At 35.2% G+C, this 144,179-nt stretch overlaps 1 protein-coding gene and 1 non-coding gene across 3 annotated transcripts; both read right to left on the bottom strand.

The window, feature by feature from the left end:
- Window positions 1-28,632: 28,632 nt before the first annotated feature.
- Window positions 28,633-133,782, bottom strand: LOC148950654 (DDB1- and CUL4-associated factor 8-like). 2 transcript variants are annotated; one of them, XM_089092541.1, is made up of 11 exons: window positions 133,721-133,782; window positions 122,953-123,225; window positions 116,956-117,126; window positions 114,425-114,595; window positions 104,422-104,668; window positions 88,956-89,188; window positions 70,753-70,933; window positions 53,259-53,418; window positions 37,909-38,039; window positions 35,578-35,817; window positions 28,633-28,846 (listed from the first exon to the last, which is right to left on the bottom strand). In XM_089092541.1, the coding sequence occupies exons 1-11, from the start codon at window positions 133,774-133,776 to the stop codon at window positions 28,739-28,741; spliced, it is 1,971 nt and encodes a 656-aa protein (XP_088948667.1). In that variant the 5' UTR covers window positions 133,777-133,782; the 3' UTR covers window positions 28,633-28,738. The 2 variants fall into 2 exon arrangements, with proteins under 2 accessions (XP_088948667.1, XP_088948668.1); XM_089092542.1 differs by having other exon boundaries at window positions 122,953-123,221; window positions 133,721-133,774.
- TRNAL-AAG (transfer RNA leucine (anticodon AAG)) lies at window positions 109,889-109,970 on the bottom strand. The gene has a single exon. It is a non-coding gene; the product is annotated as a tRNA-Leu (tRNA).
- Window positions 133,783-144,179: the final 10,397 nt, after the last annotated feature.

The raw sequence follows: 144,179 nt of genomic DNA, 5'->3' as shown, positions 1-144,179 counted from the left end.
TTAGATTATACAATATCTCCAAAGAACCAATTTTTCCCAGACAGAATTTCGACCCCATGTCCCCCCAAAAGATTTTCAGACGATATGGTTTCCCCTGCAACACCGATAGAAAGGCCCCTGTCTTTACAGGAAGAATTAAACAGAGCTGTAGAAACCCCCGGTATTGCTGTAAAGAAAATTCCTCTCAAAGATTTAATTAAAACAAACCTGCGAGAAGCTATGGATTTAATTAATTTCCCCATAAAAAAGTCAAAGTACACTGCCCGAGAATAAAACTCCAAAGGATGACCAGCAAGGTCAATATCATGATATAACTGTGTCCAAGGTCAAACCTAAACAGTGGACTTCATGGAGGGAAACCCTAGTGCAAAAAATGCCCCATCCCCCCGAGGACATGGCATTCAAACAATGGAGGAACCCCGCAAAAACTTTTGATTCCTCCCAAAGCTCTCAAGAATCTTTCAAATCTCCCGAGTTGAAAACTCAAAACGAGGACTTAGGGAATAAACCTTCTACTTCCAGAGGAGTAGAAATTTACGAAGGAAGGGCAGGTGACACCTCAAAAAGTGCCACCTCTAAAAGTTCTAATCCGGATTTGTCGGAAACTAGTTCCGAAGAGTCTGACGGCGAAGCAGACCATATAGTAGTTAAAGAAGTAGGGAAATCAAGGCTAACCTCAGCAGCCGCATACGTGAAACAAACTAAATTAAAAGGGCAAGAATTTTTGAAAAAACAATACAAGAAGTTTGACCTTATTTCGTTAGAACAACCAAAAAAGAAAATACCACAAGAAACAGAGGAGAAAATAACGACACAGTCAGGTAGAACGGTTAAAAAACCTGACAGATGGAAATATCCCTAACTAATGTAAAGACAAATTCCAGAAGATATTAAATTTAACACCATAATAAATTTAACAGTGTGCAAGTAAAGTTCACCAAGTCAATATTAATGAAAAAAAAATAATAATACGAATGATGTCAAAACATTGGTGATCTTAGAGAAAAGTGGGAACAGAAAATAACTAAAGGTAGGAAGCTCGTGGTCTACTGAGAACGACAAGTGGTGTGGGACCACAGCTTGTGGGAAACCCGGGGAGGAACTCAAGGCCCCTGATTGTTTTTTGTAATTTTTTTGTAAACGACCGTAGGAAGGGATATTTCTCAGTCCTTCAAGTGTAAGAAATTAGTATTTTTATGCCAATCAGGGCCAGTCAAAGCAATACTTAAAGGTTGAATAGAAACTTCAGTGAGCTAGGTTTTCGTTTTTGGATCTGAATGCTTTGAAAGAGAAACAGAGAGTTTACTTTCTTATAGCTCCGAGGCGAAAAAAAATGACGACAATCCGTTTCAAAAAGCACAAATGAACAATTTTACGCGAGAATACATTCTCTATGTGCCTAAAAAAATCCTAAAAATGATATGCTGAGAAGAAAAACACCAACACCTGTAGTGGGAAGCATCATTTCCCAGTTGACTATTAGAACGATATTTAACGGTCATTTCCCAGTTGACTATTAGGGAAAACTTGTTGCGTAAAGACAACTAGTCTCGAACTGTTCCATGAAGAAACCATAACGTAAATGCTTCAAAATTTTTGCCAAGACAAAAAGAGTGAAGGACAATAATTTACAACAGGAGGATTTAGTACACTAAGGACTCGAAGGTGATGAATAGATGTGAATCTACATATGTTACTTCCTAATAACTTGGACAATTCAAAATCCCAATAGTGAAAGTGTTTTAATGTTATCAGTGAATATGATGATCCCAATATTGTATGTTATAAATCATTCATGTATGTACCACAATTAGAATTAGGTTTAATATTATCATATTATTAATTTAACGTATTGTAGATAGTATGTATTATGTCATAGAGAAATAAAAATCAAAAAAAAAAGGCCTTGTAAAAATTAAAAAAAAAATATTTAGCATAGTAACTAGACTAGACCCATGAATAATCTTAGTCCGGTAGATGAATTTTCGATATGGATGTAGAATAAAATAAGAAAAATAATAGAAAATTTTTTTATCACTCCTAATGAGCAGTTACTAATGACAGGGCGTCATTAATGGATGGGAAGGGTGATGTGTATCATGAGTATAATGCGATATATTTAAAATACAAGATTCCTTCCTTCTAAAGATAAATCGGGCAGAAATTAAACGTCCCCTAATTGAGTTCAAATACCGCTTCCAAGAGTCTAAATTCTTAATCAGCAAAAAGAGAAATTGCATTCTAGCTTCAGTCAAACAACGACGCTAGTCGTTCGAATTTCGCTAAGATAATTAGTATCAGAAAAAATGCTATGCACAATATTTCTAAGGAAGTTTAAATGGCAAAAAACCGTGTGAATGCTTGAATCATCAAAAACATTTAAAAGAATTCATTGGACGAAAGATTTACATCCTTGGTCCTCTTGGGCCAATGGCGAGCAGTCCTCATGGCGCAGGACTGAAAACCTATGTTTTGGTAGTGGGGTAGATGCGCTTTTTAATTTGAATCGTAAGTCAGATTTGAAACGATTAGAAAATCAGACCTAGAGGGATTCAGACGAAATTCTTATATTCTTGTCACCGTTATTGTCATTGAAGTGACCCGTTGCTGTGCAACTAAGCATGTAAGTTCAATAAATCTATTGTCTTTTTTATCTTTGTTTATTTCATCTTATATGTCTGCACCTAGCCTAATAATAGATAATTAGTTCGTAAGTCTCCAAGATAAATGCTCCCAGGGGAATCAGATCTCCAGATAGCTCGAGAAAGAAGAGGCCACATTTTGTCATCCCTACAAACACCAAAAGTCGTTATTGCCATGGCTTAGAAAAATGTTTCTAACCCCTGTTAGCCTATAAGAATTCGTATCTCTTAAATCAGATCTGATCGTGCTGTGGAAACAAAGCTCTGAGGCGACAGAATTCCGAGTTCGATAAATCTTAATTCCTCTTAACACATTACATAACAGTGGGGAGAGGTCATAAAGAAGGATTTAAAAATAAATTAGAAGTACAAACTTCGTGGGAGTAGGGAGTGGAAAGAGGTCATTAAGAAGGATATAAAAGAAATTAGAAGTATACTTCGTGGGAGTAAGGAGCGGGAAGAGGTCATAAAGAAGGATTTAAAAGAAATTAAAAATACATACTTCGTGGAAGTGGAGATGGGAAGAGGTCATAAAGAAGGATTTAAAAGAAATGAGAAGTACATACTTCGTGGGAGTAGGGAGTGGGAAGAGGTCAAAAAGAAGGGTTTAAAAGAAATTAGAAGTACATACTTCGTGGGAGTAGGGAGGGGGAAGAGGTCATAAAGCAGTATATAAAAGAAATTAGAAGTATACTTTGTGGGAGTAAGGTCATAAAGAGGGAAGAGGTCCTAGAGAAGGATTTAAAATAAATTAAAAGTACATACTTCGTGGGAGTAGAGAGCGGGAAGAGGTCATTAAGAAGGATATAAAAGAAATTAGAAGTATACCTCGTGAGAGTAAGGAGTAGGGAGAGGTCATAAAGAAGGATTTAAAAGAAATTAAAAGTATATACTTCGTGGAAGCAGGGAGTGGGAAGAGGTCATAAAGAAGGATTTAAAAGAAATTAGAAGTACAAACTTCGTGGGAGTAGGGAGTGGGAAGAGGTCATTAAGAAGGATTTAAAAGTAATTAAAAGTACATACTTCGTGGAAGTAGGGAGTGGAAAGAGGTCATAAAGAAAGATTAAAAGTAATTAAAAGCACATACTTCGTGGGAGTAGGGAGTGGGAAGAGGTCATAAGGAAGGAATTAAAAGAAATTAAAAGCACATACTTCGTGGGAGTAGGGAGTGGGAAGAGGTCATAAAGAAGGATTTAAAAGAAATTAGCAGTACATACTTCATGCAAGTAAGGAGTGTGAAGAGGTCATAAAGAAGGATTAAAAAAAAAATTAGATGTACAAACTTCATGGGAGTGGGAAGAAGTCGTAAAGAAGGATTTAAAATAAATTAGAAGAACATATTTCGTGGGAGTAGAGAGTGGGAAGAGGTCATTAAGAAGGATATAACAGAAATTTGAAGTATACTTCGTGAGAGTAAGGAGTGGGGAGAGGTCATAAAGAAGGATTTAAAAGAAATTAAAAGTAAAAACTCCCTAGGAGTAGAGACTGGGAAGAGGTGATTAAGAAGGATTTAAAAGAAATTAGAAGTACATACTTCGTGGAATTAGGGAATGGAAAGAGGTCATAAAGAAAGATCAAAAGAAATTAAAAGCACATACTTCGTGGGAGTAGGGAGTGGGAATAGGTCATAAAGAAGGAATTAAAAGAAATTAAAAGCACATACTTCGTGGGAGTTGGGAGTGGGAAGAGGTCATAAAGAAGGATTTAAAAGAAATTAGAAATACATACTTCGTGGGAGTAGGGAATGGAAAAAGGTCTAATATAAAAGAAATTAGAAGTACATACTTCGTGGGAGTAGGGAGTGGGAGGTCATAAAGAAGGATTTAAAAGAAATTAGAAGTACAAACTTTGTGGGAGTAGGGAGTGGGAAGAGGTCATAAAGAAGGATTTAAAAGAAATTAGCAGTACATACTTCATGCAAGTAAGGAGTGTGAAGAGGTCATAAAGAAGGATTAAAAAAAAAATTAGATGTACAAACTTCATGGGAGTGGGAAGACGTCGTAAAGAAGGATTTAAAATAAATTAGAAGTACATATTTCGTGGGAGTAGAGAGTGGGAAGAGGTCATTAAGAAGGATATAAAAGAAATTTGAAGTATACTTCGTGAGAGTAAGGAGTGGGGAGAGGTCATAAAGAAGGATTTAAAAGAAATTAAAAGTAAAAACTCCCTAGGAGTAGAGACTGGGAAGAGGTGATTAAGAAGGATTTAAAAGAAATTAGAAGTACATACTTCGTGGAAGTAGGGAATGGAAAGAGGTCATAAAGAAAGATCAAAAGAAATTAAAAGCACATACTTCGTGGAAGTAGGGAGTGGGAAGAGGTCATAAAGAAGGAATTAAAAGAAATTAAAAGAACATACTTCGTGGGAGTTGGGAGTGGGAAGAGGTCATAAAGAAGGATTTAAAAGAAATTAGAAATACATACTTCGTGGGAGTAGGGAATGGAAAAAGGTCTAATATAAAAGAAATTAGAAGTACATACTTCGTGGGAGTAGGGAGTGGGAGGTCATAAAGAAGGATTTAAAAGAAATTAGAAGTACATACTTCATGCAAGTAAGGAGTGTGAAGAGGTCATAAAGAAGGATTAAAAAAAAATTAGATGTAGAAACTTCATGGGAGTGGGAAGAAGTCATAAAAAAGCATTTAAAAAAACTTAAAAGTACATACTTCGTGGCAGTAGGAAGTGGGAAGAAGTCATAGAGAAGGATTTAAATGAAATTAGAAGTATACTTCGTGTGAGTAAGGAGTGGGAAGAGGTCATAAAGAAGGATTTAAAAGAAATTGAAAGTACATACTTCGTGAAAGTAGGGAGTAGGAAGAGGTCATAAAGAAGGATTTAAATGAAATTAGAAATACATACTTCGTGGGAGTAGAGAGTGGGAAGAGGTCATAAAGAAGAATTTAAAACAAAAATTTAGAAGTACATACTTCGTGGGAGTAAGGAATGGGAAGAGGTCATAAAGAAGGATTTAAAAGAAATTAAAAGTACATACTTCGTGAAAGTAGGGAGTGGGAAGAGGTCATAAAGAAGGATTTAAAAGAAATTGGAAGTAGATATTCGTGGAAGTAGGGTGTGGGAAGAGGTCATAAAGAAGGATTTAAAAATAAATTAGAAGTACCTACTTCGTGGGAAGAGGTCATTAAGAAGGATATAAAAGAAATTAGAAGTATACTTCGTGGGAGTAAGGAGCGGGAAGAGGTCATAAAGAAGGATTTAAAGGAAATTAAAAATACATACTTCGTGGAAGTGGAGATGGGAAGAGGTCATAAAGAAGGGTTTAAAAGAAAATAGAAGTACATACTTCGTGGGAGTAAGAAGTGGGAAGAGGTCATAAAGCAGGATATAAAAGAAATTAGAAGTATACTTTGTGGGAGCAAGGTAATAAAGAGGGAAGAGGTCCTAAAGAAGGATTTAAAAGAAATTGAAAGTACATACTTTGTGGAAGTAGGGAGTGGGAAGAGGTCGTAAAGAAGGATTTAAAAGAAATTAGAAGTATATACTTCGTGGGAGTAGAGAGTGGGAAGAGGTCATTAAGAAGGATTTAAAAGAAATTAAAAGTACATACTTCGTGGAAGTAGGGAGTGGGAAGAGGTAATAAACAAGGATTAAAAAGAAATTAGAAGTACATACTTCGTTGAAGTAGGGAGTGGAAAGAGGTCATTAAGAAAGATTAAAAGAAATTAAAAGCACATACCTCGTGGGAGTAGGGAGTGGGAAGAGGTCATATAGAAGGATGTAAAAGAAATTAGAAGTACACACTTCGTGGGAGTAGGGAGTGGGAAGAGGTCATAAAGAAGGATTTAAAAGAAATTAGAAGTACATACTTCGTGGTGTAGGGAGTGGGAAGAGGCCATGTATACTTCGTGGGAGTAAGGAGTGGGAAGAGGTCATAAAGACCGGTTTAAAAGAAATTAGAAGTATACTTCGTGGGAGTAGGGAGTGAGAAGATGCCATGTATACTTCGTGGGAGTAAGGAGTGGGAAGAGGTCATAAAGCAGGATATAAAAGAAATTAGAAGTATACTTCGTGGGAGTAAGGAGTGGGAAGAGGTCATAAAGAAGGATTTAAAAGAAATTAGAAGTACATACTTCGTGGGAGTAGGGAGTGGGAAGAGGTCATAAAGAAGAATTTAAAACAAAAATTTAGAATTACATACTTCGTGGGAGTATGGAGTGGGAAGAGGTCATAAAGAAGGATTTAAAAGAAATTAAAAGTACATACTTCGTGAAAGTAGGGAGTGGGAAGAGGTCATAAAGAAGGATTTAAATGAAATTAGAAGTACATACTTCGTGGGAGTAGGGAGTGGGAAGAGGTCATAAAGAAGGATTTAAACGAAATTAGAAGTATATATTCGTGAAAGTAGGGTGTGGGAAGAGGTCATAAAGAAGGATTTAAAAATAAATTAGAAGTACATACTTCGTGGGAAGAGGTTATTAAGAAGGATATAAAAGAAATTAGAAGTATATTTCGTGGGAGTAAGCAGCGGGAAGAGGTCATAAAGAAGGATTTAAAAGAAATTAAAAATACATACTTCGTGGAAGTGGAGATGGGAAGAAGTCATAAAGAAGGATTTAAAAGAAATGAGAAGTACATAAATCGTGGGAGTAGGGATTGGGAAGAGGTCATTAAGAAGGATTTAAAAGAAATTAGAAGTATATATTTCGTGGGAGTAGGAAGTGGGAAGAGGTCATAAAGCAGGATATAAAAGAAATTAGAAGTATACTTTGTGGGAGTAAGGTCATAAAGAGGGAAGAGGTCCTAAAAAAGGATTTAAAAGAAATTAAAAGTACATACTTCGTGGAAGTAGGGAGTGGGAAGAGGTCGTAAAGAAGGATTTAAAAGAAATTAGAAGTATATGCTTCGTGGGAGAAGAGAGTGGGAAGAGGTCATTAAGAAGGATTTAAAAGGAATTAAAAGTACATACTTCGTGGAAGTAAGGAGTGGGAAGAGGTCATAAAGAAGGATTTAAAAGAAATTAGAAGTACATACTTCGTGGGAGTAGGGAGTGGGAAGAGGTCATTAAGAAGGATTTAAAAGTAATTAGAAGTACATACTTCGTGGAAGTAGGGAGTGGAAAGAGGTCATAAAGAAAGATTAAAAGAAATTAAAAGCACATACTTCGTGGTAGTAGGAAGTGGGAAGAGGTCATATAGAAGGATGTAAAAGAAATTAGAAGTACACACTTCGTGGGAGTAGGGAGTGGGAAGAGGTCATAAAGAAGGATTTAAAAGAAATTAGAAGTACATACTTCGTGGGAGTAGGGAGTGGGAAGAGGCCATGTATACTTCGTGGGAGTAAGGAGTGGGAAGAGGTCATAAAGACCGGTTTAAAAGAAATTAGAAGTATACTTCGTGGGAGTAGGGAGTGAGAAGATGCCATGTATACTTCGTGGGAGTAAGGAGTGGGAAGAGGTCATAAAGCAGGATATAAAAGAAATTAAAAGTATACTTCGTGGGAGTAAGGATCGACAAGAGGTCATAAAGAAGGATTTATAAGAAATTAAAAGTACATACTTCGTGGAAGTAGGGAGTGGGAAGAGGTCATAAAGACGGATTTAAAAGAAATTAGAAGTATATACTTCGTGGGAGTAGGGAGTGCGAGGAGGTCGTTAGGAAGGATTTAAAAGACATTAGAAGTACATACTTTGTGGGATTAGGGATTTGGAAGAGGTCATAAAGAAGGATTTAAAAGAAATTAGAAGTACATATTTCGTGGGAGTAGGGAGTGGGAAGAGGCCATGTATACTTCTTGGGAGTAAGGAGTGGGAAGAGGTCATAAAGAAGGATTTAAAATAAATTAGAAGTACATACTTCGTGGGAGTAGGGAGTGGGAAGAGGCCATAAATAAGGATTTAAAAGAAATCAGAAGTACATACTTCGTGGGAGTAGGGAGTGGGAAGAGGTCATTAAGAAGGATTTAAAAGAAATTAGAAGCACATACTTCGTGGAAGTAGGGAGTGGGAAGAGGTCATAAAGAAGGATTTAAAACAAATTAAAAGCACATACTTCGTGGGAGTAGGGAGTGGGAAGAGGTCATAAAGAAGGATTTAAAAGAAATTAGAAGTACATACTTCGTGGGAGTAGGGAGTGGGAAAAGGTCATAAAGCAGGATATAAAATAAATTAAAAGTATACTTTGTGAGAGTAAGAAGTGGGAAGAGGTCATAAAGAAGTATTTAAAGGAAATTAAAAGTACATACATCATGGAAGTAGGGAGTGGGAAGAGATCATAAAGAAGGATTTAAAAGAAATTAGAAGTACATACTTCGTGGGAGTAGGGAGTGGGAAGAGGTCTTAAAAAAGTATTTAAAAGAAATTAAAAGTATACTTCGTGGGAGTAAGGAGTGGGAAGAGATCATAAAGAAGGATTTAAAAGTAATTAAAAGTACATACTTCGTGGAAGAAGGGAGTGGGAAGAGGTCATTAAGAAGGATATAAAAGAAATTAGAAGTACATTCTTCGTAGAAGTAGTGAGTGGAAAGTGGTCACAAAGAAGGATTTAATGGAAATTAAAGTACATACTTCGTGGGAGTAGGGAGTGGGAAGAGGTCATAAAGCAAGATATAAAAGAAATTAGAAGTATACTTCGTGGGAGTAAGGAGTGGGAAGAGGACATAAAGGAGGATTTAAAAGAAATAAAAAGTACATACTTCATGGAAGTAGGGAGGGGAAAGAGGTCGTAAAGAAGGATTTAAAAGGAATTAAAAGCACATACTTCGTTGGATTAGGGAGTGGAAAGAGGTCATAACGAAAGATTTAAAAGAAATTAGATGTACATACTTCGTGGGAGTAGGGAATGGGAAGAGGTCATAAAGCAAGATATAAAAGAAATTAGAAGTATACTTCGTGGGAAGAGGTCATAAAGAACGATTTAGAGAAAATTAGAAGTACATACTTCGTGGGAGTCCAGAATGGGAAGAGTTGATAAAGAGGGATTTAAAAGAAATTAGAAGTAAATACTTCGTGAGAGTAGGGTGTGGGAAGAGGCCTTGTATACTTCGTGGGAGTAAGGGGTGGGAAGAGGTCATAAAGAAAGATTTAAAAGAAATTAGATGTATACTTTGTGGGAGTAGCGAGTGGGAAGAGGCCATGTATACATCGTGGGAGTATATATTTCGTGGGAGTAGGAAGTGGGAAGAGGTCATAAAAGAAATTAGGTCATAAAAGAATTAGCAGGATATAAAAGAAATTAGAAGTATACTTTGTGGGAGTAAGGTCATAAAGAGGGAAGAGGTCCTAAAGAAGGATTTAAAAGAAATTAGAAGCACATACTTCGTGGGAGTAGGGACTTGGAAGAGGTCATAAAGAAGGATTTAAAAGAAATTAGAAGTACAAACTTCGTGGGAGTAGGGAATAAGAAGAGGTCATAAAGCAAGATATAAACGAAATTAGGAATATACTTCGTTGGAAGAGGGAGTGGGAGTAGCTTCGTGGGAGTAGCGAGTGGGAAGAGGCCATGTTTACTTCGTGGGAGTAAGGAGTAGGAAGAGGTCATAAAGCAGGATATAAAAGAAATTAGAAGTATACTTCGTGGGAGTGAGGAGTGGGAAGAGGTCATAAAGAAGGATTTAAAAGAAATCAAAAGTACATACTTCGTGGGAGTAGGGAGTGGAAAGAGATCATTGAGAAGGACATAAAAGACATTAAAAGTATACTTCGTGGGAGTAAAGAGTGGGAAGAGGTTATAAAGAAGTATTTAAAAAAAATTAAAAGTACATACTTCGTGGAAGTAGGGAGTGGGAAGAGGTCATAAAGAAGGATTTAAAAGAAATTAGAAGTACATACTTCGTGGGAGTAGGAAGTGGGAAGAGGTCATAAAGCAGGATATAAAAGAAATTAGAAGTATACTTTGTGAGAGTAAGGTCATAAAGAGGGAAGAGGGCCTAAAGAAGGATTTAAAAGACATTAAAAGTACATACTTCGTGGAAATAGGGAGTGGGAAGAGGTCGTAAAGAAGGATTTTAAAGAAATTAGAAGTACATACTTCGTGGGATTAGAGAGTGGGAAGAGGTCATTAAGAAGGATATAAAAGAAATTAGAAGTATACTTCGTGAGAGTAAGGAGTGGGGAGAGGTCATAAAGAAGGATTTAAAAGAAATTAAAAGTACATACTTCGTGGAAGTAGGGAGTGGGAAGAGGTCATAAAGAAGGATTAAAAAGAAATTAGAAGTACATACTTCGTGGAAGTAGGGAGTGGAAAGAGGTCATAAAGAAAGATTAAAAGAAATTAAAAGCACATACTTCGTGGGAGTAGGGAGTGGGAAGAGGTCATATAGAAGGATGTAAAAGAAATTAGAAGTACATACTTCGTGGGAGTAGGGAGTGGGAAGAGGCCATGTATACTTCGTGGGAGTAAGAAGTGGGAAGAGGTCATAAAGAACGGTTTAAAAGAAATTAGAAGTATACTTCGTGGGAGTAGGGAGTGAGAAGATGCCATGTATACTTCGTGGGAGTAAGGAGTGGGAAGAGGTCATAAAGCAGGATATAAAAGAAATTAGAAGTATACTTCGTGGGAGTAAGGAGTGGGAAGAGGTCATAAAGAAGGATTTAAAAGAAATTAGAAGTACATACTTCGTGGGAGTAGGGAGTGGGAAGAGGTCATAAAGACGGATTTAAAAGAAATTAGAAGTACATACTTCGTGGGAGTAGGGAGCGGGAGGAGGTCGTTAGGAAGGATTTAAAAGACATTAGAAGTACATACTTCGTGAGAGTAGGGAGTTGGAAGAGGTAATAAAGAAGGATTTAAAAGAAATTAGAAGTACATATTTCGTGGGAGTAGGGAGTGGGAAGAGGCCATGTATACTTCGTGGGAGTAAGGAGTGGGAAGACGTCATAAAGAAGGATTTAAAAGAAATTAGAAGTACATACTTCGTGGGAGTAGGGAGTGGGAAGAGGCCATAAGGAAGGATTTAAAAGAAATCAGAAGTACATACTTCGTGGGAGTAGGGAGTGGGAAGAGGTCATTAAGAAGGATTTAAAAGAAATTAGAAGCACATACTTCGTGGAAGTAGGGAGTGGAAAGAGGTTATAAAGAAGGAATTAAAAGAATTTAAAAGCACATGCTTTGTGGGAGCAGGGAGTGGGAAGAGGTCATAAAGTAGGATTTAAAAGAAATTAGAAGTACATACTTCGTGGAAGTAGGGAGTGTGAAGAGGTCATTAAGAAGGATATAAAAGAAATTAAAAGTACATACTTCGTGGAAGTAGGGAGTTGGAAGAGGTCATAAAGAAGGATTTAAAAGAAATTAGACGTACATACTTCGTGGGAGTGGGGAGTGGGAATATGTCATAAAGAAGGATTTAAAAGAAATCAAAATCCCATACTTCGTTGGAGTAGGGAGTTGGAAGAGGTCATAAAGAAGGATTTAAAAGAAATTACAAGCACATACTTCGTGGGAGTAGGGAGTGGGAAGAGGTCATAAAGAAGGATTTAAAACAAATTAGAAGTACATACTTCGTGGGAGTAGGGAGTGGGAAGAGGTCTAATATAAAATAAATAACAAGTACATACTTCGTGGGAGTAGGGAGTGGGAAGAGGCCATATATACTTCGTGGGAGTAAGGAGTGGGAAGAGGTCATAAAGAAGGATTTAAAAGAAATTAAAAATACATACTTCGTGGAAGTAGGGAGTGCGAAGAGGTCATTAAGAAGGATATAAAAGAAATTAAAAGTACATACTTCGTGGAAGTAGGGAGTTGGAAGAGGTCATAAAGAAGGATTTAAAAGAAATTAGACGTACATACTTCGTGGGAGTGGGGAGTGGGAATAGGTAATAAAGAAGGATTTAAAAGAAATCAAAATCACATACTTAGATGGAGTAGGGAGTTGGAAGAGGTCATAAAGAAGGATTTAAAAGAAATTAAAAGCACATAATTCGTGGGAGTAGGGAGTTGGAAGAGGTCATAAAGAAGGATTTAAAACAAAGTATAAGTACATACTTCGTGGGAGTAGGGAGGGGGAAAAGGTCATAAATCAGTATATAAAATAAATTAAAAGTATACTTTGTGAGAGTAAGAAGTGGGAAGAGGTCATAAAGAAGGATTTAAAGGAAATTAAAAGTACATACTTCATGGAAGTAGGGAGTGGGAAGATATCATAAAGAAGGATTTAAAAGAAATTAGAAGTACATACTTCGTGGGAGTAGGGAGTGGGAAGAGGTCAAAAAAGTATTTAAAAGAAATTAAAAGTATACTTCGTGGGAGTAAGGAGTGGGAAGAGATCATAAAGAAGGATTTAAAAGAAATTAAAAGTACATACTTCGTGGAAGAAGAGAGTGGGAAGAGGTCACTAAGAAGGATATAAAAGAAATTAGAAGTACATTCTTCGTAGAAGTAGTGAGTGGAAAGTGGTCACAAAGAAGGATTTAATGGAAATTAAAGTACATACTTCGTGGGAGTAGGGAGTGGGAAGAGGTCATAAAGAAGGATATAAAAGAAATTAGAAGTATACTTCGTGGGAGTAAGGAGTGGGAAGAGGACATAAAGGAGGATTTAAAAGAAATGAAAAGTACATACTTCATGGAAGTAGGGAGGGGAAAGAGGTCATAAAGAAGGATTTAAAAGGAATTAAAAGCACATACTTCGTGGGAGTAGGGAGTGAGAAGAGGTCATAACGAAGGATTTAAAAGAAATTAGATGTAACTCGTACATACTTCATGGGAGTAGGGAATGGGAAGAGGTCATAAAGCAAGATATAAAAGAAATTAGAAGTATGCTTCGTGGGAAGAGGTCATAAAGAACGATTTAGAAAAAATTAGAAGTACATACTTCGTGGGAGTAGGGAATGGGAAGAGTTCATAAAGAGGGATTTAAAAGAAATTAGAAGTAAATACTTCGTGAGAGTAGGGTGTTGGAACAGGCCATGTATACTTTGTGGGAGTAAGGGGTGGGAAGAGGTCATAAAGAAGGATTTAAAAGAAATTAGATGTATACTTCGTGGGAGTAGCGAGTGGGAAGAGGCCTTGTATACTTCGTGGGAGTAAGGAGTGGGAAGAGTCCATAAAGCAGGATATAAAAAAAATTAGAAGTATAATGCGTGGGAGTGAGGAGTGGGAAGAGGTCATAAAGAAGGATTTAAAAGAAATTAAAAGTAGATACTTCGTGGGAGTAGGGAGTGGGAAGAGATCATTAAGAAGGATATAAAAGAAATTAAAAGTATACTTCGTGGGAGTAAAGAGTGGGAAGAGGTCATAAAGAAGTATTTAAAAGAAATTAAAAGTACATACTTCGTGGAAGTAGGGAGTGGGAAGAGGTCATAGAGAAGGATTTAAAAGAAATTAGAAGTACATACTTTGTGAGAGTAGGGAGTGGGAAGAGGTCATTAAGAAAGATTTAAAAAAAATTAGAAGCACATACTTCGTGGAAGTAGGGAGTGGAAAGAGGTCATAAAGAAGGAATTAAAAGAAATTAAAAGCACATACTTCGTGAGGTCGTAAGAGGTCATAAAGAAGGACTTGAAATTAAAAGTACATACTGCGTGGAAGTAGGGAGTGGGAAGAGGTCATTAAGAAGGATTTAAAAGAAATTTGAAGCACATACTTCGTGGAAGTAGGGAGTGGAAAGAGGTCATAAAAAAGGAATTAAAAGAGATTAAAAGCACATACTTCGTGGGAGTAGGGAGTGGGAAGAGGTCATAAAGAAGGATTTAAAAGAAATTAGAAGTACTTACTTCGTGGGAGTAGGGACTGGGAAGAGGTCATTAAGAAGGATTTAAAAGAAATTTGAAGCACATACTTCGTGGAAGTAGGGAGTGGAAAGAGGTCATAAAAAAGGAATTAAAAGAGATTAAAAGCACATACTTCGTGGGAGTAGGGAGTGGGAAGAGGTCATAAAGAAGGATTTAAAAGAAATTAGAAGTACATACTTCGTGGGAGTAGGGACTGGGAAGAGGTCATAAAGAAGGTTTTAAAAGAAATTAGAAGTACATACTTCATGCAAGTAAGGAGTGTGAAGAGGTCATAAAGAAGGATTAACAAAAATTAGAAGTACATACTTCATGGGAGTGGGAAAAAGTCATAAAGAAGAATATAAAAGAAATTAGAAGTATACTTCGTGGGAGTGGGAAGAGGTCATAAAAAAACATTTAACAGAACTTAAAAGTACATACTTCGTGGCAGTAGGGAGTGGGAAAGAGGTCACAGAGAAGGATTTAAAAGAAATTAGAAGTACATACTTCGTGGGAGTAAGGAGTCATCAAGAGGTCATCAAGAAAGATTTAAAAAAAAGTTAAAAGTACATAGGCCTACTTCGTGGGAGTAAGGAGTTGGAAGAGGTCATAAAGAAGGATTTAAAAGAAATTAGAAGTACATACTTCATGCAAGTAAGGAGTGTGAAGAGGTCATAAAGAAGGATTAAAGAAAAATTAGAAGTACATACTTCATGGGAGTGGGAAGAGGTCATAAAGGAGGATTTAAAAGAAATGAAACGTACATACTTCATGGAAGTAGGGAGGGGGGAGAGGTCATAAAGAAGGATTTAAAAGGAATTAAAAGCACACACTTCTTGGGAGTAGGGAGTGGGAAAAGGTCATAACGAAGGATTTAAAAGAAATTAGATGTACATACTTCGTGGGAGTAGGGAATGGGAAGAGGTCAAAAAGCAAGATATAAAAGAAATTAGAAGTATACTTCGTGGGAAGAGGTCAAAAAGAACGATTTAGAACAAATTAGAAGTACATACTTCGTGGGAGTAGGTAATGGGAAGCGATCCTAAAGAGGGATTTAAAAGAAATTAGAAGTAAATACTTTGTGAGAGTAGGGAGTGGGAAGAGGCCATGTATACTTCGTGAGGGTAAGGAGTGGGAAGAGGTCATAAGGAAGGATTTAACAGAAATTAGATGTATACTTCGTGGGAGTAGCGAGTGGGAAGAGGCCATGTATACTTCGTGGGAGTAAGGAGTGGGAAGAGGCCATAAAGCAGGATATAAAAGAAATTAGAAGTATACTTCGTGGGAGTGAGGAGTGGGAAGAGGTCATAAAGAAGGATTTAAAAGAAATTAAAAGTAGATACTTCGTGGGAGTAGGGAGTGGGAAGAGATCATTAAGAAGGATATAAAAGAAATTAAAAGTATACTTCGTGGGAGTAAAGAGTGGGAAGAGGTCATAAAGAAGTATTTAAAAGAAATTAAAAGTACATACTTCGTGGAAGTAGGGAGTGGGAAGGGGTCCTAAAGAAGGATTTAAAAGACATTAAAAGTACAAAATTCGTAGGAGCAGGGAGTGGGAAGAGGCCATGCATACTTCGTGGGAGTAAGGAGTGGGAAGAGGTCATAAACAAGGATTTAAAAGAAATTAGAAGTACATACTTCGTGGGATTAGGGAGTGGGAAGAGGCCATGTATACTTCGTGGGAGTAAGGAGTGGGAAGAGGTCATAAAGAAGGACTTAGAAGAAATTAAAAGTACATACTTCGTGGAAGTAGGGAGCTGGAAGAGGTCATAAAGAAGGATTTAAAAGAAATTAGAAGTACATACTTCGTGGGAGTAGGGAGTGGGAAGAGGTCATTAAGAAGGAGTTAAAAGAAATTAGAAGAACATACTTCGTGGAAGTAGGGAGTGGAAAGAGGTCATAAAGAAGGAATTAAAAGAAATTAAAAGCACATACTTCTTGGGAGTAGGGAGTGGGAAGAGGTCATAAAGAAGGATTTAAAAGAAATTAGAAGTATATACTTCGTGGGAGTAGGGAGTGGAAAGAGGTCTAATATAAAAGAAATTAGAAGTACATAATTCGTGGGAGTAGGGAGTGGGAAGAGGTCATAAAGAAGGATTTAAAAGAAATTAGAAGTACATACTTCATGCAAGTAAGGAGTGTGAAGAGGTCATAAAGAAGGATTTAAAAGAATTAAAAGTACACAGGCCTACTTCGTGGAGTAGGGAGTGGGAAGAGGTCATAAAGAAGGATTTAAAAGAAATTAGAAGTACATACTTCGTAGGAGTAGGGAATAAGAAGAGGTCATAAAGCAAGATGTAAAAGAAATTAGAAGTATACTTCGTGGGAAGAGGTCATAAAGAAGGATTTAAAAGAAATTAGAAGTACATACTTCATGCAAGTAAAGAGGTCATAAAGAAGGATAAAAAAAAATTAGAAGTACATACTTCATGGGAGTGGGAAGAAGTCATTAAGAAGGATATAAAAGAAATTAGAAGTATACTTCGTGGGAGTGGGAAGAGGTCATAAAAAAGCATTTAAAAGAACTTAAAAGTACATACTTCGTGGCAGTAGGGAGAGGGAAGAGGTCATAGAGAAGGATTTAAAAGAAATTAGAAGTACATACTTCGTGGGAGTAAGGAGTGGGAAGAGGTCATCAAGAAAGATTTAAAAAAAATTAAAAGTACATAGGCCTACTTCGTGGAGTAGGGAGTGGGAAGCGGTCATGAAGAAGGATTTAAAAGAAATTAGAAGTACATACTTCGTAGGAGTAGGGAATAGGAAGAGGTCATAAAGCAAGATGTAAAAGAAATTAGAAGTATACTTCGTGGGAAGAGGTCATAAAGAACGATTTAGAAGAAATTAGAAGTACATACTTCGTGGGAGTAGGGAGTGGGAAGAGGTCATAAAGAAGGATTTAAAAGAAATTATAAGTACATACTTCGTGGGAGTAGGGAGTAGGAAGAGGACATGTATACTTCGTGGGAGTAAGGAGTGGGAAGAGGTCATAAAGAAGGATTTAAAAGAAATTAGAAGTACATACTTTGTTGGATTAGGGAGTGGGAAGAGGCCATGTATACTTCGTGGGAGTAAGTAGTGGGAAGAGGTCATAAAGAAGGACTTAGAAGAAATTAAAAGTACATACTTCGTGGAAGTAGGGAGTGGGAAGAGGTCATAAGGAAGGATTTAAAAGAAATTAAAGTACATACTTCGTGGGAGAAGGGAGTGGGAAGATGTCATTAAGAAGGATTTAAAAGAAATTAGAAGCACATACTTCGTGGTAGTAGGGAGTGGGAAGAGGTCATAAAGAAGGATTTAAAAGAAATTAGAAGTACAAACTTCGTGGGAGTAGGGAGTGGAAAGAGGTCTAATATAAAAGAAATTAGAAGTACATACTTCATGGGAGTAGGGAGTGGGAAGAGGTCATAAAGAAGGATTTATAAGAAATTAGAAGTACATACTTCATGCAAGTAAGGAGTGCGAAGAGGTCATAAAGAAGGATTAAAAAAAATTAGAAGTATATACTTCATGGGAGTGGGAAGAAGTCATAAAGAAGGATATAAAAGAAATTAGAAGTATACTTTGTTGTGGAAAGAGGTCATAAAAAATCATTTAAAAAAACTTAAAAGTACATACTTCGTGGCAGTAGGGAGTCAGAAGAAGTCATAGAGAAGGATTTAAAAGAAATTAGAAGCACATACTTCGTGGGAGTAGGGAGTGGGAAGAGGTCATAAAGAAGGATTTAAAACAAAAATTTAGAAGTACATACTTCGTGGGAATAAGGAGTGGAGGGAGAGGAGGATAAGGAGGGAGAGGGAAGAGGTCATAGAGAAGGATTTAAAAGAAATTAGAAGTACATACTTCGTGGGAGTAAGGAGTGGGAAGAGGTCATCAAGAAAGATTTAAAAAAAATTAAAAGAACATAGGCCTACTTCGTGGAGTAGGGAGTGGGAAGAGGTCATGAAGAAGGATTTAAAAGAAATTATAAGTACATAAATCGTGGGAGTAGGGAATGGGAAGAGGTCATAAAGCAAGATATAAAAGAAATTAGAAGTATACTTCGTGAGAGTGAGGAGTGAAAAGAGGTCATAAAGAAGGATTTAAAAGAAATTAAAAGTACATACTTCGTGGGAGTAGGGAGTGGGAAGAGGTAATAGAGAAGGATTTAAAAGAAATTAGAAGTACATGTTTCGTGAGAGTAGGGAGTGGGAAGAGGTCATAAAGAAGGATTTAAAAGAAATTAGAAGTACATACTTCGTGGGAGTAGGGAGTTGGAAGAGGCCATGTATACTTCGTGGGAGTAAGGAGTGGGAAGAGGTCATAAACAAGGATTTAAAAGAAATTAGAAGTACATACTTTGTGGGAGTAGGGAGTGGGAAGAGGCCATGTATACTTCGTGGGAGTAAGGAGTGTGAAGAGGTCATAAAGAAGGATTTAGAAGAAATTAAAAGTACACACTTCGTGGAAGTAGGGAGTGGGAAGAGGTCATAAGGAAGGATTTAAAAGAAATTAGAGGTACATACTTCGTGGGAGTCGGGAGTGGGAAGAGGTCATTAAGAATGATTTAAAAGAAATTAGAAGCACATACTTCGTGGGAGTAGGGAGTAGGAAGAGGTCATAAAGAAGGATTTAAAAGAAATTAGAAGTACATACTTCGTGGGAGTAGGGAGTGGAAAGAGGTCCAATATAAAAGAAATTAGAAGTACATACTTCGTGGGAGTAGGGAGTGGGAAGAGGTCATAAAGAAGGATTTAAAAGAAGTTAGAAGTACATACTTCATGCAAGTAAGGAGTGTGAAGAGGTCATAAAGAAGGATTAACAACAAATTAGAAGTACATACTTCATGGGAGTGGGAAGAAGTCATGAAGAAGGATATAAAAGAAATTAGAATTATACTTCGTGGGAGTGGAAAGAGGTCATAAAAAAACATTTAAAAAAAACTTAAAAGTACATACTTTGTGGCAGTAGGGTGTGGGAAGAGGTCATAGAGAAGGATTTAAAAGAAATTAGAAGCACATACTTCGTGGGAGCAGGGAGTGGGAAGAGGTCATAAATAAGGATTTAAAACAAAAATTTAGAAGTACATACTTTGTGGGGGTAAGGAGTGGGAAGAAGTCATCAAGAAAGATTTCAAAGAAATTAAAAGTAAATAGGCTTACTTTGTGGGTGTAGGGAGTGGGAAGAGGTCATAACGAAGGATTTAAAAGAAATTAGAAGTACATACTTCGTGGGAGTAGGGAATGGGAAGAGGTCATAAAGCAAGATATAAAAGAAATTAGAAGTATACTTCGTGGGAAGAGGTCATAAAGAACGATTTAGAAGAAATCAGAAGTATATACTTCGTGGGAGTAGGGACTGGGAAGAGGTCATAAAGAAGGATTTAAAAGAAATTAGATGTATACTTCGTGGGAGTAGGGAGTGGGAAGAGGCCATGTATACTTCATGGGAGTAAGGAGTGGGAAGATGTCATAAGGAAGGATTTAAAAGAAATTAAAAGTACATACTTCGTGGGAGTAGGGAGTGGGAAGAGATCATTAAGAAGGATATAAAAGAAATTAAAAGTATACTTCCTGGGAGTAAAGCGTATGAAGAGGTCATAAAGAAGTATTTAAAAGAAATTAAAAGTACATACTTCGTGGAAGTAGGGAGTGGGAAGAGGTCATAAAGAAGGATTTGAAAGAAATTAGAAGTACATACTTCGTGGGAGTAGGGAGTGGGAGGAGGTCATTAAGAAAGATTTAAAAGACATTAGAAGTACATACTTCGTGGGAGTAGGGAGTGGGAAGAGGCCATGTATACTTCGTGGGAGTAAGGAGTGGGAAGAGGTCATAGAGAAGGATTTAAAAGAAATTAGAAGTACATACTTCGTGGGAGTAGGGAGTGGGAAGAGGCCATAAAGAAGGATTTAAAAGAAATTAGAAGCACATATTTGGTGGAAGTAGGGAGTGGAAAGAGGTCATAAAGAAGGAATTAAAAGAAATTACAAGCACATACTTCGTGGGAGTAGGGAGTGGGAAGAGGTCATAAAGAAGGATTTAAAAGAAATTAAAAGTACATACTTCGTGGGAGTAGGGAGTGGAAAGAGGTCTAATATAAAATAAATTAGAAGTACATACTTCGTGGGAGTAGGGAGTGGGAAGAGGCCATGTATACTTCGTGGAAGTAGGGAGTTGGAATAGGTCATAAAGAAGGATTTAAAAGAAATTAAAAGCACATACTTCGTGGGAGTAGGGAGTGGGAAGAGGTCATAAAGAAGGATTTAAAAGAAATTAGACGTACATACTTCATGGGAGTAGGGAGTGGGAATATGTCATAAAGAAGGATTTAAAAGAAATTAAAATCCCATACTTCTTTGGAGTAGGGAGTGGGAAGAGGTCATTAAGAAGGATTTAAAAGAAATTAGAAGTACATACTTTGTGGGAGTAGGGAGTGGGAAGAGGTCATAAAGAGGATATAAAATAAATTAGAAGTATACTTCGCGGGAGTAAGGAGTGGAAAGAGGTCATAAAGAAGAATTTAAAGGAAATTAAAAGTACATACTTCCTGGAAGTAGGAAGTGGGAAGAGATCATAAAGAAGGATTAAAAAGAAACTAGAAGTACATAATTGGTGGAAGTAGGGAGTGGGAAGAGGTCATAAAGAAGGATTTAAAAGAAATTCGACGTACATACTTCGTGGGAGTAGGGAGTGGGAATAGGTCATAAAGAAGGATTTAAAAGAAATTAAAATCCCATACTTCGTTGGAGTAAGGAGTGGGAAGAGGCCATGTATACTTCGTGGAAGTAGGGAGTGGGAAGAGCATTCAGAAGGACTTAAAAGAAATTAAAAGTACATACTTCATGGAAGTAGGGAATGGGAAGAGGTCATAAAGAAGAATTTAAAAGGAATTAAAATCCCATACTTCGTTGGAGTAGGGAGAGGGAAGAGGTCATAAAAAAGGATTTAAAAGAAATTAGAAGTACATACTTTGTGGGAGTAGGGAGTGGGAAGAGGTCATTCAACAGGATATAAAATAACTTAGAGGTATACTTCTTGGGATTAAGGAGTGGGAAGACGTCATAAAGAAGGATTTAAAGGAAATTAAAAGTACATACTTCGTGGAAATAGGGAGTGGGAAGAGGTCATAAAGAAGGATTAAAAAGAAAATAGAAGTACTTACTTCGTGGGAGTAGGGAGTGGGAAGAGGTCATTAAGAAGGATATAAAAGAAATTAGAAGTATACTTCGTGGAAGTAAGGAGTGGGAAGAGATCATAAAGAAGGATTTAAAAGAAATTAGAAGTACATACTTCGTTGAAGTAGTGAGTGGAAAGTCATAAAGATGGATTTAAAGGAAATTAAAGCACATACTTCGTGGGAGTAGGGAGTGGGAAGAGGTAATAAAGAAGGATTTAAAAGAAATTAGAAGAACATACTTCGTGGGAGTAGGGAGTGGGAAGAGGTTATAAAGAAGGATTTAAAACAAATTAGAAGTACAGACTTCGTGGGAGTAGGGAGTGGGAAGAGGTCATTAAGAAGGATTTAAAAGAAATTTGAAGTACATACTTCGTGAAAGTAGGGAGTGGAAAGAGGTCATAAAGAAGGATTTAAAAGAAATTAAAAGCACATAGTTCGTGGGAGTAGGGAGTGGGAAGAGGTCATAATGAAGGATTTAAAAGAAATTAGAAGTAAATACTTCGTGGGAGTAGGGAATGGAAAGAGGTCATAAAGCAAGATATAAAAGAAATTAGAAGTATACTTCGTGGGAGTCAGGAGTGGGAAGAGGTCATAAAGCAAGTTATAAAAGAAATTTGAAGTATACTTCGTGGGATTAAGGAGTGGGAATAGGTAAAGAAGGATTTAAAAGAAATTAAAAGTACATACTTCGTGGAAGCAGGGAGTGGGAAGAGGTCATAAAGAAGGATTTAAAGGAAATTAGAAGTATACTTCGTGGGAGCAAAGAGTGGGAAGAGGTCATAAAGAAGGATTTAGAAGAAATTAAAAGTACATACTTCGTGGGAGTAGGGAGTGGGAAGAGGTCATAAAGCAAGATATAAAAGAAATTAGAAGTATACTTCGTGGGAGTAAGGAGTGGGAATAGGTAAAGATGGATTTAAAAGAAATTAAAAGTACATACTTCGTGGAAGTAGGGAGTGGGAAGAGGTCGTAAAGAAGGATTTAAAAGAAACTAGAAGTACATACTTCGTGGGAGTAGGGAGTGGGAGGTCATCAAGAAGGATATAAAAGAAATTAGAAGTATACTTCGTGGGAGCAAGGAGTGGGAAGAGGTCATAAAGAAGGATTTAGAAGAAATTAAAGTACATACTTCGTGTGAGTAGGGAGTGGGAAGAGGTCATGTATACTTCGTGGGAATAAAGGAGTGGGAAGAGGTCATAAAGAAGGATTTAAAAGAAATTAGAAGTACATACTTCATGGGAGTAGGGAGTGGGACGAGGTCATTAAGAAGGATTTAAAAGAAATAAGAAGTACATACTTCGTGGAAGTAGGGAGTGGAAAGAGGTCATAAAGAAGGATTTAAAAGAAACTAAATGTACATCCTTCGTGAGAGTAGGGAGTGGGAAGAGGTCATGTATACTTCTTGGGAATAAAGGAGTGGGAAGAGGTCATAAAGAAGTATTTAAAAGAAATTAGAAGTACATACTTCGTGGGAGTAGGGAGTGGGACGAGGTCATTAAGAAGGATTTGAAAGAAATTTGAAGTACATACTTCATGAAAGTAGGGAGTGGAAAGAGGTCATAAAGAAGGATTTAAAAGAAATGAAAAGCATATGCTTCGTGGTAGTAGGGAGTGGGAAGAGGTCATAAAGAAGGATTTAAAAGAAATTCGAAGTACATACTTCGTGGGAGTAGGGAGTGGGAAGAGGTCATAAAGCAGGATATAAAAGAAATTAGAAGTATACTTCGTGGGAGTAAGGAGTGGGAACAGGTCAAATATAAAAGAAATTAAGAAGTATACTTCGTGGGAGTAAGGAGTGGGAAGAGGTCATAAAGAAGGATTTAAAAGAAATTATAAGTACATACTTTGTGGGAGTATGGGAGTGGGAAGAGGTCATAAAGTAGGATATAAAAGAAATTAGAAGTATACTTCGTGGGAGTAAGGAGTGGGAAGTGGTCATTAAGAAGGATTTAAAAGAAATTTGAAGTACATACTTCGTGAAAGTAGGGAGTGGAAAGAGGTCATTAAGAAGGATTTAAAAGAAATTAAAAGTACATACTTCGTGGAAGTAGGGAGTGGGAAGAGGTAATTAAGAAGGATTTAAAAGAAATTAGAAGTACCTATTTCGTGGGAGTAGGGAGTTGGAAGAGGCCATGTATACTTCTTGGGAGTAAGGAGTGGGAAGAGGTCATAAACAAGGATTTACAAGAAATTAGAAGTACATAATTCGTGGGAGTAGGGAGTGGGAAGAGGCCATGTATAATTCGTGGGAGTAAGGAGTGGGAAGAGGTCATAAAGAAGGATTTAGAAGAAATTAAAAGTACATACTTCGTGGAAGTAGGGAGTGGGAAGAGGTCATAAAGAAGGATTTAAAAGAAATTAGAAGTACAAACTTCGTGGGAGTAGGAAGTGGGAAGAGGTCATTAAGAAGGATTTAAAAGAAATTACAAGCACATACTTCGTGGAAGTAGGGAGTGGAAAGAGGTCATAAAGAAGGAATTAAAAGAAATTAAAAGCACATACTTCGTGGGAGTAGGGAGTGGGAAGAGGTCATAAAGAAGGATTTAAAAGAAATTAGAAGTACAAACTTCGTGGGAGTAGGGAGTGGAAAGAGGTCTAATATAAAAGAAATTAGAAGTACATACTTCATGGGAGTAGGGAGTGGGAAGAGGTCATAAAGAAGGATTTAAAAGAAATTACAAGTACATACTTCATGCAAGTAAGGAGTGTGAAGAGGTCATAAAGAAGGATAAAAAAAAAATTAGAAGTACATACTTCATGGGAGTAGGGAGTGGGAAGAGGTCATTAAGAAGGATTTAAAAGAAATAAGAAGTACATACTTCGTGGAAGTAGGGAGTGGAAAGAGGTCATAAAGAAGGATTTAAAAGAAACTAAATGTACATACTTCGTGAGAGTATGGAGTGGGAAGAGGTCATGTATACTTCGTGGGAATAAAGGAGTGGGAAGAGGTCATAAAGAAGGATTTAAAAGAAATTAGAAGTACATACTTCGTGGGAGTAGGGAGTGGGAAGAGGTCATTAAGAAGGATTTGAAATAAATTTGAAGTACATACTTCATGAAAGTAGGGAGTGGAAAGAGGTCATAAAGAAGGATTTAAAAGAAATGAAAAGCATATGCTTCGTGGGAGTAGGGAGTGGGAAGAGGTCATAAAGAAGGATTTAAAAGAAATTCGAAGTACATACTTCGTGGGAGTAGGGAGTGGGAAGAGGTCATAAAGCAGGATATAAAAGAAATTACAAGTATACTTCGTGGGAGTAAGGAGTGGGAAAAGGTCTAATATAAAAGAAATTAAGAAGTATACTTCGTGGGAGTAAGGAGTGGGAAGAGGTCATAAAGAAGGATTTAAAAGAAATTAGAAGTACATACTTTGTGGGAGTAGGGGAGTGGGAAGAGGTCATAAAGTAGGATATAAAAGAAATTAGAAGTATACTTCGTGGGAGTAAGGAGTGGGAAGAGGTCATTAAGAAGGATTTAAAAGAAATTTGAAGTACATACTTCGTGAAAGTAGGGAGTGGCAAGAGGTCATAAAGAAGGATTTAAAAGAAATTAAAAGCACATACTTCTTGGGAGTAGGGAGTGGGAAGAGGTCATAATGAAGGATTTAAAAGAAATTAGAAGTACCTACTTCGTGGGAGTAGGGAGTGGGAAGAGGCCATGTATACTTCGTGGGAGTAAGGAGTGGGAAGAGGTCATAAAGAAGGATTTATAAGAAATTAGAAGTACATACTTCGGGGGAGTAGGGAGTGGGAAGAGGCCATGTATACTTCGTGGTAGTATGGAGTGGGAAGAGGTCATAAAGAAGGATTTAGAAGAAATTAAAAGTACATACTTCGTGGAAGTAGGGAGTGGGAAGAGGTCATAAAGAAGGATTTAAAAGAAATTAGAAGTATAAACTTCGTGGGAGTAGGAAGTGGGAAGAGGTCATTAAGAAGGATTTAAAAGAAATTACAAGCACATACTTCGTGGAAGTAGGGAGTGGAAAGAGGTCATAAAGAAGGAATTAAAAGAAATTAAAAGCACATACTTCGTGGGAGTAGGGAGTGGGAAGAGGTCATAAAGAAGGATTTAAAAGAAATTAGAAGTACAAACTTCGTGGGAGTAGGGAGTGGAAAGAGGTCTAATATAAAAGAAATTAGAAGTACATACTTCATGGGAGTAGGGAGTGGGAAGAGGTCATAAAGAAGGATTTAAAAGAAATTACAAGTACATACTTCATGCAAGTAAGGAGTGTGAAGAGGTCATAAAGAAGGATAAAAAAAAAATTAGAAGTACATACTTCATGGGAGTAGGGAAGAAGTCATAAAGAAGGATATAAAAGAAATTAGAAGTATACTTCGCGGGAGTGGGAAGAGGTCATAAAAAAGTGGGAGTGGGGAAGAGGCCATGTATACTTCTTGGAAGTAAGGAGTGGGAAGAGGTCATAAAGAAGGATTTAATAGAAATTAGATGTATACTTCGTGGGAGTAGGGAGTGGGAAGAGGCCATGTATACTTCGTTGAAGTAAGGAGTGGGAAGCGGTCATAAAGAAGGATTTAAAAGAAATTAAAAGTACATAGTTCGTGGGAGTAGGGAGTGGGAAGAGATTATTAAGAAGGATATAAAAGAAATTAAAAGTATACTTCGTGGGAGTAGAGTGGGAAGAGGTCATAAAGAAGTATTTAAAAGAAATTAAAAGTACATACTTCGTGGAAGTAGGGAGTGGGAAGAGGTCATAAAGAAGGATTTACAAGAAATTAGAAGTACATACTTCGTTGGAGTAAGGAGTGGGAGGAGGTCATTAAGAAGGATTTAAAAGACATTAGAAGTACATACTTCGTGGGAGTAGGGAGTTGGAAGAGGTCATAAAGAAGAATTTTAAAGAAATTAGAAGTATATATTTCGTGGGAGTAGGGAGTGGGAAGAGGCCATGTATACTACGTGGGAGTAAGGAGTGGGAAGAGGTCATAATGAAGGATTTAAAAGAAATTAGAAGTACATACTTCGTGGGAGTAGGGAGTGGGAAGATGCCATAAAGAAGGATTTAAAAGAAATAAGAATCACATACTTCGTGGAAGTAGGGAGTGGAAAGAGGTCATAAAGAAGGAATTAAAAGAATTTAAAAGCACATACTTCGTGGGAGCAGGGAGTGGGAAGAGGTCATAAAGAAGGATTTAAAAGAAATTAGAAGTAAATACTTCATGGGAGTAGGGAGTGGGAAGAGGCCATGTATACTTCGTGGGAGTAAGGGGTAGGAAGAGGTCATAATGAAGGATTTAAAAGAAATTAGAAATACATACTTCGTGGGAGTAGGGAGTGGGAAGAGGCCATAAAGAAGGATTTAAAAGAAATCAGAAGTACATACTTCGTGGGAGTAGGGAGTGGGAGGAGGTCATTCAGAAGGATTTAAAAGAAATAACAAGCACATACTTCGTGGAAGTAGGGAGTGGAAAGAGGTCATAAAGAAGGAATTAAAAGAAATTAAAAGCACATACTTCGTGGGAGTAGGGAGTGGGAAGAGGTCATAAAGAAGGATTTAAAAGAAATTAGAAGTACAAACTTCGTGGGAGTAGGGAGTGGAAAGCGGTCTAATATAAAATAAATTAGAAGTACATACTTCGTGGGAGTAGGGAGTGGGAAGAGGCCATGTATACTTCGTGGGAGAAAGGAGTGGGAAGAGGTCATAAAGAAGAATTTAAAAGAAATTAAAAGTACATACTTCGTGGAAGTAGGGAGTGGGAAGAGGTCATTAAGAAAGATTTAAAAGAAATTAAAAGTACATACTTCGTGGAAGTAGGGAGTGGGAAGAGGTCATAAAGAAGGATTTAAAAGAAATTAGACGTACATACTTCGTGGGAGTAGGGAGTGGGAATATGTCATAAAGAAGGATTTAAAAGAAATCAAAATCCCATACTTCGTTGGAGTAGGGAGTTGGAAGAGGTCATAAAGAAGGATTTAAAAGAAATTAAAAGCACATACTTCGTGGGAGTAGGGAGTGGGAAGAGGTCATAAAGAAGGATTTAAAACAAATTGTAAGTACATACTTCGTGGGAGTAGGGAGTGGGAAGAGGTCATAAAGCAGGATATAAAATAAATTAGAAGTATACTTCGTTGGAGTAAGGAGTGGGAAGAAGTCATAAAGAATGATTTAAAGGAAATTAAAAGTACATACTTCATGGAAGTTGGGAGTGGGAAGAGGTCATAAAGAAGGATTTAAAAGAAATTAGAAGTACATACTTCGTGGGAGTAAGGAGTGGGAAGAGGTCATAAAGAAAAATTTAAAAGAAATTAAAAGTACATACTTTTGCGAAGTAGGGAGTGGGAAGAGGTCATAAAGAAGGATTTAAAAGAAACTAGAAGTACATACTTCGTGCGAGTAGAAAGTGGGAAGAGGTCATTAAGAAGGATATAAAAGAAATTAGAAGTATACTTAGTGGGAGCAAGGAGTGGGGAGAGGTCATAAAGAAGGATTTAGAAGAAATTAAAAGTACATACTTCGTGGAAGTAGGGAGTGGGAAGAGGTCATCAAGAAGGATTTAAAACAAATTAGAAGTACATACTTCGTGGGGAGTGGGATGACGTCATAAAGAAATTAGCAGAATATAGTTCGTGGGAGTAGGGAGTGGGAAGAGGTCATTAAAAAGGTTTTAAAAAAATTAGAAGTACATACTTCGTGGAAGTAGGGAGCGGGAAGAGGTCATCAAGAAGGATTTAAAAGTAATTAGAAGTACATACTTCGTGGGGAGTGGGATGACGTCATAAAGAAATTAGAAGTACATACTTCGTGGGAGTAGAGAGTGGGAAGAGGTCATAAAAAAGGTTTTAAAAGAAATAAGAAGTATACTTCGTGGGGAGTGGGATGACGTCATAAAGAAATTAGAAGCATATAGTTCGTAGGAGTAGGGAGTGGAAAGAGGTCATAAAAAAGGTTTTAAAAGAAATTAGAAGTACATATTTCCTGGGAGTGGGATCACGTCATAAAAAAGTTTTAAAAGAAATTAGAAGCTCGTACTTCATGGGAGCGGGTAAAAAAATTAAGCTTTGAATAGATTGGGCTGGAAGAACATGGCCCCAGGCATTTTGTTGCTGTGGTGAGTTATAATGCTAGCACTGGATATAGCTTCATAGAACCAGGATTTTTTCAATAAACCATTTCTTGATCCCTAAAAAAAACAGGCCTTATATATAATTAACAAACCAGAAAAGATCAATTATTTTAATATTGCAGAAAATATCTTTCCGTTAAACGATAATCAACATAAATAATTATAATACAAAAAGGAAAAGAAATGAGGCACTTTCATCCAATTAAGCCATTCTGCATTCCATGCGGCGTCGAGCAGTGTCTTCATCTCGATTGTTTTCTTCGCTACCATCAGACTCCTCACCGTTGTCTACAGTCGCACTATCGTTAACCTATATACACGTAAAAAAGGTTATTAATGTATTACTTTACTATAAACACAAATATCAATACTGCGTCAGCACCATCTATACAACCAAACAAAAATCGAATAAAAGCGAACAATTTTGAGAAAATAAAACTAACAATTAAAATCTATGTAAGAAATCAAGAGGATTCGGGATATAAGATAAAGATATAAAAGGTAAGTAATTCTAACTTTTGCATATGGAATAATAGCAGGGGCATTAGCATAGATCTCAAAATAAGTTCCAGAATCCAACCATCATTAATTATAATTTATTACATGCTTAGTTTTAATTCGTTTGCATGGATGAACTCGATTCAAGTTTGAAACTTCAATATCGTTTCTGAATCGTTTCTTATATGACATAGTTTTACGACGCCAGACGATATTATAGGGAATTTGTAAGAATATTACTTGTAGGCGATTATGTATTATTAAGCAAAAACTAAAATCTTACAGTAAAAAAAAATCGGATTTTATATTCTGTATGAAACAAGTGTAGGAGACATAATTCCCTTTATTTTTTTATTTAATTCCTTGTTTAAAATAATAATCATAGAAAAAATAGCAAGCTAACGCTTAAGATGTCAATTTATCCGTCTAAAATTTGGAGTAGGGGGCTACTTGTGAAGTCCTGAACAAAAATGAGGAAGAGGAGGGGACCTCTTTTCCTTTTTACCTCTCAAAATGTCAGTATATTGGGTTAGTTTAGAAAAGGAGGGTTAAACGTGTAATTCTAAACACAAGTATCAAACACCAATCTCTTTTATTTTTACTACTTAAAATGTCAACATATTTTGCTAAAGTTTGATGGGAAGAGTCGAATGTGTAATGCTAGTGAAAATGCAATTCTATTTTCGCTTTAAGGTTTTGAAACGTCAAAAATTTTAGTAAATTTGGGGAGGGAAAATCAAATCTGTTAATTATCAGTAGCCTAGTGAAAAAAGCCAGAGCATAACAGGATTCTCTTTTCAATCTTACACCTTAAAATGCAATTTTTTCTATAGTTTGGACGAGAGGATAAACTTTATAATCTCAATGGAAAACAAATCTGTCTTCCAATTTCAATGTGTTTTGATTTTAATTCTGTTTTCAATTGAAAACAAATTTTTTTCAACTTTACTGCTTAAAATCTCATTAGCGTAAAATACAAATATGAAAGTTTCCCTAAATAAAAAAAATTTGAGAAGTATCTGGTTTTGGAGAGCCTTTCAAGCGTATAGGCTAGGAGCAGTCACGTGACCAGTCTGAGTGAGATCACACAGTTAGTGGGGTCTCAGAGCGTAGTATCTCAGTTAATTTCAGTTCTTATGAATACACCAGCAGCTACTATCATTTACCCTCCTCAGAGACCACGGTAAGCTATAGTTGAATATAACAAGTACATTAAAACAAAAACAGCCAGAAAAGTGAATCTAAATGTTTGCAAAGTTCAAAGGTTAGAACGACTATTGCAAATTGTCGTAACTTACGCCAGAAATAGTAGAAGGATGGAACAACCCCTAGGTTTTCATAATCAGCAATAGAATTTTTTTTATTGGTAGGGCTAGATGGAATTAGTTGTTATTTGTTTTTCCTCTCAAAGACAAACTCGTCTGTGATAATTAAAAGTGCGACATATGTCATTTTTGTCGAAAATGAGTTATGTATGTGTTATGGCTAAACTAAGCACGAGAAACCGAATTGTCTAGTCAAAATTGTTCTATCTTGTACCGTTACGAAGATAAAAGGAAATATAGGCTTTAAGTTACATTAAGTTACAAGCCTTAAGTTAAATTAAGTTACAAGCCTTAAGCCTTAAGTTATATAAGAGGATTATCTTATGGAGCTATAACAAGGGGGCCTGCCAGTTCATTCAATGCTCTCAGCCGAATAACATCGTTTTCATGCGAGCCCGTTAAAATATAAGTGAATTATACACCTGTTGTGACGTAATAAACTAGATGTTATTAATGCGATTGTCTCCTTGGATGGTGCTAATTTGGTCTTGCAGCTTAAATGGACATAATTGATAATGGATTAACAACCAATTGATAATGGATATAACAACTTAAATATAATTAAATTACGCACCTGTTGTGACGTTATAAACTAATTGCTATTAGTGTGATTGTGTTCTCGGCTGGTTTTTGCTAATTTGTTCTAACAATTTAAATGGGGAAAACTAAGAAAAGACATATGGATCTAGAATCCACTCGTGAATCCACTGATAGTGCAACGATACACGAATCAATTCAAAGCCTCGCAACAAATATTCAACAAATATCCACTGTGACAAAATTCAAGCAGAAATACAAGAACTGAGAAGTGAAATGTTAGAAATCAGAGGTGAGATAAGTAATCTGTCATCAAGGACCCAAAATTTGGAAAGTTACAAAAAAGTTCACGATGACGCAATCGCTAATCTACAGAAGGAGGTTGAGGACCTCCGGCTATCACCGAACCAGTCCTATGATAACCCCAGCCTAAGACCCTTAAAAAATAAGGTACTGATCTTAGAAAATGCTGACCGACTAAGCAACGTCATAGCCCGGAACCTAAAGTTCGACGAAAGAAGAGGGCATGGAAAAAATTGGTGAATTATTGCGGAAATTACATATTCAATGCGAATTCCAGGTCACTAAATTAAATGAAAAATTCACTAAAATCCAACTTCACAACTTTAAGGGTAAGTTTCAGATTTTGCAAGCAAACACACTACTTCGCTATCAAGTTTTTAGGGAAAAAGCCTGCGATGATAATTGTCCGGTATTCTATAAATTGCATTTATCCAACGGTATGAGCAAGTCTGTCCGAGATATTTGTTCATCCCTCCTGAAGAAGAAAAGTGAACTGAAACAGATGGGATTTCAGGCTTGGATTCCTCCAGTAGTCCCACCAATCCTATGCTATATTGACCAAGATGGAGAGAAGAAAAAGATGGATTGGTTCCAAGTAAAACCAAAATGACTTTTTCTTTGTGTGGTCAATTAACATAACTTAGCTGATAAGTAAATATTTTCTTTGTGATATTTTGATTTTTTTTTTCCGATATGGTGTGATTTAACCACAGTTTATATAATATACCAGTAAGTTTACCCAGATGATTTCTGGCTCTTCATTCTCGGTGCGAACAAAAAGTTCCTCCCACTTATTTCTGCACTTATTGTCCACTTATTGGTTGAGCCGGGCAAGTGGTTTTGTCAGTACTTGTTCCGTAGGTGATTATTCTTTGTCCACCCGTGAAAAGATCTAATGCCGCTTATGTTTATATCTGCAAAAACGTTCTCTGGAGCACTCGCACCTCGGTCCGGGTTTTTATAATGGGTGAGATAGGGAAAGATCATACTGGATAATTATATAAACTGTGTGATTTAACGGTACAGGGGCTTGTAGCTGAATGACATGATATCGTCCACGAGAATAAACCCATTTAGTGTGAGTTTTAGTGCTTTTAGTTTTTTATGGGAGAGGCTTGAGGGGGGGATGCTCCTTTGCGTGAGGTCGATGCACAATAATGTTTAGTCAAGTTAATGTGAGCCCTGCATATAGGCTGGAAGAATTTGAAAGAAAATCTGGCGTTCTTAGTAATGTATTCCAAACGCCCCTAGCCGATGATAATAATAAATTTTTTAACTCTTTTTTAGTTCCCCCTAATAAATATTTGTTTTCTCATGAAGTAGTTCATAAAAACTCAAATATGAGGAGAATATATTTTTGAAACTGTCGTGGATGGAGGAGCGGGCAAGGTGCAATTGAAATTTTTTTATTTGAATCGGGTACGGATATTCTTGGAGTTTGCAAAACATTTTTAGATCAAAGTTCGGGAAATAAAAATAATATTAGCGATTTCCCATTTTTTCATGTAAGCAGAAATCGAAAAAAGCAAGGTGGTTTAGAAAAACTAGTTAAAAATTATATTCCGGCACGGATGAAAGAAGAATTTCTATATCTGAAAACTGAAATGATTTTTGAAAGCTGTATTGTTGAATGTTTTTTACCAAATAATGAAATTTTTTAAATTGCTGTAATTTATCGCCCTCCCTCATCTAGCATGGCAGACTTTATTGATAAATTTGAAAATACGTTAAGTGCAATATCAGATCTTCGAATGCCATTTTTCATCCTTGGGGACTTCAATACTGACTTGATGGGATGTCTCCCATCAAGCCAGCAAGGAATTGACCGACATGTCCTTCAATTTTTAGAGTGTAACCTTTCTCATGGTATGAACCCAGTATGTTCTATTCCGACACGAACAACAAATTCTTCTTTTTCTCTGATTGATAACATTTTTGCACCTTATCCATGTGAAGCTACATTCGTGGTTATGGATGATACATCTGATCATTGTATTTTAATGTCAGATTTCATAGCGCAAAAAATAGTCAATAAAGAAAATACTATGAAGAGGAAAAATTTCTCACAAGTAAATTTGAATGAACGGAAGTTTCATCTTAGCAATGTAGATTGGAGTTAAGTTACTAATGAGAATGACCCAAATAATTCCTTAGATATACTTTATCGAATCTTAAATGAAAAACTGCACCTTCACTCCCCATTTAAAACTACATATTGGAAAAGAACCTTGCCAAAAAAACATTGTTTGTTTTTATAACTTTTAAAATATAAAAACGAAAAAACTCGGCTGTATAAGACAAAAATGAAGTAGCCCTCAGCCCACAATTTAGAACGATTCAAAAATTATAAAAATTCTCAGTTAGAAATTGTACGAACTAGGGAGCAATTTTATTACAAAAATTCATTTAAAAAATCTGATTCACCTCAAACTATATAGAATTTAATCAAGGAAAAAATTGGAAATAATACTAAGACACCACACCCTGAAGCGATCATAAATGAAAATGGTGTTGAATTGAAGGGGAAGGATATTGTTGCAGATTATTTTTCTCATATTAATACTACTGTTAAACTGAATTCCCCGGAAATCCGTTTTATTCATATAAAGATTACCTCCAGCCATCTGAAAATTCTAGTATGTTCCTGGTCCCTGTTACTTTCGGCGAATTTCAGAAAGTAATTACGAATTTAAAAAGTGGCAATTCCCTAGGTCTAGATGGGATCTCCAAAAATATTCTGAAAGAAATTGCTTCTGTAATCCATGTTCCATTGCTTCATATTTTAAATGCATCTATATCATCAGGGATCTTTCCAGAAGTTTGGAAATCTGCACGAGTTATTCCAATTCATAAGAAAGCTCAAACTTTATATGTCTTTCTCAATATACTTAATCTTAAACAACTGAAAGACCTGGATACAGCAATTACGATATTATGATATTCAATCTTCAACAAATTATTTCCATAATTTGGGTATAATTGAGATTCCCATTTCTCTTGCCCACCCCGTCCGCTCCAAGAAGTATCGCCTTACTCCAATTAAATCAGAAAGAGCTAGGCTACATTCTCAGTCAGATTCCACATTCCTCATATTGTAAATGAACTTAATTCAGTAGAAATGTTCCCAAGTTTCAAGAGCAGATCTTCTTTGAAAAAACATATTTCAAAAAAGGTTCTTTGTCTGGATGTTGGGATTGATGAATAATTGATATTAGTATTAATTGTGTTGTGGTGTTCTCGCGCTGGTGTGGCCTCCTCTGTTATCTGCAACCTTGTATGTTTTTTTTTTCTTTTTTTTATATCCTGTATTTGTTATTTCGGCATTTTCTTATATTTGTTTGTGGCCGACATATCGAGCCCTGCTCTCCGTCAACCAGTTTAGAAATTTATGTCATGTGTTTTTGTCAATAAAAGATTTTGATCTTAATCTTGCCATTTGTCTCCTTTTTCGTCAACGAAAAAGGAGAAGCGACATAAAATGGAATAATTTTGAATTGGCTCCTAGTTGAGTTTAATTTATACCAATGAAAAGAGAATAACAAGTTGGTTTAGAATATGTTCCCTCCATCTTAATTAGTCTCATCCTTCAGAGCAACACCAGCCGACAAACTTTTTTCCCTTTTTTGGTTCTCCTGAAAATTCAATAAATGGCACATACGGCACTTGAAATTATCCCAGCCGAACTATTATCAGATTTTGTGTACTTTATGCCAGGAATTAAATCCGTGATTCCCAACGTGAGGCACAGGACCTACCGGCGGGACATGACAAAATTTGGGTGATCATGGGCAGGACGTTCATTCTTCGGCTGACTATATTTTAGAGCCTAAATTTTGAAAAATAAAAAAACATTTTTCATATGAATGAGACACAACATTCAAATGCATTTAAAGAGAAAAAAAGATGCATGATAGCATTGCAATGACAATATGCATTATATAAAAGGTGTTGTATTCAGGCAATATTGTTCATTTGTATAAAATATGCCCAGAGGACAACCCAAAAAAGATACCGAGTTAATTGCCTTTTAAGCCTCCTTCAGATGAATACACGAAAAAATTCAAATAAATAATTGAAATATTATAAGGGAGCATCAGGATTACAGAAACGCCTAGTCGGGGTATTGCCTAAAATCGGTTGGGAGCCAATGAATTACATAATTCAGAGCATCTGAATAATAAACTGACAATAAACTGAATAATAAACTTATAATAAGCTGATAATAAGCTGATAATAAACTGATAATAAACTGAATAATAAACTGATAATAAACTGAATAATAAACTGATCATAAACTGACAATAAACTGAATAATAAACTGATAATATACTGATAATAAACTGAATAATAAACTGATAATAAAGAAGAATAAACTGACCCTCCTCCTTCTTTCAGTTCTATTCAGGTGTCTCCACAACATCCAAAGAAGTTCTCCATCAATTGAATCAGCTGCTCTAGACCCATCATTTTCTCTTTCGTCAAAATTGCTGCCTATAACTTCTTTAATCAGTACCGTTTTGTCATTTTCCTGTCCAATCGGTGCCCACACCTTAATGTCATCATCTAACCCGCTAGTGGCCAAAATTGGAAATGAAGGATGAGGCTCAAGGACGTTCACCTAGAATCCCGAATAGTAACCATAGAAACACACATGAACAACAAATAAAAAATTAATTACCCACTAACAACAAATTGGAAAATATTGAAGTTGTACCTATGACATCGATACCAATAAATTTTATTATTGTATTTAAATAAATTCAATTAAAAGGTTTGTTTTTTAACTTCAAAAAATGGAGTGAAGAATGGTCCAGAAAATTCAATCACGATCTTTAAAGTAAATCAAATAAAAAACAAAGTTTTTTTCAAATAAAGTAAGAGCAACATTATAGCTAAACACTAACAGAGATTACACTGTAAATGAGGGGGACAGTCACCTCTTCACTATTCTGATAAAGACTTATATTGGTTTAGTGTAAATATTTAAATATTGTTTAATTAAATGAAAGAATTGTTTTAACTTTATATACTCTCTCTTGTTAAATTAGAAAAAAAGAACTAGAGACATTTACGAATAAGGATACGTAAATCCAATCAATACGTTTAAAAAACCAGTCATAGCGAAAATAATCCGAAAAGTGGACCGGCAGCTGCAACGATTGTTTGAATTTATTCATTGGAAACTTACACAAACCAAAAACTAAGAAAAATAGGAAATTGAATCTTTAATTAAAATGCCTTCATTTGCAGTTTTTGCTAGAATCAAGTGCAAAAAAAACCTGAATGAAAAATCAGCAAAAAATAAGCTATAAACATATGGCAACAAAAAACTAAAGAATGAGTAGTTTTCTTTGAAAACAAACAGACTTTTAATTTTTGAATTATTGCAGACGAGCAGAATAGTCAAACTTAAATGATTAGTTTGTCTTATTTGTTTTCACGATTCAACGTGGCAACACTGACAAAATATGATGCAGCCCTAAAAACGTCACATTTTTGAAGTAGCCAAAGGAAATCTGAAAGGAAATCTTAGAAAACCACTGTTTTTAGGACGAATTCAACTAAGAAGAGTCAAGATTTGAGTACCAAATGCGTCAAATTTTTATTTGATGCACTTGGTACTCAAACAGTAAAACCTAAAAATAGAAGAAAAAAGAAGCAGTTATCCTTCTTAGACGGCCATATAATACTGATAATACTGAAAGTAGCATATGAGTTATTTCTAGTTTCCAAATTTTGTCTGAATGACCAACATTTCAAAACTTATATTATTTAAAAAAATTTATATTAATAAATACTTTTATAAATATTAAGTAATAAATAAACTGAAAGTAAATAACTAAATCAAAAATATCTATTACAGCTGACTATCTTAATAACCAACGAAGTACTTTTTAAAAGCTCACTCAAAATTGAACAACCCACCTTATAAAGGGAAAAAAATAATTGTCATATGGCTCCAGCTGGCGAAAGGATTAGGCCTACTAATTAATCAATAGACAAAAGGTTGCTAATAAGGATGGCAAGCAGTGGGCTCACCTGTATTTACACATGCTGAAAGGAGACTAGTAGTATGTAATAGAATGTATATTGATACCGAGACAAACGTATATTTAATTGAGGCTCTATCCTTGCATGGTCGCCAACTATTAAGGAAAAACAACCAAAAACCAGCAAAGATACCAAGAGATACCAGCAAAGATACCTAGAGATACCAGCAAAGATACCTAGAGAGTAGACGAGCTCGACCAATTTGGTCAATAAACTTACACATCTTCATCTGCTCAGGCATCTAGGTTGGATTTCCACTCCTAATATTTGAGTATCAAAAATTATCAAATTTGAACGAATCCAACTCTTCTTAGTTGGATTCGTTCCTAAAAACAGTGGTTTTCTAAGATTTGGTCAATAAAACCATTTCAATCGTAATTATTATAGAATCATGTGACGTCCACAAAAAGACTACTTACTTTTCCCCTGATTTCAATTTGGAGTTCTATGACAATCGATGTTTTAACTTTTACTAACTCTCTCTCTCTCTTATTGTTTGTCTTACTCTTTTAACTCTCTTTCTTATTCTTTTAAAACCTTTTTTATTGTATCTTAACTTACACATCTTCATCTGCTCAATTATCTAGGTTGGATTTCCACTCCTAATACGTTCCAAAAAAAGGGAAAAAAAAGGAGAAAACTAAAAAAGTAAGCTTACCACACCGTTGGCGTCCCCAGGAAGAATGTTTACAATCGCCTCCGTTTCTTTGTCCCAAAAGAAAACATGACCACAATCTGACCCAGAAATGACGTATTCACTATTCGGTCCAAAAAAATTTACACCTTTCACTAAATTAGATAAACACATTCATGTAAATAAAACTAAATGAAATAATTATGTAATAATTTGAATACAATAATTTAATCAGTTACGTAATAATAAAATTACTATTAATTAACTAAGTAAATAATAGTTAATTAGCTCATTACTTAATTAACTATTATAATAAAGTTAAGTAATTAATTACTTATGTATAACGATAAAATAATAATATAAAACATAAATAAAAATGATACAATAATAAATAATAATAAATTACAAATTGTAAATATACAAAATAATGAAATAATAGAATAATAATATGAAACTGAGAACAAGAAGAAATTGGCCCAGAAATAACGTATTCGCTATTATGCCCAAAAAATTGACACCTTCACTAAATTAAACAAACACATTATTGTAAATAAAACTAAATAAAAAAATAAAAAAAAATAATTGAGAACAAGAAACAAAAAAGTAAACGAAATAATGATGTAATAATACAAATATAATAATTCAATTAATTACGCAATAATAAAATTAATATTAATTAAAGAAATAATAGCTACCTAACTCATTACTTATTTAATTATTATAATAAAATCAAGTAATTAATTAACTATGTATAATAATAAATAATATAACAAATAAATAAAATTAGTAACATAATAATAAAGCATAGTAGAATACATACACATACTAAATGAAATAATAGTAAAATAAACGAATAGTTCGTGGTACCAAACTGTAAGTAACCCGGCTCAATAGTAACCGAAACTCTAAAAAACGGGATTTTGAAACCAACAGATACATCAAAAGAATCAAATTTTGATGCTGATTTCAAATATATAAGTTTCGTCAAGTTTAGTCCTACCCACCAAAAGTTACGCACCTGAGAAAATTTGGCTGATTTTCGAAAAAAGGAGGAAATACCCCCTAAAAGGTATAGAACCTTAATGAAAATCACACCATCAGATTCAGCGCATCAGAGAACCCTACTGTAGAGGTTTCAAGCTCCTATCTGCAAAATGTAGAATTTTGCATATTTTGCCAGAAGAAAGACCACGGATGCGTGTTTCTTTGTTTTTTGCTTTTTTGTTTTTTTTTTCCCAAGGGTGATTTTATCGAACAAGTGGTCCTAGAATATCGTGGGAGGACGCATTGGAACGGAAATTAAAAGTTCGAGTGCCCTTTTTAAGTGACAAAAAATGGAGGGCAACTAGGCCTCCTCCCACGCTCATTTTTTTCCCAGAATCATCCGATCAAAACTTTGAGACATCCATTTTATCAGTATGGTCGAAAATATAATAACTATGTCTTTTAGGATGACTTCATCCCCCAAAGTCCACGGGGGGAGGGCTGAAAGTTATGAACTTTACCCATTATCAAGGAGGCACACTTGTGCCTCTATAAAGAGGCGACCCACCACAATGTTAAGCGATTTCAGGTCCTAGAGGTCGCAGAGAGACGGCGGTAATTGCATTTTGTAGCCCAAGCTCAAACTAAGAAACTTGCAAAATTTCATCCTCCTCCGACTTTATCTTCATGGAGTAAACTGGGCCGGAAGTTTCAACCCTCCCACCACAGCCCCCCTTTAACGTTGTCCGATTGGGCTGAAATTTAGAGGTTAAGCTTTCCTAGGGCCCGGGAGCTTATCCTAGCTCAAACCAATCACTCCTTCCCTGTTTAAAAAAAAACAAATCGAGCCACTTAAAAGTCATCATTTCTTTTTTTTTTCTTATCACCGCCTACTGGCCACAGTTGGCAACTGATCCGGATGAATGAGGACTTAGTTGAAGTCGACATTGACCTCATAGGACCGGTTTATACTTTCAGACCGAAAAAATTATCCCCCCAATTTACATTTACGAAAAACCTCGTTTTCCTATAAGAACCCGCTATAAGCCGGCTAGCCCGCGAAAACACGGGCTCGTTTTCCGATAAGAGCCCGCAAGCAATTTCCGGTCCTAGTGGTTGCAGAGAGACAGCGGTAATCGCATTTTGTAGCCCACGCTCAAACTAAGAAACGTGCAAAATTTCACCCCCTCAGACTTTATCAAGGAGGCACACTTGTGCCTCTATACAGAGGCGACCCACCACAATGTTAATCGATTTCAGGTCCTAGAGGCCGCAAAGAGACGGCGGTGATCGCATTTTGTAGCCCAAGCTCAAACTAAGAAACGTGCAAAATTTCATCCTCCTCCGACTTTGTCTTCATGGGGTAAACTGGGCCGGAAGTTTCGACCCTCCCACCACAGCCCCCCTTTGACGTTGTCCGATTGGGTTGAAATTTAGAGGTTAAGTTTTCCTAGGGCCCGGGAGCTTGTCCTCGAAATTTCAGCTCAATCCGATCACTTCTTCCCTGTTTTCAAAAACCAAATATAGCCACTTAAAATTCATTTCTCTTTTTTTTTGTTATCCACGCTTACAGGCCACAGTTGGCAACTGATCCGGGTGAATGAGGACTCATTCGAAGCAGAATTCGACCTGTTAGGGCCTTTTGATATTTTCAGACCGAAAAAATTATCCCCCGAATTTACATTTACGAAAAACCTCATTTTCCTATAATAGCCCATGTTATTTTTTCCCCCCACAACCCCCCTTTAATGTTGTTTGATCGGGCTTAAATTTAGAAAATAACTTTTTCTGGGACCTGGGAGCCTATCCTCGAAATTTCAGCTCAATCTGATCACTCCTTCTCTGTTTTCGATAAACCAAATATCAGGTTTTACGGGGATTTGCATGCTTTAAAAAAATAAATTCACTTTACTAAAAAACTGTTATAATTATGTGTCGTTAGTCCAGCGGTCAAGACTCCTGACTGTCAGGCGGAAAACCTGGGTTCGATTCACCGTCAGAGAAAATTTTTTATATGCTGAATTTACAGTTTAAAAAAGAAACTCAGTTTCTTTTTTAAATAACTCCCGACACGATCAGCAAACAGTTAGTCAAGCAATTATAAGTAATAAACTGTACAAAAACGTGCAGAAATTATTTGAAAAAAACTACGTTCTCTAAAGAGTTGAAGAGGCTGAGTTACAAGGTCGAACCTTAAAACGTACAGGGATTAGGAGGCACAGTTAGGGGGCTGCCGCCCCCCAAACCCCCCCTTTCGCAGCCTTTAAATAAAAAAAAAAGTTTTTTAAAATGAAAGTAAGGAGCGACATTAAATCTTAGAACGAACAGAAATTATTCCGTATATGAAAGGGGCTGTGCCCTCCTCAACGCCTCGCTTTTTACGCTAAAGTTTGACTTTCTCACAACTCTTTTTTTTAAACAATAAAAACTTTAGCGTAAAGAGCGAGGCGTTGAGGAGGGCACAGCCCCTTTCATATACGGAATAATTTCTGTTCGTTCTAAGATTTAATGTCGCTCCTTACTTTCAGTTTTAAAAACTTTTTTTTTATTTAAAGGCTGCGAAAGCGGGGGTTTGGGGGGCGGCAGCTTCACAACTGTGCCTCCTAATCCCTGTACGTTTTAAAGTTCGACCTTGTAACTCAGCCTCTTTAACTCTTTAGAAAACGTAGTTTTTTTTCAAATTAACATATAGCATTGGCTATTGGGAAATATACAGACGTTTTCAGGGGGGATCTTTACATGAAGGAAGCTTTCATGGAGTAAGCCAAAATCAAACCCTGCATTAATTCAAAAACGTTCAAAAATTAAATAAAAAAACAAGCTTTTTAAACTGAAAGTAAGGAGCGACATTACAACATAAAACGAACAGAAATTATTCCGTATATGAAAGGGGATTTCCCCTCCTCAACGCCCTCCTTTTTTTTATTGTATTAAAAAATAGAGTTGTCAGAGAGTGAAACTTTAGCGTAAAGAGCGAGGCGTTGAGGAGGGGAAAGCCCCTTTCTTATACGGGAAAAATTCTGTTCGTTTTAAGTTTTAATGTCGCTCCTTACTTTCAGTTAAAAAAAAATGTTTTTTTTATTTAATAGGAAACAGAGAACAAGAAGAAATTGCAGCTTCGCTGTAATGAAGGCCCGAATGGTTTAAAATACAAAAGGAAAAGAGTTTGTACGTTAAATTTCGCGAGATAATTTCCACTGTAACCAAACATTTTTTCCTAGACTAGGCAACTGATTTTGTGCTAAAACTATTTGAAGGGAAAAAGTAAAACGAAAAGAGCTTGTACGTTAAATTTCGCGGGATTATTTCCATCGTGACCATACATCTTTTCCTAGACTAGGCAACTGATTTTGTGCTAAAAATATTAGAAGGGGAAAAGTAAAACGAAAAGAGCTTGTACGTTAAATTTCGCGGGATCATTTCCATCGTGACCACACATCTTTTCCTAGACTAGGCAACTGATTTTGTGCTAAAAATATTTGAAGGGAAAAAGTAAAAAGAAAAGAGCTTGTACGTTAAATTTCGCAGGATAATTTCCATCGTGACCACACATCTTTTCCTGGACAAGGTAACTGATTTTGTGCTAAAAATATTTGAAGGGGAAAAGTAAAACGAAAAGTGCTTGTACGTTAAATTTCACGGGATAATTTCCATCGTGACCAAACATCTTTTCCGGGACTAGGTTACTGATTCTGTGCTAAAAATATTTGAAAGGAAAAAGTAAAACCAAAAGAGCTTGTACGTTAAATTTCGCGGGATAATTTCCATCGTGACCACGCATCTTTTCCTGGACTAGGTAACTGATTTTATGCTAAAAATATTTGAAGGGTAAAATTAAAACGAAAAGACGTTACGTTAAATTTCACGGGATAATTTCCATCGTGACCACACATCTTTTCCTAGACTAGGCAACTGATTTTGTGCTAAAAATATTTGAAGGGTAAAATTAAAACGAAAAGAGCTTTTATGTTAAATTTCGCGAGATAATTTCCATTGTAACCACACATTTTTTCCTAGACTAGGCAACTGATTTTGTGCTAAAACTATTTGAAGGGAAAAAGTAAAACGAAAAGAGCTTGTACGTTAAATTTCGCGGGATAATTTCCATCGTGACCACACATCTTTTCTGGGACTAGGTAACTGATTTTGTGCTAAAAATATTTGAAGGGTGAAATTAAAACGAAAAGAGCTTGTACGTTAAATTTCGCGAGATAATTTCCATTGTGACCACACATCTTTTCCTGGACTAGGTAACTGATTTTGTGCTAAAAATATTTGAAGAGGAAAAGTAAAACGAAAAGAGCTTGTACGTTAAATTTCACGGGATAATTTCCATCGTGACCACACATCTTTTCCGGGACTAGGTAACTGATTTTGTGCTAAAAATATTTGAAGGGTAAAATTAAAACGAAAAGAGCTTGTACGTTAAATTTCGCGAGATAATTTCCATTGTGACCACACATCTTTTCCTGGACTAGGTAACTGATTTTGTGCTAAAAATATTTGAAGGGGAAAAGTAAAACGAAAAGAGCTTGTACGTCAAATTTCACGGGATAATTTCCATCGTGACCACACATCTTTTCCTAGACTAGGCAACTGATTTTTTGCTAAAAATATTTGAAGGGGAAAAGTAAAACGAAAAGAGCTTGTACGTTAAATTTCACGGGATAATTTCCATCGTGACCACACATCTTTTCCGGGACTAGGTTACTGATTTTGTGCTAAAAATATTTGAAGGGAAAAAGTAAAACGAAAAAAGCTTGTACATTAAATTTCGCAGGATAATTTCCATCGTTACCAAACATCTTGGACTAGGAAACTGATTTTTTGCTAAAACTATTTGAAGGGAAAAAGTAAAACAAAAAGAGCTTGTACGTTAAATTTCACGGGATAATTTCCATCGTGACCACACATCTTTTCCGGGACTAGGTTACTGATTTTGTGCTAAAAATATTTGAAGGGAAAAAGTAAAACGAAAAAAGCTTGTACATTAAATTTCGCAGGATAATTTCCATCGTTACCAAACATCTTGGACTAGTAAACTGATTTTGTGCTAAAACTATTTGAAGGGGAAAAGTAAAATGAAAAGAGCTTGTACGTTAAATTTCACGGGATAATTTCCATCGTGACCACACATCTTTTCCGGGACTAGGTTACTGATTTTGTGCTAAAAATATTTGAAGGGAAAAAGTAAAACGAAAAGAGCTTGTACGCTAAATTTCGCAGGATAATTTCCATCGTGACCACACATCTTTTCCTAGACTAGGCAACTGATTTTTTGCTAAAAATATTTGAAGGGGAAAAGTAAAACGAAAAGAGCTTGTACGTCAAATTTCACGGGATAATTTCCATCGTGACCACACATCTTTTCCGGGACTAGGTTACTGATTTTGTGCTAAAAATATTTGAAGGGAAAAAGTAAAACTAAAAAAGCTTGTACATTAAATTTCGCAGGATAATTTCCATCGTTACCAAACATCTTGGACTAGGAAACTGATTTTGTGCTAAAACTATTTGAAGGGAAAAAGTAAAACAAAAAGAGCTTGTACGTTAAATTTCACGGGATAATTTCCATCGTGACCACACATCTTTCTCTAGACTAGGCAACTGATTTTGTGCTAAAAATATTTGAAGGGAAAAAGTAAAACGAAAAGAGCTGGTACGTTAAATTTCTCGGGATAATTTCCATCGTCACCACACATCTTTTCCTAGAATAGGCAACTGATTTTGTGCTAAAAATATTTGAAGGGGAAAAGTAAAACGAAAAGAGCTTGTACGTCAAATTTCACGGGATAATTTCCATCGTGACCACACATCTTTTCCGGGACTAGGTTACTGATTTTGTGCTAAAAATATTTGAAGGGAAAAAGTAAAACGAAAAAAGCTTGTACATTAAATTTCTCAGGATAATTTCCATCGTTACCAAACATCTTGGACTAGGAAACTGATTTTGTGCTAAAACTATTTGAAGGGGAAAAGTAAAATGAAAAGAGCTTGTACGTTAAATTTCACGGGATAATTTCCATCGTGACCACACATCTTTTCCGGGACTAGGTTACTGATTTTGTGCTAAAAATATTTGAAGGGAAAAAGTAAAACGAAAAGAGCTTGTACGCTAAATTTCGCAGGATAATTTCCATCGTGACCACACATCTTTTCCTAGACTAGGCAACTGATTTTGTGCTAAAAATATTTGAAGGGGAAAAGTAAAACGAAAAGAGCTTGTACGTCAAATTTCACGGGATAATTTCCATCGTGACCACACATCTTTTCCGGGACTAGGTTACTGATTTTGTGCTAAAAATATTTGAAGGGAAAAAGTAAAACGAAAAAAGCTTGTACATTAAATTTCGCAGGATAATTTCCATCGTTACCAAACATCTTGGACTAGGAAACTGATTTTGTGCTAAAACTATTTGAAGGGGAAAAGTAAAATGAAAAGAGCTTGTACGTTAAATTTCACGGGATAATTTCCATCGTGACCACACATCTTTTCCTAGACTAGGCAACTGATTTTGTGCTAAAAATATTTGAAGGGAAAAAGTAAAACGAAAAGAGCTTGTACGTTAAATTTCGCGGGATAATTTCCATCGTGACCACGCGTCTTTTCTTGGACTAGGTAACTGATTTTGTGCTAAAACTATTTGAAGGGGAAAAGTAAAATGAAAAGAGCTTGTACGTTAAATTTCACGGGATAATTTCCATCGTGACCACACATCTTTTCCTAGACTAGGCAACTGATTTTGTGCTAAAAATATTTGAAGGGAAAAAGTAAAACGAAAAGAGCTTGTACGTTAAATTTCACGGGATAATTTCCATCGTGACCACACATCTTTTCCGGGACTAGGTTACTGATTTTGTGCTAAAAATATTTGAAGGGAAAAAGTAAAACGAAAAGAGCTTGTACGCTAAATTTCGCAGGATAATTTCCATCGTGACCACACATCTTTTCCTAGACTAGGCAACTGATTTTGTGCTAAAAATGTTTGAAGGGAAAAATTAAAACGAAAAGAGCTTGTACGTTAAATTTCGCTGGATAATTTCCATCGTGACCACACATCTTTTCCTGGACTAGGTAACTGATTTTGTGCTAAAAATATTTGAAGGGTAAAATTAAAACGAAAAGAGCTTGTACGTTAAATTTCGCGAGAAAATTTCCATCGTGACCACACATCTTTTCCTGGACTAGGTAACAGATTTTGTGCTAAAAATATTTAAAGGGGAAAAGTAAAACGAAAAAAGCTTGTACGTTAAATTTCGCGGGATGATTTCCAACGTGACCACACATCTTTTCCTGGACTAGGTAACTGATTTTGTGCTAAAAATATTTGAAGGGGAAAAGTAAAACGAAAAGAGCTGGTACGTTAAATTTCGCGGGATAATTTCCATCGTGACCACACATCTTTTCCTAGACTAGGCAACTGATTTTGTGCTAAAAATATTTGAAGGGGAAAAGTAAAACGAAAAGAGCTGGTACGTTAAATTTCGCAGGATAATTTCCATCGTGACCACACATCTTTCCTGGAGTAGGTAACTGATTTTGTGCTAAAACTATTTGAAGGGGAAAAGTAAAACGAAAAGAGCTTGTACGTTAAATTTCACGGGATAATTTCCATTGTGACCACACATCTTTTCCTAGACTAGGCAACTGATTTTGTGCTAAAAATATTTGAAGGGGAAAAGTAAAACGAAAAGAGCTGGTACGTTAAATTTCGCGGGATAATTTCCATCGTGACCACACATCTTTTCCTAGACTAGGCAACTGATTTTGTGCTAAAAATGTTTGAAGGGAAAAATTAAAACAAAAGAGCTACTACGTTAAATTTTGCAGGATAATTTTCATCATGACCACACATCTTTTCTTGGACTAGGTAACTGATTTTGTGCAAAAAATATTTGAAGGGAAAAATTAAAACGAAAAGAGCTTGTACGTTAAATTTCGCGAGATAATTTCCATCGTGACCACACATCATTTCCGGGACTAGGTAACTGATTTTGTGCTAAAAATATTTGAAGGGAAAAAGTAAAACGAAAAGAGCTTGTATGTTAAATTTCACGGGATAATTTCCATCGTGACAACACATCTTCTAGACTAGGCAACTGATTTTGTGCTAAAAATATTTGCAGGGGAAAAGTAAACGAAAAGAGCTTGTACGTTAAATTTCGTGGGATAATTTCCATCGTGACCACACATCTTTTCCTAGACTAGGCAACTGATTTTGTGCTAAAAATATTTGAAGGGAAAAAGTAAAACGAAAAGAGCTGGTACGTTAAATTTCGCGGGATAATTTCCATCGTGACCACACATCTTTCCTGGAGTAGGTAACTGATTTTGTGCTAAAACTATTTGAAGGGGAAAAGTAAAACGAAAAGAGCTTGTACGTTAAATTTCGCGGGATAATTTCCATCGTGACCACACATCTTTTCCTGGACTAGGCAACTGATTTTGTGCTAAAAATATTTGAAGGGAAAAAGTAAAACGAAAAGAGCTGGTACGTTAAATTTCGCGGGATAATTTCCATCGTGACCACACATCTTTCCTGGAGTAGGGAACTGATTTTGTGCTAAAACTATTTGAAGGGGAAAAGTAAAACGAAAAGAGCTTGTACGTTAAATTTCGCGGGATAATTTCCATCGTGACCACACATCTTTTCCTGGACTAGGCAACTGATTTTGTGCTAAAAATATTTGAAGGGGAAAAGTAAAACGAAAAGAGCTTGTACGTTAAAATTCACGGGATAATTTCCATCGTGACCACACATCTTTTCCTGGACTAGGTAACTGATTTTGTGCTAAAACTATTTGAAGGGGAAAAGTAAAACGAAAAGAGCTTGTACGTTAAATTTCACGGGATATTTCCATCGTGACCACACATCTTTTCCTAGACTAGGCAACTGATTTTGTGCTAAAAATATTTGAAGGGAAAAAGTAAAACGAAAAGAGCTGGTACGTTAAATTTCGCGGGATAATTTCCATCGTGACCACACATCTTTCCTGGAGTAGGTAACTGATTTTGTGCTAAAACTATTTGAAGGGGAAAAGTAAAACGAAAAGAGCTTGTACGTTAAATTTCACGGGATAATTTCCATCGTGACTACACATCTTTTCCTAGACTAGGCAACTGATTTTGTGCTAAAATTATTTGAAGGGAAAAAGTACAATCAAAGAATTTTGCATATTTAGAACAAGAACATAAAAGAGCTGATTTTTCTGATGTATACATTGCAGTCAAAATTCTGTTATATGGCGTCTTTAAAGAATTTTAGTTTCTATTGATACAGTTTGCTCTTTACTTACAGTTGATTACCACGAGCTATTTCATACGGGCCTGTCCTAACTCTGAAACAGCTGCCACCACTTAACTCCTGCTATTCAAATATCACTTTGAAAATGATAATCATAGAAAAAATACATAGCTTTAACCATTTCTCGGAAGGGAAGAGATGAGGGCTTGGGTAGGGTATAAAATGAATGAACATCCCAAACAAATTATTAGGGGTATAGTTTTTCAGCTGTTCAGGTGGTTTCCTTTGGATAAATATTGGTTTTAGGGTATGCCATTATTCCCTCCCCCTTCTTCTGTGTAGAAAAACATAACAGACATTCCATGCTATATTCAAGATATTCCCACAACAAGAGTGGCATATCCTGAGCACGGGCTTTCTCCATACTTATCTAAGTTAGGAGTTTCTGAATGGAAGTTGTCACCCCAAAAAGCCAATATTGCAGCATTAGTCCCACTATATTCCTCGGAATGAAAGAAATTCACTTGGGGTGGTATATCTCCATACTCTCCCTCCATATTCATCAAAGTTAGAAAGCGTGGGCCTTAAATAAACTTTCTGAGGACTCAGGTCCTCACCCCTGCCCGTCCACAGTAGGATCACTCGAAAACACTTTGGTCCTCTCTATGTCAATTTAATTTTACTATCATGATAATAGAATGATAATAATATTTACTTTTTTTGCTATGTAAAATGACTAAAAATGTTAATTTTTTTTACACAAAATCCTACTAAAACTTTCAATTTCAATTTAAGCAAACCCCTTCTAATATTTTTAGGAAACAAAATGCCACTACTACCACCATTCTAAGGAGGAAAATTCAAATTCTTTGAAAACTCTAACCAGGATTCAAGAAAGTGGCCCCATTTTGGGAGGATTAACTTTAAACTTAATAGTGTTTTTGTATTTTAAACTTAATGAATTACCACGGACAACAGTTTCTTTTGATGTATACACTGTAATTAAATTCCCAGTTTTTGAAGCTTCATTTAATATCGATAAAAGTTGCTCCTTACTTGTAATTCATTACCGAGAACTGTTTGATTACATAGAAAAATTAACATTAACGTGGAAAACAGAAAAGAAAATTTTATGTGGAGACAACTTTCTGTTATCAACAAATGATGTGCACTGACCTCTGCTACGGTGAGTGCCACTCACTAAGCCTCAGCTCTTTAAACGGGCCTCTTTTATACATTATATATATATATATATATATATATATATATATATATATATATATATATATATATATATATATATATATATATATATATATATATATATATATATATATATATATATATATATATATATATATATATATAGTGTAGTAAATATACACATATAATATTGTGTTTACTATATACACTATTATATATTATATGCACATTATTGTATAATATACGTACTATATACTATGTTGTATATACTGTACTTGATTTCCACCATCTGTGAAAGACAAGTGCTCAAACATATTATTAGAATTAATATTTTATATATTAATTCTAATAATAACTTTTATATAAGTAAAATACTACTTAGAAATATGTAAAAATAAGAAATAAATATTTATAACTATATATTATTTTATAAAAGACAGATTAATCTCTCATTACTACTTATTAATTAAAAAAAGCTTTTCGAAAAAAAAGTAAAGAACTCCATTAAACAAAAAATGAGCAAAAATAAAATCAAATAATATACCAAGCGTGAAATTACCACAAATCAGCATCAATAAATAAATGAAACTCAAAACGAAATATAAATGTTTTTAGTTTTATAACTTTAATAAATAAAACAATATTAAGATTTTGATTACTAAATATCAGTATATGTATATTAAACTGACAATGCACATTCATTTGTATGTTTTTCAGTAAACTACAAATTATGTTCTGGCCTTGGGAAGGCATAGGGTTTTGAGCCCAACTTATGTTAATTTCTGCTCGTTTTGAGTTTGACTCGGTTATTTATTGTAATTTCTGTTTGTTTTGGGTTTCATTTATTTATTGATGCTGATTTGTGGTAATTTCACGCTTGGTAGATTATTTGATTTTATTTTTGCTAAATTTTTGTTTAACGGATATCGTTTCTTTCCTTTGAAAAACTTATTTTGTGGAAAAAGTTTTTTTTAATTAATTTCTGTTCGTTTTATATTGACATAGTCTTTTCAGGGAAAAAGAAAATAATACTTTAAATCTATTCTCTTTTTTAAGACTCTATAGTTTGGCCTGCTATTTGTATGCTGGAGAAAAATTTTCAGCAATTTTTAACAACATACACCCTTTTAAAATCTGGACACAAATAGTACTGTTTAACTTAGTTTCATACCTCTTCTAGATTACTTGAAATAGAAAACTTGACACCATTCGCACAAAATTCGGTTTACTTTCTTTGATACCATGGATACACTTATGCTATTTTGATTTGATTCAATTTTAAGAGCAGAAATAATCCCGAAAGTTTCAACATAATACCCTCAGTCGTTCTTGGGATACTACTGAGATGCTTTATTGGGAATTAGCATTAACACAGTGCATTTTGATTTAATCTTAAGGCAAATTTTAGTTTTAAAAAAAATGTGGAAAATGGGTGGGTGGGGTGGGTAGGGGGACTAGTTGCCTTCTAATCACTTTCGACTATTAGAAAGGGCATTAGCCCTTTCTATTTTCAATTGTATGAACCCTTTTCGAAGTTCCCCCGACAACTCCTTCGATACGAAGTGCCCTGGTCTAAACAACATCAACAAAAATAATAATACATTACACCCACATCGATCTTTACTATAAAAATGTCAAGCCTTTCAATCACTTTGGACTATTAAAAAGGGCACTAGGCCTTTCAATTTCCAATCGATTGAGCCCTTTTTCAAACAACGCTTTATATATACCCAGGGCATAAATTACAACCCTTACTCTAAGGGCTGTTAGAGTGGTCGTCATCCTCTAGACCTAATTTCCAGAACTTTTAACTACGTTAAACAAAATGGCTATCTCAAAAGTTTGATTGGCTGTGTTTGGTGAAATGGTGGGCGTGAGAGGGGAGTTAGTCACCCTCCAATCACTTTCGACTATTAAAAAGGGCACTAGCCCACTCAATTTCCAATTGAATGAGCCCCTTTTGAAGTTTTACGACAACTCCATCTATAAAAAAACTTTATATGCCCCCAGGGCATAACTTACAACCTTTGCCCTGAGGGCTCTGAGGGGTTTGTCATCCTTAAATACATAATTTCAAGAACTTTCAACTACGTTGAACAAAATGGCTATCTCTAAACTTTGATTGAATATTATCGGGGAAATGGTGGGCGTTAGAGGGGGTATAATTACTCTCCGCTCACTTTCGACTATTAAAAAGGGCCATTCCAATTTTCAATCAAATGAGCCCTTTTTTAAATTTCTACAGCAACTTTCTATATAAACCTTATATGCCCCCAGGGCATAACTTACAACCCTTGCACTGAGGGCTCTGAGGGGGTTATCATCCTAAAAGACCTAATTTGCAGAACTTTCAACTACGTTGAACAAAATGAATATCTCAAAATTTTGATTGGATGTGTTTGGGAAAATCGTGGACGTGAGAGGGACGTTAGTCGACCTCCAATCACTTTCAACAATTAAAAAGGCACTAGCCCTTTCAATTTCCAATTGAATGAGCCCTTTTGAAGTTTCTACGAAAAGGCTTTCAATGAAAACCTTATTTGCCCCCAGGGCATAACTTATAGCCCTTGCCCTTAGGGCTGTGAGGGGGAGGGGTTGTCATGCTTAAAGACCTAATTTCCAAAACTTTCAACTACGTTGAATAAAATGGCTAACCTTGCCCTTAGGGCTGTGAGGGGGAGGGGTTGTCCTCCTCAAAGACCTAATTTCTAAAACTTTTAACTAGGTTGAACAAAATGGTTATCTAAAAATTTTGATTGGATGTGTTTGCGGAAAAGGTGGGCGTGGAAGGGGAGTTAGTTGCCTTCCAATCACTTTTGACTATTAAAAAGGGCAGTAGCCATTTCAATTTCCAATAGAATGAGACATTTTTGAAGTTTCTACGACAACACTTTCTATAAAAACCTTGTATACTTCCAGGGCATAACTTACAACCCTTGCCCTGAGAGCTGTGAGGGAGGGGCTACCATCCTCAAGACCTATTTTCCAGAACTTAAAACTACGTTGAATAAATGACTATCTCAAAATTTTGATTGGATGTATTTTGGGAAAAGGTGGGTGCGAGAGGGGGGTTAGTTTGCCTCCAATCATTTTCGACTATTAAAAAGGGCACTAGCCCTTTGAATTTCCAATCAAATGAGCCTATTTTTTGAAGTTTCTACGACAACGCCTTCTATAAAAACTTACATGCCCCCAGGATATAACTTACAACCCTTGCCCTAAGGGCTGTGGGTGAGTGTCCTCAAAAATATAATTTCTATGGGGAAATCAACTACGCTTAACAAAATAACTATCTAAAAATTTTGATTGGATGTTTTTCTGGAAATGGTGGGCGTGGAAGGGGTGTTAGTTGCCTTCCAATCACTTTCGACTATTAAAAAGGGCACAAGCTACTCCAATTTCCAATTGAATGAGCCCTGTTCAAAGTTTCTAAAACAACTTCTACAATACGAGGCGCCCTGCTCAAGCAAAAAAATAATAAATAATAGATTGTGCCAACATCGTTCTTGTATGCCCCCCGGGCATAACTTAAAACCCTTGCTCTGAGGGTTGTGGGGGAGTGTCCTCCTCAAAAACATATTTTATATCTGGAAATCAACTACGCTGAACAAAATGGCTATCTGGAAATTTTGATTGGATGTGTTTAAAAGGAATGATGGGCGTGGGGGGGGGGGGGGGCGAGTTACCCTCCTATCACTTTCGACTATTAAAAAGGGCACTAGCCACTCCGATTTCCAATTGAATGAGCCCTTTTCGAATTTTCTACTACAACTCCTTCGATACGAAGTGACCTGGTATGGAAAACAAAACAGAAAAAATAATACATTGTGCCAACATCGTTCTTTACTTATGCAGCGCGATTGTGCTACCTATGACAATGGTTCAAACTAGATCTTTGTTATGTTCAGAGAACTTAAAACTAATAAACAAAAAAGAACTTACCCGTGGCACTATTTCTGGCACCCACATACTGATGACTAGCAGCTTCTGAATTTGAGGAATCGAATAAATAAATATCATCATCATTGTAACTGGCGAGTATTTCAGTGCCGTTATTGCTGTAAACGCATGATGTAATGTGAGCACGTGTTTCCGTGCCAGACTAAAAGCAAGAAAAGAAAATCCTTTTAAATTTACTATAGTTATTAAAATATTTTTTAATAGCGTTATTTTAATAAGGTCATAAGGAAGTCAGTAAAATAACTGTAAAAACATAGAAAGAACTGGCAGTTTTCGGTTAGATTCTAAGATGAATTTTAAATTAATATAATGCGTTTTGACTTTGACTGAATCCAAAGTGCATTCTATATTAATTCTAGTTTTATCAGATAATATTAGAAGCAATTGAACGGGACAAGGTTAAACACGGTAAAACCACTTCAATCAAGCAATTACTTAACTAATAAGTGAATATAACTATTGAAAAAATTTAAACATAAGAAATAAATAAATCACAAGAAATTTAAAAATAAAATAACAATATAAATATTTTAAAACTGTTTTTTTCAAACCATATAGGACTAAAAGTAACAAAAATGCAGTTATTTTAATATACAGTGTTTTCTGTTTGATCCAAAGACAGTTTTTTGACAGTTAAAGTCGATTTAATTTAAATTAACAGCCTCAGAAACTTTTAAACAAAAATTTTGGAGAAAATCAAAGATGCTTTATGAAGTTTTGGAATACTTATGTCTCTTGGTTACAGAGCCTTACCGCACTATTAACTACAGCATTACCTGTTTTTGTACTTATTTGAAATATTAAAGACCTATATTCATTTCATTTAAATTCTGCTCATTGAACTTACAGGCTAAAGGAATACGACATCATTTCATATGCATATCCGTACATAGATATGTACAACCTACCTCTTCACAAATGTGCGAAATTGAAGGTACTAGTAGGCTGCATAAGCCATATTTATTTCATTCATGTTTAACTTTTAGAACTATAAGGCTAATGAAAAAAGGAAATTAATTTTAAAATATGGCTAGATACTGCCTCTTCGTAGAACAAAAAAAGAAGAATAAAAAATAGAACAGATAAAAGATCAAATAAAAAGTCAAGCATGAAACAAGCAGAAACTTCAATACATGAATGAATGGAACCTAAAACAAAAGAAATCAAAACCAATAAACAAGTCAAACTCAAAACAAACAGAAATTAAAACAAATAATAGTAAGGCTACCAACCCCTTAAACCCACTAGAGACTGCACCGAATCGACTGCACACATGGGCGAAATTGAAGGTACTAGTAGGCTGCATAAGCCCGATTTATTTCATGTACATTTACTTTTAGAACTATGAGGCTAATGAAAAAAGGTAATTAATTTTAAGATATAGCTAAATACTGCCTCTTCTTAGAGCAATAAAAGAAGAATAAAAAATAAAAAATAAAAAAAAGGTCAAATAAAAAGTCAAGCATGAAACAAGCAGAAACTTCAATACATGAATGAATGCAACCTAAAACAAAAGAAATCAAAACCAATAAACAAGTCAAACTCAAAACAAATAGAAATTAAAACAAATAATAGTAAGGTTACCACCCCCTTAAACAAACTAGAGACTGCACCGAACTGACTGCACACATGTGCGAAATTACTAATAGGCTGCATAAGCCCGATTTATTTCATGTACGTTTTACTTTTAGAACTATAAGGCTAAAGAGAACAAGAAATTAATTTTAAAATATGGCTAAATACTGCCTCTTCGGAGAACGAAAAAAAAAGAAAGTTAAAAGGTCAAATAAAAAGTCAAGCATGAAGCAAGCAGAAACTTCAATACATGAATGAATGAAACCTAAAAAAAAAGAAATCAAAACCAATAATCAAGTCAAACTGAAAACAAACAGAAATTAAAACAAATAATAGTAAGACTACCACCCCCTTAAACCCACTAAACACTGCACTGAACTGACTGCACAAATGTGCAAAATTGAAGGTACTAGTGGGCTGCATAAGCCCGATTTATTTCATGTACGTTTTACTTTTAGAACTATAAGGCTAAAGAGAACAAGAAATTAATTTTATAATACGGCTAAATACTGCCTCTTCGCAGAAAAAAAAGAAGAATAAAAAAAACAGATAAAAGGTCAAATAAAAAGTCAAGCATGAAACAATCAGAAACTACAATACATTAATGAACGAAACCTAAAATAAAAGAAATCAAAACCAATAATCCAGTTAAAGTCAAAACAAAAAGAAATTAAAACAAATAATAGTAGGGCTACCACCCCCTTAAACCCACTAGAGACTGCACCGAACTGACTGCACACATGTGCAGAATTTAAGGTACTACTAGGCTGCATAAGCCCGATTTATTTCATGTACGTTTTACTTTTAGAACTATAAGGCTAATGAAAAAAGGAAATTAATTTTAAAATATGGCTAAATACTGCCTTTTCGCAGAACAAAAAAAGATGAATAAAAAAAAAAAAAAAACAGATAAAAAAGTCAAATAAAAGGTCAAGCATGAAACAAGCAGAAACTTCAATACATGAATGAACGAAACCTGAAAGAAAAGAAATCAAAACCAATAAATAAGTCAAACTCAAAACAAACAGAAATTAAAACAAATAATAGCAAGGCTACCACCCCCTTAAACCCAGTAGAGACTAATGCCACTTGCAGACCTACCACCCCCTTCAGCCCTCAAAGGCCAGTGTGTCATTCGGGTCCTGATTGACTGGTTGACATATAGTCAAACTTCAATGCATTATAGTCCAATTACTTACACCCACTTGCCCCAAGTACTTACAAATATAAGTTTCAAACTCACTTAAAAACAATTTATTTTTGCCCATTTTTAGGCCTCATTTTTAGGGAGGGGGGCTTCTGCGTTCCAGCCTAAAATTTTTTACATCGTGTTTCCCTTAGCTCTGGGACTTACGGTGTTTGGAAGAAAAAAAACTGGCTAGTTTCTAGATCCTATTATCAGGCACACCATTTTTTTTCTTTTTTCGCCAAACAAGGCCTTTTGCCTTGAGACCTATGGGTTTAAGTTTCAAACCAACAGAGCCAAAAATCCACTTAGCTCATTTTCGGATCCCCTAGCAGCTTGACCCTCCAATGAAAATATGTGGTCTTCCTGGTAGAAGGAACAACATCGAAAATCTCAAGCTGATCGGGAGAAGCATTTCCAGCGACATTCTCAATAAATGTTTTGGGACCCTCTTGGCCTAGTTTTACCGATACAAGTTTCAAACCAATAAAGAAGAAGAAGTTTTACATCCCATTTCAGGGTCCCATGCCACTAACCTATTTTGTTTTGTACATTACGGTCCCCTTGACCTATGAGCTAAGGGCTTTAAGTTCCAACCTATCCAGAAAAAATTTGGAACGTCTTCGGGTTCAGTTTGCTTCTTTTCTTTTTCAATGTGGTTCCATCAGCCAAAAGATTTCAGTATACATGTTTCAAGACAATTGAAAAAAGAATTGTTGGTTAGTTTTCGAGCCACATTTTTAAAAGGCCTGTGTAAACAAACAATTTCTTTTTTTGTGTGTGTACAGTAGAATGTCTTTGGCACAGTGTCCTAAGGGTATAAGTTTAAAGCCACTCACAAAAAAACAAGTGGTTGACAAAAAAAACCCTCTTGGCCCTATCCAGGTTTTTTTGCGTTGGATTCCCAATTCTTTCCACATATAAATTTTTAACCAATAGAACAAAAGTTTCTGGTCCATTTTCGGACTATGATTTTTTTTTTGGGGGGGGGGGAGCCTGTTTTGAAAATCCTTTTTTGTGTATCACAATCCTTTGATCCAGGAGGTTACGGACATATGTTCAAGCCGTTCCGAAAAAAGTTTTTTGGTCCAATATTTTTTTACTATTATTTCTTTGCTTGGCATAGGGTATCCTTCAGCCTAGGACTAAAGGATGTAAATTCAAGCTGATCGACAAAACTTTTTTGCCCTTTTTTATGGGATATGCCCCCAAACTAATATTTGTTTTGTGTAAATTATTGTATATTTTGCGAAAATACGTTCTAAGATCACACTGGCTAAACTTAGTAACATAATTTTGACAAGGACCTCTGCCAAGCCGTTCCCAGAGCTAAAAACAATACAAAAAACAAAACAAGAAACAACAAAAAACGAATTAACCTTTTGAAGTGAACGCTAACAAAGCAGAAGAAACAATGAAACAACAAACAAAAGCCAATTGTTCGGGCTTGGTTTTTGTTTGTTGTTCCAGTGTTGTTTTTTTTTCTGTTTCGTTAGCGTTAAATTTAAAAGATGAGCTCCTTTCAAAGTTTCTCCGACAACTATTTCTATACGAAGTGCCCTGGTCAGAAAAAAAACACAAAAAAAACATAGCAGAAAAAAAACATGGTCAGAAAAAAAAACACAAAAAAAACATAGCAGAAAAAAAACATGGTCAGAAAAAAAAACACAAAACATAATACATAGTGCCCAATTCGCTCTTTTCTTAGGCAGCGCTATTTCACTACCTATGACAAATTCTATTAGTAAGTGATTTGCTTAAGCAGAATCTTACAAAACTAATACATTTTAAAAAAATTAGAAAAATCGAGGATTCAGTTTTTGATGAAAGAGGAAATTTTTCGAAATCCTCTATATCTTAAACAGTTTAAAAAAAATTGGAGATCCAGTTTTTAACGAAAAAGACATCCATGTGCAGTTATACACTTTTGGGGAATATCGAGCACCATGGTAACACCGGGTAATATCCATGTGCAGTTATATAGTTTTTGGTAAAATCCGGCACCATGGAAACATCGGATAATATTGGTAATATCCATGTCCAGTTATACACTTTTGGGTAATGTCGGGTACAATGGTAACATCGGGTAATATTGTAAACTTTGGAAATAGGTTTTTCTTGGTTAAAACCAATAATTAAGATTCTATGTATATGTCGGAGATTCGTATGTGTAATCCTTCACATGGTCACTTGAACCCGGAATAAACCCACTATCTAAAATGCAAACATTGCAAATTGTCAACAATCAACAACCCCACTTCTTATAAATTCTCTTTATCAGTTCTGTCAAGTGGCCAGATGTGTATCCGAATGTGGGTTATCAATTTAGATTATTTGAGTCAGTTCGAATTCTGTATCTGTCCTCGCCATATGTACCTTCACTGTATTATATGTATAAATAAACGTTTTATACTCTAAACACAGACTATGTGATGGTTAGAGGTTCTAGGCATCCTCCACCGGTAGAACCCAGATAATAGGCCAACGCTACCATAAGGTCCTAAAAAGAAGAAGTCTCACTGTACAGAGAAATAGACAATTCACAGAAAAGTGAACAAAGAAACTTTACAAAGTGGTGCAGCGGTCTTTGCCGGAGAGGATTGCAGTAAACATTTTATTTTGAGGCCCGTCACCTACAAGATTGCAGTAAACATTTTATTTTGAGGCCCGTCACCTACAGTGTCGTCGTTCCAACTTCAGTTCCAGGTTCCAGTTCAGATCTAGTTCAGTTCCAGGTTCCAGCTTCAGTTCCAGGTTCCAGTTCAGTTCTAGGTTCCAGGTTCCCGCTCCAATTTAAGGTTCCCGCTCCAGATTCCAGTTTTTGAAAAAAAGTGAAGAACGTCGAAGGACAATTTACGAAAGTAAGTCATGCATTTTAAGTTCGCACGCGAGTAGGAAATCTGTTAGGAGTGTTGAATAACGATTTTTCATTGTTTTTAGAGCGTTGACTTAATTAATTTGTTTTACTAATATTTTTCTTTTTCTCGTTTAAAATGAGCGCAATTCCAATTTTAGATCCTTCAGATCCTGAATTTGACAAAGATATTGCTTCATCCTTTTTCAAAGAAATAAGAAGTAAAGGTTTAAATATCTCTTTGAATTTTGATTCTTCAAGTCGGGATTATAATCCCACTTTAATCGTGAAATTTTTGACTACTCTAGGTAATTTAATGGCCAAAGAAAATGCAACGGAAAGAAGTAATGTAAATATGGGGGATAATTCTGAGGATGATATAACAGATAAACCTATTGAGGATAAGAGCAAAAAGGAGAATTTGAATCAGAGTAATTGGGTCAGTAATGGTTCCCGTGGGAAATATTCCAGTTCTTGAAAATGCAAAATTTATAAAACCTTTTTTTAGCCAATTGAGAAGGGTAAAAACATTGCTAGGCTGGTCAGACTCGCAGGTAATAGATGCAGTACCGCTTAGAGTAACAGGGTCATTACTTAATTTTTTTGAGGATAGAGATTCCTCCAATATTATTAATTTAGAGGAACTTGAAAAGGAAATGACGTAGGCATATCTACCAGGAAAGACAGCTGGAAAAAAATTCAAAGATTTAGCTGAATTGAGGCAATCATCCAATGAGACAGTGTATCAGTTTTATAAGAGGGTGGAGATTGCCACAAAATCATATCGATCGGGGTACGGCGGATTAGTAGGTTTTTTTCTGATAGTATAGGCCTGGATTGTTTTATTGAAGGCTCGAGACTAAATATTAAGAGATATTTATTAGAACACCAGGATGATTATAATTCCCTCTCTGAAGCGTATAAGATAGCGCAGCGTTTTGAAGCTATTGAAAAAGCAATTGGTGAAGAAAAGCAGGAGTTTTTGCAGCAACCGTAGATGCTGAATTTCGTTGGACAGGACAGAATGAAGAACTCCGTCAGAACTGGCCTGACGTAAAACGTGACCAGGGGGATAGGTAGATTTTTTTTTAGTGCAGGATGTAGGGATCATATTAGGAATTTAAGCAGAAATTTTAGGAAAAAAAATTATGAAGAGAAACTGAGAATTTTTTATAAGGCATTGATCTAAAAAGGTGTATTATCAAGAGAGACGAGAAATTTATTATTAGGAACCGACGTAATGAGGCGTTGTGTCGAGAGAGATAAGTCTGGTGAAGGGGCGAACTATGGTTGACCGAGGGACCAGATAACTGAGAATTTATTAGGAACCAACGTAATGAGGCGTTGTGTCGAGAGAGATGAGGCTGGTGAAGGGGCGGACGACGGTCGACCGACGAACCAGTGGTGAACAGGTTTCAGAGGATCCTGAAAAAGGAAGGTCTGAGCGGTTAACGGGTTCAGAGGATCCTGGGAAAGGAAGGTCTGAGCTCCCATGGGCGAAGAGAGAGGTAGGCGGTGGATCGCCGAACCTCGAAAACCCTGCAGGTTTCGTACCAGGGAAAATAGTCGACAGGGCGAAAAGAGCGTGCCAGAAGTCGACAGGGCGGAAAAGAGTTCCGTGCCAGAGAGGAAAATAGTCGACAGGGCGGAAAAGAGCGTGCAAGAAGTCGACAGGGCGGAAAAGAGTTCCGTGCCAGGGGGAGTGACAGATAATAATTTTGTGTCTTGGCTGTTGAAAATTTATGACGGTCTGTTTCTGAAGGTGTTCTTTATTTTTATCCGCTAGGAGGCGTTGGCAAGGACAAAGGGATCCCTAGAACAGCTGAAATAGTCTTGCCAAGTGTCCTAGTAGATTCGGCAATAAAACTGGCTCATGATCACTTACTCATTGGTGGTCACATGTCTATGGAGAAGACATTAGATCGAGTAAGTCGTATCTTTGTATTTGATAGAATGGGTGCAAAAGTTTGAGAGCATTACGAGAACTGTGATTTATGCTTGCGTAGGAATAAAATGCATCAGAACGTCAAACCTACGTTAGAAAAAAATGAAGAGCCGAAAGACCCATTCAGTGTGTTTTCGGTGGACTCTGCTGGTCCCAAGGGGGGCGCCTTATGTGGGGCTACTGAAAACAGAAATTTTCATATTTTACTTGACGTTGACCATTTTTCAAAATTTTGTATCCTGAAAGCTGTGCTGAGGATAACAGCAGAAGATCTGTGCTATTTTCTTTTCGAGTCAGTGATAGCCTACTTTGGTCTATTTTAAATTTTGATCACTGATTCCCATCAATTTTTCTATTCAAATCTCATTTCACAGGTATGGGAAAAATTAAAAATTAAACATTTTTCGTCATGCTATAAACTTCAATCGAATGGGTTATGTGAGAAACTTGTGAAGGTAACAAAATCCGTATTAAAAGCTTATTGTCAGGATCATCCCAATTCTTGGGATACTTATTTGCCTTTCGTTCAGAATGTATTAAATTCTACTATTTCTTCCACAACTAAATATTCATCCCATAGCATAATTTTTGGTAGGCAGCTTCTTTCATTTTTCGATATTGAACTATCATTTCCTTCAATTGACTATTTTAACAGTTATGAGAATTATATGGTTAACTTAGTTAGTAATTTATTCACGATTTGCAGTATTTATGATGAACAAATAGGAAAACAGACAAAATCTCAAAGATTACAATATAATAAAAATGCTGTAGTACTACCAGTTTTTCGAGAAGGAGACTTAGTTAATTTCCAAGATAAAGCTCCGAATCCAAGGGAAATCAAGGGTTTAAAGGTAAAATTTCGTGTACCATATGAAATTTTAAAACTTTTAAAAGATTCACCATTCTTGTTACGAGAACTTTCAGGGAATTATGTAAGAAGAGCGGTAAATGGTCGTCTGATAAAGCCTTTAAAGGATTCAGAAACTTTCTTACGTTTAAATCCTATTTTTCAGGAGAAAATTGATATGATTAATAAATCTAATATTGCTAATAGTAGAGTAAAATCTAAAGACGAAGAGAAAAGCAGCAACGGTTATAGCTTACGTCAACGTCCGGGCGAGAAACTTTTGGTTGTTCAAAATTGTCTTGAGCAACCAGTAATAACAAATAAATCAATATCGGAGGAATCAAGAATCGTAGAATTGGAGTTAGAGAATCGTGGGCATAGGAGAATCGATTCAACATCATCTGTATACCAGCTTCCTGTGGAAACTCCAGTAGTAACTTCAGAAATAATGGAGGATAGCTCCATTTCTAGCGAACAACATGAGGTTCAAATGGAACCTAGTCTAGTTAGTGTAGAAGTAGATAAAGGGGAAATAGAGGTTAAGGCAGGCTCGAGTGGAGAATCAAGTAGTCTTAGGAGAAGCAATAGGAAAACAGGAAATAAACCTCCAGGTTATTATAGAGTATTGAAACAATTGTAGAGAGATAAGTAGAGTAAGATGATTGTAGAGATCAGTATGTTATTGCAGTACAAACGGTGTTGGGAATTGATGTTAAGTCAAAATGAGGATGTAGCTGGGTTTTATACTGATTAACTGGACAGGAGAAATGCTTTCTTTGAAATATCAAAAATAGAAAGATAAAAATGACAAGCGAAAGATGTTTGACCAACCTTTTTCAAATGATGTATTTACTTCGTTTTGATATCTTATGGATAGTAAAATAACCGAATAATTTGGAAAAAAAAGAATTAAAGCTTTGGAAAAAGGAAAGTAAAAGAAAATCTCATTGTGTTTCTGTCAAAGATTATCATTTTTTGTTCAAGTGTTCTGTTCAAATTTAAATTCTTTTAAAAGATATTCTGACGATGTGCCAATTTTTATATTAGGTGTAGCTATGCGAATTTTATGCGAACTTAGCATGACAATATAAAGTGAAATGAAAGTGCCAATTGGGAAAATATTTTCTTGTGTCTTGTTGATTCAGTTTTAGTGTCAGTATTTATTTTATGTTCTTGTTAAGTGTACCTTTGTTTGTACCTTTGTTTGAGGATAGAAAATCGTTTTTTTTGGGGGGGGGAAAAAAGATTTTGAAAACCCCGGGGAAAATCTGTAAACTTTGGAAATAGGTTTTTCTTGGTTAAAACCAATAATTAAGATTCTAAGTATATGTCGGAGATTCGTATGTGTAATTCTTCACATGGTCACTTGAACCCGGAATAAACCCATTATCTAAAATGCAAACATTGCAAATTGTCAACAATCACCAACCCCACTTCTTATAAATTCTCTTTATCAGTTCTGTCAAGTGGCCAGATGTGTATCCGAATGTGGGTTACCAATTTAGATTATTTGAGCAGTTCGAATTCTGTATCTGTCCTCGCCATATGTACCTTCACTGTATTATATGTATAAATAAACGTTTTATACTCTAAACACAGACTATGTGATGGTTAGAGGTTCTAGGCATCCTCCACCGGTAGAACCCAGATAATAGGCCAACGCTACCATAAGGCCCTAAAGAGAAGAAGTCTCACTGTACAGAGAAATAGACAATTCACAGAGAAGTGAACAAAGAAAGTTTACAATATCCATGTGCAGTTATATAGTTTTTGGTAAAATCAGGCACCATGGAAAAATCGGATAATACTGGTAATATCCATGTCCAGTTATACACTTTTGGGTAATATCGGGTACCATGGTAACATTGGGTAATATCTGTAATATCCATGGGCAGTTATGCAGTTTTTGGTAATATCGGGCACCAAAATAAAAAAGGAAAAAATAGTGGTTAAAGAACAGCATATAATAAGCTAAATTTATTCGGCATTAAAGAGCAAAAAAGGCTTAACTTTCCTTCGAAGGGGTAGTTGTCTGAAAATCAACAGACGTTTAATTTTTATCGGCGAAAAGCATTGTCAAATTTAACTAATTAGTTTTGTTTATTTATTTTACCGATTTAACGTGGTAACCCTCATGAACATCTGGTGCTGCCCTAGAAACTTCATAATTTTAAAACTACGAAAAGAAAAATCTTAGAAAATCGTGGTTTTCCCCTATACATCGACCTAAGATAAATGCAAGGGTTAAAAAACAATATTTTTATTTCCATGTCCTTGGTACTTCAATAAAACTTCCATGCATAAAAATGAAAAGCCAAGTCCTTTTTTTGCCTGAAGCTTTGAAGCTTGTTCGTGCTCACCTGACAATTCAACTGACCATGTATCTAACTTCCATGTATCAAAACAAAACTTCCATGTATCAAAATGAAAAGCCAAGTCCTTTCTCTTGCCTGAAGCATTGAAGCTTATTTGTGCTCACCTGACAATTCAACTGACCATGTATCAAACTTCCATGTATCAAAATAAATTTCCAATTATCAAAATGAAATCCAAGTCCTTTTTCTTGCCTGAAGCTCTGAAGCTTGTTCGTCCTCTCCTGACAATTCAACTGACCATATATCGAACTTCCATGTATCAAAACAAAACTTCCATGTATCAAAATGAAAAGCCAAGTCCTTTTTCTTGCCTGAAGCTTGTTCGTGCTCATCTGACAATTCAACTGACCATGTATCAAACTTCCGTGTATCAAAACAAAACTTCCATGTATCAAAATGAAAAGCCAAGTCCTTTTTCTTGCCTGAAGCTTTGAAGCTTGTTTGTGCTCACCTGACAATTCAACTGACCATGTATCAAACTTCAATGTATCAAAATAAAAATTCCAATTATCAAAATTAAATCCAAGTCCTTTTTCTTGCTTGAAGCTTTGAAGCTTGTTGGTGTTCACCTGACAATTCAACTGAACATGTATCAAACTTCCATGTATCAAAATAAAGCTTCCATGTATCAAAATGAAAAGCCAAGTCCTTTTTCTTACCTGAAACTTTGAAGCTTTTTCGTGCTCACCTTACAATTCAACTGACCATGTATCAAACTGCCATGTATCAAAATAAAACTTCCATGTCCCAAAATGAAAAGCCAAGTCCTTATTCTTGCCGGCAACATTGAAGCTTGTTCGTGCTTACCTGACAATTCAACTGACCATGTATCAAACTTCCATGCATCAAAATAAAACTTCCATGTATCAAAGTGTAAAGCCAAGTCCCTTTTCTTGCCTGAAGCTTTGAAGCTTGTTTGTGCTCACCTGACAATTCAACTGACCATGCATCAAACTTCCATGTATCAAAATAAAAATTCCAATTATCAAAATGAAATATAAGTCTTTTTTCTTGCCTGAAGTTTTGAAGCTTGTTCGTGCTCACCTGACAATTCAACTGACATTGTATCAAACTTCCATGAATTAAAATAAAACTTCCATGTATCAAAATGAAAAGCCAAGTCCTTTTTCTTGCCTGAAGCTTTGAAGCTTATTTGTGCTCACCTGACAATGCAACTGACCATGTATCAAACTTCCGTGTATCAAAACAAAACTTCCATGTATCAAAATGAAAAGCCAAGTCCTTTTTCTTGCCTGAAGCTTTGAAACTTGTTCGTGCTCACCTGACAATTCTTTGCAATGAAATGAGAAAATATAACTCTAGAAAATGTAAATTCTAGAAAACATTTATTTTTTCTAACTTTCGTTTGGAAAATTATTTTCTTTGCGATAAGTGGTTAAACTTTGATCATACTAGCTTAAAGGGATTTTCTAGGGGAATCCTTTGCTTTTTATCTTCGTCGTGCTTGTCAATTTAAAAGTTCCCATTTTGTGTGTGACGTCATATACAGTCAATTGCAATTATAAATGACGTCATACCAAAACAAGGAATGGTACTATGTTAAATATGCTTTTTGTGCCATCATTGTGTAAAAACAGCATGACGTCATCAACTATATGACGTCAGATCACTAGTATAAATGGATGCGCAAACTCACAACAACCTTATTTGTCAAAGCAATCTTAACGTGCAATCTATTCAAAATGTTATTTAAGAGGATAAAAAGAAGCGAGTTGTTGACTAAATTAATAGAATGGAGAAGAAATCCATCAAAGAAATCTCTGGTAGACGGAGCCTCTAGGAGAGGAAAATCTGAGAGCGAAGGTCAATTGCTATTCACGAATATTGAAAATTACATGATCAAGCCACAATGGAATCCAGCTAATCCTGCAAATGTGAATTCCATGACATCAAATGAAGAAATCAAAATATGGGAAGGTCCAAGTCATCATTTAGACGTCGTAATCTCTTTCGAGAATGATTTTAACCCCACTGCTATCATTGTCCCATCATTGAATGTTCAGAAGCCTAAATCAGTTGAAACATTAGTCTACTTTAAAAAAAATAAGCAAGAAAGCAATTCGAACCCTGTGCCATTGTATGTAAATCCTTATTCAAAGGACGATATCACAGACGGGAGTAAGTCTAATCCGGTTTTGTTCCAACAAGAAATTGATGAAGAAATCAAATCTACAAGTGAAGAAATGAAAAAATGGGGATCTCCATGTCAGTACACAGAGGTTAAAGTACACCCTGTTGTGGATCATAGGATTTCCATGGCTGGAAAAAATAATCGACTAATGATCAAAACACTTAAGGTATATGGGGATGTAAATCCTTATTCAAAGGACGATATCACAGACGGGAGGAAGTCTAATTCGGTTTTGTTCCAACAAGAAATTGATGAAGAAATCAAATCTACAAGTGAAGAAATGAAAAAATGGGGATCTCCATGTCAGTACACAGAGGTTAAAGTACACCCTGTTGTGGATCATATGATTTCCATGGCTGGAAAAAATAATCGACTAATGATCAAAACACTTAAGGTATATGGGGATGTAAATCCTTATTCAAAGGACGATATCACAGACGGGAGGAAGTCTAATTCGGTTTTGTTCCAACAAGAAATTGATGAAGAAATCAAATCTACAAGTGAAGAAATGAAAAAATGGGGATCTCCATGTCAGTACACAGAGGTTAAAGTACACCCTGTTGTGGATCATATGATTTCCATGGCTGGAAAAAATAATCGACTAATGATCAAAACACTTAAGGTATATGGTTCTTTAGTAAATTAACTTCGATCGCTACCAGTGATATTTATTAGTTCAAAAAAACGTTTTTGGCCCGAATGTTAAAAAAGAAGAGGAAAGGTGGCAAACATTTTAAAAAGAAGAGGAAAGGTGGCATTCAAAACACCTTTTTTGAGCCGCATTTTAAAAAAGAAGAGGAAAGGTGGCAAACATTTTTGTTCTTACTTCCCTTATAATAAGAAAAATTGATCAAGTGTTTACCTGGCAAGTCTTATCGGAGCTAGAGTCCTTGAAAAATTTTTCACTTATTATTATTAGCACATCAATAGCGGTCTTATGCTTGTCTAACTTTACATAGTTTTGCAGTAATTAATGGATTACTAAATTTCAACACTTACCAATACAAAAACGCTGATTAGATATTTTGTTTTATTTTGATTGTGTATTGGTTTTACATAAGACAAAAATATACATGTATTTATTTTCTCATTTTCTAGTTTTGTGGTCTGTTTTTATTTATTCATTTAATTTTTATGATATTGATGAGTTCAATCCTTATGTTTGTTATCCCAATAATTACAAGCTATGTTCTCCAGTGGGAAGCATTATCATTTTGTTGTTGTGTTGTAATAAGGCCATTCATTCATGAATTAATGTTTACTGAAGAAAAAGAAAATGAAGAGGAACATAACGAAAATTTTCATAATACCTATAAGAAAAATATTTCACGGAAATGGGTACTTCAAAAAGTTATGGCCTTGCGGTCAATAATCTATGCGTCAATAATCCTCCCTTTTCAATTGAATATTTTATCAAAGAATATTTTTTAAAAACTGATTATAAATCTTCAGTTGAACATCTTTATAAAATTTGCATTTCTTTCCTTTAAACCAACTTCATTTGGTTTCTATTTCTAATATTTGCTGATTATTTTTGTCCTATGCAGCCTTTGAATATTTCTGAAATTTTCCCGATTTACCCAGAGACCAGATTTTTCGTATGAAATTCGCCCAACATCGAGAGCATATTTCAGTTGTCATAGTGGGCAAACATCTGGAACTCAATCTAAGACCAAATCCGTGATTATACTGACTTTTGATTTGTTTCCAATCGAAGAACAAATTTTGTTTAAGAAAAATTATGTTCATCTACGATATAAGTATACCCTCTTGCTTTTGGGCAAAGAATACTATAAATATAAACTCACTTGCGAGCTCACACCCAATCATATTGCATAAGATATTTTTATTTCATTCTTAAATAACATGAGATGTAGGCCATATATATCAAAACAGACGTTGTAGAAAAATTACCTGCAAGTTCAATCGGTAGAAGATTAATTGTCTGTGTTTTTTTTTTTTGTAATTTTTTTTTGTCAAATGAGCTTTTGTCTTGAGCTTTGTAAGGCAGCTTTTGTCTCTACTTGTGTATTAAATAAAAAAACAAGTTTTTTAAACTGTAAGTGTAAGGAGCGACATTAAAACTTAAAACGAACAGAAATTATTCCGTATATGAAAGGGGCTGTCCCCTCCTCAACGCCTCTCTATTAACGCTACATTTTTTTAATTTTTTAAAAAATAAATTTGTTTAAAAGAGTGGAACTTTTGCGTAAAGAGCGAGTCGTTGAGGAGCGGACATTCTCTTTCATATGAGGACTAAATTCCGGGCGGTTTAGTTTTAATGTCGCTCCTTACTTTCAGTTTAAAAAACTTGTTTTTCTTATTTAATTTCTGATCGTTTTTTAGTTAATACAGCATTTATTTTGGCTCACCGTCAATGAATAAGTAAACAAAATTTGCATAAAAATTTTACTTTTCTTTTGCTAAATGGATGTCTCTAAATTTGGTTATGACGTAATTTACAAATTAACTTACGTAACTAACTTCTTGCAAAAAATACAAAATTTCAGATTTTTGCATATATGAGCTTGAAATATATGTAATAGGGTTTTCTGATACGCAAATCTGACGCTGTGATTTCATTAAAATTCTTTCACTTGGAAGGGATGTTTCCCCCCCTCCTTCTAAGATCAGGTAAATTTTATCAGGATTGTAGCCATTGATGAGTAATACAAAACTTAGTATAATATATTTATTTAGAATCAGCATTATTAAAAACTTCTTTTGTTACATTTATTGACATCAAATTCCGTATTTAAAAGTTTCGATTACTATTGAGCCGTATCGCTTGTTTCTTTTATTGTTTTTTTTTATTACGTATATGTTATTACGTATATGAGGGGGTCCTCCCCTTAGTCAATACCACGCTCTTCACGTTAAAAGTTAAAAAAAAATTTTATTCACAAACCCCTGAATCACAAAGGCTGTTTAATTAAAATAGATAGCTCTTTTGAAAGCACTAAAAAAACTGTAGCGTAAAGAGCGAGGTATTGACTTGGGAGAGAACCCCCTCACATACATTATAATTTCTGTTCGTTTTAAGTTCTAATGTTGCTTCTGTATACGTCCCAAAAACCAAGATTTGACATTAACAGTGTATAAAGATCATAAATTTTATTCCTCCCCCAGAGGTCTTCGGTGGATTAAGTCATCCTAAAAGTCACAGTTCTAGTATTTACAACCATGTTTCACAAAATGGTTCTTCTGCAATTTTGATCGGGTGAGTGTGTGGCAGAAATGATCTGGAGTTGGGACCTAGTTGCCCTCCATTTATTTTGGTCCCTGAAGAAGGGCGTCCCACCCCCCACTACCCGAAAAAATTCCCCCTGAAAACATTTGTGTACTTCTAAATAACCAATACTATATGTTAACATTGAGTGAAGTTCATAACTTTCAGCCCTCCCCCTGGGGGCTTCGAGGGATTAAGTCATCCTAAAAGAAATATTTATAAAATTTTCGACCATGCTGAACAAAATGGCTATCTCAAAATTTTGATCGGGTGACTTTGGGAAAAAAATGAGCGTGGGAGGGGGTCTAGTTGCCCTCCATTTTTTGGTCACTTAAAAAGGGCACTAGAACTTTTAATTTTCGTTCGAATGAGCCCTCCTAAGATATTCTAGGACCGTTGGGTTGATACAATCACCCATGGGAAAAAAAAAACAAAAAAAAAACTAATAAACACGCATCCGTGATCTTTCTTCTGGAAAAAAAATGGAAAATTCCACATTTTTGCAGATAGGAGCTTGAAACCTCTAGAGTAGGGTTCTCTGATACGCTGAATATGATGGTGTGATTTTCATTAAGGTTCTATATGTTTTAGGGGGTCTTTCCCCCTTTTTTAGAAAATCAGCCAAATTTTCTCAGGTTAGCGTAACTTTTGATGGGTAAGATTAAACTTGATGAAACTTATATATTTGAAATCAGAATTAAAATCTGATTCTCTTGATGTATCTATAGGTATCAAAATTTCGTTTTTTTAGAGTTTCGGTTACCATTGAGCCGGGTCGCACCTTACTTACAGTTCGTTACCACGAACTGTTTGATAATCGCCAGCACTTTGAAGCACTAGCCATGTCGGCTGCCTGTCAAATTATATGAATATATTTGTGTTTAAACAGAAATGTTATATTCAATTCTTTTACCCTTTTGTAGGATAGTGAATTGATGTTTGACAATAAAGGGTCCAGGGTTCAAATACCGTTGCCCCAAGGTTGGGCGACAGGGTTGGTACCTGTCCCTATAAAAGACCCATTAACTCAAACATCAATAAGACACCACCATTGGATTATCTATATCACAGCATTATCATTGAAAACACTAAACAGATAAAACCAAATTAACCATGATCAACACAACGAAGTAAGGGACCAAAAAACTAAGACAAGAGGTCACTAGACTTTAAGCTTTGCGACGTTTTACAAATCACTTTCTCAAGATAGTTGGATAAAGCAAATAATGCATCCATGATAGAGCAAGCATTAATAAGGTGTTGATACCGAAATATTAAAAGGGGCAAAAGGATAATTTTGCAATACTTACATTAAAACTCGATGGACAGTAACGTGCCACATATTCTTGAGAACCAAGACGCATTGATCTTCTATCACAAACACGCGCATACTGGTCACAACCTCCTAGAAGTACGTAATTGCTATCTAATGGATGTCCCTGTATACTATATAATGGTACTTTACTTCCTTCTTCTTTAACCAAACAAGCCCTAGAAAGAAGTTTCGAATTGGTAAAAGCTTGAGCAAGGACTAGGTAAACTTCAGGAACGAAATAGGAAATAGCTGAGTTTTAGTTTTTATTAACATTCTTATATATTTTTAATAACCATTAAAATATTTTTAATTCAATATACTGAATGAATACACAAAATATTAGCTCATAAAAACATTTTTACTAACCCATTTATTTAGGAAATAAGAAGGAAAGACTGAGTGCAAATGAGCTGGTCATTACAAAAGAGATTCTATTCCATAAACCTTTATTTTTTTTTGGGGGGGGGGGGAAATGATTAAGAATAAAGTCAATGACATTCTACATATTGCTGAACTTATTAGAGCGACGATTCCATCCAAATTTCAGGCCGCAAACATTAGTCAACAGTTCATTGTAACAAACAGTAAGTAAGGAGCAACGCGGCTCAATAGTAACCGTAACTCTAAAAACAAAATATTGATATCAATACACATATGAAAAAAAATCGGTTTATTATGATAATTCAAAATGTATAAGATTCATTATGTATAGTGCTACTCATAAAAAAAAATACAAGCCTGAGAAAATTTGCCTGATTTTCGGAAAAGGGGGGAAACACCCCCTAAAAGTCAAAGAATGTTGATGAAATGCACACCATCAGATCCAGTATATCAGATAATCATACTGTAGAGGTTTTAAGCTCCTATCTAAAAAAAATGTGGAATTTTAATTTTTTTTTGCCAGAAAAAAGATCATGGATGCATGTTTATTTGCTGTCTTTTGATGTTTTTTCCCAGGGTGATCGTATCGATCCAATTGTCCTAGAATACCGGGAGAGGGCTAATTTGAACGGAAATTTAAAGTTACATTGCCCTTTTTAAGTGACTTAAAAGACTGGAGGGCAGCTAGCCCCCTTTCCACGTCCCTTTTTCCCAAATGTCTTCTGATAAAAATTTTGAGATTCACATTTTATTCAGTATAGTTGAAAGGTGTAATAACTATACCTTTGGAGATGACATGACCCCTCAGAGCCACTGGAGGAAGGGACACAATTTGTGAACTTTGCCATTTTTTAAATATAGTATTTGTTATATGGAAGTGTACCGACATTTTTTATGGAGGGGAGATTTTCGCATTGGAATGAAAGTTTCCAGGGTTGAACTTATACACGGAGGGGGGGGGGGGGGGATTGCCAGAATTTGCAACCAAAATTCATTTTATTTGTCTTAATGTCTCGTTGACAACCCCATTTTACATATGGCGATGCATTGGGGGAATTGTCGGGGGCAAATTTTCTGCAGAGTTGAAATTCTCTTGGGGAATGATTTCCCGCTGGAGAAATTCTCCATTGGAGAAATATCAGCAGGATAGATCCTCCATTGGGAATTTTTCTGCGGAAGAAACTTTCCATGGGGTCTGGTAAAGCTTTCTAATTTAGTTTACTTGGAATTTAGTAAAAATGTTAAGACACAAATACAAAAGTTTTGGGATGTCATTTTGTATTGAGATAAGGAGCATATCCTTCCGATTCTCTGTTTAACGGGATATTAAGAAATCACCACTTTCTAGCTATTACATGGGTTGGGTAAAGGAGTGTGGTTGATAAAAATGTACAAAAGATACATTATATGAGAAGGGGAGACCGATACTAACTTTATGCCGGACTGACCTCTGGTCCGTGGATTTAGAAATACCTTGGAATATTGTCGAGTCATTGTCAGTGTCTAAATGTCTTATTATATATTATTGTAGTTTCCCGAGACTTGTGGTCTACTTCGGACAGCCAGTCTCAGTAGAAAGTATATATCTAGTATTATTAAATGTTAATTGAATAAAAGTATTGTATCATAGCCAAACTCTCTACGATCTACCTTTAGCCCCTCGAACATACCCAGTCGGTACGCCTCATTAGTTCGGTCATAGCCTAAGGCACGCTACCAAAGTTAAAGTACCGTAGGGCCAGAGTTTACCTCCCCATATAAAGGGAGAAATAAAGGCATCTACGACTACACCACCCGAATACCATAAAATACACTTTACAACAACTGGTGGCCGTTGGAAAAATTGGGTCGCGAGGGCTATATAAAACAAGTAGATTGAAATAAAATGGCTTTACCAGAGGAAAAAATGACTTCCCTATCAACAGTACTTGAAATCGCAAAACTTATACCAGAATACGCGGGAAATTCAGACGTAGATGAGTTTATCGAAAAATTAAAAATTTTCGACGAACTAATTGAATCGTTTGAGGATAAGGTCAAAGAGCAATGCGTTACAGCCAGATTAAAGGGAAGCGCCCTTAAACATTTTGAGGTAATTAAGGAAAAAGAGCCAAAGGATATCAGTACTCTAACTGAATCCTTTAAAACAATATTTATACAGAAAAGCATCTCCGAGAGGTGAAGAAGAGAGGTAGTCACATTCAGTACGTCAACGAGTATCTGGGAATATACCAACAAAATTTTTTAAACCGAGTGCTTACAGTAAAAGACAGATAGAGATGACGAGACAATACAGAAAGTACAATTGTATATTTTTACCCAAGGATTACCAAAAAAGTTATTAAGACTAATGTTATCACGGAGACCTGAAAATTTAGAGCAGGCTATAATACTAGTCGAAACATAGGTAAAAATTGACGAGGCGACGAAAAGATTTGACCCGTAATTAATATATTGTTATAAAGCCCCACGAAACATAAAATATAAAGAAAAAAGAACACGGGGGAATGCTCAAGAATCACATAGTAACCCAGAAAGATATTGTGAGCGCCAAGAGTTACTGTCGAAGAAAGCAATTGATGGATCACGCAATTCTAAGAGATTAACTGCTAATACCGTAGGAAATACTGACGAATACTCTTACCAAAAAAAGCTAGTTTGGGAACCAACAATGAAAGATCAAAAACATTTAGAAGTAACCAGGAAACAAACAAACAATTTAAGAGAAAATTTTATTGCTATTATTGTAGCAAACCAAACCCTTATGCAGCAGATTGCTGGCATAGAATACGCAAAGAAGGCCAGACGTACAAGACAAACCACCAGTTCAGAACGCAGGGGGGCAGAAATTTAGGAAGGCAGGGAACAAATAATACTTGGCAAACACCAAATAATATTCCTGAATTTAGGCCTAGGAGGCGAACGGTTAACAATACCCAGGGTGAAAGTAGCAACGCTGAAGAAAACGGGGATAACCCCAGAAACTTTTGGCCAAACAGTGGGCATTTAAACGGAGAAACAAGCCTGTAAGGGTCGACAGAGCTGTTTCCTTACAAAGACCTCTATATAGTTTAGAATGTTGTGATACAAAAGCAAATAATAATAGTCTACCGATTTTGCGTTGTTTTAAAATTGAGTGTTTTCAAAATTTACCATGTTTACTAGATACAGGTGCATCTAAATCATTAATTCGAGAGGAAGTTTTTAAGAGGTTTCCTCCTAATGTCAAAAATCACGTAAGCAGATGCCAGATATCAGTGACAGGGCACAGGCTGACAATTTAAGGAGAATGTCCATTAAAATTTAGCACAGTAGATAAAGAAATAACAGTAACAGTGATAATATGCAAGCAGCTACCATTTCCCTGTATTCTAGGAGAAGATGCCATCAGAAAATATGGGATTGTATGGAAACCAATATCTGATACAATAACCATAAACCAGGCAAATTAAAATACTAGGTATAATTGCGTAGCAACAGATAACGAAAGTGAATATACGAATTATAACCTAAAACTATGCAGAAAAATCCCAATAGAAGGGGGGAGGACAGCTCAAGTTTTAGCGACATTATATAAAAAAGAAGGAAAGGTTAAAAACATGAACGCCAAGATAGGAGGATACACGATAAAAGAATACTACTACTACTAATAATAATAACTCACCGCAGCACCAAGCCGCCTGAGGCCAACACAGCTACGCACGATCCTCCTCCACCCCAATCTATTCAAAGCCTCCCTTTTTACACCCGTCCACGAAGTTCCCATTTCCTTTAAATCTTTCTTTATGACGTCCTCCCACCCCAGACGAGGACGACCTGCTTTCCGTTTAGCCCTAGATGGTTGTCCGAAAAGAACAAACTTCGGCAATCTGTCATCCTTCATCCGCACAACGTGCCCTAACCACCTCAACCTTTCTTTCATTATAGCCCTAAAGAGCGGTATTGAACCATACCTTTCGTACAGCCTACTGTTTGAAATACGGTCAGTCAGCCGGGTACCCACAACAATCCTTAAGCAATTTCTCTGGAAAACATCTAGTAAATCTATCTTCATCCGCTTTTCGGAGCGTCCATGCTTCAGAGTCATATTTGACCACTGCCATCACTGTAGCTTCTAATATTCTAATTTTGGTTAGCAGACTTATCTTTCTATTCTTCCAGACTTTTTTTTAACTGTGAAAAAAACACCCTAAGCCTTGGCTATTTTATATTTAACATCTTCACTGCTCCCACCATCTTTACTAATAATACCACCAAGGTAAGTGAAGCTGCCCACCTGATCAATCTTTTCATCACTCGACGTCACCTTTTCATCTTCACTTATTCCTAGCCTTAGTGACTTAATCATCTTAATATTCATTTTCACACCAATTCTAGCACCATGAACTAGTAAAACCTCTAAAACTTCATTCATTTTGCTCACACTTTCATCTAGGATGCTTAAATCAGCAGCATAATCTAAGTCCAAAAGACCTTTTCCTCCCCATTTGATTCCGTGGTCTCCCATTGCCTTTCCTGTGCTCCTTAAAACAAAGTCCATCAAAATAATCCATATAAAGGGGGATAGAACATAACCCTACTTAACTTCTGATTTAATACAGAACCAACTGCTAACCTCATTTCCTACCTTAACTGCAGCAGTGTTATTCTCGTACATAGCACTAATCACCTTAACGTATTTTTCTGGTATACCTTAAAACGATAAAACCTTTACTAAAGCTCTTCTATCAACAGCATCGAACGCTTGCTCATAATCTATAAAACTGAGGACCAAAGGTGTTTGTAAACTCAGGCACTTCTCAATTATTAGCCTAAGAGTGAAAATTTGGTCGACACATCCTCTACCTTTTCTAAAACCGCACTGCTCTTCTCTTAAAACTTTGTCTGATTTTCGTGGAAAATCAAGTTATAAAAATCGAAAATGGTATAACATACTTAAAACTATCAAATCTAAGTAATAATAAAGTAAAACTGACCCAAATAGAACTTGGATCAGTGGAAAAGATTTCAAATTCAGAAATAAAATCAAACTATCAAAACTATCAAATCTAAGTAATAATAAAGTAAAACTGAACCAGATAGAAATTGGATCAGTGGAAAAGATTTCAAATTCAGAGATAAAATATCTAAACGGTCTAGAATTAAGTATAAACTTCACTAGCCAAAAAAAAATTGCCTCTTTAAAACCGCAACCGCAAGAAAAGTATGGAATGTCGAAAACGGATTTCTTGTAACAGCTTGATTTGAAACATTTACCAGAAAACGTAAAAACTCGAGTGGAAAATAATCTTTGGGATTTCAAATGAACTTATGCAAGACTAAGAGTGGATTACAGAGTAGCTCACTTAATCACGCACAAGATATCAACAGAGGGCCCTCCAATCAGAAAGTCACCGTATAAAACACCTTATCATTTAAAACCATGGCTAGAAAGCCAAATAAAGGAAATGGAAAATCAGGGTATAATTAAAGAAAGTGTTAGCGATCGTTTTCAACTGGTAACAATCAGAAAAAAAGATAAGATATGGAGATTATATCTATATTTTAGACCACTAATTGCCGTCACGTTTAAGGACTTGACGAAATTTCCAAGAATTGATACAGCTTAAGATTCGCAGGGAGGTTAAAAATACTAAACTGGTTTTGACGTAATAGCAGGATATTGGAAAATAGCTATAGATACAAAAACAAAGCATAAAGCTACAATAATCTTAGACGAAGGAAGAACGTTCACATTTGAACGTATGCCTTTTGACTTATCAATTAATTCAAACTGTTTTATTCGATTGATGAATTTGGTGTTAAAAGATAACGAACCAGGAAAGAAAAAAGATACCTTGGTTTCTTTAGAAGATATTATTTTGTTTAATGAAAACTTAGAATACCCCTTGGTCGGACTTAGAAAAATAATGGAAGTTTGAAAAAGCAGGCTTAAAATTAAAACCAGAAAAGTTTAAAATAGTAGTACCAAAATTATTTTTTCTGGGAGACCTGATAAACCAAGGTAATATTTCACCAAATCCAGAAAAATTTACAGTCATAGAAAATTTACAGTCTCCTAAAGATAAAAAAAGTTGCAAATCAGTTTGTGCTTTGTTGAGCTATTTCAGACGATATATTACAAATTATGCAACAATAGCACAACCTTTGACAAACCTTTTGAAAAAATCAGGTAAATTCGAATGTCCAGCGGCCGCAAAACAAGCGCTAAATGAATTAAAAAGGCAATTATTACTGGCACAAATACTTAAACTACCAGATTTGTCACAAGACTTCTGTTTACAAACAGATGCTTCGGGGTCACTGTCGGAGGCAGAAAGAAAATATTCGACAGTTGAAAGAGAATGTTTAGCACTTGTAGTTTTTACAGAATATTTTCGACAATTTCTACTTGGAAAAAATTCATTTTACGCGTAGACCAAAAATCATTAATTTAGCTACATACGATGCAAAATACTTCAGCCCGGCTGACACGGTGGATACTACGTCTGCAAGCATATTCATATACCTCAACATATATAAAGGGACCTGCAAAAGTTTTACCAAACTATTTGTCACGAAATCCAGATACGGAAGGAAATTTGATAATAACCATCCAGAACGAACTGGAAGGGCTATAAATACTGTCCAATAAAAATATTACGAATCACCAAAATAGAGATGATTTTTGTTTAGCATTGTAAATAGCATTATTCATAAAGAACAGAACTGTAAGAGCATATTAAACGTATTTTAAAGAACTTGAATAATTTTGGTCTTGACGAACGTAAAAAGATTTTTATATGGTATCATAGACGATTGCAAAAATATAGAAAAAATTACTTAAAAATTGTATCATCTATTCCAAATTCACTGGAAGGAGAAATCTTACAGATGATATACGTAACGTTCGACTGTTACAATGAAGAGGAAAAAACTTTGGGGAGGCTGAAAGGAAATCTGTACTTTCTAAAAATGAACTCAAAAGTAAGAGCTTTCATACAAAGCTGCCAAGAGTGTGCCAAACAAAAGTCGCCACCGAAGATCCCTAAGGCCGAATTAGGTCTCTACCCAACCCCTTCAGGGGTAAGAGAATTAATGTCAATAGACATTTGGGGGACAGGAGAAAGTTTACCAGTTTACAGGAAAGGAAACAGGTGTGTACTAACCGTAGTTGACCATTTTAACTCATAATTATACGCTTTTCCAATTGAAGACGAAAAGACAAAAACCATTGCGAAAGTTTTAGTCAATCGCCTATTTTTGGAACACGGAATTTTTCCTAGACTGTTACTTAGCGACGTGGGCCATGTTTTAGAGCCAAATTATTAGACGAAATTACAGAATATCTGGGTGTGAAACGATGGTTTACATCGTCTTATATGGCAGCCGCTAATGGAAAGGTTGAACGTAAACATAGGGAATTAGCCTACATGCTGGGAATACATGCAAGAGAGTAAAAAGTAAATGGGATGTATAATTACCATTTGTTGCCCTAGTAATAGATTTAGCTATTTCAAATTCCTTAAAAGAAACATCATTTTTTTGGAACATCTAAAATATCGCAAATTTTTCATAGATGAAATAAAAAATCATACTGTATATTACAACTTAGACCAATATAAGCAAGAAATGGTAATCCGAATAAAAGAAGCAATGTAACAAGTTAAAGATAATCTGGAAGATGCAAAAACAGAATAAAAAGAAAATTATGACCGAACAAGCAAAAATAAGACAAATTACTGTTTAGGAGACTTGGTTTACGTATACAAAACCAACCTAGAAGGGACAAAAAAGTTAAAACCGAAATGGGATGGGCCCTACAGAATTGTAAAAATTCTACCAAATAACTTAACATCTGTTCTAAAGCATCAGTATAAGGAAAAGGAAGAAATAGTACACCATAATAGAATGAAAAAAAGATATTTTTCAAAACCGTGGAAAACAGAGCCTATTCTTTCAGACAAAGAAATAGAGGAAACAGTTTCACCAGTATATATCAGAAGACCATATGAATTTTATGACCTTTTTAATGACCACAAAGGTTGGGAGGAGTGAAAGGAGTATATATTCTAGTTTTGGCTACAAACTCTCCACAACAAACAAGAGAAAAGGGGAAATATTCGATGCTCATCGGATACTAACGATGAAGAACATCAAACACAACATAATGATTTAAAACGTGATAAACCAAAGGTAAAATCCACAGAGAAAGAAAAATTGGAAGGAATCAATGAATAATCTGATTTTTTTTACATTAGACTCACCTACAGTCTTAACGCAAAAATGGCTTTTGGAACAAACACCATCTACCAGACGCGAGCTAACAGAATTTGACACCGATAATTCTTCTATAGAAAATGATATCAATAAACCTGGACCATCGTTAAGAAAACCCTCCTTAAGAAAGAAATTATGGAAAAAAATAAAGAAACCAGAAAGATAGCAAGAAGTTCCTGCGTCAGCAACAAAAGTAGCCAAATCTCACACGGAAAAGACCAAACATGAGGAGAAAAAAAGATTAAAGATATTGGACGAGGCCAAAAATTCGCGTTCGGATTCAGAGCCTTGTAAACCACACTATACAGACCACTGAAAAACTTGCAAATATTATAAAAAAGAGAAGCAAAAATTTGGAGTCCAAAATTCAGACCAGGAAACGGAGAAAGGCAGAACAAGCGTAGCCCCCAGCAGATTAATACTTGAATAAAACAATTATAGCGGAAAAAAATAAAATAAAAATAAAACGAGTAAAGAGCCTCTATAGAACTATCTATATTTTCCTTTTTTCTTTAATCGGTATGTAAATAACATCAAAGTTTTCCTTTCAGTATATATCGCCATTAAAAATTTTTACCTTCACGTAGAAAAAAAAAATTCAAAATTTTTTTTAGCATAAATACTCATAAGTTCCCAGAGAAAAAAAAATAAGCTCCGATCTAAAGTGACATCATAGGTTTCTGCAAAATTTCGTCTCCAAGAATAAGTAAAACTTCGCGAATGGTGTAACAACAAAACTTGTCAACATGAATAAGGCTAAGTGTCATAAAATAAGTTAAGCAGGGTCGCATAACTTTTATACAGGTACAGTAAAACAAATTAAATTATATATATTTAGAATCAGCATTAAAAGCAAATTCTTTTGATATGTATATCGAAAAAAAATATATTTTGGGGGGATAATTAAAAAAAAAAAAGGAAGTTATTCCACTGAAATAGGGTCATTGGAAGCTATGCTGGTCTCTCGTTGTTAATTAAATGCGAAGCATCTACTAACCTTTGACTCTCTGAGCTGACACTTTCAGTCGAATTGGAAAAAGATTGTTTTTCAAGAATTTTAAAATTATATAATGGGAAAAACAGCAAGAGTTTACATTAAGTCGCGACATGTATAAGCTAGCTGTAATCTTGTTGAAAATAGTAGAAGATTTAATAAATGAAATACTTAACAAAAAGATGGTATATATAAATAAGAAGCCATAAATAAAATGGGCCACAATTTAAAAAGTACACTGACCTGTAAGACAAAGTTTTCTAGGGTGTAAATAGTTTTACATATTAAACAAACTCCCGACGCACCATTAACAGAAACAACCAGGGAGAGGAAATGACAGGTGAAAGACACCAAATGACAAGACTATTGGCATTAAAAAAAAACTTCTAAGCGTCTTGTGATTGGGGGGGATCCACCAGGATGACCAAATTGATATTAGAAATATAGATCAAACTGGACAACGTTTGGGCTGAGTGTTCGTGTGAAATCCTACATCCTAAAATAAATAGCATCTCGGAAATTTTACACGGTCACTAAACCCATAAACTTTTAGAACGGGGTAATAGTCAAAATATCACGAAAGGGACAAATTGCACTCAATGACTATATAAAACTAAAGCGCAAATTAAACTGAGGATAAATACCAGACGCGAATAAAATAAAAGATAGAAGGGAAACAGCAGTGGGTACTGATAACCCCTATCTTTAAACAACCTTTGGCACGTACTAGGCATTATTTTTTGTACAGAACCGTAGATAAAGAGGATGAGCTTGCGATGATAACCACACAATTTTGTGGAAATCAGGATATCTTAAAAATGTATATTTTGATGAAGAAATGAAAACTAGCAAAAGTAGGGCAAAACTCAATTAAAAATGTTCTACAAAAATCAGCTAAAAAAATACAGTGCTTTTCTAACACAAACACTTTTGGACAGATAAATTTGAATAATGTCAAAAAAATACAGGTTGCACAAATTAGATTCCCCCCCCCCACCTCTTGAAAATAATGTGATAATTAATTTGACAATGCAAGAGCAATTAGTATAAAAACTTGTAAAATCTATTGAATAGATCATGAAACATTTAAATATAGTCTTAGAAAAGACCTATCTTGCTGAAAAAAAAACATAATAAAAACTTGAAAAAAACCATTAAGCTTAATTGAAATAAAGAATAAAAAAAAGGAGAATGTCTAAGGTTTAAAATATATACAGACTAAAATAAAACTAAAAGAAACTGAATGGAGTCAGTTAAACTCTGTTATACGCACATATTGAACTAACCGAACGAGACTAGTATGAAAATTGTACTAAATAGGTACAAAATAAGTAGCATAAATTCTACGGAGCCTTCGTTACAGTGGTTAACTCGGGCCGAGATTAATCGAAATATTGGAGAAATGCCCCAAGTAGACAGGAGAAAATTATGCTCTGTTATGTGGGAGTCGTTTTGGGAAAAATGACTAACATGGCATGAAAAATTAAAATAAGGCACATAATATACGTAAGGACTTAAGTTGAAGTTGAAACCTAAGACAAGATCACTAAAAGTTGGGAAGTTAAAGTGAAAATAGTCATTGTCACTTGCATGTCTAAGAAAATAAATTACTGTGTGCCATGAAGGCCAGATATATTTTTTGCAGAAGGGCCACTTTGTTTGATAAAAGAATACCCCAAGAGAAAACTGTGGCCACAAATCAAAAAGTTTGGCAATACTATAAATAATTAATAATTGTGTGTGCAGGTTCATAATAGTCCTTTTAGCTGTAGCTGATGACAAGAGGACCTGGAAACGTTATAAGGAGCTACCAGAAGGCAGCCCTGGTAAGCAAACCTTCAGAGTAGAGGCAAGAGTCAACTGATCATGGCATAAGAGGTATAAGGTGAACAGCTAAAATTTCTAACTTTTCAAATCTAAGCTGTTAAATGGAGCCTTATCCCAAAAGGACATTAAAGGGAAAAAAAAGAGATTACAGACAATGACATTATAAAACTGTCTCAAGTACCTAAAATTCGAAAAGAATTAGAAAGCTCAAAGTCTGAATAAACAAACAGGCATATAATAAGCTAATGACAGTTAATGACACAAGGGGTTTGAAATAGAACCAAAGTTGTAAAACAAAGATAAAAAAAAATGTATATAGTCGTATACGGAAAAGATATATAAATTTGTTTTAATGTAATTGGGAAAATATATACAGTTATAAATGTATTTTGAAAACTTTTATAAATACGGAATTGTTATCGAAAAAAAAAGAAAAGAAATGTAAATAGCAAAGTCATGTTATATGAACTATTTCCAAGCCCTTATATGGAGACTAATCACAGTGATCAATTATAGTGTATAAATCTATTAGTTAGTGAAGATTTGTTTTTATTTTCAATTGCAGTTAAGACTTATCAGATAAAAGTCTTGACGGGCTTATTTAAAAGTTGTAAAAAGAACAAATATTGCAGTGATTAAATAAATTATTAGGGTACATAATTATTATTTGATTTTAACAATTAAGTGATGTATCAGCATAACTTCGGTTAATATATATATATATATATATATATATATATATATATATATATATATATATATATATATATATATATATATATATATATATATATATATATATATATATATATATATATATATATATATATATATATATATATATATATATATATATATATATATATATATATATATATATATATATATATATATATATATATATATATATATATGTATATAACCTAATAATTTAAACCATCCAAGTAAATATAGTGAATTAATATGTTGAGTATTTGTGTTTTTTTATTTTAATATCATTCAAGAAGTATTCTACATTAATACTTCATAAGCAATTCATAAAACACTAATTGGAATTAATTCCAATGCTAGTCTATATCGTGTTTTATTTTTTTTAAATGCTTTAAGTTTTAACCAGTAGTTAAATATCCTATCGAGGTTTGCGAATAAAAACAATACTTGTGTAAGTTATTACACATTGCTTGTAAATATATGCTATGTTTAATTTACTTTAAGTTTTAATTTGTGATATAATGTTATACGTAAATGTTTGACTTCGAGTCAACGTATAAATATTTTTATTGTGAAACAATTCGTTAAGTATTAAGTTCGAAAAGAATAATGCAGCAAGAAACATGATGTTTCGATTTAAGCGAGATATTATTTTTGGAGTAATTAAAAAGAGAGAAAAGTAATGAAAAGTAATTAAACTTTACAAAATTGAGTGTTTCTTTCTACTATAAATTTAAAACTTCATGCTTTATATGTATTCTAATGTGAATATATATTTTAGATACAGCCTTTGCTATTTTTTTTTTAGAAATCAAATTTTTCGTAGCATCCTTTCGGATCCATTTTGTTTTAATCATTTTTTGACGCATTTTTGGAAAGTAACTAATTTTGAAGCCACTTCAAATGTATCCTGATATTATCATCTCATACCATCAGAAAACAAACCATACTTGATCAACTGATATTTTGGAAACTGTATGTAGTATTACTGACTTTATTAAAAGCCAATCATAAATTGAGATAAAATTATAAATTATTTTAGGCCTAGATAGTGTGTTACATAGCTCGAACTTCTTATGTAACTAAGATATATAACAATACTTTATGGTGGAAAAATGTATGAAAATAAGAAAATCAAAAACGATATGTGTAAACAACCCAAGGTATGTCTAAAACGAAAAATAAATGGCATATTAACCACATCGCACATACAAGTCAAATTACTAATTATATTTACGTTTAAACGCATAGAACTCATAAACGTTTCTAATAGAATTAAGTATCGACTTTAAACAGAAACACTAATATAAAGTTCAATATAAATAGGGTCAAGTTATTACATACGTATAGGGTGAAACAGTATAAAAAGTGTATTTTTCAGCCAGAAAAGCAGAGAAAAAGAGAGGACATTATGAATATCATATTACTGTCCATCGACAAAAAAGAACGGGGCCTATATTTGAACCAAAAACAGGACCCTAAGAAAATCTATAGAGGGTATGTGCACATAATGACCCAAAGATGGCAGTATAATAGCTGTAAACAAAATTAAATTGTTTTAAAAGTAAAATATTGAGAATTGTGACAATTCTTCTTTAAATGGAGAGTATTGTAGTAAAGCTCCTAATTTAGTCAATTTGGAATTTAGTAAAAATATATTAAGACGCAAATACAAAGTTAAGATATACCACTTTTTATTAAGATAAGGAACATATCCTGCCAAGTCTCTGTTTAACGGGAAATTGAGAAATCACCACTTCCTAGCTATTACATCGGTTGGGTATAGGAAAGTGTGGTTGATAAAAATGTATAAAAGATACATTTTATGGGAAGTGGGAGACTGATACTAACTTTATGCCGGACTGACCTCTGGTCCGTTGATTTAGAAATACCTTGGAATATTGTCGAATCGTTGTAAAGTGTCTAAATATCCTATTATATGTTATTGTAGTTTCCTGAGACTTGTGGTCTACTTGGGACAGCCAGTCCCAGTAGAAAGTATATATCTAGTATTATTATATGTTAATTGAATAAAAGTATTGCATCATAGCCAAACTCTCTACGATCTACCTTTAGCCCCTCGAACATACCCAGTCAGTGCGCCTCATTAGTTCGGTCATAGCCTAAGGCAGGCTACCAAAGTTAATTACCTTAGGGCGAGAGTTTACCTCCCCTATAAAGGGAGAAATAAAGGCATCTACGACTACACCACCCGAATACTATAAAATACACTTTACAACAGGGGTGGGGGGAGGTTTCCGGGAAATATTTTTCTACAAAAGGGGGATTCCCCCAGGACCTTTAAAGGATCAGAAATTAAACAAAAATAAGTTTTTCTTCAAATAAAAGTATGCTAAGGAGTATTTTTCAGGCGGAATCGTAAGCGAGAAATTTTCTGCGGGAATTTACAGCGAGGATGGAATTTCCCGCGGAAGAATTTTGCGAGAGAGGAACTTTCTGGGGCATAATTTTTCATGGGAGGGCGAGGGGGCCCACGGAGGGGGTGGATTTCTTGGGATTGTTTGAAAAACCATAAGATTATAAATAAAAAATGAGTTTTTTCTACTAAAGTAAGGAGCAACATTAAACCTTAAAACGAACAGAAATTATTCCTTATATGAGGGGGAGGGGGCTATCCCCTCCTTAATTTCCCGCTCTTTACACCAAAGTTCGATCTTTTGTCTCGATTTTTTAAGAACGATTCCTGAAACACAAGGGCAGAACAGTGTTTCTTTGAGACACTTCAGTAGATTAGAAACTGATTGATTATTTTCTTTTTCTTCATCCAAAATCTTCTCAATATGGCTTCATTAATTCCAACAAGGTTGGACTCCGTAGAAAAAAAAAGCATTTGAACCAACTACCCTTTTGAAGTCCAGCTGGAGATGATGTCCTACAAACCATCCTTTGCCCCATCCATTCAAAAAAAAAAAATTACAGGCCATACACCTTCTGTTAAATGTATAGTGAATTTTCTTTTTCTGTCGATATCGCGGAATGATAGTTACCACAAAATAACCATTTACTCTTATTTGATTAGGAATAGGAGTGACAACCAGTGGCGGATCCAGGTTTTTTTAGGGGGGGGGGGAATAGGTTGATCCAATAAACTTGCGTTCGGAGCAAATTTAAGTAATGCAAACTTGCGTTAATTAAGTAAATTAAACTACTTTAGACTATGTTAGGGGAGGGGGACGTCCCCCTCACCCCTCCCCTGGATCCGCCACTAGTGTCAATGCCTTTTCTTAAAACAATTTGGGGTTAAAATAAAACTCATCTGACAGCAAAACTACTTCAATACACCAATATTTCGATTATAGAAAAAATTCTTTAATAAAAGTGAAACATTCTTTCACTTCGATTAAAGACGTAATAAACAAAGAAAAAAGGGCACAACCCAATGATCGAAGAAGTAACAAACAATTTTTTTCATAAATACGTCATTAAAAGGACAAAAAAAAAGTTTGGATGTGCAAAAGATATGCAAAAGCACCTCTTTGATTTAAACAAACATGAATCAAACAAACATTAAACAATTTGAATCAAAATTGTTAATTAGATGTACGAAGTATTATCTACATCTACCATCTTTCCCGATATTGAAAAAAAAGTTCATAAGCTCCTGAAGTCTAGTTTAGCAGCTTTAGCAAGTAGATGAGCATATTTCATCAGGATTTCCAGTCCATAGTTTTACCTTGATGAAGAAAACCCCAAACCAATAAAACCTAAAACATTTGAGGATGGATCCCACCCCCATCCCGGAGATTGAATCGAATGACCTGAAATTGAGGCACAAAATTGCCTAAAATTACAGTTTCAACGAAAATTACGCCATTTTCAAAAAGTAATCTCTCAAAGACCTACCTGAATACAACAGAGAATAGCTTACCCTGCCCATTTTCTAGTAATTAGCTAAGTTGGAAAGAAACTTTTTGTAAAACAAAGAACAATATAAACAACGCATGTTCACTAGAAATTAATTTTGTATTGTTTTCTCATTCTCTTCCAGCATAAATCAATGAGACGACCCATTTAAATTTTTATAATTAGCGGTATGGCTAAGAAATGTGGGCTAGGAGCTGTCAATAATACATCTAGACCAGTTTATCAAAGAAACAGGTATCTGCTCCCTTTGTGATACGGTATATTTATTTTTGAAAAAAAAGAAAATAAAAAGAAAGGAGAAGAAAGAAGAGAAAAAAGGTCAAAGATGATAAAATAATATATTTTACTTCGTTTTTTGTAGCTATTGACAAGGTGGATAGCGACAGTGAAAAGGTGTTTGAGTGGGAATAATTTAGTCAACAGGTGTAGTTGGTTTGGCGATTATAGAAGAAAAAGAAGAAAAATTGCTCATTCTCTCTGTATAACATCTTTTAAATTCCCCTTGAAAAATAGTCTTAGTAAAAAAAAAGGACCGCGTGCGTAATAACCGATCAATATGGCTCGCATGCGTTACCTCATCATCAACAACAACACCAACAACAAAATATCTAAATTCATATTTCTTATAAAAAGTGAGTTGTGTGCATATAAAAGCGAGCTGACTGGTGCTCAATTTCTGCAGCACATATTTCATCTCATAGGCACGTATTTGAAATATGTGATCTCTCTTCACCTTCTTAATCTCCCATCTTGGGCTAGAAAATCCAGAGTTACCACAAAATATGGAGCTCTTACTATCGTTATTGAAAGACAACTTAAGTTTAAAAGTTCGCTCTATCCTAACCATAATTATAACTTGTTATTTTCTTAAAGTGTAATATTTAATTTAAGTGTAATTAAAATGTAATGTGTAGTGTAACTTAACTGTTTATTTTAGTTGATTCGCCAGAAGATATTCCTTTTTGTTGTTGCATATATTGTATTGCGTTTCTTTATATTTCTTTTTCCTCTTTTTTATATTCACTTATTATTACTCCGTTTGCAATTTTGTTAAAAAGGCGAAGTAAATTCCATTCATCCATTCATTATACATATTCAATGTTAAAAGTTCACATAAAAAGCGAAAAATAATGTTAATATAAAAACAAATTGAACAGTAAGCCACATATACAACACATAAATTTTAAATAGAAACATAGATGTGTATACAATTTGTAAATTCCCTTAGTATACATTTTTACATTTATTTCAACACTAAATTTAAAGTCTAACTTATGTAATATTTCTGTAATAAGCCTTTTGGTTTCAATAAATAAAAGAAGAAATTTTTCAAATGCACAATACGGTTTCAAGTTAAAGTGCCAAGGATAGTTAATATGAAATCTGATCAATGGAAGTGGTTTAATAGAATCTTAACACAACGATTTTCAATTCCTTCAATTTATTCAAATAAAAAGGAAACTGGAAGCAAACTTGTTGAGGACCATAACAACAAAAAATTGAAAATGAAAAAGAGAGAAAAAAAAGAAAAAAACGAAAAAAGAAAGAGAAAACACGGGTAAATTGAAGCGAATTGATTATAAATTTTGAGAATTATAATATAAAAGTTTAGTAACATTGTTAAACAGCGTGCGAAAACTTGTGGATAGCTCGATACTGGAGGGTATTATATTCCATTGAAGTATAGATTTCTGAAAGGGGGATCGCTGGGCGGAGCTAGAAACACACTTGGGGACAAATAAAGATACACATCTTTAAATTGGGGAAAATCATGTTGCTTTCCTTTGAAGGCATTGGTATCTTTGAAATCAACACATCCTGAAGGTTTGAGTTTTTACGGACAAAGGCGTTGTCATCTTTAGCTAATTAGTTTTGCTGATTTATTTTCATGGCTCAACGTGGCAACATTGTCAAAATGTGATATTGCCCTAATAGTTTCACAATTTTGAAAAAAAAAATCATGAAAAATCACGGTTTTCAGGTTTGAAATGACCAGAAATGGGTCCAGAGGGGCAAAAAAGCATCTTCTATAATAAATCTTTTTTAAACATCAAAATTTTTCAATTTTTTGTAATGTCCTTGGCACTTTAACATGTATATAAAACAAAGGTTGGTAATTAGAAAATAAAACCAGCACATACTTTCGCCCTTTGCTCTCCCTGACATCTATTTCATAAACAAATGCATCTTCACCAGCACTTAAGACTAGATGTGGCTGTGAGACAACAGATGTAAGTTTATGACATGGGCCACGATGCTGAACAAGTCTTCGCGTCTTTGCAGCGCCGCTGGGACAAAGTTCTGCCAAACGTACTTGACCATCTCGAGCTGAGGTTATTATATGGGTATCACCATTGAAGGGTAAAAACTTGGCCTACAAATAATTGTTTTATCTTATCATCAACGTGGCATTTTCAATACAGATCTCACAGAGCTCTTTTTCTATTTTTTTAGGTGTCACTATAAAAAAAAAGGAAAACATGAAACAAAAATGGGTTCCGGTGATTTCCCCCCGTAGGAGATTCCCCCTTCCCCCGGAAATTTCCCCCCGTAGGAGATCCCCCCTAGCAGATGTCCCCCCTGCTGAAAATTCTTTTATTTGCATTAGATGTCACCCATGGCTCGAAAATTGTTGCAAAATTCTTCTCTTTCTCGGCAGTCTAAAATATAAGAGTGTACCGGGAGTAAAACACGATATATTTGAAATACCAAAATAAAGTTCCTTCTTTAATTCGGACTCCTATAATTAAGCTAAATCTAGTTTCAAAAATGAAAAAGTCTTTAATCAGCAAAGAAAAGAAATTGCAATCTTTGGATTTCGCTAAGACAGTGAGCAATAAGAAAAGTGCTACGCACAATATTTTTAAGGACGTTTAAACGATAAGAACCGTGTGAACGCCTAAATCATCAAAAAGATTTAAGACGTATTATTGGACGAGGGTTCGCGTCCTTGGGGCCCGTGAGCCAATGGCAAGCAGTCCCTAGAGCGCAGGACGAAAGAACTGCGTTTGGGAGTAGTGAAAATGTGTTTTTAATTGTAATATGACGGGACATCTGAAACGTTTAGTACGAAACTATTTTGGTCACCATCATTATTGTCTTTGAAGTGACCCATTGCTGTACAACTAAGCATGTAAGTTAAATAAATCTATTGTCTTTTCATAAGTATTAGTTTCTCTTGTATGTCTGAGTCTAGTCCGATAATAGGTAACTAGTTCGCCAGTCTCCAAGGTAAATGCTCCCAAAGGAATCTGATCTCCAAGTGGCGCTATAGGAGAAATCTCTATCGCCACGAGCAAACCCTTTCTATTACCACAAACAAGCCTTCAATGGTACAAATGGTGCAGTCTGTAGGATACGAACCTAAGCTCCCAAAGGGAATCTGATTTCGAATCAAATTTGTACGCAATGAGGCCCAAAGTACAAAACCCCTCACGTAACTAACCAAAGGAAACGCCAAGAGTGTTACCTTGTCTCAAGACGCTCAAACTTCCCTATACCAACTCAAAAGGGCACTCACTGCCGAACCAATATTATCACTCCCTGATTTCGAAAATGGACAATTCATCGTTACCACTGATGCTAGCTCGAAGGGCATAGGCGCTATCCTTTCGCAAACAATACCAGTAGAAAACCCTAACCCTCTACAGGGAACACCTAAACAAATAGAAAAAGTTATATGCTATTCGAGTAAAACTTTATCAAAGGGCGAAAGCAGTTATTCCGCCACAAACTTAGAATTACTATCTATTATCTACCACTTTGACAAATTTAGACATTATTTAATTGGTAGAAAATTTATATTACGATCAGACCATAAAAGCTTGCAGTACCTGCACACATTTAAAAACCCCCCGGGCATTCTAGCTAGATGGATTATGAAGATCCAAGACCTAGATTATGAATTTGAACATTTAAAGGGAAAACAAAACGCAGCTTGCGACTTTTTGAGTAGATATCCAGAAAATGACCCGTCGGAAACTGAAAAAAATGAAGTTAATGCTATCAATGCTAAAATCAAACATGGATATAAGAAAAACAAAGTAAAAGACGCAGTAAAAGAAAATAAGATTAACTATTGTCTCTTGTCTTTGGAACATATAAAAAGAAAGCAAAAAAAGACGAAATGTGCGTAGCACTAATTGATTATTTTGTGAATGATGAGGGGTTACCTGATAAATTCAAAAATATGATAAAACAGACATATACTGTCTACTAATTTCTGTAATCATATCGAAGTTTGATGTTCTTTAACTCTTAGAAAAAGCGACATATCAACGATGTAAGAAAGGCATTACATAACCAATTAGGTGTTAATGCCTTTTACTATTGTAAGGAGGAAAAATTTTTAACGTCATTATTCCTGACCTTAGTAAAGCCGTTAAATAAACACTATTACTTACAATCGGAACTGACACAACTTAAAGAATTTGTAAGTACATGCGAAGCATGCAACTTGAGAAAACCCCCCCCCGCTTAGCCAAATCCCCCAATGGGAAGGGTCCCAGTAGCAAAGTACCCCTTCGATATTATCTCATTTGACCTGTACGGGACAAATGGAGGCTTACCTGTTTCTAGAAGAGGCCATACTTGTATTCTTTCGGTTGTAGATCATTTTTCCGGATTTACTTTTGCAAAAGATTTGAAAAATCAAGGTGCTTATGCCACAAGTAAGGAATTAGCAAAATTATTTTTAAAATTTGGGATTCCTAACAAAATTTTGAGTGACAACGGGAGCAATTTTGTTACAAAAGTAACAAAAGATTTAATGAGTTTCCTTAACATAGAGAAAATGGTGACAGCGCCGTACCATCCAAAAGCTAATGGAAAAATATAAAACAGAAATAAAATATTTTCGAACGTTCTAATTATTTATACTAAAGACAATAGGAGTGACTGGGATAAATTCTTACATTATTTAACAAACTTAATCAACACTGATTATTCCTAAACAACCATATAAAATCAATTTTATTTAATTTTTGGTCTATATTTTAGAATCCCGTTTTATTAGATTATTTAGTCTCGGCTATATTATCACGACTCAGAAGATTATAAACACGAATTCATAAATAGGATGAGGAAAACTTATAAAATAGTTAGGCAAGAGCTGTAAAAAAGTAAAATAAACCAAGAGCTAAGAAACCAACCCAAAGTTAAGGGAAATATAAATTTCAAAGTAGGAGACTTCGTTTACCTAAAGAACGAGGCAAAAACGGAAGGAAAAAAACTTTCCAACAAACATTCTGGGCCGTACAGAATAGTCAAAAAGTACGATAATGAATATACCTTTAAAATGGAGAACCCCGATAGTGGAAAAACTTACAATGTGCATGTTAGCCGAATAAAAAGAGCAAAATTTCCAGACAGGTGGATATCACATCCCTCTTCTACTGAGTCGTCAGAATCGGAAAATGAGACCCCTAGGTCAAGACTGGCAGAGCTAAAACCCTTTAATTTTAAACAAGATTATTTTGAAAATGAAAGTGATGAACAAAACTTTGAACAATTTTTAGCAATGGAAAATCTAGTTGTTCCTAAGAAAAAATCCCTAATACCAGGATTTTTTCCTGAAATAAAAACGCCAAAAAGTCCAAAAAGTTATTCATCGGCGAGCGCGGGAGATTTAGATTATACAATATCTCCAAAAACCCAATTCTTCCCCGATAGAATTTCGACCCCATGTCCCCCCCAAAGATTTCCAGACGATATGGTGTCCCCTGCAACACCAATAGAAAGGCCCCTGTCCTTACAGGAAGAATTAAACAGAGCCGTAGAAACCCCCGATATTACTGTGAACAAAACTCCTCCCAAAGATTTAACTAAAACAAACCTGCGAGAAGCTATGGATTTAATAAAATTTCCCATAAAAACGAGTCAAAGTACATTGCCCGGGAATAAAAATCAAAAGTACGACAAGCAGGTTAGATATCATGACTGAACGGGGTCTAAGGTAAAACCTAAACACGACTGGATATGGTCTTCACGGAGGGGCTCTCTCTTGCAAAGAATGCCCCATCCCACTGAAGACATGGCCTTCAAACAATGGAGTACCCCCGCAAAAACTATTGATTCCTCCCAAAGCTCTCAAGAATCTTTCAAATCCCCCGAGTTGAGAACTCAAGGCGAGGACTTAGAGAATAAACCTTCTACTTCCAGAGGAGCAGAAATTTACGAAGGAAGGGCAGGTGACACCTCAAAAAGTGCCACCTCTAAAAGTTCTAATCCGGATTCGTCGGAAACCAGTTCAGAAGAGTCTGATGGTGAATCAGACCAAATAGTAGCTAAAGAAATAGGGAAATCAAGGCCGCCCTCAGCAGCCGCACACGGGAAACAAACTAAATTAAACGGGCAATAATTTTTTAAAAAAAAATACAAAAAATTTTACATTATTTCGCTAGACAAACCTAAAAATAAAAAACCACAAGAAACAGAGCATATAATAACGACACAGTCAGGTAGAACGGTTAAAAAACCTGACAGATGGAAATATCCCTAATTAACGTAAAGACAAATTTCAAAGATAATAAATTTAACACCGTAATAAATTTAACAGTGTGCATTTAGAGTTAACCAAGTAAGGATTTGATTAAGTTTTGAATGTTTTATTTTTGTTAGTGTTATTTCTATACCCTTTCGAAGGATACTAGAAAGGTTTGAACATAAAATAGCCAAAGGTCGTAAGATTGTGGTCGACCTAAACCGACACCTCGCGTTGGAACTCTTATTGTGGTACGCCGGGAGAGGACATAAAGGCCATTTTTTTTTTTCTTTATTTTTTTTTTTTCACGATCGTAGGAAGGTATATTTCTCAGTCCTTCAAGTGTAAGAATTTAGTATTTTTATGCCAACCAGGGCCAGTCAAAACAATACTCAAAGGTTGAATAGAAACTTCTGTGAGCTAGTTAAGTTTTCGTTTTTGAATCAGAACGCTTTGAAAGCGAAACAGAGAGTTTACTTTATTATAGCTCCGAGAAAAAAAAGCGTTTTAATTTAATTATATTATATCTATGACGTATGCTGTCCTACAGCTGTGTTAAACATTACTTTCATATAGAAACAAAGGCATTTATGTCTTTAGCTCCTTGACGAAAAAATTTAATTTCATTAGTTTATATCTATGACGTAATACAATAACAGAGAGATCACCGTTCTATAGTTCTGTGACAAAAATGTTCTTTAATTTCATTGGTTTATCCATGACATATATTTTGCTCTAATTTTTGTGGCATATTTTCGCAAGTCAGTCACGTTATATCTTACCTACACTGACTCAGGTCCCCTCGAATTTTCTATGAAAATTCGACTCAGGTCCAAACAAAAATTGATGTCATCAAAAACAAAACAAAAATTTTTTTACTTATCGTTTAATTTCTACCAATAAGAAGACTGCAAGGTGATGACGGTGATGTCTTTACTAATGGTTTTATACATGGATTAAGTCGAGGAAAAATCTCCTCTCTACAACGGGCATAAGAGTTTTATAAGATTTAGAATCCCTGCTGAAATTTCCTTCCACTTGAATATTTAAAAAAAAAAATTTTAATCAAAAATAAATCAAATATGCCTAACTTGACTTAAAAATTCGATAATCTGACACTATTCTTAGCTATAGCTTGATCTGAATCGTGTTTTGCTCTATTTTTAGGTTTTTAGTGTTTAATCTTCCTTTTTTTACTTGCCGTTTTGTTCATTTTTCTTTCTTAAAATATCAGTCAAATTCTTATTTAACTATTCTAATAATCAATTCGTACTCAATTTTTACTTTAATTATTTATTAAAATATGATTTCTCAATAAGTTATTAATTAAAATTCAATTATCTCAATTAAACTATTTAGAACCTGATAATTTATTTAAGTTAGACTAAGGTTTATGTTTAACTTGAAAAGACTGTGCTTCATTTAGCGAAAAATGTTTATTTTTGAAAAAAAAAAATTTTTCCTGTTTCCCCTTTTTTTTAGTTTATGCGAAATTTATTTGAGCAACATGTATATTAAATTATCCAATTCTGATATAGTGAATACTAAAGAAATTTACTCTTGAAACCTATATTTCTTCACCACCATTATACCCGTACAAATCTCAGCCAGTTTTCAGTATATTTTGATAAAGTGAATTTTTTTTTATTAGCTTAATTAAACACGAATAATTCGGAGTGTAGGTTTTTTTTAAAATAAGTTTGGTTTTAAAAATATTAAATTCTTCAGGATATATACTTTCTACGGGCTTCTTTATAAAATCAAAAAAAAAAACTATATGTACATACTCGTATAATTAGATGAAAAACTTTATATTTTTTCCTATTATAGTTGCTTTATGCCTACAAGTGTAATTAAGCGCCACTTGGAGATCAGATTCCTTTGGGAGCATTTACCTTGGAGACTGGCGAACTAGTTACCTATTATCGGACTAGACTCAGACATACAAGAGAAACGAACACTTATAAAAAGACAATAGATTTATTAAACTTACATGCTTAGTTGTACAGCAATGGGTCACTTCAAAGACAATAATAATGGTGACCAAAATAATTTCGTACTAAACGTTTCAGATCTCACTTCATATTAAAATTAAAAAACACATTTTTCCTACTCCCAAACGCAGTTCTTTCGTCCTGCGCTCTAGGGACTGCCTGCCATTGGCTCACGGGCCCCAAGGACGCGAACCCTCGTCCAATAATACGTCTTAAATATTTTTGATGATTTAGGCGTTCGCACGGTTCTTATCGTTTAAACTTCCTTAAAAATATTGTGCGTAGCAATTTTCTTATTGCTCACTGTCTTAGATAAATCCAAAGATTGCAATTTCTTTTCTTTGCTGATTAAAGACTTTTTCATTTTTGAAACTAGATTTAGCTTAATTATAGGAGTCCGAATTAAAGAAGGAACTTTATTTTGGTATTTCAAATATATCGTGTTTTACTCCCGGTACATATGTACCGGGAGTAAAACACGATATATTTGAAATACCAAAATAAAGTTCCTTCTTTAATTCGGACTCCTACAATTAAGCTAAATCTAGTTTCAAAAATGAAAAAGTCCTTAATCAGCAAAGACAAGAAATTGCAATCTTTGGATTTCGCTAAGACAGAGAGCAATAAGAAAAGTGCTACGCACAATATTTTTAAGGACGTTTAAACGATAAGAACCGTGTGAACGCCTAAATCATCAAAAATATTTAAGACGTATTATTGGACGAGGGTTCGCGTCCTTGGGGCCCGTGAGCCATTGGCAAGCAGTCCCTAGAGCGCAGGACGAAAGAACTGCGTTTGGGAGTAGGGAAAATGTGTTTTTAATTTTAATAGGAAGTGAGCTCTGAAACGTTTAGTACGAAATAATCTCGGTCACCATTATTATTGTCTTTGAAGTGACCCATTGCTGTACAACTAAGCATGTAAGTTTAATAAATCTATTTTCTTTTTATAAGTGTTCTTTTCTCTTGTATGTCTGAGTCTAGTCCGATAATAGGTAACTAGTTCGTCAGTCTCCAAGGTAAATGCTCCCAAAGGAATCTGATCTCCAAGTGGTAGATAATAGATAACAATTCTAAGTTTGTGGCGGAATAATTACTTTCGCCTTTTGATATAGTTTTGCTCGAAGAGAATATACCCTTTTCAAGTTGTTTATGTGTCCCCTTTAGAGGGTTAGGGTTTTCTCCTGATATTGTGTGCGAAAGAGTAGCGCCTATGCCCTTCGAGCTAGCATCAGTGGTAACGATGAATTTTCAGTTTTCGAAATCAGGGAGTGATAAAATTGGTTCAGAAGTGAGCGCCTTTTTGAGTTGGTCTAGGGAAGTTTGAGCTTCCTGGGACCAGGTAACATTATGGGAATTTCCTTTCGTTAGTTCCGTGAGGGGTTTCGCAATTTGAGAATAATTGCGTAAGAATTTTCTACAGGGGCCAGTAAGTCCTAATATTCCTATTTATTATTTCAGATTTCTGGGGGGCGTGAGGTTCACCACACATCTTATTTTATCAGGGTCTAGAGAATTCTTTCCCTGGGTTACTACTACTCCTAAAAATTTAATTTTGGATTGAACTAAATTTACTTTCTCGGGACGGCATTTTAATTGACTTGCTTGAACTTCTCGAACACCTTAGCTAAAGTTGCCATGTGTTGCTCAGTGTTTTCCCCCACGCATATAATATCATCAACAAAATGAATTATATTCTTTAATCCTCTTAACAGGTGCAATAGGGGTCTACATAACGCGCTTGAACTTGTTTTAAGCCCAAATGGTGCCCTCAAGTATTCATAAGATCCATATTCGGATGCTGAAAATGCAGTTTTATGGACATCCTTTTCGGCTATTTTCACTTGGTGGTAGCCTTGGGTAAGGTCCAAAGAAGTAAACATTTTGTTTTTGCTTGAAATTGAGTTAAGAATTTCGTCTATTCTTGGTAGAGGAAATTTATCGCTAACTACTTGTTTGTTGAGAGCCCTATAATCTATAACGAGCCTAAGATCTACATTCTTTTTTGGTACTAGGATCACTGGTGCGCTATACGGACTTATAATTGGGCGTATACTCTCGTTCCTTTCTAATTCATGGATTTTATATTTTAACCACTCTTTGTGCTTATATGGAACACGATATGGCTGTTTTGCTACGGGATTACCAGTCGTTAAAAATTAGTTCTGGTAAAATTGGATAACACCGATATCATTTTAAGATTCAGAAAATAAATCCATAAAAATACATAAAAAATAGCCTAATTTTTTATTAAGTTCCATATACGTAATATGATCCATTTTAAATTTGTTTAAAAATTGCGATTTTGTCAAAGGATATTCGTTATTTGAAGTTTTAATACCGTTAACTAGGTTTCTTTTTGAATTTTCCCATGTATTAAAATCATTTTCCGTTAAAACCTGGATTTGGACTAAACACGTCCCCTTTTTAATTGTAATTGTATCATTTTCATGGTTATTGTTTACACAAATAAAACCTTCTCCTTTGTCATAATATATAATATGTTCCTCGCATAAAAGATTTTCGGGTATTTCAGACGGTGTCGCAAACCATATTTCTGATTTGCTAATTATTGGCTCGATCATCTTTGATATTTGAATTTTTTGCATCTTTTTGGGAGGGACTTTTGTTTTCATTATCGCAAATCCGTAATATTTCTCTTCATTTTCATTGTTTATTAGATTCATGCTGGCGCTATGCTGCGCCATTGCGGCATCTTGTGGCGTCACGTTGGGTTTTACTATGTTTTTCCACAATTCCACTATTTTCTTAATTTCGTTTGATCTGTGCTGTCGCATATCTGCTATTTTTATTTTCGCAGATTCGATGCTTTCATTATTTGAATTTACTTCATTTCTGCGGTATTTCTCGGGATAATTGGATAGATTCCACATTATGCTCTGCCTTTTCGAGACAGGAGTCTCGAAGGACTATGACATTATACCATTCGAAGTGTTGTTTACTGGGATGTTATCTTCGTAACGTCTGTTACGATTTCTTAAGGTAGAAATATTTTCCCCCACCTTAGCTGGGTATACAAACTTCTCGTTGGCTATGTCTAATAGTATTTTATTAGACCTTAGAAAATTTGCCCCTATAATAGCTTCATATGGGAGATTATCGCATATAATAAAATTTGTCATGAAGGTTCTGTTGTCTCTTTTTACGTTTAGGCAAATTGACCCTTTTGCATTTAATTTATGGCCTGTAACACTTGTTAAATTGGGATTTTTAGGGTTCTTTTGTCGCCTAATGTGCAGAGGCAACGTATTAAATACGCAAGAGTTTATGATATTTACAGTAGCTCCACTGTCAACTAAGGCCGTAAAGTAAACGTTTTCCACAAAAAAATCATTAAATATAGGTAACTTGTTAATAATATCACTACAAGAAGGCACTAGTATTGTTCTGGACCTATTAAATATCCCTGGCACCCTCGGGGTCCAACTTATGTTTCTGAGGGGCCTGAAGCGTTTCCCTGAGAATTTATTTCATTTCTCGGTGCCTGTAATAGATATTCAGACGTATTAGGTTCCGTAGGCATGTTTAAATGATTTACGTCTGGGTGTCTTTGCCATGTATTATTATGGTAGCGTGGATGTCTCGTGTCAGTTCCGTTTGCTGGCAATGTTATCCAGTGCTGTTTGCTTGTGAAATTTTCATGTATCCTCTGCAAATTTTCATTATTCTTATAGTTAATTATCGCAGTATATTTGCCTTGGCGAATCTTCGGGTTTTCACACCTGTAATTAATTTGCCTGTTGGGGACAGGGCTGTCCAAATTTGGTTGGTACGCATTATAAGGTACTGATTGGCGCAATCCCCCCTGGCTATAGACTATTGCACGACCGGTGCTAAAATTTGTTCTTCTGAACAAATGGTTACCGTAATTTTGCGTATTACTGACAGCATTTCTTGGTATGGGACTGGTGACGTAGTGGCACTCTCTTGCTATGTGGCCAACACGATTGCAGTTAGAGCACCTTATTATTGTAGGGTTAATGGGCTGAAAACGTACTGTTTTCTGCCTAGCGGGTTCTGGCGTTTTTTTTCTTTGTGCTACTGGGGAGTTATCCCTTGAAAAGAAATTGGGGGATGTCTGATCACCCTTGAATATGAGGTTCGCGTTTGAGTCGCCTAGGCTGCTTATTTTCGTATTACTATGATTAGCAACCATTTTATCAACTTCAATTAGTCGTTCTACCTCTTGGACTGCAAGATCCAACGTCTGAATATTCTTGGATATTACTACTCGATATAGTTTTGGGGGTAGCCCTTGCAAAAAGGTATTTAGTATGACTTTTTCATACAGTTGCCCAGAACCACTTCCGTATTTTGCTTCTACAGAAATGCGTATATTATCCAGATATTCCCTTATATTTTGTGAAAAATCAACTGGTTTCTATAAATCTCTCTTTGAATGCTTTTAACAAGTCATCAACCGTATTTATTGGCAAGTTGCCGTTATTTCCTATGGTATGCTCGACCTGTTTTAGAAAGGTTAAGGCCTGGCCTCTTAATCGTAGTAGGAGCATGTCTTTTAACGCTCCAACGTCTGTTTTTGTTAATTGTACAAACTGGGTCATATGGATATTAAATTCGTCAATATCTGATTGACCATTGTATTCCGGGATAGATTTCTCAATCTATATTTTTTTGGGGAATAACTTCTGAAATTATATTAATTCATTTAGATCGTCCATATTTTCGTTTTTTTTTTTTTTGGGTTATATAAAATTATAATAAAATTTTAATAAACAAATTTGGGGTATGCTAATATATCCAATTAGATATAAAGGTTTTACTATCGTAGCCTAGCGGTTATAGGCCTAATAAATTTTCTTATATGTCTGTATCTTTCCAAAAATTAAATTTGAATTACAAAGTTTAAATGGCCTAACTAGTTCGCAGTTTTCCTCCAATTTCCGACACGCGCCATTTGTACCATTGAAGGCTTATTTGTATTAATAGCAAGGGTTTGCTCGTGGCGATAGAGATTTCTCCTATAGCGCCACTTGGAGATCAGATTCCTTTGGGAGCATTTACCTTGGAGACTGGCGAACTAGTTACCTATTATCGGACTAGACTCAGACATACAAGAGAAACGAACACTTATGAAAAGACAATAGATTTATTAAACTTACATGCTGAGTTGTACAGCAATGGGTCACTTCGAAGACAATAATAATGGTGACCAAGATTATTTCGTACTAAACGTTTCCGATGTCCCTTCCTATTAAAATTAAAAAACACATTTTCCCTACTCCCAAACGCAGTTCTTTCGTCCTGCGCTCTAGGGACTGCTTGCCATTGGCTCACGGGCCCCAAGGACGCGAACCCTCGTCCAATAATACGTCTTAAATATTTTTGATGATTTAGGCGTTCACACGGTTCTTATCGTTTAAACTTCCTTAAAAATATTGTGCGTAGCACTTTTCTTATTGCTCACTGTCTTAGCGAAATCCAAAGATTGCAATTTCTTTTCTTTGCTGATTAAAGACTTTTTCATTTTCAAAAAGAGAACTAATGTAAAAGTAGAATAGTCCCAACCTTATTGGAAAATTAAAATTAATCAGTTTTAGATATAGAAAAAGAAAAAAAAAATCTTTAATATAGTAGATAACAAATGACCAAAAAAACTCGGGGTAATGGAGATTACTCTTATATATGGGTGTATAATAAAACAATAAATACAATTGAATAATTTTAAAACTCATAAGGGGCCGTAAATAATGACGGGACGTCATTATGTAAGGGGACTGGTGATCTGTCACGGGAGTAAAACACGATGTATTTTAAATACCAAAATAAAGTTCCTTCTTTAGTTCGGACTCCTATAAGTAATCTAAATCTAGTTTCGAAAAGTAACAAGTCTTTAATCAGCAAAGAAAATAAAGTGCACTCTTTGGATTTCTCTCAGACAGTGAGAAATAAGAAAAGTGATACTCACAATAAATTTAAGGAAGCTTAAACTATAAGAACCGTGTGACCGCCTAAATCATCAAAAATATTTAAGACGTATTATTGGACGAGGGTTCGCGTCCTTGGGGCCCGTGAGCCAATGGCAAGCAGTCCCTAGAGCGCAGGACGAAAGAACTGCGTTTGGGAGTAGGGAAAATGTGTTTTTAATTTTAATAGGAAGAGACATCTGAAACGTTTAGTACGAAATTATTTTGGTCACCATCATTATTGTCTTTGAAGTGACCCATTGCTGTACAACTAAGCATGTAAGTTTAATAAATCTATTGTCTTTTCATAAGTATTCGTTTCTCTTGTATGTCTGAGTCTAGTCCGATAATAGGTAACTAGTTCGCCAGTCTCCAAGGTAAATGCTCCCAAAGGAATCTGATCTCCAAGTGGCGCTATAGGAGAAATCTCTATCGCCACGAGCAAACCTTTTCTATTACCACAAACAAGCATTCAATGGTACAAGAGCGAGTGGAGTGCACTTTTTAATTGTCAATTAAATAGTTGGTTATACACTGTAATACATACAAGGTTGAAACGCTACACTTTAAAACTAATATTTCTTGCAATAAGCCTCAGGTACTTAAGTGTCCCGACGTTCCCGTAGTTTCTCATCTGTCGTCTGGCATTAAAATCCACATACTTTTTCTTAAATGGTTCACTGGATTGTCCCGCATTTGCTTGAATCACAACCGCCCTGTTAAGTACTTGTTTGCGCTTGAGTATGTCCAAGAACTTCCAAAGGCTAGGGTGACGAGCCGAAACTGAAGACTGCAATCTTCTATGATAACCCTCAACATTGTTGTTTGTCCTGGGGAGTTCATCTTTCGTCTGTCAAACATATTCCAGACACGAGGTGGAAAGTTGCAAGGTACTCTCCTACTTCCACGCATTCTACCGATGTAGTTATCTTTAAAGCAGGTCATAATAGGCCCAAAAATATTGTCCGTATGTTTTGTTTCTGCAGCTGTGAATGTAGAATGTACTTCCGAAATGGGCACAAATACAAGAGCAGCTAGCATTTGGATAGGAACTTCAAATTCATCATTGTCTCCATACCTCTTCTGAAGGCCAAGGTTTTTTACTTTCCTGTAGATACTCTGGCTTAAGTGGAAAAAACAGACCTTCACTTCATTGGCTGGAAAGCCTTTGCTGAAGGAATTCTGCACGCCCAACTCAAAATCAGACAATACAGCATTTGTCAAATGAGTTCTTAGTTCGGTAAGAACTTTCGTATACGTGTCCTCTGACTTGTTAGGCAGCAGTGCATAAACGCATGAAATCACCCGATCCTTCGTTCAAACGCCCAACCAAAGCACCATCCTTCACATTGATCTTTGCCTTCCACTCGCCTTGCTTTTCCTTCGTCTGTCGTCTCAACTCGCATTCAAAACTGACCACTCTAGCCTTTAAGTCTTTCTGTTTCATGTAAACGAACCCTTCGAAGGCAATCTTGTTCTTTCCACGCGTTGATTTGAAATATTCCATTATTTTACTAAACTTTACGTACTTCTGATATGACATGAAAAAATGAACTGATCCAGTATGGCACAGCTCGGGAGCCTAGATAGCTTTCGAATGGAATAATCCAGGGTGGTTAACTGTTATAACATTTTACATATGGGATTTAATTAAGAAGATTAAGAGATTAAATTAAGAGATTTCAATTTCAGTCTCAAGGTCTTACGGACCTTGTGGAGCTAGGAGAGTCTGAGTCTCCTACGGGGGAAATTTCTGGGGGGACTCTCCTGCGGGGGATATTTCCGGGGGGAAATCTCCTACGGGGAGAAATTTTCGGAGGGGGGAATTACCGGGGGGAAATCTCGGGGGGGGGGGGATTTTCTCGGGGGGAAATCTCCTAGACCCAACAAAAACCTCACAAATGGTGATTCCAAAGTCTGAGGCACATTTAAAAAGAAAAATATGGTCTGTGGTAAACGAATTTAATTCCTAAAAAAAGTTATTTAAGGAAGGAAATTAACAAAAGACTTTTTTTTTAATAGCATTAGCTGTTTCTGAAAATTCCAAGTCAAGGAACTGTCTATCTTATGCATAAGGTAAAATATTCAGCAACTAACGAAAGATAGAAAATTGACAGAGAAAGGAAACAAACAGATAAAATACAAAAAAATAGAGGCCATGGATGAAAACTTGGTGTCATTTGGCTTCAAAAACCGAGATGAATACTTTAAACATGGAAAATTTCAGAAGAAACGCGATAACTTCAGAGGATAGAGAACAAGCCGTCTATAGTAAACAGCCAGTGCACATTTCCTACAGTACAAATTTATTACAATAAATATGGTTCCATTTTGACAGTAAATATGCCATCCAGCCCCCCCCACCCCCGACTGAAACTTCAATCTTGCAGTCAACATATGAGCAACTCATTTCCGAAATAGCTCAAGGAAACAAAAAATGGAGTGATTCAAAATACAGAGTCGTCAATTTACGAGAACGTAGGAGGGAGAGCAAGTATATTTTTCATTTTTTAGAAGGAGGATACAACTAGGTACTTTTCAAAATCCAGAGAGGGATTTTTTTTTTAAACTAAATAATTAAAAATGGTGTTTTTACCGGGGGGGGGGGCAAAACAAACCAACTGGCTTTTCTAACAAGATAAGGCTGTTTTAAAAACGATTTCCACAAGGATAATTACCAAAATAATGTAGCAAAAAATTGAAATAAGCAAAATAAAAATATCCATAAATAATATATAAGGTATAATTATAAAACTATCTAAGAAGCTTAAAACCACAAAAGAATAAGATTAAAAGGCTAAAGCTGAAGACAAAATAAATAAGCATCGATATGGTACAGTGAAACTGTAAATACAAAAGTCACACACGAAAATATAGAAATTGGAAAAAACAACTGAAAATGAAACATAAATTGAAATGAAATATTAACAAGTACTGATTTTAAGCAAGGATAAGAAAGCTAAATAGAAGGAGGATACATTGATGATCTTTAAAAAAAATGCTTTAGCATGTATTGATGAAAGTATTTTTTAAATTATACAATAGTATTATTATGTTATGTTAAATCTACAGCCCTTTTGTCATTTTAGAGTGCTAATCATAATTTGCTAATGTATTTTCTTTTTTATACCTTTGCGCATATATTACTGCATTCTAGCTCCGGAGAGTAGATATGTAATGTTTACCTGAAAGACATTTCCTTTGTGTCCAGTTGGAAAAGAGAATAATATTTTTTTGGCTGCCCAATCCCATACCGCCGCTTTTAAATCATCCGAGCCACTTGCCAATCGTGTTCCACTTTGATTGAAATGTAAGCCATTGACGCATCCATTATGAAACTCCAAAGAAGACAAAGAATCCATCTTTTTTACTGTACTTACGGCCGAATGAATCAGGCTCTCAATTGACTTCCTCAGCGGCAAGTGAGATTCCCTGTTAAAGCATTCATGTCTTAGAATCACGTTCAAAAATAGGATTTACCCACAATGAATTAATTATACAGTAAACATACGGTACTAATCTCTACAAAAGCTCCTTGGCCAGTAAAGGAGGTGAAGGAAACTAGAGCCATTTAATGATTAATTCAGAAAGAGAAAACGAAAGAGGATTATAAAGATTGTAACGTAACAGAGCAATAAATAAATATATATAGAATCCAACCAATCCTTCACAAAATGAAAGAAAAACACAACAAACGTTTAAAGAGAAGAAAAACCTTTTAACATTTTTTTAAGAACTAAACGAGTGACGCCTTCAAGCTGATTCAGGCATTTTATTCCACAGAATATGACTCACCAATACAGAATTGAAGTCTGCCTTATGCAGGGAGTAAAAGGAATGTGTCTATGATTTGCATTACGAAGATTATAACTAATTTGCTCAGAAGATAAACACGGTGGCTTTAAGGGGCTCAGAGTGCCCTTAAAGACTTTTTTTAGTCACTTCCACGGCCAATCTAAGGAATGATTAGTTTCTCAACTTACTATCAGAGCCAATACTATTGTAGAATAGCTTAACGGAGCTATTTATAGGACTAGGATACATTTTTAAGGTGGACGAAGGCCGTATCCCTACTAAATAGCCCACAAGGGAGGTTAGAGAAAAGAGAGTCATCTCGGATGGCATAGGGATGAGGTTACAGACAAAGACCTAAAACCTTGTGGGATCCAAGAGGTGGTCCACAAGCATTCCAAACATGACGAAAAAAGTCACAATGTAGTTTTCAAACATTAGAGCAGGGGGTTAAATTTGTTAGCTCAATGAAAATACCAGAGAAAGCCATTTTTCAATGAAATTACCCCCAAAGAAGTATTTTCCAAAATATAGGGGGACAAAAGTTCTAGGGGGCTCGGGGTCCACTGGAACCCCCCTCTCCACCACCAATTGACGCCGGTGCCCCATTGGTCCATTGGTTTAGGAATGCATAGAAAACAATCAGATAAACAAAGCGATTTAAGCATGGATAAAAAAATGAATCCATTTTGTTCAGCCATGTACTGTAATTTTACACTTTTTTAAAATTTTAATTCTAAAATAAAAAGTTTGCACGAAAAAAAATCCTTACTCTTTAAAAACATGAAAATATTATACACCATTGAGATTTGAGCACGGCTGAACGTTTTAAATATATAGTCGACAGAAATTTGGCTTTGGTAATGGAAATGTAGGGTCGATCAGTCCACCAATATACATTTCAATAAAACATCAAATTTGGTGGAAGTGTAAGTAGATTCAACGTCTTCTTATATATTCCTGTAGATTCTCATAAGAGGGATCACAAAAATCATTTTATACAGAATATAGGTTAAATAATACCCTTTCGGCGGGATTCGAGACTGGACTGATACATTCAGTTTCTCGTGTAATATAATATCATTTGCATTTCGGATAAACAAAATAAATCATTAAGCATATTGAGTCAACGGCGATAGTGACAAACATTGGATCAATTCAGCATACATTTTTGGGGGTTTTCGCCCTCTTTTCCCCAAAATGATTCAAATTTGATAGGTAATTTCACATCTAATAAATTACATCTTGCTTATTGGGCACATAGAAGCCGACAAGCAAAAGCTTCAAGAATTCCTGAACAAACTCGCCAAGAAACCTGAACAGTTCGGACTACACATCAACGCTTCAAAGACAAAAACTATGTAAATTAGCAGTTCAACCATGGGAATCCAACAAAGAGATAAAAACATCCATCAGGTGACAGAATTCAAGTATTTTGGCAGGACAGTAACTTACAGTGGCGACTATGAAACAGAATTATGCGCTAAAATAGACCTAGCCAACTCAGCATTTCAGAAGCTTCTGCCAATCTGTAAATCCACAGTATACTCGCAGAAGCTGAAACTAAGACTGTTCCAGAGCAATGTTTTGTCCGTTCCACGTTTTTCACGGAATGCCTAAAGCTAGCCACGGAACAGGAGAAACTTCTTACCCCCTTTCGAAATAACTTTCTTCACCGGATCCTATGGATCAGCTGAAAAGACCGTGTCAGCAACGACGAGATCCGTACTTGGACATGCCAACCAGACATCGCCTCCGTTGCGTGGCAAAGACGATGGCGATACCTTGGACATATCCTCGCTATGCCAGATCATAGACTCCTAAAATGCTCCTCCACTAAAAAACACACAACGTAGAACGTACGAACGTAACAGTAGAGCCATCCAGACGAGTCTCATCCCAGAATGAAAGGACATCTACGCAACGGCCCACTTGAGGGAAGATTGGAAGGTACTTTACTGATGCCCTGTGTACCTCTGGAGGCAATTGAGTAATGAAGGTCTAAGGCAAGGTAAATTAGACGCTTCTGAAATTCAAACAAAGAAATCTAAAACTACGTAACAACTGACCTGAGTAGGCTGAGTTACTCAGGAAAGTATATGAAAGACTTGAGAATCATGACTACGTACCCACTATAATATAATCAGCCAAAAATTTCCGTCTTCTTTAAAAGTATGAACATGTTATACGGCCTTTTTTCTCGAGCACGGCTATAACGCTTTAATGTTTGACACTTTTGAAATCGGCATAAACATACCTAAATATATGTAACAAATTGCAGCGGTAGTGGAAACCTAGTAAAGGGCGAACCAAGACCCATAGTAACCAAAAGTTAAAAAGCACTTTTATTGACTGGCTAGTGATAAAAATTACCATTCGTAGATGATTCCGGATCGGTAAGTATTATCTGGATTACTCTTAATAGTAAAATGTTATTTCGACAACAAATTTATAAGAATTTCGAAAAATAAGCTGTAATGAAGCATAATGTTAAAAATAAAATCTTTTTTTTTTTACAAAATCTTTGTCAAAAGATTAATCACGGTTACGCCAATCTTGTTAAAAGAATAAGCACTTTTGCATCAACATACAAACTGTACACAGAAGACTGAAATCCTAATGGTGATAATTTCTTAAACCCCATTGGCCTGACATAACATAAAGAAAAAAAAAACGAGCAAAATGGGCTTTTTAAAGGCCCATTTAAAGGCCCAAATGAAAATACTGACAGTCTTAGTAGTAAAATGTTATTTCGACAACAAATTTATAGGAATTTCGAAAAATAAGCTGTAATAGAACATAATGTTAAAAATTAAATCCATTTTTTGACAAAATTTTTGTCAAAAGATTGACCACGGTTACGCCGATCTTGTCAAAAGAATAAGGACTTTTGCATCAACATGCAGACTGTATACACAAGACTGAAATCCCAATGCAGATAATTTCTTAAACTACATTGGCCTGACATAACATAAAGACAGAAAAACGAACGAAAATGGAATTTTTAAAGGCCAAATGAAAATACTGACAAAACACAACACAGCGAATATTTCGAGGGGACAAACGCCTCTCTTCTTCAGCGCGAAACGAAAAAATATATTCAATGAGAGTGCCGAAGAAAAAACCAACAAAATGAGACGCGGAAAGTCAATGTGAAAAAAAAATAACAACAAAAAACCAATGAAACAACCAAAAAATTAAAAGATAAACAACATTCAATAAAAGCCGAAAATTATAAGAATTACAACAAAATACCTAACAACCATAAAAGTTAGTCATTCACCAATATCCGCGATGTGTAAAAAATCCAAAAATTCTAACCACTATCGACAGATACTAGCGAATAACTGAGAAATAAAAGAAAAAAATTCCTTCACTCAAAACAAAACTACCCCCCAGATATAAACTTATTTATTTAGTGGGACTACTTATTTAGTAGTCCCAGATATAAACATTGCACCACTTTCCCAATCACATAATCAGACACATCAACAATCCCTTAGGTCTCAAAGAGTGTCTGCAAGGAATGCAATTATTAAAATCAGAAATCAGATGACATAGTTCTCCAACTTATTCAATTGATGGTTTGTTTTGTTTTGAGTGAATGAATGTTTTTCTTTTATTTCTCAGTTATTCGCTAGTATCCGTCGATGGCGGTTCAATTTTGATTTTTTTTTTGCAAATCGCGGATATTGGTGAATGACTCACTTTTATGTTTGTTAGGGATTTCGTTTTAATTCTTATAATTTTTGGCTTTTATTGAATTTTATTCATCTTTTAATTTTTTTTTGGCTTTTTCGTTGTTTTTTTGTTGTTGTTTTTTCACATTGACTTCCTTGTTTGATTTAGTTGTTTTTTTCTTTGGCAATCTCATTAAATATATTTTTTCGTTTCGCGCTGAAAAAGAGAGGCGTTTGTCCCCTCGAAATATTCGTTTTGTTGTGTTTTTGTCAGTATTTTCATATGGCCTTTAAAAACCTCATTTTTGCTCGTTTTTCTTTCTTAAATCCTAATGGTCACAAATATCCTAGAATTCGTCTTCCCAAAGGCCAGACCCGAGTGCCTACAAGTCTCGCCTGCTTTCTGCAATCTCCCTCCACTCGTTCGGGCCTTTGGAAACTTCTCACTTCTGTTCGTACTTCACTCGAGCCTCCGGCCCTTTTCTTTCAGCATTATCTTCTGGCCTTAACCTCGTTATTTGTGATATTTTCTCAACTCCCGGAAATTGCCGATCCCTTACTCGGTTTCTGGCCTATATTTCCCAAATGAATTTTCGGAGTTTTTTTTTTTATTATTATTATTGTATGAATCATTAAAGTAAAAAAAAAAAGAAAAAAACAGTCCTAACTTTCCTGATTATAAATACAAACTAGCTTCTGATATGGCTGAACATTCGATACTACTGCATAATCAATGTAAAATGGAAAAATTAAAAGGAATCCAACACACACACAAAGGGTGATGATCCTAAGAAGGATGACCACATCAAATTCATAATATCTGAGGATCCTGTGCATTACTTCGACAAAACGGACCAAACGGTAGGGTGACCGTATGGATCACCTTAACCAAATGGTAGTGATACTATTAGCAAAATAGTGCTAAAAAAAAATGACATAAGGCGCATGATTTACTGTATAAATAAACTAGTCGTTTTTGAGCCATTTCCGACAAACAGAGTTACTTAAATTTTCCAGATAAGTTGTTAATGGTATGAGCTAAATGAGGTTGAGTCAAACAGTGGTTAAGCTAAATAGAGGTTGATTTGAAGGGGGATGAATTAAACGAAGGTTCAGTAGCACGGGAATCGAGATCTCTATACGTAATGCCTTTAAAACTTATGCCATCTTGCCAAAAAATTGGCAGCGGTGGGATTCGAACCCACGCCTCCGAAGAGACTGGTGCCTTAAACCAGCGCCTTAGACCGCTCGGCCACGCTACCTTGTTCTATAAGTTTGCAAATAAATATTAATGTTTAAAAGCAAACATACAATGCAATAACAACTTAGCTAAATAAATACCGGATTCCATTTTATGATGTAGGGACCAGATGAACACACAATTCGATGCCTTTTCTGATGTTTTTTCTAAGGATACTTATGTAATATACCAAATACACTCAAGAAGTGAAGTTAGGTTAATCATAATGAAATATACCAAAACATTATGAAAATATAATACTTTAGTTTATATAATTTGGGCTATATATTTCCACATTAGGGGATGGGGAAGGGGCTAAATTAAACTAACCTAGACTTATTTCAACCCCCCCCCGCCCCTAAAGTGCCAATATATGGCCGAAATTGTACAAGTTCAATGCATTATGTCACCCGTCGTTTGCTTTTGTGGCTATGAAACCGGTTTTCTCATATCTTACATTCAGCAAACATCTCGACCGTGTTTGGTATAATACATAAGTGCCTCTCTAAGTATGATAGTTGCTTCACATGCCAATTGAATTTAAAGCTCTTAAATAAACCATAAAGTGACACCCAATTTCTTGCTTTTTGGAAAATTTATTATTATGTGAACTAATTTATACCTTCTAAATTACTTAGGTTATTTCTAAATGCGTATTATTCGATTTATCCTTACCCCCAATGTGAAAATATAGAGCGCAAATTATGTGTATTGAATGAATTTTCTTTGGCACAATTCGTTTCTTCTTATTAATTTACCAGCAAACGGTAATTCGCAAAATAAAATAAGAGCGGGGGTGTATTTTCCAATATTTATAGGTTTTAGGGGAAATTTTGCCGTTTTTTTCAGTTTTTCAACGAAAATATAAAATGTATTTTCCATGAAAATACTCCCAAAACAAGATATTTTTAATATCTAGGAGGAGGAAAACGCAAAAAAATATATAAAACGGAAACATGCCCCTGCCCGCCCCTTCCACTGACTAGACGCCACTGACTAAAGGATTATAATAAAAAAAAATTTAAAAAGTTGGAAATGAAGGCATTTAATCTAGAAGCATCCCCATTGATCTTAGCATTAGCATTACCATTAGCATGCGTCCAGGATTTCTATAGGGTTACTATTAATATTTGTATGACAAATTTCAAGGATTGACAAGTCGTTTCCAAAATTACCATTTCTGAGGTGACTTATTTTCCAAGGTCATTAACCATAACTAGGGATGAAAGTTGTCCTAATTAGAGGCCTTAGGGAGTCTTATGATATATAGGAAGAGGGTTAGAACCATACATTTTCCTGATTTACTCGAAACTAACATGACAGTATAAGAAAGGTTACAAGTTTTTTATTAGTATGTGATTGAAGATGTTGTAGTTAACTAACGCGGTCTTTTTGGAAGTCATCCAAGACAAGATTTAGCCATGAACCCTGAAAAATGGCATTAATTTGGCAGTGGTGTCAATTGTTGGGGGGGGGGAGGGCACTTCGCCCACGATCCCGCATAAATTTTGAAAAATACTTTTATATTTTTCATTGGAAAACTGCCTTTTCTGGCATTCTCCTTGAAAAAACTGCGACCCGCCTAGATTTTGAAAAATTAATCCCCCTCCCTACATTCTTGTGAATTCACACCACCGATCCCTGGCAAACGAGCAATGTTGAATTATTAAATGCTGTCAACAAAAATTTTGCTCTACAATCACAAGCAGCGCGCTAGCGCTGCCTAAGTAAAGAACGATGTGGGTACAATGTGTTGTTTTTTTTTCTAAATACCCGGGCACTTCGTATCGAAGGAGGTGTCCTAGAAAATTCAAAAATGGCTCATTCGATTGCAAATTGGAATGGCTAGTGCCCTTTTTAACAGTCGAAAGTGATTGGAGGGCAACTAGCCCCCCCCCCACGCCCATCAGTTCCCCAAACACATCCAATCAAAATTTTGAGATAGCCATTTGTTCAGCGTGGTTGATTTACAGATAGAAGGATAGAACGCCTTTAATAGAAGGCGTTGTCGTAGAAACTACAAAAAAGGCTCATTCGATTGGAAATTCAAAGGGCTAGTGCCCTTTTTAATAGTCAAAAGTGATTGGAGGGCAACTATCCCCCCCCCCCCCACGCCCATCATTCCCCCAAACACATCCACTCAAAATTTTGAGATAGCCATTTTTTTCAGCGTAGTTGACTTAAAGATAGAAAATATCTTTTTGAGGAGGACACTCCCAAACAACCCACGGGACAAGGGTTTTAAGTTATGCCCTGGGGGCATATAAGGTTTTTCATAGAAACCCTTGTCGTAGAAAATTCAAAAAAGGATCATTTTATTATAAACTAAAAGAGATAGTGCCCTTTTGAATAGTCAGAATCGATAAAATGTCAACTAAGCCTCACCTCACACGCCCCTCCTTTCCCCAAACACATCCAATAAAAATGTTTAGATAACTATTTTGTTCAAAGTATCTCATTTCCAGATGGAAAATATCTTTTTGAGGAGGACAATCCCCCAAAACCCTCGGGGCAAGGGTTTAAAGTTATGCCCTGGCGGCATATAAGGTTTTTATAGAAGACATTGTCGTAGAGACTTGAAAAAAGGCTCATTCGATTGGAAATTCAAAGGGCTAGTGCCCTGTTTAATAGTCAAAAGTGATTGGAGGGCGCCTAGCCCCCCCCCCCGCCGCCCAGCCTTCCCCCAAATACATGTAATCAAAATTTTGAGATAGCCATTTTGTTCAGCGTAGTTGATTTCCACATAGAAAATAAGTTTATGAGGAGGACATTCCCCCACAGCCCTCAGGGCAAGGGTTTTAAGTTATGCCCTGGGGGTATATAAGGTTTTTATAGAATGAGTTGTCTTAGAAACTTCAAAACAGGCTCAATCGATTGGAAATTCAAAGGGCTAGATCCCTTCTTAATAGTCGAAAGTGATTGGAAAGCAACTAGCCCCCCCCCCCACGCCCATCATTCCCCCAAACATATCCAATCAAAATTTTGAGATAGCCATTTTGTTCAGCGTAGTTGATTTCCAGATAGAAAAGTTCTTTTTGAGGAGGACACTCCCCCACAACCCACGGGGCAAGGGTTTCAAGTTATGACCTGGGGGCATATAAGGTTTTTATAGAAGGCGTTGTCGTAGAAACCTCAAAAAAGGCTAATTCGATTGGAAATTCAAAGGGCCAATGTCCTCTTTAATAATCAAAAATGATTGGAGGGCAACTAGCCCCCCTCCCACGCCCATCATTCCCCCAAACACATCCAATAAAAATTTTGAGTTAGTAATTTTGTTCAGCGTAGTTGATTTACAGATAGAAAATATATTTTTGAGGAGGATACTCGGCCACAGCCCTCAGGGCAAGGGTTTTAAGTTATGCCCTGGGGGGCATATAAGGTTATTATAGAAGACGTTGTCGTAGAAACTTCAGAAGAGATCATTCGATTTGAAATTCAAAGGGCCAGTGGCCTTTTTAACAGTCAAAAGTGATTAGTAATATTTTTTGGTTGTTGTTGTTGTTTAGACCAGGGCACTTCGTATCGAAGGAGTTGTCGTGGGAACCTCGAAAGGAGCTCATTCAATTGAAAATAGAAAGGGCTGATGCCCTTTTTAATAGTTAATAGTCGAAAGTGTTTGGAGTGCAACTAATCCCCCTCCCACGCCCACCCTCCCACGCCCTCCCTCCCATTTGCCCATTATGTTTAAAAACGAAATGCTGCCTTATCATTAAATCAAAATGCACTGTGTTATTGCTAATTCCCAATAAGGCATCTCAGCAGTATCCCAAGAACGACTGAGGGTATTATGTTCAAACTTTCGAGGCTACTTCTGCTCTTAAAATTTAACCAAATCTAAATAGTGTAAGTGTATCCAAGCTATCAAAGAAAGTAAACAGATTTTTTTGCGAATTGTGTCAAGTTTTCCATTTCAGGTCAACTAGAGGAGGTATGAAACTAAGTTAAACAGTACTATTTGTGTCCAGATTTTTAAAAAGGTGTATGTTGTTAAAAATTGCTGAAAATTTTTCTCCAGCATACAAATAGCAGGCAAAACTATAAAGTCTTAAAAAACGAGAAGATTTTAAGTGTTATTTTCTTTTTCCCTGAAATGACTATGTCATTATAAAAGGAACAGATATTAATTAAAACAAATTTTCCCACAAAATAAGTTCTTCTAAGAAAAGTAAAGAACTCCATTAAACCAAAAATGAGCAAAAATAAAATCAAATAATCTACCAAGCTCGAAACATTTTCGGTTTGGGAAGGGGGAGAGGATTGGGTTAATTCGAAAAATTGGTTTCTAGAATAAAAGTTGAGGAAAATTTTCCTCAAGATGGGTCGGCAAAGATCTCCAACTGCCAAAATCAGAAACAAAGAACACCTCAAAATACCCCCAAACCCTGATTTTTTAGTCTAAAAGCCTTTTTCGAACGTTAAGCGAACCTTAGAAATGTCATGTGTCTATACTTTCTAGAATCACACATTTAAAAATACCATTTTCGAAGCTCTTTGACAACATTCCAAGCATCAATCCTAGGCTTTTTCTCAAGAATTTTGTTGACTTCCGCTGGTACTTGACTTTGGTGACGGCGGGTGGCATTCCTAGTTCTCCGGATTGAGGGTTCAGTAATATCATCTTCCGAGTCAGTAGAGCTCAATATAGACCTAAAATGAAGAAAATATTCAATACAACGACCATGCTAAACACAATTTTCTAGATAGGAAGGCTCCCATCAAAGAGGGGATGCGTTAGAGATGAAAGCTAACATAAAGAAGAAATCTGGGGTTCAGAGCAACAGAAATAAACAAGGTGCATTTAAGCACCCCATCCGTAAACTTATTTGTCTTCCTTGTCAGTGATTTGAAGACAGCGTCAAAGATCACACTGTCCATCAATAATGCAGAGACGAAATTTTTTAAAGTAGGATCACCTTTCGAAAATTTAATGTCTGGACATTTTAGAACGCTTTGTCAAAGTAAAGTTAAGAAACTCAAATAAAACTCGCATATTTCATAGTAACTTAGATGCCCTAATAAATAAAATCTTTTAGCCCAAGAGGAGGGCTCCACTACTAAGTAAACCGAAATGGACACTCCCAGACAAGTTAAACATTTTAATCGAGTCTACAGCATCATTCCCTAAAAGCATTTTCCCTTAAGGGAAAATTACTATTCCCTTAGGGAAAAATTACTATTCCCTAAAAGACAATAACAATTAAATTCTTTAAATAAAACATTAATCGAATAAAATAAATTGAAAAAAATTCACTCAATGAATGGATTTTAAAAAAAACTTTAAAAGCAGTTACTATTAATTTAAGGGAAAACAATTTAAAAGTAAGGGGACTGTTATAATTATATCCAAGATAATAAAATAATGTTGGATTATAGTTATCAATATAGCAGTGTAGAAATATTTCACTACTTCAGCATTTGCAATTACATAGAAAATCCATTTCTTGTATGAAATTTAATGAAAAAAAATTAGCTTTTTTTTAAATGAAAGTAAAAAGTGGACATAAAGCTAACAGAAATCATTCCGTATACGAGGGGAATACCCCCTCCCTCAACCCCTGCTCTTTGTGCTAAGTTTTTATAGTGCTTTAAAAATACTTCTATTACAAATTTAACGGCCCTTGTGTTTGAGTAGTCCTTCTCAACGAATCTAAAAATTGTTCTCGTGTATTATGAACACATAATACACGAGAACCAACTTCGTGTCTAATAATTATTATGGACTCATTTCACAATTTGAAACTTTTGAGAGGTGCTTCATTGGATGAATGTTCAGGTGAGTATCTGTTTAAGTTGTGAATTCTATTGGTTTAGAAGAGAATATACATAAATGTGTGGAGCATGAATAATGTGGAATGAATGTGTGGAATGAATAATGTGTGGAGCATGCAGTTTGGGTGATGAAAGATCATCTTTTGTAGTTGAACCGAAAGTTTATTTAAGAAAGTTTTTATTTTGTTTTGAAAAGCAAATACACGAAATGAATCCTTTATCCAGAAGCATCGCAGTGTTTAAGATAAACATCAATGTAAAGAATGAGGATTGAGGGAGTGTTATACCTCTCATATTTAGGATAAGCCTGGATATGACGTAAAAAATAGGCAGAAATTCAACACAAAAAAGCAATTTTTTTAGATGAAATTAAAGAAGGACATTAAAACTCAGAACGATTCCGTATGTGGGGGTTACCCTTTGAAGTCCCTGGCTCTTTACGGTAAAGTTTGACTTCTTTATTTAATACTTCAAGGACGAGTGACCTAATAGAAGGGCAATAGGAATGGAGTAGAAGTATTTTTTACAACATTCTTTCAAGAATGGTAGGGTTTATTGATGCGCATTTGTTTTTAACAGTAACATCTCCAGTTCGAATCTATAATTGGTAATCGATAAATAAAAAGTAAGGAACTAAGCGGGGAGGAGGCAAAGCTATTTAAATGCTGAGGTGGTCTGACTACTGGATATATTACCCAATACTATAACTATTATTTATATACTTTTTCTTCATTCTATTTATTTTTTTACTGTTAAGTTAAGAATACACTTCTTCTCCAGTATTATTGATTTGTTTAGCATAATATATGTTAATAGGCAAAACGGAATATATACAAAAAAAAAAACCTACACGGCAAGTGCCAAAAATGGAACAACAGCTCCACCAGGAAAATTTTGCTCAGGGGGAGCAATTGCTACTAAGATTCTTGTTGTTACCAGAATTTTATATTTTTCCTCTGTGGATACATTTCTTAGATGTCTTCTTGTATGCAGAGGAGCCCCCAACCCCCTGTCAACTCCATAGCGGCGGCCATGATTGGGTAGGAGAGAGGGAATTGAACAAAACGGGAAGAAAGAGCAGGCGAAATATTTGTAAACATTAGAAATAATCGGAATATTGGCTAGATTTCAGGGGCATTTTTTGGGTTGCATTGCATTAATAGATTTTAAGTAGCGTAAAAGGCTTTTCCTTCCTAAGACAGCCATGCATCAGCCCGTCTCTTCTTACAACAAGTTACCTTGATGGTGGAGAATAATGAGACGAAGTTACGACTTCATTTTGTGCATTATCTTGACCTTCTTCAGGATATGGACTAAGTGGAATGTAGTGACCACGTGATTCATTTGCGTCTGAACTATCCGAGGTATGATCCATATACCAATCAGATGGAACTGAACTTACATTTGTACTAAAAAAGAAAGAGAAGGAAGTTAATCTGCTGGTTCTTCTACAGAAGCTACTTAACTGAGGGATTTATTCCTCAGTTAAGTGCGGTGCCGCTAGCATATATGATGCCTTTAACATATATGAAACAATCCTCCGCCCCAAGTACTTACGCGTTCCCAGTCAACCCATTCCCCACAATCACTTTACTCAATTCGGACCATCCCCAAACCCCTCATCACTGATGCTGCTCCCAAAAATCCACTTTCTTTCGACTCCGTGCGTCCAAGAAGTTACCGACCGGTTCTGGACTCCAGCCGTTACTTGCCGAAACAAACCCGACCCCTCCCCTCTCAGACACCCTCCACCGTACTTCCCTCCCTCAGCACCATCTTGCTTCCCCATCCCTCCATATAAAGAACACTCCCAATTTGACTTATTCCCGGATCACCAGGAAACCTTTCTCCCTTCCCTTGCACTTTATCCCCCCTGGCTACCCTACCAGTATGACTCTGGTTTGAGAGTTCCCACATGCAAAAATTATCCTACAATAGATAGTCCGCCTAAAAAATTATCCGCTCCATCCAATCGCCCAGTTAAAGCTTCGTTCTTAAAGTCTAACCATAAACCAGTGAATACTTCACTGATTACCCGTGATTATTCAGATGAAAGATATAGTTTCCCCTCTTTAATAGAAGAAAATTTTACCAAAGAGCAAAATTTTACCGGCGGCTCTCTCAGTTTGCCCCAAACTTTTAAAAATGAACCTCTACCCCTTCCACTTCAAAACCAGTTTAGTAGTCTCTTGGTTCAGGGTGGTGAGTTTGAGCCTTACGGCAAACCTCCCTACAATAATCTGAATGATAATATTTCACTTTTAGAGGATGTTCTCCCCACTCCCTGCACTGATTTTACTTAAACCCTGCCTAAGTTGCCTCAGAACAAAGCTTTTTTGAAGAAATCTGTTGTTAAAGAGTTTGATAAAAAAAAACGTTATCATTTCCCCATTTTCCTCCTTGCGAACGCCGAAAGTTTAAATTTTGAAAGTTAAACCATATTAATATAACTGCAGTTACTGAAGTCCAAGCACAAAATTCAGATCTCCTTAAAATGACCGGTTTTTAGGAGCTTGTAAAGTTACGCCCGGTTGACCACCCACTGGGGAAAAAATGAGGAGGAGTAATGATTTTCGCAAAAAGATTGCCCATCTCCTACCCTTATCCATGTGCCAGGACTAGGTGATTGCGGTGATTTCATTTGGATATCCACAAAGCCTAAATGCCAACCGCGGCCTTACACTAATTTAATAATTTGCTCTTTTTTTTTCACCCAGACAGAATGCTTGTTCTCGTCGTAATTTTCATGACGGGCTACAAGCAAGTCTTGACTTTATGACGACAAAGTAGCATGAACGATTTTACTGGAGTTCGACCAATCACCTTAAACCCAGTTTTTTTTTTCAAAAATGTAAGCGTTTCTTAGCTAATTGGTTAAAGGCAGAGATTTTTGAACTTATTGACTTGCAACAATTTGGAAACCTGAAGAAGACTTCTACTTCACTCTATCTTGTTAGTCTTCTTGACATTGTTATTAAAAACCTTGAAAACCCTGATACTTGCTTGAATCTTTTATTAATTGATCTTCAGAAAGCGTTTGACCTAATTGACCACAATATCCTCTTAAATAAACTGCTGACGGAGTTTCAAGTGAGTCCCTTCCTAGTTAATTTGCTGCCTCCTTTTTAACAAATGGTTTTCAAGTGCTTAAATATAAAAGCGCTTATTCCGATCCCCTTCCGCAGGGGGGGAGGGGGTGCCCCAGGGAACTCTGATGGGTCCCATTTTGTTTCTTATAACGGTTAATAGCCTCATGACTGACCACACAGAGCGATGGAAGTGTGTGGACGAACTGTCTGCACTTGAGGTTTGTCGACGAAATATTAAAAGCTCAATTATAATATTACTTGACGATGTCAGGCAGGAGGCTTCTTTGTCGAAGATGAAAGTTAATGCTAATCCGTCAGCTATGACAGTTATTTTTTAAAATCACCCCCTTTTTGCACAAACCCTATTCCTCCCAAAATCTCTGTCACATACATTAAAATACTTGGGGTGACAATAACAGCTGACTTGAAGTGGGATGCCCATTCTCAAAATATCCTAAAACAAGCTTCCCCTTCGGTTTCTTTTATAAAACTATTGTTAAAACTTTCTTGTCCCCCATCTTCTTCAACTTTATTGTTCTTTTATTCGGCCAATACTGGAGTTTGATTTTCCACTTTGGCATTTTTGTCTTTCTTCAGAGCATATTTATAAGTTTCAAAAGGTCCAAAAACGAGCAATTAGAATCATAAATGGTGAAGGGGAGGTTCCATATCATTATCTACTAGGTAAGTTCAAGCTCACCACGTTGGCCGAGAGAATGAACCTCCTATGCTTTCGTTTCGCAACCAAGACCCTGTCTGTTCCTCGATTACGTTTCATCATCCCCGAACCCTACCTTCCCGCAAGCAACAAACCGTCCCGTATAAAATCCCAAAAAGTCCCCAAACTGACTCCCATCCCTGCTAAACATGAAAGATATCGGAAGAGTTTTGTTCCGAGTTTTGTTGAGTTATATAATAGCCAGGAAAATTAATCTTTAATTTTATTGTTATCTATTTATTTTTTTTCCTTTATGACTTTTTAACTAAATTTTTGACTCATCAAATTCTATTTGTGTATTTTTATTAATTTTATTGTTTTCTATTTCGTTTTGATTTTTGACTTTCTAATTAACTGTTGACCTTTTTCATGTATTTTTTTACAATGAATTATGTTTGACGTGAACGTCACGTTCTTTTGATGATATATACATTATATACAATATATACATAGAATATATAAATATATATACATAGAATTTATACATTTATATTATATATATTTACGCGGTGGGTAGTTTTCCGGGTGGTGGAAACTCCCGGATGGTGAAATACGCCGAAGCGCCTTATTATAATCATAAAATCATGGGAGCCATGAAAAGAAGACCTGAAAAGAAGAAGAAGACAACCCAAGGTTTAACAGGCAGGAATTATAAGATCCCCTCCTCTCCCAGTCTCGGATCACCATGTACATAAAATAACTAGAACAATAGGGAAGGTTGTTTACCTTGGCCTATAAATTAAAGTTGGAGTAAATAGAAAATAGAGATATTTTTCAAAATCAGGACAAGGTCCATCGATTCCTTCTTCTTTGGCAAAGCCCTTCAAATCACACGGGGTACCACAGTGTCTTGTTATTTTTGAATATCTGACCGCAGCAGGGGCATTTTCTCGTACAATAATGCCTTTGAGATATGTATATATGGTGCTTCTTTTTTCTTTTTTTTTGGCGTCAAAATCAAATTCGGCAAACATACTATGAAAGTAATTTTTAAAATAAGATTGTATTCTCTCTCTTCTATTGTCTCTATTCTCTCATTGTATTGATTTTTTAAGCAACTATATTTTTCTCAGATTTATATTTTTCAAAATTGCTCAACTTTTCATTCCAAAGCTAGATGCAAATCTGCAACCAATTTCAAGCCCCCTAAGATTGGTATAGAGAAGTTCCACTAAGAAAAACTCTCTTTTTCGACGGTTTTGAAACCCCCGCTTCATTAAAAATCATGTGTTGCTCTCCCCCTAAAGTTTTGAGCTATATTTAAATGGTTATCATTTCTTAATGAGCATACATAAAAAAAAAAAGTTTATAGACTTTCTACTTAGTGCGCAATAGATTCAAAAAATGTTACAGGTTATGCTAAGTCAAATTACAGATTGGCATCCCCATTCCTTCATAAAAAGCATAAGCGTCCCCCAGAGGTCACGCATTAATGCTGATTCTCAGCTGCAGGACAACTAGCCCTGAACTTTTTTTTCTCACTTCGAAAAGTTCCTTTTTATTTTTTCGCAAACCCTACAGAAATCAAAAGTACATACCTTTTTACAATAAAATATATATTTTTCATAGAATAAAACAATAATTCACATAGTTCACCACTCATGACGCACGTCACTTAGTGCACGTCGTTTTTCAAATTGAGTAACCCCTTGAATATTCTTCAGTAGTTGGATACGTTTTCCATTTTATAGATTGAAAAAAAATTGTAAAAAAATTAAAGTTATACAAATTATAAAACTAAAAACATTATGAAAGAATAGCAGCGAGCAATTTAATTCAGAGACTAAAATTTACAATAACAAACAAGAATTTTTTTTTTACTGGGCACTCACATACCTGATGCCCTTTTCTGATTCTGGACTATTTACATAGTCTCTACATTGATGTTGACCCCCTCCGCCCCAAAAAAACTGTGCGACTCTTAAAAAAGTAACAAAAATGCACATAAACAAATTTTTGATGCGTTTGGTAGAGTTTTTTGTACCCCCCCTCCCCTCCCTCCCGAGCAAATATCCTGGATACGCTCTTGTGTATGCAGCATATGAGAAAGTGGAGTGGTGGCTGGCGAGAAGCATCTGGTTAAACCGAAGTTCGCAAGAAATAATAGAGGGTAAGCTACTGAAATTTAACGTTTGAAATTGTCAAGAAGAAGCGCACGATTGCGGTGGATAGAGAATATGGCAAGGCGGAGATAAATAAGGTGATAAGTTCTGCTCTTTGGTAGTTCTGTTTTTTTTTTTTGTTTTTTTTTTTTTCATTAGAATTAAAATTTGGTGTAAGCCAATTTATAGGGGGTGAGGGTTACATAATTTTTCCCTTAGGGGACAGGGGTCAATCAAAGCATTCCTCTTTGTCATCGCCTTGATTTTTCAGGCGAATGCTATGACTTAATTACATTGCACAATACTTTTAAAATAGCTACAGGTATTTTATGTCAAACCAGCCATACCGAGAAAGTCTTGGAGATGTTATGAAGTAACTATGACGCCACTGAACTGCCATTATGGTTATTAGTTGGTAAAATATAGGAGAAAACTAAACTTAACGCCACAAATAAAAATTACCAGAGCTTCTATGCATATAAATTTGATTTGTATGCATAAACGAATGAATTTATAATTTTTATCGCCAATTAATAATATAATTTTAGTTTTTATAATTTTATATTTTTTATAATTTTAGCTTAATTTTATAATTTTAAAAAATATATATTTTTTTTAATTTAATTTTAGCATAATCAAGCGAATAGATTTACAAAGATGTACCACGAAAAGAAAGAAAGAAAGAAAAGCATACACACAACACACAAAACAAAACTAAAGAAATACTTCCAACAACACTGAACAACTTAGTGCACCACTATTGTTGTGGTATGGCACGATTGATAGTGTGGTATGGATATAATATACACTTGAATTGGCTAGTTTATAGAAAATTATAATAAATGGACCCGTTATTTTATATTTTCCTGAAATAAGCATGTTCTTCATCCACAAAGCGAGATTCTCAAGGTGTTTTTCATATTTTAAGGACCTTGAAGGTATTACACGTTTATCCTTTTCAATCAGAATAATACAGAAAAGAGAAACCTCCAGGACATGTGGCATTGCAAAAGCGTAATAGCCTTGGAAGAACAAGACGATTGTACAAACATTTGCAACAAACATCATACTGTACCCTTTACGAACTTTTTCAATAAGGTTTGTTTGCTGTTTAAAAACATAGAGTAAGTCATGATTCATTTAGAAAAACAAAAAAAACGAGGAAAGTCTTATAGTACAAAAGGATTACTTTATATTTCTCTCTAAAGGGTGAAAGTAATTCTTCAATTTACGCTTTATGTTGCATAAGAAATGTCATCCTGTGAAAGAAAAAACTATTAAGATTATTATTCTAGAATTTAAAAACAAGAAAAGAAGAGTTCTTACTGGACAGTGGTATCTCTGAGGTCATTTTCTGATTCTGAGCTATCTACATCATCTCTACTTCGATAGTTCCTCTTTTTACTCATTCTTTGTCTGAAACTGGGTGAAGTCTCTAACTCGTTTGAAGAGGGAGTAACGGAAGATACTTCATCCGTTTCCATAGCCTTTGGTTCAGTTTTGTCTCTATTTACAACTCCACTACCTTGACTAGTTGAGGGGGCACCAATATCTTCAACAAGGAAAGAACCACTTGTTGTTTTCATCTTTTTGGTCTTGCTATAAAAAATTACATTACTGTCCGGAATAAAACAAAAATCAAAAACAAAAAATAACACAAAATATTATAAGGGTCATAAGAAAACAGAGTTTTCTTTATTTTTCTCCGAAAATGGAGGCCACCAAGAAAAAAAATTAAATAAACTGAGCCATGATTAAATATTTCAAAATTAGATGAGTTTTTAAAAAATGAAAAAAATGGGATAAACATCAATCACAGTCACATATACCTCAAAGTTAAGGTATAATTCTTATAAGCTACACACCTATAATCATAATATCAAGCACCTTGGTACTTATAGTTATATAAGTATAGGCATAAAGTGCCTTCACCATCTTAACTCACTTTAGTCTTTTCTCAATCTCTCTAGGAAAAAAGAAAAAATCTTATTATAAACATATTCACCCACCAGTCTAGCAATATAAATTACCCCGCAAAATCATGTTTCTACCTTAAAACTCAGATGTAATTTTATGATTTTGATTGGATTATGATTTTGAGCGGTTGGTGACAGTGTATGTGTCCAGTAATTACGTTATTCACTACGTTGTAATTACGTATAGTAACTACGTTATTCACCCACCTGTCTAGCAATATAAATTACCCCGCAAAATCATGTTTCTACCTTCAAACTCAGATGTAATTTTATGATTTTTATTGGATTATGATTTTGAGCGGTTGGTGAGAGTGTGTGTGGATGAGCGTTTTATGGGTATCAGAAGTAAGATCAGATCTTGCATTTTGTTCTCACTTTTTTTTATTCTTGGATCCAAAAATTTACCAAGTAAAAGATGAAGGGAGTTGAAAGGCCTATGTCCAGGAATCTTCTATGGTTTAGCAAACATATATCAAGATCCGTTCTCTGTATATGATCTTTTTTCAACAGTAAAATATTGCGATTTTCAAAATTAAAGCACTACAGAAGCTTACTTTCAAAAATCCTATGAGTATATATACTACTATGAGTACAAACCAATCTTGATATGTCATAATATGCAGCATGGGACTTAAAAATTTATATGAATAACTTCCTCCCTACTAGCAGTGCTTCCAAGAAACTTAACTGTGCCAGTGATTTGTAACTTTTCATCTGAGCTGCATATATATTCTTTTTGAGCTGTGTACAAAGAAAATACCTATTTTTTTTTCATTTTCTCTTTTCGTTTTGCTTGCATGAAGCGAAAAAACATTGTTTTTTTCTTTTATCATTTACACCTCTCTAAAATAAAATTTTTCAAGAAAATTTGCTATATACTTCTCAGATGTTGTAACCTTTTATACCTTGTATGTGGTAACCTTTAAACTTTTTTTTTATAAACTCCTTTTCATGGTATAAAACCAGAAGTACGTGTCATTTCAGGTAGTGTCAAAGAATCAAGCAAGAAGTATTCAGAACTTTCCATAGACTGTTTTTGTGGGCTCAACAACACTATTACTGAATTATCAGGTATTTTCATTGACCTTGATAGTGAATATAGGTTGTTTAACTTGCGACAGCTGTTTACCAAATAAAGGATTTTTCCACTTAAGAAACAAATAATTTCAAAGAGATATCTAGCTGTAGAGCAGGAATATTGCATAATATTCCTTTACAATTTTATTATTTTATAATATTTTATATGTCACTAAATATTGCCTCTTCCTGTCTTTAAAGTGACTAAGACTGAATGATATAAAACCTTTCATAATTAAGGTTTGTAAATAAAATTTCAATTGTTGTAACGACTGAAAATAGATGGACAAAGTGAAAGGAAAATATAGGCCACTGCAGCAAAAGGGAATAGGGGAAATAGCTAAAATACTTGCTCAAATAGAAGAGTTTACAATAACCTTGAATATGATACAATGTTACATACCCTTCTAGTAGCTTTCTATGCTTTATGAGGATACTGTAATGTTCAAGATTAAGAACTACATAGGACTTGAATATCATTGTGTTCACATTCATATCCTAGCTTATTTTGACAAACATGACAAGCCTGAAGAAAGCACATTTAGTATATAGCCCTCAGAACTCCATATATATCCTATATAATACAAAAATAAATAATATCATATTAAAGTTAGTGACAAAAAACTTAAACTGATACCATGTTTAAATGCCTAGGGAGCCTATCATTATCAGACAACAGCTGCTCTAATGACACAAAACACTAACTTGACTGGGTAGTGTGAGCTTTGTGAAGTTGTTCCTCCTATTCAAAAACATACACCTTCAATTTGATAATCATTTCTGTTGTCATATATGCCTACAAAAGTTATAGACGCTACAGGTGAAGGACACACACAAGATTTAGGCATTTAAGACAAAATGGCCACATATGGCAAGAAGGATACTTCAATGTGGAGACTTGAACAAAGAACTACATGCACAACTTGGTAAAGTTCTAGGTATGGGTATTCTTAGCTGTATTTGAAAGTAGTTGAGTTAGGTGAATAAAACTATCAGCAATGGGTCCAGAGCCAAAACAAAGCCCCAAGGAGGCATTGCAAAGCATCTGCCTTTAACCCTTTCCCCTCTAAAAGGGCACTGGCCTTTGATGAGGTTGGACAAAGCCTGTGACATTACAGTTAAGCTTTCAGAAATAGACTTACGGCCAAAATGAGGCCCAGGGGAATTATTTTGAGCCTCATGAATTTACCAAGTTCTGATTGTTAAATAATTTCTAAAAAAAAAAATAAAAAAATGTTGTAGGTTGAATAGGGGTAAGTCCAACTTCTTATTGAGTTTTTTTCATTTTAATCTGATCCCAAAATTGTTTTGGAGTTGCTGGCAAAATAAAAACAAATTTGATATTGGTCTTGGTAATACTAGTAATAATCTTCACAATCCAGAAAGTTTGCAAGCTTTGTTGTTTCTGTGGGTTACTGCGCCATAGTAACCCATTTCAGGGAGGTCAAACTTGCCCCAAGCCTGGGGTAAATCTAATGCCCCTTGTAAATCCTGCAGATGCAGCGATGAAAATTATGTTGCTTTATGACATGATAGAGGATCCCTCTAAGTACAGAAAAATCATACAAAACAAAAGTCTTGTTTATAGTTTGTATGCACTGGAGCAGAACATAAGTTTTCCGCATACCCTGGGTAACTCTGACAGAGTTCGTTTCACCCATACATAGGAGAAGTCTTTGAGAACAGTATTCTTTCAAAGTGTTTATTGTACATATGCAAAAGGTAACACCATACTTGAAATACTGGGGGGGGGGGGGAATGTAATTTCAAATAGTATCAGAAAAAGTTTTTTTTTAATTTCTAGTTGAAAAAAAGTAATTTTTAATTTCAATTAGTATCAGAAAGAGTCAAGAAAGTAAACTCTTCATCAGTTGCAGGCCCTAGTGTTCTTCTTGTAAAGGCTGATGACATGCCTAATTTGGAATTATGGAAGAATAAAGGAACCAGCTCCAGGAAGCTTGAATGGTCTAGCAAAGATGTAGTCTTCTTCAACTTTCTCAGTGTCATCTTTTTTTGCCAGTCATTTGAATAGTCAGCTAGGCTCATGCAGCAAAAATATTTTATACAAATAAGATTTTCGGCAGAAAAATCAAGCATCCTTACAATATAACAGCCTTGTTGATCACATTTGGTATTGTATGCTACAGCTTGGTACTCCTTTAGCTTCTTTTCTTTGTTCTCACTGCCAACAGTTTAAAAGAAGGCCATTTGGTTGGTTGAGGAGCCCAATGTGATATCAGCATCAGAGTCTTCCCTGGAAAGATCATCTTTCTTTTCAGTTTTGGCTTGAGCCTCTTCTCTTTTACTTTTTTGTTCTCTAGGCTTTCCTCCTTCTCTTTTTCTCTTTCAAGCACCCTCAAAGCCTCTACAGACGTGATTTCGCCTGGTTCAGCCCCCCTGTACATTTGGCAGCTGGTCATAGACAATCTCTATCTCTGACTTACAATGATGTAATCTACCATATTCCTTATCTTCCCATTGTTGCTGTACCAAGTATGTTTGTGTATCCCCTTCTCTCAAAAAAATTGTTTGAGATAACAAGGTTGTTTGCAGTGCAAAGTTTCAAGAGATGGGTTCAACTTTCATTGACATGGTCTGGGGGTACTCTACCTATCACTCCATTCTATATGCCAGCTGGTAAAGCCAATCCTTGAATATGGTCATTGCACTACACGTCCCTTTTACAACAAAGACATTGAAGCTCTTGAAAAAGTTCAAAGGCGAATAACAAAGTTCTGTCCAACTTTGAGAAATTTACCCTACGAAGATAGGCTACGCAAGCTCAAACTTCCTTCACCAGCTTATGGACTGCACCAAGGAGACCTCATTGAGGTATCCAGGCTTTGCTACGACGCCTAGAAAAACATCCAGGTTACAGATATTCTCAGCTTCAGCCACACGAACCTTCGTGGTCACCACAACCTCAAGCTTCAAGAGGAGAGGTTCCAAAAGGATATCAGCCAATGGACATTCAAGAAACGAGTAATACAACACAAGAACAAGCTCCCCTTTGAAGTCATCAATGCCAACTCATTAAATTTGTTCAAGTAGGGATTGAAAAAACACTATAGTGACATTACCTATAACTTTTGTCACCTGAAAAGGTTTTTTTATAGGCCCTATGGCCTATTTATTTTGCATTATCTTATTATTATTATGTCATTGAAATGCCTAATAAGTGCTGCTGATAACATCCTATTCCTGGATTCAAATACTAACCCATAAATGTAGTACTGCCATAATACCATGCTGACTTCTTGCTATTTTTGTTTTTCTAATTATTTCTTTTAACCAGCTCCAAAAACAGAATTGACATAAATGTGCTAAGAATTATGACTGAAACTAGTCACATGACATACAATGCCAGTGCTACTTGTGGGACATTTATCTCTGCATCAGCATGCTGTACAAAATGTCTGTTGAGAATAGAATGAAGTAAATTTAAACAAAATATGCATATTTTTCTTGCAATTTAGAAATTTTGTGTGCATGTATAAGTGGTACCAACCTATTTTCTATTGTTATCAGTTTTATCATGCAGCACTAGGAGATCAGGCTTCACTTGTGGAGGGAATTACAGAACAATATTCACTGTGACCCTCCTCTAGAAAATGTATACCCCCATACCCTGATTTACAAAAGAAAAACTTTTGTGTAATTTTTATAGAATCCATTTTTTTAAACAAAGATAAAATAGGGAATGTAATATTCAAACTCTAGGAGTCAATTTTCTCTTCCAAATAGCATCCCTGGTAATTTTTAATTAATTTAAGGTTTCTGTTGTAATGATGTCAAGAAAAGTTCATATTTTCTGGATATTCTTTGTCAAACAATGCCCAATGGATAAAATATAAATTCCAACATTATTTTTTGAATACTTTCAAACTAGAAATACAGTCATTTAAATGTGGGGAATATATCACAATATCTGTGGTAATACTTTTACTTATCCTGTATCTTTACATAGATAGTGCTATTACTCTGCCTATGATTTTTCCACTCCTTCTCCCTCTAGAGGGTCCTGAAATTTGTCTACATGTCTACATGACCTGTTGAAATTTTGACAAAACAACATTTTGCCTTAATTTTCAGTTACCAGTTTCTTTTTCTCAGGCTTCAGTTCTAAAAATGCAATTCCTGTTATTTGAGTAGAATTTTTAAGCCATATCAATGTTTTTTTTTAAATCAGGAAATGTATTTGCATATCTTTAAAACCTTATAAATTAGGATTGAGCAAAGTTGTGAAGCTGAAAACAATTTTTTTTGTACTTCATTTAAGCAGAAGATCTATTTTGCAAGGTTTCACTTTTAAAACACACAGATTATTATAGGTCAGAACCATATAGAGGGAGAAGGAATGGAGGTAAGTACTTCAAACTACCTTCCTGGGACATACTTTAGCCTGTAAAACCATCCCTAAAGTTTCATTTTCCTAACCTAACCCCTTTCCAGGATAGCCAAAAGTGGCTAAACTAGAATTTTACCAAAATATACTAGGTCTTAGAAGCTTGTCTACTTGACAGCTATATACTAATTAAAATTTTAATAAAACAATACTTTACCTTAATTTTCAGTTATCAGTTCTTTTTTCTCTGGATGAAGTTCTGAAAATGTGATTCCTGTTACTTGAGTAAAACTTCAAGCCACATCAAGGGATTTTATTCTAAATTTTGGAATTGTAGTTGCAGATCTTTGAAACCTTATAAATTGGGTCTGAGCAAAGTTGTGAGGTTGAAAGTAGTTTTCTTGTACTTCATTTAAGCAGAAGGTCTATTTTGCAAGGTTTCACTTTTACAACACAAGGATTTAAAAGGTCATGGATCTTCCCGGGACATACTTTAGTCTGTAGACCCATCCCTGAAATTTTTATTTTCCTACCCTAAGCCCTTTCCAAGATAGAAAAAAGTAGCTAAACCAGAATTTTACCAAAAATTCTAGATTGTAGTCAGCCAATCTTAACTAGCTTATCCCCAATCATGAGTAAATCTCAACTATCTAAAACAATCTTGGCCATCAAATTTTTCAACTAATCATATCCAGGGTTGCCACTCAGCAGATTATTTTGGAGTCACTTTGGGTGGTAAAATACATCACTTTCATATAAAGTGTCATTTTCCACAAATTTGCTGCTCACAATGCTTTGCATTGCTTGTGCTGGTACCAACAACCTTTTCAAAATGAAAATGTTGGCCAATCCACTTGGGATCACCTCTACACAGTTTTTTGCATCTTTTAATTTTCAAACATGAAAATTTGGCTCTAACACCATCCATAAACTACAAAAAAGTAATATTGATTTTACTTAGGCAGTGCTGATTCTCTGCTTTGTGCAGTAATTCTACTCTTGTCAACTTTCCAGCCCTCACCTTAAAACCCACTAAAGCACAAATGATGCTTGCTGTATAAAATGGGAATTCATCCCACAAAGTACTATTTTCTCTTTTTTTCTGAGTAGTCTTTGCTCATAGCATGAAAAAAGAAAAGGGAAAAAGCTGTCCAAGCTTTTTTTTCTTTTGAGAAAACAGAAAAAAGGGACAGCAATACTTGTCTAGATTGAGAGTTGTTGATCCAGTTTTTCTACACAATAGACTAGGCTATCTGGATTATTGCAGTGTGTTTGGGTACTTGAAACTTTTCTCTGAAAAAACTGAACAGAATGCAATTTACATAGATTGCAGCTATTGATGACCTTATGATAAATACAGCTAATAATCAATCAGACACTAACTCTTTCAAATAATTTATTTGGCAAAAACTGTAGGATATCCTTCTGCTGAAGTACATGGGAGACAAAACTTAAGTAAATTATCACTTATTACACTCAAAACTTCATAACTATGAAATAGCTAAAGTGGCATTCACAAGTGTGTCTAGCTAGAATCCCATGTCTAGCCATAATCCAATGTCTAGGCAATAACTATTCACAAGTAAAATTTGGCACTTAGTTAGACATGCTAGACAAGGTGATTGGCTAGACATTGAGTTCTAGACTCTACAACTCAATGTCTAGGATTTTTTATTACAGCCAATCAGAATGTATCAATATCCATTATTTTCATCATTTTTGCTTACATTTGTAAACTGCAAATATAATTTTTGTTTTATCATTAATTGTTTTTTTCATTTTAGGCAAATATACAACACCAGACATAATAATAGAGCAATTGTTTTGCTTATCTCATCCATTTGCTTGTGACAGTAAAAATAGGGATTATAATATTTGAAAGTTTTGTCTGCATAAGCTCTGTTGATTGGCTAGAAATGACAATTTGAAACTAAATTTGTAGTTTTAGCTAAGCACTGAATTTTACATGTGAACGGTTGTTACCTAGACAATGGATTCTGGCTAGACATGGGATTCTAGTTAGAAACGCTTGTGAACACTGCTTAAAAGGAAGAAGTGTGTCCAATCCTTTTTTTTGGTGGTGATTAATCAGCAGGTTACCAAAATGGCTGTTATTTATGACCAATGTGATGATGATGAAGCATAAAATTTATGATCAAGGAGGCACACTTGTGCCTCTATAAAGAGGCGACCCACCACAATGTTAAGCGATTTCAGGTCCTAGAGGTCGCAGAGAGACGGCGGTAATTGCATTTTGTAGCCCAAGCTCAAACTAAGAAACTTGCAAAATTTCATCCTCCTCCGACTTTATCTTCATGGGGTAAACTGGGCCGGAAGTTTGGACCCTCCCACCACAGCCCCCTTTAACGTTGTCCGATTGGGCTGAAATTTAGAGGTTAAGCTTTCCTAGGGCCCGGGAGCTTATCCTCGAAATTTCAGCTCAATCCGATCACTCCTTCCCTGTTTTCAAAAAACCAAATATAGCCCCTTAAAATTCATCTCTTTTTTTTTTTATTCGCCACGCCTACAGGCCACAGGTGGCAAAGGATCCGGGTGAATGAGGACTCATTCGAAGTAGAATTCGACCTGTTAGGGCCTTTTGATATTTTCAGACCGAAAAAATTATACCCCAAATTTACATTTACGAAAAACCTCGTTTTCCTATATTAGCCCATGTTAATTTTTCCCTCCACAACCCCCCTTTAACGTTGTCTGATCGGGCTGAAATTTAGAGGATAAGCTTTCCTGGGGCCTGGGAGCTTATCGTCGAAATTTCAGCTCAATCTGATCACTCCTTCCCTGTTTTCCAAAAACCACATATCAAGATTTTTGGGAATTTGCTTGCGTCGAAAATACCTTCTATTTGCTAAACAACAATTACTATTGTGTTTGTATAGTCCAGCGGCTGAGACTTCAGACTTTCAGGCGGAAAACTCGGGTTCGATTCACCATCAGAGCAACTTTTTTATATACTTTGAAAAGAAACTCAGTTTCTTTTTTAAATTATTTGAAAAAAATTACGTTTTCTAAAGAGTTAAAGAGGCTGAGTTACAAGGTCGACCCTTAAAACGTACAGGGATTAGGAGGCACAGTTGGGGGGCTGTTAAAGAGGCTGAGTCACAAGTTCGAACCTTAAAACGTACAGGGATTAGGAGGCACCCTGTACGACGTGATTTGAGTATTCAGGAATTAAAAGCCTTAACACAAGAATGTTCAAGAGCGGGGGGTTTGGGGGGCGGAAGCCCCCCAACTTTAACTCCTGACACGATCAGCTAACAGTTAGTCAAGCAATAATAAGTAATAAACTGTACAAAAACGTGCAGAAATTATTTGAAAAAAACTACGTTTTCTAAAGAGTTAAAGAGGCTGAGTTACAAGGTCGAACCTTAAAACGTACAGGGATTAGGAGGCACAGTTGGGGGCTGCCGCCCCCAAACCCCCGCTTTCGCAGCCTTTAAATAAAAAAAAAAAATTTCTTTAAACTGAAAGTAAGGAGCGACATTAAAACTTAAAACGAACAGAAATTATTCCGTATATGAAAGAGGCTGTGCCCTCCTCAACGCCTCGCTCTTTACGCTAAATTTTGACTTTCTCACAACTCTTTTTTTAAACAATAAAAACTTTAGCGTAAAGAGCGAGGCGTTGAGGAGGGCACAGCCTCTTTCATATACGGAATAATTTCTGTTCGTTTTAAGTTTTAATGTCGCTCCTTACTTTCAGTTTAAAGAAATTTTTTTTTATATTTAAAGGCTGCGAAAGCGGGGTTTGGGGGCGGCAGCCCCCAACTGTGCCTCCTAATCCCTGTACGTTTTAAGGTTCGACCTTGTAACTCAGCCTCTTTAACTCTTTAGAAAACGTAGTTTTTTTCAAATAATTAATATGAAGGATCATAGACATAGCAATAGAGCATTTCTGAATCTGAAAACAGAGAGATGGAAATATGAAAGAAAAAAGAATAGCCTAGGCTATTAATGCTTTTATATTGACAATTTTCCTTCTGTTTTTTTTTTTAAATTCTTTTTTGTAAAAAAGTGCAGTCAATATATACCAAATCATATTATTGAGTTAGGACTAAAGTGAATACACCATTCAATGCCTTTTTTTATGCTGATTACAAATATAATAAGCATTTCTACCGGAAATGAATTTCAGCCCCCCCCCTATATATGCCAATTCCGGGGTTGGTTAGGTATAGCCTATATGGGGGGGGGGCTGAAATTCATTTCTAATAGAAATGCTTATTATATTTGTAATCAGCATAAAAAAAGGCATCAAATGGTGTATTCACTTTATTTGAAACTCAATAATATGATTTGGTGTATATTGACCAAAAGTACTAGGCTACTTTGAAAAAAATACAACTTTTAATAAGTGTCACAATTCCTGAAAAGTTCTACTTAAAAAAAAAGTGTCACCAGTGGCAACCCTAATCATATCTAAGATTAGGAGCCCACTCTCCATGATTTTGAAAGATAGAATCCAAATCTAACTCTTACAAAACCCAGCCTGGAAGAACTGCTTTCAACAGACCAAGAAAGTTCCTGTGGATCTTAGCCTAGCCTAATTTGTTCCAAAGTGTAAACTAATGTGATCATCTTCCCTAAAATATCATCCTGATTCAATGCCTAATCCTCTCTAAGAAGAGTAGTCCATTAAGAGCTTTCTTAAAGAAAACAAGAACAAATAGGATGGTTACTCTTTGCTGTTTCGTTCAATCAATTCAGCAGACTCCGCAGAACTTGTTGAGGACATACCTTGAGCAATTATATCTTTCTCTATCGAAATAAGGAAATGAAATCAAAAAAATTTTATCTGTATAGACAGCAGCACTAAGAAATGCAAAATTACCAAAATAACGGAATTAATATGGAACTGCAGCAAATTCAGTTTCATTCAATTTAGCAGCTATCTATCATTATACTTATCATAATAATAATATCATAATAAATATCATAATGAAACGCACACAATGGTAGCCATGAAGAAAGAAAAAAGAATGAGAAACTGAGTTCTGTAAAAATTTATGTTCAGATTTTGCTACTGATCCAGAGACACAAAATATTGAAATCATGGTAGCAATTTCAAAAGTTTAGTTTAATGCTTGTCCTTCTTTTGTAAGGTATAGAAAAGAGTGGTTATAGTAACCCTGTCATTATTTTACCGAATGCTGATGCTAATAACTCTTTACAGCATGACGCCATCTGCTGCCAACTCAGCCAAACACGCTCCTCCTCCATTCCAATCTTTTTAAAGCCCCCCCCTTTAAACTCTCCCAAGAGATTTCCACTTCCCTTGAACCCCTGACCATAATATCCTTCCACCCAATTAGGGAGAAATTAGTTTTTATTTGACCCTAAATGACTGGTCGAAAAGGACGATCTTTTGCAATCTAGCCATTTCATCCTTTTTTTTTCTTTAAAGCCCTAGAAAGTGGGATAGAGCCATATATTCCGAATAGCTTACTATTTGAAATACGGTCAGTCAGACAAAAACCCAAAACAGTGCGTAAACTATATTCCAGAAACCATCTAGTAAGTCTTCTTTCCTCTTTCAGAGCGCTCATGTTTCAAAGCTGTACTTGACCACTGTCATCACTGTAGCTGTTAATATTCTAATCCTGGTTCGCAGACATATGTTCTTATTCTTCCACACTTTTTCAAACTGCAGAACAGCGAAAATGGCCTTGGCTGTTCTGCTTTTAGCATCTTTACTGTATCCACCATTCTTACTAATAATACTACCTACGCAAATGAAACTATCTACTTGATCGACCTTATCGTTGCCCCCATCACCTTTTCACACATCACTTATTCTCAGTCTAAGCAATTTAGTCCTCTTTACATTGATTTTCAAGCATGCTTGGCATCATGACCTTTGATACCTCCAAAAGAAGACCTCCTTGTCTCTCAGAATATTCAAATTCTGCTTATTCCAACAGCAAGATCTAACTTTGAACCTTTATTTGGGTGACATGATATATCACACAATATTTGCACTCGTTTGGCAGCTTCAAAATACTTAGGTATTATTTTTTGGTGTGGGGGGCTGTATGTTACTCTTTGTTAGTTATTTCTATTATTTTTTCCCTTTTTTCTTATTTTTTTTTTGTTTTAGTTCCATTGGAGATGGTCTAATTTTGCAAAGTAATCACAATATATTTTTAGAAATTGTATAAAATCTTTCTCTTTCTATTTTTGTAGTTTTTTTGTGTTTATGCATTAGCAGTGTGCAATATGTGTATTTTTTCTCTTCTTTACAGGCTAGGAAGCCTTAGGCTAGGTGGGAGGGGGGCATCACCTTCTTTATATTTTCGGGAATAAGTTAGGTTTTTGTTAGGGAATATATCTCATGTGGAATTTTCCAAAAGTATTAGAAATAGGAATTGAAATTCGCCAAAAATGAGTGTCTTCTTAAGGAAGATTATGCATAAAATTTAAACTGCATGAGAACCGTAATGCCTCTACAAAAAAATGTGGAATTTCGTACTTTTTTAGAGAAGGATGGTCACGCATAAAATCTTCAATAGCGTGTTACGGCATTTTGACCTGTAAAACTATAATTTTAGCCCAAAGAGATCGACAATTGAAAGGGTATTTTTGGGGTTTTATCTCTATTAAAGGTTATCAATATGGCATATTAATCCCAGTGGCAGTCCTGAGGTAGAGCATACCATTTGTTCCTGAACATAAATGCAGCTATGAAAAAGTTATGAAAATAACTCTTGTCCAATAAAACTAACGACTATAGAGCATTGCTTAGTATCAAATCATACTCTGTAATAGATATAATTTATACATAGGTATGAAGAAATATTAATAGATAAAACTACAAACAGATGATAACAATTCTCACAAAATTATCTATAAGACCGATAAATAGACTGATATATGGTAGACAGGTTATCCGGGTTGTAGTGGTAGCTAGCAACCTAGTATGAAACGATAGTAAGTCCCATAGTAAGAAATAAAATAGTCTATAGCTCCCAAAAATTGCATCTGGTGGAAACACAAAGTACATTATTGGAACCATCTTTCCGAAACCCCTATTGAGGAAAGTTACAGCTCCTTAGATTGAACAACGAGAAAAATCCATTGGCTTGAAAAACAAGAAAAGTGACTACATCCATGATATTCTGCATCGACGGCATCTTTTTTTCTTTTCTTTTTTTCCTCCACAGCTAGCGGGGCACTGGAACATCATAAAGAGCTTCCTAAGTTCTTATTTTAAAGGAAATTGATGTATTTAAAAATCTTTCGTAATTAACAAGAATAAGTTTTCAAATAAAATAATTTTTAACGAAAAATTAAATTTTTGTATAACACCAGAGTAGCAAATGTTATTAACATCATCTTGCATAGGATGATCAAAATAGGTTTTTATTTTTAACATTATTATAAATAGCACTAAGATATAGTTACAAAAAGATTTCATGTTTAACATGATAAAAGGCACGTATATATAGTTATATAAAACTGTTTATTTTAGTTTTCATTTCAGAATCTCTGAGAGTATTATGTTAACTGCAAAAATATTTATGGTGTCTGAGCAACAATTCAAATTTTTAATTATTTAGAATTAACGAACTAACTGTAGCCCATAGTAACTGATTTATTAATTATAGCACAGGGAAAATTCTAGCCCATAGTTTACATAAAAGATTCAAGTAGTTCATCATAAATGTGGATCATGTAAGTTTCATCTGTATCATGGGTGTAGAAATAGCTGGAATTCTTCTATAAAGGATTGATACAGTTAATTATAAACGGAAAAACTATAAGTTTCACTACTATCAAGACTGTAGAGATATCTGAAATTTAGTCACGAACAAACCACAGGATATGCTCGTGTCACTCAGCAGCCTGATTATCTGAGGTTCGTCTCTTACTATTCCAAATTAGAAAAAGTCATAGCCTTTTAGCTGTTTGTAACCATTTATTGTAAAATGCTAACTCTTGCAAATTTATACTAGATTATAAATGAATCCAACAGCTGATAAAGCAAAAGATATGTAAAAAAATGCAGAAATTTTGTAAATTATGCACAAAGGATCGGTACATATCGTTTTGTAAGTTTCATCGATATCATGGCTGTGAGGTATATATAGGGATCGATATAGTTTTCCATAAATGGGGATTATCTATGTTTCATTAGTATAATGGTTGTATAGATAGCTGGAACTAAGTAAAAAACAAACCAAAGAAATATAGTAACTAAAAGTTAAGATAATACAAGTATCTTTGGTAAAGTTGCTTTTCTGAGGTGTAGTGCCTTATTTAACTTCATTAGCTGTCTTATTCTCTACGGTTCGTCTTTTACTATAGCAGCTTAGAAAAAGCCAAAGAATTGTTTCGTGTTTGTAATTATCTTTGAATAAAATATAATAAAGAACGAACTCTAGCCTAAATTAATTGAAATGTTTAGCCGTATGACCTTTACTATAGTCAACGATATAGCGTTGCCTCTGATCAACTTCAGAGATTGATTAACTATATTAAAGTTTTAATAAAAGACAATAATGAATAGACGAATGTCGGAGCCTAAAAAAATGTTTTGATGCTCATGCCATCAAACTTTCTCTGATAATCGTTTCAGAACACTCGAAAGAAGGAAAAGCCCTCACACATACTGAATAAGTTCTAGTCGCTTTGTTTTTGAATGTCAATCTTTGCTTTCGCTTGAAATAAAAAAAAATGAATTTATTTCAGTACCCATTATTCGAGTAAAATATTATCTAATCTTTTTCATAATGTAATACAAACTACAAGAATTTTTTCGTTGGATTATCAAGATTGTTCCAAAATTTAATTTCCACCAAAATAAAATAAATGTTGATCTGGTTGTTACTGCCTGAGGAATGGGAAGATTATCCCTTGGCTGGTACCGTGTGTGCGTAAAATGCACCTAGAAAAGCTATGCAGCCGAAAGAATTTAGTCAGCCGAACATACTCGTATGAGGAATAGGTTCCAAAACCCTAGTTCACTAAAACCTTTGGGCACTGATCTACGACCGAGAGTATGTCCGGCTAAGAGATATTGGGGTTTTACCTCCAAATGTTTTTTCGCCTACGAGGCTTATAGGATTTTGTAAAGGTTTGAAGTAAATTAATAAACAGAATTAAAAACAAATATCAAGTTGGGCTGCTGCTCAAATCCTTGAAACCAACTCATCAGAAGGCAGCAGTGACAGCCTATTCGTGGCACTCCTAGAAGCACTAGCCCAACTACCGTTAATTTCAGCCACTGTCATACCACTTGCCGTCTAGCCCATTGTCTGGCCATCAGACGAACGGAGCGAATATTGGATGGATTGAAGCTATAGTAATGCCTGTAGAAGTCATCCTAGGAGAGGGGGGGGGGACATACCAAACATTTGAGGAGCCCACCATGACTCAAAAAGATATCCCATGAGGAGCAATCCGAGGAGGGATGAAGAAATTTTCGTCAAAGTACAAGCTCTGAATGCCAGTGTCGCTGATGCCTGGTGAGTGATGGGCGACTTTCTCCTTTCCTTTGTACGCATTTGTTGCAAAACCAAGCCAGTCTGAATCTGGCCAATTTAGTTTTCGGAATAGGGGACAACAATGGTGATTATTTTAAGACTATCAAGGAAAGCTCTTCTGCAAATAAAAGAAACGAAATAGGTAAAGCCCATCAGAAATATCGGGTCCAAAGGGTTATCAGTAGACCAGTGGCTATTGGCGCCATATTATTATCCTTTTTTGGGGAAGGGTTTGGAGGCATATCCTTTTGTAGGCTAAGTCTCGGTTCATTTTTTATTTTACAACACAATTAATAGCCAAAGCCAATTCGTAGAAATAGATTAATCAAAATTGATTTTTTCTTAACACCAAACATTTTTCCTGGCTATAACCTGAGAGGGACGATCCGCATAAATATAGAAAGTTTCTTCGCAAAAGAGATTTTACAACACAAGGTATATAAAGTATTTTTAAAAAAAGAAAAAGCTGGGAACCAGAGCCTGAAAAAAAGATCCATTACTTGTAGAGAAACCTTTCTTCCTTCCTATAACCACATACCTTTCTGACATCGAAACAGTGGTGGATCCAGGGGGGGGGGGCGAGTGGGGCGAGCGCCCCCTAGCGTAGTCTAAAGTAGTGTAATTTACTTAATTAACCCAAGTTTGCGTTAATTAAACTAGCTCCTAACGCCAGTTTATCGGATCAACCTGTTTTGCCCCCCCCCTAATTTTTTTATCGGATCAACCTATTTTGCGCCCCCCCCTCAAAAATCCTGGATCCGCCCCTGCATCGAAAGAGCGAAATTATTTGATTACAAGTTTTTGCTTACGCATTATTTGATTACAAGTGTACGAATCATTCGATCACGCATTAAATTATTCAGTTACACGTTTGAAAAGACACACAATGATGCTGAATGATAACGACGAGGACCACACTGCTTTCTATACTACAAATAACAAAAGGATCATAACTTCAAGGAAGTTCAACCAGGACAAAAAAAGAAAGAAAAAAAAAACAAAAACAAAGACAAAACAAGATTTATCTTATTTTGTATTTGTCTGTGGTTTTTATTAAAGATTCTTAGATATACAGCTGAAATATTCATTTAGAAATAAAGTTCACTGTCTTGAAATAATTACTTACTCTTGTGCCTTGTGATATTTTGTATAAATAGCATTTCTCAGTTCACGATTCTTCTTAAAAGTAATTCCCACAACCAATTACTCACGAGCCATTGGCATATGGTCTCTTCGGGTTTTCCTGAAGTTTATGGTTGTTTATCTTGTTAATCAAGATTTTTTTTTCACTAGTTTTGATTTGTGTTTGTGCAAATTTCTCGGGGCACGTGCATCTGTGCGCGTGCGTGTGTGTGCACACATGCTTTTTTTTAGGATCTGCCATGAAGTTTCTAGCAGTTTTTTGGTTCTGTACTAAACTTTAGTATTTTATTTAGACTTTCAAGACATTTTATTTTAGTAAGATGTCCCCTTTTTAAACGTTTTTAATCAACGGAGAACACTTTAATTTTAAAGGCAACTTAGTTATATCAAGCTGCAGATGAGTTTTTTTTTCGGTGAGCAGTGTCTACAACTGATCTAAGTACCATGTCCTTCTACCAAGGAGAAGTGTACCATGGAGAACTGTTTTTTACGAGGGGTAATCACTTTAAGAAAGTTATATATATACCAGAGGACACACGGCCCACGTGGAGAAAGGATGAGGCATGTGCAGTGTCTCCATCCTTCTACCAACATCTACCTTAAAATACCATGGACAGTGAGAATAAAATCTGAATGCTTTCATTGTTAAGTTGAAATTTCAAGGAACGAAGAAGATGATGACACCAAAACAGCGCATGCTACACCCTGAAGTTGACGATATTTTTAAAAAATTAACAAAAATTCTTAAGCCAAATAAACTGGGCTGTTGTGAAAAAAAAATTATTTTTAAAATGGACCAAACGTGTTCAGTGACATAGTAATAACAAATAAAAAAAAAAAAAAAAAAAAACTAAAAAAAAAAAAAATTCTACGTCTGTATAAACTGGAACTTTTTCTAATCTTAATGTAATAACGGTGGAGATTTTAGAAAATTTCTCCTCTTTTTACTATGTCAGGAATTTGCTGCTAATTCTAAATAACAACACTGGAAAACCTATTGAATAAAGTTGCAGCAATTAGGCGTAAAAGTATTTCATGAGCCTCTGTTCTTGCAGGCGACAATAAATTAATTACAATACGTCCAAGGGGAATGAAAATGAAAGCGCCATAATTGAACTCTTTCAAGTACCAATTATCCCGAGACCACCATAAGCGTGTGGTAATCAAAGCTCTGTTATTGATATCGTAAATAGCAATAAAGAACACATAACCAATTCCATAAGAAAGCTGTTTTTTTTTACGAGGGGTAACCACTTTAAAAAAGTTATTTAAACCAGAGGATACACGGCCCACGTGGAAAAAGGTTGACGCATGTAGTACGAAGTTTGGCAAGAGTATTATTAGGAGGGTTGTCAGGAAAGGGAACCAGATTTTAGAGTTTGGACAATCCCCACTCTCGCTTTGAAATTGAAGGTGGGTGGCTGTTATTGCTAAGCAACCTATTTTATTTTTTCATCTGTTGTCTGTTTGTTTTCTTTTAGCTCCCTCTCGTATCTCTGACGCTGATGAAAATAGTGTGATTAAATACAGTATTTGCGTTTTAACACTCAGAGGTCCAACTTAAATTATGGAAATACTGTAAAGGTATGAAATATGTACTTTATTCTTAAATTGACAACATAATCTATTTCCCTTCAAATAAGACCCACTATTTTTCAATTTCTCCTACAATTTGGCTACAACAATTCAATGAGCGATATAAAAATCTTGGAAACCAAAGGCTTCCTTTACAACCCCTTAAGGAAAGTGAGTGTTATTGGTTAGCGTACTACGTTTGCTCGTATTTTATCTAGTTTCAGTCATGGTTCCAGCATTAGCTGCAACCTAGTATAGAACGAACCAGCCCATAGTAACCAAAACTTAAAAAAAACGCGTTTAGAAGGAAACTGCCTAGTGAAAAAAAATTGCCATCTGACAGTTATTCGGGAATGACAACTATTATTTTGATTCCTCTCAAAGTTAAAGTTTATTCCAAAAAGAAATTTACGGTGATTTAAAAAAAGCCTGAAACCTCTCGAAAAGGGTGTCAGATCAAAATAAAAAGTGTACCATTGGAATCAACATGGTCGGAAACCTTGTTCAGGGAGATTACAGTCCCCCTCCTCGAACAATATAGATATATAAATGTCTCAAGTGGAAGAGCTGGGGCTAGTGGGCTACGAGAACATTTAGAGAGGTGTTTAATGGCTCATTTTAAAGATTAAATAAAAAAAACAAGTTTTTTAAACTGAAAGTAAAGAGCGACATTAAAACGAACAGAAATTATTCCGTATATGAAAGGGGCTTTCTCCTCCTCAACGCCTCGCTCTTTTTGTTAAAGGTTTTTTTTATTGTTATAAAAAATAAAGTTGTGAGAAAGAGTCTAACTTTAGCGTAAAGCGCGAGGCGTTGAGGAGGGGACAGCCCCATTCATATACGGAATAATTTCTGTTTGTTTTAAGTTTTAATGTCACTCCTTACTTTCAGTTTAAAAAACTTGTTTTTTTTTTATTTAATTTCCGATCGTTTTTTAGTTAATGCAGCTTTTATTTTGGCTCACCGTCATTGAATAAGTAAACAAAATTTGCATAAAAATTTTATTTTTCTTTTGCTAAATGGCTGTCTCTAAATTTGGTTCTGACGTAATTTACAAATTAACTTACGTAACGAACTTCTATATTCGTATATTTTTCTTGTGGCAAAAAATACGTTGTAGATATAGTTGCAGATTTTTGCAGATATGAGCTTGAAACCTATGTAATAGGGTTTTCTGATACGCTGAATCTGAAGGTGGGATTTTCATTAAAATTCTTTCACTTGTAGGGGATGTTTCCTCCCTCTTTAAAAAATCAGGTAAATTTTCTCAGGCTCGTAGCCTTAGATGAGTAATACTAAACTTAATAAAATTTATATATTTAGAATCAGCATTATAATTCCATTCTTTTGATACATTTATTGACATCAAAATTCCGTTTTTAAAAGTTTTAATTACTATTGAGCCGTATCGCTTATTTTTTTTTATTACGTATATGTTATTACGTATATGAGGGGGTTCTCCCCTTAGTCAATACCAAGCTCTTTACGTTAAAAGTAAAAAAAAAATAATTCACAAACCCCTGACTCACAAAGGCCGTTTAATTAGAATAGATAGCTCTTTTTAAAGCACTAAAAAAAACTGTAGCGTAAAGAGCGAGGTATTGACTTGGGGGAGACCCCCCTCATATACGTAATATTTTATGTTCGTTTTAAGTTCTAATGTTGCTTCTTACTTTCAGTTTAAAAGACTTGTTTTTTTTTAATTTCTGATCGTATTTTAAATAATGCTTGGATATCCGGCACCCCCTTCATAGAAATGTCCCTTACCCCAAAGAAACATCCTCCACGGAAAGATTCTCCCGAGTACCACCCTCCTCCCGCCCCCTCCCCACCAGAAAAAAATCCTCACTGAAAATGTCTGTATATTTCCCAATAACCAATACAATATGTAGGCAATGGGCAAAGTTCATAGCTTGCAGCCCTTCCCCTGGGAACTGTGGGGGATTAAGTCATCCTAAAAGACATATTTATTAGATTTTCGACTATGCTGAACAAAATGGCTATCTCAAAATGCTGATCGGGTGACTGGGAAAAAAATGAGCGTGGGAGGGGGCCTAGTTGCCCTCCATTTTTTGGAGGGCACGCATAGTGATCTTTCTTCGAGCAAAAAATACAAATTTCCACCTTTTTGCAGATAGCAGCGTGAAACTTCTTTAATAGGGTTCTCTGATAAGCTGAATGTGATGATGTAATTTTCGTTAAAGTTAATTAAAAATGAAAAAATCCACATTTTTGCAGATAGGAGTTTGAAGCTACTTTAATAATGTTTGTTGATAAGCTGAATCTGATGGTGTGAATTTCGTTAAAGTTAATTAAAAAAATTGCAATTAAAACAAAATTTTATTGTTAAAAAAAATGAGTTGTGAGAAAGTCAAACTTTAGCGTAAAGAGCGAGGCATTGAGGAGGGGACAGCCCCTTTCATATACGGAATAATTTCTGTTCGTTTTAAGTTTTAACGTCGTTCCTTACTTTCAGTTAAAAAAAACTTGTTTTTTTTTATTTCATTTGTGAACGTTTTTAATTAATGCAGGTTTTGATTTTGGCTCACCGTGCATGAATAATTAAAAAGAAATTTGCATGTTAAGTTTACTTTTATTTGGTTAAATGGCTTTCTCGAAACTTTTTGAATTTTATTTACGAACGTTTTTATTAATAATAAATATACGTAACTTACGAATTAACTTACGTAACGAACTTCTATATTCATACGTTTTTAATACGTATATTAGGGGGTTCGCCCCCTAGTCAATACCTTGCTCTTTAAGCTAAAGTTCGAATTTTGTTCCAATTCTTTAAAAATGACCCCTTAATCACAAAGGCCGTTAATTAGAATAAATAGCTTTTATGAAAGTACTATAAAAATCTTTGGCTTAAAGAGCGAAACATTGACTAGAAGGTGAACCGAATCATATAGCTAATTTTTTTTGTTCGTTTTAA

The sequence above is a fragment of the Artemia sp. Qi Xiang Cuo genome, chromosome 7 (assembly GCF_049724085.1).
Source record: "Artemia sp. Qi Xiang Cuo chromosome 7, ASM4972408v1, whole genome shotgun sequence".
In the NCBI taxonomy this organism is placed as follows: domain Eukaryota; kingdom Metazoa; phylum Arthropoda; class Branchiopoda; order Anostraca; family Artemiidae; genus Artemia; species Artemia sp. Qi Xiang Cuo.
The sequence above is the reverse complement of the archived record's forward strand: the minus strand, read 5'-3'. Positions and strand labels throughout refer to the sequence as shown.

What these genes read in the sequence shown, in the direction of transcription:
- LOC148950654 (XM_089092541.1), bottom strand. Translation starts at nt 133,776, where the DNA reads ATGTCCTCAACAAGTTCTGCGGAGTCTGCTGAATTGATTGAACGAAAC. An exon ending in ACAAAGGAAATGTCTTTCAG is followed by an intron (nt 89,189 to 104,421) that starts GTAAACATTACA and finishes AATTATTTGTAG; the next exon opens with GCCAAGTTTTTACCCTTCAA. An exon ending in ACTGTCCATCGAGTTTTAAT is followed by an intron (nt 53,419 to 70,752) that starts GTAAGTATTGCA and finishes TCTTGCTTTTAG; the next exon opens with TCTGGCACGGAAACACGTGC.